Raw genomic sequence first — 106,985 nt, forward strand, 5'->3', positions numbered from 1 at the left:
AACAGCACCGCCGCCACCACCACCACCGACTCACACCACAACAACCACAACAACCATCGCGACCCCCATCGTCACCATGACAAAGATCCCCCGTATAGCCTGAACAGTCTAATGGGGCAAGTGCTGTCAGCGAGCACCTATGAATGGCACACGGGGGGGTCAGTGACCAGCACCACTCCCGACCGCCTTTGTCTCCCCAGTGGCGATGTTCACACACCGCACCAGGTACTCATTTGTGGCCGAGTCGACCTAGGGGAGGCCCAGGACCGTTTCAGATAAAAGTCACCGGTGATGGCCGTGCACGGGAATTGAACTCGGGCGGTTGTAGCACAGCGCGCTAACCACTGCGCCACCGCTCCCCTATCACCGGAGCCTGCAGCCCCTAAGCCCGTATAATGGAGCCTGCATGCTCGAGCCCGCATCCTCCCCCTCCACTCACTCGCAGCTCGACATCTCTCCCGTTCTCTGGCCGCAGTGAATTCGTGGCAGACAGGCACAGGATGAGCGTGTTTAAGTGCGTGTGTGTGTGTGTGCGCGTGTGTGTGTGTGTGCGCGTGTGTGTGTGTGCGTGTGTGTGTGCGTGTATGTGTGTGTGCACGTGTGCGTGTGTGCGCGTGTGGCGAGCGGTGGCGCAGTGGTTAGCGCGCTGCGCTTCGGACCCCTGCTACCCGTGTTCGATTCTCGCTCACGGCCAACGCCAGTGATATCGATTATCTGAACCGGTCCTGGACCTCCCCTAGGTCGACTCAGCCTAAAATATGTACCTGGGCTTGTGTGTAGAAACATCTCCACTGGGGAGACAAAGGCGGTCGGCCGTGGTGCTACCCACCCACCCCCTCGTGTACCGTGCCGGCCTCCATAGGTGCTCGCTAACAGCACTTGCCCCGACATTCTGTTCAAGCTCTACGGGGATCTTTGTTTTGTGTGGCGAGCGGAGGCTCGCAGTGGTTCGTGCACTGCGGTACAAACTCGGTCAACCGATTTAGATTCCTGCTGACAGCCAACATCGGTGACAAATATTTGAACCGGTCCTGGTCCTCCCCTAGGTTGACTAAGCCTTCAAATGTAGTACCAGGTGCGGTGTGTAAACTATCAGCATTTGAAGAGACAAAGGCGGCCGGGCGTGGTGCTAGTTCCTCACGCCCTCGTGTGCCGTGCTGTCCGCCCTTAATAGCGCGCTCACTAACAGCACTTGCCCCAACAGTTTGTTAAGGCTACACGGGGGACCTTTCTGTTAGTGTGGAGTAGGGCTGAACGATTAATCGATTTCAAAGCGAAATCGCAATTTGAAACAATGCGATTAGCAAATCGCAAAGGCTGTGACCTTTTGCGATTACTTTCTTATTGGAATTGTTTTATTTTTTATTATAACTTTATTTATTTAACTTAACAATTGTTATATGATTGATTGTTAAATTTAAATACATTTTTTTTATAAATACATGTTGGAAGCATTTTTCGATTTAAAGCTTTCGTGACTGCAGGGATTCATCTTCTTGGTTCTTTCGGTAAAGTCACGTATTATTTCCATTCTACGTGACTTTACCGAAAGAACCAAGAAGATGTTGGAAGCAATTAATATATTTAAAGTTCTCGCCCTTGCATTAGAATATATAGAGCAGCTCATATTTTGATGGTATCATGTGGCAATGCTCCATCACATGTTTTAAATCTATCACACAGTGAATATTGAACCGAAGCTTGACTTTTAAAAAATGTAATCGCAAATCAAATCGCAATATCTGTCAGAAAAATCGCAATTCGATATTTCCCCCAAATCGTCCAGCCCGAGTGTGGAGGCTCGTGGGGGACGCTGCTTGGCAGTTGGGGGCAGTTTCCCTTCCAACAACAACGAGTGGAACGCCGGTCGCCTCTAACGCAGCAAGCTGAACACAGTGGCGAACACAGGTTGGTGTATCTGTCAGTCGCCTGAGTCAGTCAAGCCACGGCACCCTGGTCTGTCCAGTGACCTGGCAGCAGAGAGCCCTCCACACTTCACGTGGCGGTCAAAAGTGCACCTAGCTTGGCACAAGTGCCGTGGCGACGTCACCGCCACTCAGTGGCGAACGGCGGCTGTTGGAGCGATGTCGCAGTGATTCGCGGAATGCGTTACAAACACGGCTAACATCAGCCGCGAGTGATATCTAAACCCATTGTTGGACATCCCGTGTGTCGAATCAGCTGACAATGAACGGTATCTGCTACGGTGATGCAAACATCAGCAGTTTAGCAACAAAGGCAGGGCCGGGCGTGGCACTGGCCGTGCCGGTCTTAATGGAGGTGTCAGTGAACAGCAACTTGCCCCAAACAGTCTATTAAAGGGCGATACGAGGGAGCTTTGTGTGCCCGTGTGTGTCTCTACCAAGGCTTTAGGTCTTGCAGCTGTTGGCCATTAACAACTTGTGACGTTTGGAAGAGCTCGGATGAATGGAGGGGATGGGGGGGTGGGGGCTGTTTGAACTATCGAGGGGCTCGTTTTCGTGACCCCGACCCCATTGGCCCACGCGAATTGACCCCAGCGAGTCCAAGCTGTGGATATCTGCACAACCCCATGACTATAAACACGCCGTGGCGCTTGCGTGTAACTCGGCGTGCCTGGAATACCTCTGCCGTGTCTCCTGCGAGGCAGTGGAGCAAGTCGAGGTGATTTTACACTCACGGACACTCCGCCACACATGACGACGCATTTACGACGACTACACATTCCCATTATACGGGCAGCGGTGGCTATGCACGCCTGTAACCCAGCCCTGTGGGCGCCACGGTGGCGAGATGTTAGCTACCTCGCCTGGTATACAGGAGATCGTTGGTTCGATCCAGACCCTGACGCCTGTTGTATATTTGGAGTTTGCGTGTTCTCCCCGTGGTCGCGTGCATTTTTTTATCAGGATTCTCCGGGTTTTTCCTCCACATTTAGAATCAGCATCACGCGTTTAGAGTATTTGGCTGCTATAAATTTCCACGTGATAAGCCGCTTCGTTGAGCTATCATTTATGCCCAGGCTACTTCTGAAAGACAGCTACATAGCTCAGTGGGCCTTACCTGATGAAATACATTTTTTAGCTTAGTTTATAGTTTACTGTGGAGGCGAGTGTGACAGTTCTTTAGAACTTATATTTGTGTTTAACACGTTACCATTCCCCCGCACTTCCAATTAGCACGGTTGGCTACGTACGGTGCAAAAGAAGTTAAACGTAGATTCAGAGTTGGTGGCTCGCCAGGAGAAGGCAGTACAGCGGATGGGCTAATCGCCATCTGTGTCTATCCGTATGGGGATTGAGTTGTCCTCTCTCGCGTGTGGGGTGTCCTCGGGTGCTACCGGTTTCCTTCCACTTGTATAAACTCTCTTTTTAATTGACTCAAAGCGCCTTTACAAAACTAAATCAACACTCAATACAGGACTCTCTTGAAAAGGAGTCGTACGACTATTTGACTCTCCTGGCATACAAACCAAAAACAACCTTTTACTCCTGGACATATGTGACTAAAGATCTTCATAGCTCATCAGATCCATCCCGTATAAATAAAGATTCTGATTCTGTTTCACAAATAGGGGCATGTCATTATCATTATTCTACCGCTGGATGAAGACCTCCCCACGCTCCAGCAGTCATGTGGGTTGACTCTTGATTCACGCTGGCCATTGCTGATTGGTCGAGGGCGGGCTCCCACGACGGATTCGGATATCACTCACCCACTGACGCTCTCCGTAGGCGGGGAACCGAACTTATTTGAGCCTCAAAACTAAGGGGAGCGGGTGGAACAGTGACCATCTCCCGCGGTGCTGCGTTCGCCAAACGTTGGCACCGCACGAATTAAATCCCCGGGCCACGGCTAACATCGGCGGCGAGTGATGTCTGAACCTGCCCTGCCCATGCTACCCCACCACCAACAATCTGCCGAACGGAATTTTTTTTTTGGTGGCCACGAAGTGGGGCGTGCTCGCACCGAGCCTGGCGAGGCGGGCGGGCGGGCGAACGAACGCCGCGAGTAGCCATAGCTACCGTTTGTGGCAACAGCCTTCACCGCCGTGTGTTTTCCACGGCCCCTCTTAACGACTGCCGCCACGCAGTGAACGGGGCGAGCGAGAGGGGATGGGGGGACAGGTCGAGGAGCCCCGGGGACGCGACCGGGTGGGATGGAGTGCATCCAGGGGATAACCCCCCCCCCCCCCAATTGAACCCCCCCCCCCTGCCCTTGTCGGACATCCAACTTGACCGATCACCACCACCACACAACTCCAACTTGACCCTCGCTGGGGTCAACATGGACGAGGAACCGCAGGTATCGGAGAAGCGCCGCGAGGGGGATGAACCCACACTTAAAAAAAATCGTTTCGTTTGCCCTTGACGCTACGTGCTGGTGTGTGTTTTCTTTTACGAGCTGCTCAAGTCCACTATTGGAGTTATTGCTGTTTAGTGAAGACGGGTGTTAACTCTAATTACCTGAGTGTATTGAGTGAACACCCCCTAGTATGTACTTGTGTGTTGGGTGATGGATTTTTTTACACGTAGGCTTTCGCGATCAATATCATCCATTATCCATAATTTTAAGAACGAAACAAGTTGATTTCTCTATAACTCAGGCTGTCGCCTGATGCTAGTTGTAATTACTGTCGAAACGTCGTACTCGAATTATAAATGTTGTGTGTTTACTCTCCAACACACCGGTGTGCTGTACTAGTAACGAATTGGCATGTTGTGTTTATGTGACAAACCTTACTAGTTGGCTGTGTTGGGTGGTGGCGGGTTTAACGACACATTTATATTTACGCGACCTAACCCCAAAACCCTCTATTATAGGTGATGGATTTTCTCGGGGTTCTCTGCAGGAAGTTGTTTTGTTTCTTTCGACCAAACTCTCATAAATAATATTGGTCAAATATCCGTATGTAGCAGGACCCTCCTGAAATAAAGAAGAGTCCTGAGACTCAGTGTGACTTTACTGGATACATCAAATACAGTACTGACGAACAATGTTCAGCCCGTTATGAATTCACTGCTGAATGAATGCCTCCCCACAAACATTGAATTCCGCTACGTTTTGATGACGAGGGATTGACATACCGGGGAATGACAACCATGGCTAGTATCTAAGTGGTGATGGTGATGACGTTGCTGCTGATATTTAAATCAAAATAACGTTGCATATTCGTACCAATATAATGATGACGATGATGCCAATGATTGATATGTAATGCTAATACCGTTGACTCTCCATTAGTTTATTATATTCGTAATAAAATAAATTAAAACGCGTGCAACGCTCTTGCGCGCACACAGGACGGTGGCAACACCACGGCCTCTGCCGAGGTCGGCGGAGAGGGACCAGGGAGCCCCATGGAGCGAGAGGGGCCCGGCGATGTGGAGGGGGGCACCCCGACACAGGGGCCGAGTCCAAGCCATGAACTCACGGTCACCGTCACCATTGCCCTCGCTCTGCCCAACGGTGTGAAACGCGACCACGCACCCATGAAGTTCATGGGCCACACGCACAGGCACCCATGTACTCAGGAACCCATGTACCCAGGCACCCAAGCACACAGACACCCACGCACACAGGCACCCACACACACAGGCACCCACACACATAGGCACCCACACACACAGGAACCCAGAACCAACCACACATACTCAAGCACCCACGCACTCCAAAGCGCTCCAGAACCCAAGTCCCACTCGCACACCTAACCCGTGCATCCGTGCCCCCTTCCAGCACGCACACACGCACACACATTGTATGCGGAACACTCAGACAAACAGTATATACCCCACACACACACATACACACCCAGTTACACGCGCACTTACACACCAAATACACGCACCCAGCACAGAGTACACACTCACACATCCAGCACTCACTCAACTATGACACAGAGACAAAGGCCCCCCCGTATAGCCTTAACAGACTGTTGGGGCAAGTGCTGTTAGTGAGCACCTGTGAAGGCCGGCACGGCACACGAGAAAGGCGACCAGCACCGCGCGCTACCGCCTTTGTCTCCCCAGTGGCGATACTTTCACACCGTACCAGGTGTGCAAATATCACCGATACACACCGATCACTCGCAAGCGTAACACTTAGCAGCAGCCAAATTCAGGCATAATTGCCCGACATCAGCTTTATTCAGACGCCTTGACTGATTGCGTGCTGCGGTAATTGGCTCACACGGGCTCTGAGCAATAATTAAGCTCGTTTATGAATCGCGCCCTGATTTATCACGACGTGTCTCTGGCTGCATCAATGCAACGATCAGCATCGTGCCATTCATGCCATTTACGTGTTCATTAATAGCCACCCGAGAAACAATGCGGGTGTCAAGCAAGGTGAACTATGGGGATATATAAATGTGGCGTTAAACCCCACCACCACCTGACACAGCCAACTAGTAAGGGCTGTCACGTAAACAGAACGTGGCCAATTCGTCACCAGTACAGCACACCGGTGTGTTGAAGAGCCAACATTTACAATCTATGTGTTGAATGAACTATGGGGAGTTGGGAATTTAGCGCTGTTTTTATTTTCTTCAAAAAACGTGGAAGGAACCCCATGGGATGCATCATTCATTACGCTAATTAGTCATTGGGGTAGAGCCACGCCGAGTGTGCAGCTGATGTTTTATAGGATTCAATTAAAACGTTGGTTTTCGTAACCAATGCATTTGATCCATGTTAGGTTTTTGGGTTGGGCCGCGTGGTCGTTTTTTTTTTGTAAATCGCTCTCCATCACATGACACGGTCGTCACGTTTACAGAGATATTATTATTATTATTCACACTGCCAACGCCTCGATGTAATTCGGACCCGGAACACCTCCTACTCGGCACCGGCAGCTGGGGCTTTTATTATATGACTCTTGTTGACGTTGAATTCCAGCCACGTATAAGCAACACGTCTGTCGGGTGGTGGAGAGTTAACGACAATAATTTTACCACAAAACTACGGCGTGGCCGAACCAAAACACACATTGTGGATCGACATGTAAGGAGTATAATGTATGAACATCGCAAGATCGTGAAAGAACACGGCGGCTTTGGCAACACCTATCAACCAGCAGTGGATAAACCTTGGTTGATGATGATGATTATGTTAGTGCAATGCACTCATCGATTAAAAGGATTCTTAACTCAAGAGATACATTCCATCGTTCCATGTAGGTGTGTGTGTGTGAGCGAACCCAGCGACCTGAGTTCGATTCCCGCTCACGGCCACCAACACCGGTGACGATTAGCTAAACCGGTCCTGGGCCTCCCCTAGGTCGACTCAGCCTCAAAGTAGTACCTGGTGCGACGTGTAAACATCACGACTAGGGAGACAAAGGTAGCCAGGCGTGGTGCTGGCCACCCACCGCTTCGTTTTCCGTGCCGGCCTTCATAGTTGCTCGCTAACAGCACTTGCCCCAACAGTCTGTTAAGGCTACATGGGGGATATTTGCCTGTGTTGTACACTATTGTATTAATTTATCCACATGAGCCCTGCAGTCACTAAAGGCGCAACCACAAATCGTTTCTTTGTTTAATTGCCATTCCTCGTGAAAATCGCCGGCGACTTTCCCAGGCTGTGTGGGTTGGTGATTCGATCCACTGCTAAAATCAAACCATTGAGTTGGAGCTGAGATTGGCGGCTGCGGTCGAGGATGTGTTGCTGTTGCTACTGCTGGTGCTGTGGTCATTAAAGCTGCAGTTTGGGGCTGTTCCTCAGCCTGTTGCTGCTGCTGAAACAGTTCAAGCTGTAGCGGAGGGTTCTGTTGGCGCAACTGAAGTCGTCGTTGATGCTGGAACTGCTGCCGTGTTGTGAGCCGTTTCTGTTGTTGAAGCTGGTGGCTGTAACCTTGGTGCGTAAGCTGTGGGCTGTCCAAGCCGGCGCAGTCGCTCGAGTGCTGCCGTTGTTGTTTCCGTTACCTGTAGCTGATGCTGCTGTTACTCATGCTGTTGAAGGTATTACTGGTGCCATCGCTGTTACAGGCAATTGGTGCTATTTGCTGGTGCTGTTGTTTAAGGAATTCACTGGTGCTGGGGCTGTTGCTGGAACGGTCCGCGGATGCCTCCCGTGTGGGGAGCGGTAGGGCAGCGGTTTAGCGCGTTGCGCTACGAACCTGGCCACCCAAATTCGATTCCCGCTCACACCAGTGATGATTATCTGAACCGGTCCTGGGCCTCCCCTAGGTCGACTCGGCCACAAATTAATACCTGGCGTGGTGTGTAAAAACATCGTCACTGGGGAGACAAAGGCGGTCGAGCGTGGTGCTGGCCACCCACCCCCGCGTGTGCTGTGCCGGCCTTCATCGGTGTTCGCTAACAGCACTTGCCCCAGCAGTCTATCCAGGCCATACGGGGGATCTTTGTCTTTGTTTAGAGGCTACGCTGTTATTGTGGCTATTGTTGCTGGGGCTGGAGCTGGGTCGCTCGCAGGAGCCTCGTAGAGAACATGGACGGACATCTCTCCACAGGGGCGGAGACGCGGCACAGCGGGCAACGCGTTCGCCGGTTCGAATCCAGCGGCCGCCCTGATTAATACCGCGGGTGTGTTCACCTGTAATTCTACGCGCACGTCTGCTCACGGTGGACGTTACAGATCCCGTGGCGTCATTCGCAAGCGTGGGCCATTATGTGGTGGGGTCGTGGTGCAATTTTTTATTTTTCTCCGCTTGGCTTTTTCTCTAGGTCCTCCGGGTTTGTTCCCTTTGCATTTGGAAAAATGTGCGTCGAGCATTTGGCTGCAATGCATTTTCACGCGGTAATCCACTTCGTTGAGCTACCATTTGTGGCCAGGTCCATTCTGAAAAAGAGTTCTATAGCTCAGTGGGCCTTACCTGGTCAAATAAAAACAGTTTTATTCAGTTTAATTTTGCCAAGTAAAATAAATTGCACCACTTAACGTCTCAATTGGGATCTACTCTGTGATCATTGCCCCCGACTGCGAAAGCTTGGCAGCACCCTCCTGAAAAAGAGTCCTGAGACTCGACGAGGCTTTCCTGGGTAAAACAAGTCAACTGTAAATAAAATACGCACACGACCCTCCGCCACTGTCACCTCAGCGGAGGGCGCTCAGGGCGAGGCCGCGTCCCTCCGGCCTGGAGCCGCCGGGCGCCGGGGTCGCCCGCGAGGAGATGGAGCCGCGGGAGTTGGAGCGAGCGAAGCTGCGGGAGCCACCGCCTGCTTCCACTGCGAGCTCCTCCTGATGCCTGGCCGGGTGGAGAAGGCCGACGTGGTGTTCTACGGCTCCGTGGCCAGGGTCTACAGCGGTAGCGACACCAAGGTGCCATGATGATGGGAGACATCTCGGTCGGATTGTCGTCGCGGGGTTGTACTATGTTGAACTTCTTTCACGCCGTACGTAGCCAGCCGTGTTAATCGGAGGTGCGGGAAAGAACAACAAACTAGATACAAAAAGTGGTTCCAAAGAAATTCGTTTTCAATCTAGAGATCCTTCCACAACTTATGCATGGGCTGGCCTCATCACTGATTGGAGCGCCGTGGTGGCGAGATGTTAACTACCACGCCTGATATTCAGGAGATCGTGGGTTCGATCTCAACCCTGACGCCTGTATATTTGAAGTTTGCATGATCTCTCTGCCCATGGTCATGTGGATTTTTCTCCGGGTCCTCCACTTTTTCCCTCCACATTTAGAATCAACATCACGCGTTTAGAGTATTGGCTGCCATACATTTCCACGTGATAAGCCACTTCGTAGAGATATCATGTGGCCAGTTCGCTTCTGAAAAAGAGCTACAGATCTCAGTGAGCCTTACACATTGTAAAATAAAAAGTTTATTTTAGTTTAGATTCTCTTCGTCGCGGATGTTCTTTTTTTATTTTATCCGACAGTGTTTCCCCTCCTTTGCCTGCCATTCCGTCGTCATTGTCGACCCAGGGCCCGTGCCGAGTCGCTCGCCACCAGCCTGACTCCTCCTAACTCCCTCGCCCAACCCCCCCCCCCAACCCACAGGTGGTGCGCGCATGGTCCGAGGGGCCGCGCTCGTGGGTGGCGTGGAAGCAGGAGGCCCGCGTTTCCCCGTCCGGGGAGCAGATGCTGGCCCTCATGTCGTCCCGCCTCTCGGCCGGCCGCCTGCGTGTGTGGGAGGGCCGCGAGCGCCTCTCGCAGAGGGCCAGGCACGACCGGCCCACGGGACTGCGCCTGCGCTCCGAGACGGATCCCGGGCGCTTGGGTATGAAAATCAGAGTGTTTGTTTAGACTGGAAGAAATACATTTTATCTGTACATATTTGCATAAGCGCATCAATTCCTGCCGATGTTTCAACACTAAATGCAATCTTTGGCAAGGCAGCACAACAAAAACTAAACTAACTACAACCCAGTTTTTTTTTTATTTGACCAGGTAAAGCCCACTGAGCTATGTTGCTCTTTTTCAGACGCGACCTGGCCAGAAATGATAGCTCAACGAAGTGGCTTATCACGTGGGAATTTAAAGCAGGCAAATATTGTAAATGAATGCTTCTAAATGTGGAGCTAAAAACCGGAGGACCCGGAGAAAAATCCACGTGACTACGTGGATAACATGCAAACTCCAAATATGCAGGCATCAGGGTCGGGATCGAACCCACGACCTCCTGCATACCAGGCAAGGCAGATAACATCTCGCCACCGTGGCGCCCAAAAATAGTTTCAGACCACACCAACACAACACACAGTCCCTCAAAAAAAATGTCACATTAAAATGTAACTCTCGATACATGGGTAAGGATCAAAGTTATAAATGCCATGAGCAAATTTGACTGTAGCCAGCACTAAATGTTTGCTTCAGGATATGTTTGGAAGGAAGATTGATGATTTAAAGGGAGGAGATAATGTTTTGACTACTTAGGGCACGAGCTGCGATGGGGATGTAATGTGGGAGGCAGTGGAAGACCCCTGGCCCCAGTCTCGGCAAGGTGGCACATTTCACTTCCTACTTATAACTTAGAAAAAAAAACATGAACACCTCACGTGCCGATCTTTTTTAACTTGGACCAATTAAAGTCGCCATGTGGAAGTTTTGTCGGGGCGATGGATTCAAATGTGACACCAGATCTTTTTCAAATCTAAAAACCCAAAAAAAATTGATGTTGGGTACTCCAATATCCCGAGGGCAAGTAGTTTGACCCTCATCTTCAGGAGAACCTAGGCCTATGAGAGTTCATATTTGTACATTTTTAAGGATGCCGACTTCGGAATATATGACATATTTAAACATTTTCCAGGTGGCGACACCACTCGGTGAAGACATTCGGCCACAGTTGTTCTTACCTACATCAAAGTTCTCACGTTCCTCCTAATCATCATCATCATCAACTGAAAAGTCCCTGTTCTGGTCAAAGAGTTCCCCGACGCGACTCTCTGTGTGATGAAACAGACTGAGGTGTTGTGAGTGAATGACCGACCGACAGGCCGACGCACAACCGAGGTCGGTCGGAACCCTTGGTGAATCCGGCGCCGTGTCCCCAGACCGCGTGCAGAAGCTAGTGCGGAGGATGCTGGCGCAGCTCGAGCCGGCGCGGGCACGCGGGGCCGGGAAGGAGGAGGAGGAGATGGAGGAGGAGGTGGGGGAGGAGGAGGAGGGCAAGGCAGGGCGAGGGCAGCACGAGAAGGGCACGGCTGGTGAGTGCCACCGCATTCACGACGACGGCTCGTGACCACATGACAGTGGGCGACGACGACGATGACGACGATGATGATGGGTTAAAAATGAACATGCGTGGATGATGATGATGATGATAATGATGATGAATTCAATGAAGCTGTGATTACGATGACTTTAAATCGGAATCTGTTATTTATTAGCATCACTGATCGCCCGTCGCTGCTGCCGCACAGTTCCACCGCCCGTACGTGGAGAGGAGCGTGGCCGTGCGGGGAGCGCGTGGGGCGCCACGGGGAGCCGACAGCCCCGACGCGGGGACGCACGAGCCGCTGAGAGGGGGACCCCGCGCCGGGGAGCGGGGGGCGCCCACGCCGCGGAGAGGGGGGCCCCGCGCCGGCCCCTCGGGCTGACCGTGCCCATGGCGCGGCTCGTAGCCGGTAGGGGCCGCGCTGCGTCGCGGTCCTCGCGGTTGGGGTGTGGGTTGGGGTTTGCGGTCGGTAGTGGCAGCTGTTTGGCTCGTAGTGGTCGTCGTAGTAGTAGGGTTGTTACAATTCTTTGGGGAGGTTATCAGGGTTTGGTTTAGGGTTGCGGTTTAGGGTTAAGGTTGTCGGGCTAGGTGCGGGGGTTAGGATCAGGGTTTGGGTTGGGGTTTATGGTTAAGGTTGGGGGGTTAGGATCAGGATTAGGGTTTAGGTTCAGGGACCCCACTGTGTGAGTAGTTGTCCACTCCTTCGTTGCATTAAATGTTGGTTAACTTCAAGGTATGCCGGTTGATAATGATCCACCCTCCTGAAAAAGAGCCCCGTAGCTTTCCTGGACAAGTAAATGATGATGATTCTGTATTAAACACCCGTGCCTTGCCGACTGCCCACCCGCCCCTTCCCGCCCCTGCAGGTGAGCGCAGGGCGTGCGGGCGCGCGTCCCACCCGTGTGCCGGCCTGCTCGACGCCCTGTGCTGCGTCTCGTGCCGCGAGCCCATCCTGAGCGAGCAGCAGAGTCTCCAACTCAACCCCATGATCGTCCGCATCGTGTCTGCCAGCGGCTTGCCCGCCGCACCCGTGCCTTACTCTGTGCTCAAGGTCACCCAGCAGCACGTGCAGCACTCGACTGACATCATGATCATCGTCTGTTCATTTAAATGATCGTGATCTCGTACAGGCGAATTGTCAAGCATTCAAGGCGCCTGACATAGCTTTAGAAAACGGTGCCAGAGTGGAATTATTTAGATGGCAGGGGCCTAACGAGGATTGAGGAATGCGTGACAGCGATAGAGAGGTACTTAGGGATCAGGAAAGGGTAGGGGAGTGACGGGAAGGAGTGGAGGGGAGAGGAAGAGAATAGGCGATGGAGAAGAGGTGGAGCTTTGAGAGAGGAATAGAAGGAGGTTAAGGAGGGGGACTGCTTGATGTACAGGAGAAGTTTTTTCCAAGAGACGATGATGATGTTGATGATCATCATCATCAGATTTTAGTTTTTATTGCAATTCAACGCGAGCCCGGTACAAGACGCCAATTGCAAACGGAGGAGAACAGAAACTCCACAAACAGCAAGCCGATGTCGGCGCGGCGGGACCTTGCGTAGGGGGAAGTTGGACACTCGCTGTCCCACCCAAGTGAGGACCACGTGCAGGGGCGGGAAGATTTATATAGGGAGGGCTAATAGTGTAAGGGGAAAGGTAAGTAAACTAAACTATTGTTCATTTTACCAGCTAAGGCCCACTGAGCTGTGTAGCTCTTTTTCAGAAGCGACATGGCCACACATGAAAGCTCAACAAAGTGGCTTATCACGTGGACATTTATAGCAGCCAAATACTCTAAACGCGTGTTTCTCAATGTCGAGGGAAAACCCGGAGAAAAATCCACGTGAATGCAGCGAGAACATGCAAACTCCAAATATACAGCAGGCGTCAAGGGTCGGGATCGAACCGATAACCTCCTGCATAGCAGGCGAGGGAGATAACATCTCGCCACCGCGGCGCAACTAACATACTGGGGAAAGAGAAAAGGGTTGGGAGAAGGGAGATCGTCATCTCTATTAATCATCAAGATCTCTCAATTAAAATAACCCCCCCCCGCCAACCCCCTCCCCCTGCGCGCTTGTCCGCGTGCTGCAGGAGCGCTGCCTGCCCGCGTACTGCTCCTACCGCTTCGCACCGCTGGCCCCGCACCGGAGCGAGGGCCGCGCCCAGGGCCCCCGATTGCGCTTCGACGACGTCAACGCCGTGCCCCTGGGCCTCCTGGGCCGCGCTCGCGTGGCCCAGCTGCTGCGGGGCCCTCCCCTCCGGGTAGAGCTCCACGACCGCGACCTCCGCCGCGACCGCTCCGACGACCGCCGCGGAGACCCGCCGGGTCGCGCCGACGACGGCGAGACGACGGAGGGGGAGGAGGATGGGGAGGAGAACGAGCAGGAGGGGGGCGATAAGGAGGAGAGGGACTCCTACGGTGTCGCCTTCATAGACCTGTCGGACCTCCTGCTGGGCGACCGCCTCGTCGAGTTGAGCGTGCCGATCGTGGCTCGGCGCGTCCGCCGGGCTCCGGCCGACGGGGAGGACGAGGAGCATGTCGCGGTTGACGGAGCGGAGCACGTGGCCGCCGGGGGGTACGCGGAGTCGGGCGCGAGCCTCAAGGTGCGGGTCGAGGTTCGGCACGCCCTGGACGAGTGGCTCGGAGAGGACGGCGGCGACGTCGAGGCGAATGGGGGTCCCTTCGGCCGGGTCGTGTTTCGCTTCTCGTGCCGCGACGACGACGACAGTGACGGCAGTGACGGAGTCGTCGCCCTGCGACTGCGCGAGCTCGAGGAGGAGATGCTGATGAGGAACGCCGAGGCGCTGCAGCTCGACGAGCATCCCATGCACGTGATCGAGAGGGCGTTGTCGGCCTACTCGTGAGTCCCGCCGCCGACCGTACCTTGATCTGTATGTGGAGTTTGTGTTTGTACGTCTCCCACTGATTAATGGTCGTCGTGTGCATTGGATTCCTTTCTTCTTCTTTCTTTCTTTCTTCATGGCTAAAGTATCGGAACCCTTTCTCCCGACGCGTTTTATCCAGGCTTGGGACTGGCTCAGATATCCACTGGATTGTGTACCCCCCAGAGTAAAAAACGAAGTGTGCTGATGTTCGGAAAAATGGTAGGAACTGGAAAGAGAGGAAGACCTAACAGAGAATGGCTTGAAAACAACAGAAGAGATTGGTGCCAAAAAGATGTGGCACTACTTGAGCATATTGGCACAAGGCAGAGGAAAGTGGAAACAACAATTACGAAATGTGCAATGGACATCTTCGGGCTATCTGCCCATGCACCGTGATGATAATGATGCGTTAAATGCGCACAATGCAATTGTTTTAGCTCGCCAATAATGCTCTCGGAAAAGTGTTTAATTAGATAATGCGACGTTTTGCTTAAAACATGGGCGAGACACCAGGAATTCAAAATTTGGATGCGGTGCAAAATTAACCGCCCCCCCTGCTCCGCAACTCCTCGCGACAGGCTCTCGGAGGAGCAGCAGAGGGACCCGAGTCTGGATCTGCTCACGGGGTTCCACGTGTACGACGGGGAGCACCACCTGCTCGCCCTGGAGGGGCCCAGGGACGGGGCCGTGCGGCGTCTCTGTGAGGAGTTCGCTCCGAGGTTTGTGCACCGCCATCCTCGTCCACCCCTCTCTGTCCCCCGTATCCAGCGTGAGAGCCCCTCTCTGCCCGCCGAGCAGGGCTGCACTCCTCATGATGTTTAATAAAATAAAAACAAGACAGGAAGTCCCGGAAATGCTTTGCATTTCAAGATAACGGCACCATTCCTGTGTTCGTTCCGCCCGTGATAGCCACCAGCTCAAGGCAGCTGAATGCACCGACTTACGATCACTTTCCAACGAAGGTTGAGCATTTTAACTTGGAACGCTGCGCCGACGCGCAGTCTACGCCCCCGCTCTGGAAGAGAGAAAGAACGACTCGGAGGCACCAGGAGGATGAATCGCAGGCGAGCCGGGAACGGCAGCAGCCTAATGGTGAACCGGTGACAAATTCCCCCCCCCACCACTCCCCACCCTCTGCGGTTACGGTTAAGGTGTTGCCGGTAACGGTTGCTGACAAAGATTGGTTGCTGACACGGATTGTCAGCAACGTGGAGCCAGTTACCTCCGGCAGATGTTTGCAATCCATCCTTGAATCTGAGCCAGTTGTTCCGCAGAGCTTAGCCTGCGTGATCAGCGCAGTGGCGCATTCGTGACCACGCCGGACTCGAGTGTTCAGACGAACTCACGATCGTCCTGAAATCGCTCTCTCGTGGCTCGTGGGCCCCCTACCGTTGCGCGTGACCGACAGCTCGAGTCCGGGCCGCGTGGCGGTGCTGTTCGACTCGAGCGCGGGGTTCGCCGTGCGGGCCTTCGCCGCGCTGGGCGCCCGCGTGCGCGCCCTGCGTCTGCGGGCGCCGCTGAGCCGGACGCTGCGCGACCCCGGACTGGCGCTGCTCCCGCTCGCCGGAACACGCGGCGCCGCCCTCGCCATGCGCGCCATGCAGAGGTGGGACGCGCGTGCATAGGGCGTGGGGTTAGGGCGGCGAGATGTTAACTGCCTCGCCTGGTATGCAGGAGGTCGTGGGTTCGATCCCGACCGTGACGACGCCTGTATTTTCGGAGCTTGCCTGTCTCTCCCTCTGCGGGTCCTCGGTTTTTTCCCTCCACATTTAGAATCAACGCGCGTTTAGAGTATTTGGCTGCTATAAATGCCCACGTGATAAGCCATTTCGTTGCGCTTTCATTTGGACAGTTCGCTTCTGAAAAAGAGCTATATATTTCGATTTAAAGCTTTCGTGACTGCAGGGATTCATCTTCTTGGTTCTTTCGGTAGTGGTGTTGACTGATGATGGTTTTGCTGTTGTTGAAATTTCTGCTGCCCACGATTCTGCTCCGGTTGATTCTGCTAATTAGTATGGCTATGATTTGTAAAATGCCACTGTTGTTGCTACTGCTGCTGATAATGTTGACGACGACGGCCATGATAGAGATTTCAAAATCTTCCTCACAATCGGGACACCGATCCCGCTCAGGCTGGAGAGCCTGTGCGGGGCATCGAGGCTGCGCGACGTCGTGCGAGCCGAGATGCTGCCTTCGCCGGGGATGCTGGAATCGCTCGCGCGCCACTTCTGCGTCCTGCCCGGCACGGCGCTTCACTCCTCGTCCTTCTTCTCGCTCGCCGCCGCCGCCGCCTCCTCCGCCGGCCGCTCGTCCGCACGCGGCCCCAGCACCCTGCAACTCAGGAGGAGCGCCTCTCCACTGGCGCTCCCCGGCGGCAAGAGGAAGTGCAGGGTAACGATCCCCCCCGCCAGAGGCCGTCTCGCCACGGTGGCTGGGAGATGTTGCCCACCTCGCCTGGTGTACAGGAGGCCGTGGGTTTCATCCCGACCCTGATGCCTGCTGTGTATTTGGAGTTTTGCGTGTCTTTCTCTCTCTCTCATCATCAAGGTGGCTAGGAGATGTTGACCACCTCGCCTGGTGTACAGGAGGCCGTGGGTTTCATCCCGACCCTGATGCCTGCTGTGTATTTGGAGTTTTTTGTGTCTTTCTCTCTCATCGTCATCAAGGTGGCTAGGAGATGTTGACCACCCTGTCTGGTGTACAGGAGGCCGTGGGTTTCATCCCGACCCTGATGCCTGCTGTGTATTTGGAGTTTTGCGTGTCTTTCTCTCTCTCTCTCTCATCATCATTAAGGTGGCTAGGAGATGTTGACCACCTCGCCTGGTGTACAGGAGGCCGTGGGTTTCATCCCGACCCTGACGCCTGCTGTGTATTTGGAGTTTTGCGTGTCTTTCTCTCTCTCTCTCATCATCATTAAGGTGGCTAGGAGATGTTGACCACCTCGCCTGGTGTACAGGAGGCCGTGGGTTTCATCCCGACCCTGACGCCTGCTGTGTATTGGGAGTTTTGCGTGTCTCTCTCCCCGCGGTCGCTTGGATTTTTCTCCGGGTCCTCTGCTTTTTCCCTCCACAGTTAGAATCAACATCACGTGTTTCGAGTGTTTGGCTGCTATACATTTCCACGTGATAAGCCACTACGTTGGGCTATCATTTGTGGCGAGGTCGCTTCTAAAAAAGAGCTATACAGCTCAGTGGGCCTTACCTGGTAAAAAAAAAATAGTTTAATAATTTAGTTGAGATGCCTGGCGCTCGCTCACCAGAGTGTGTCGAAGCCACGGAGTAATCGTCGCGTGGACAGGATGACTCCCCGTTATAGGGAGCTTAGCGTCCAAGAGTCTGATGAGATCCGGACTAAGTTTGACAGGGGGGGCCCCAGGGGTTGTGTTAGTTTTGGGGCGGGGGTGGGGCGCTGCTGTGTAAATCCAATTCCTTCCCTCCACTATGTTACTACCACCCACGCCCGATGGTCAACTCTCCCGTCGTTAATCACCGTTGTTATTTAGAGTCGTTAAATGCGATGCCCGAATTGTACAGCGAAATCGAAGGTAGTGGCTCTCATTAACCAGACTGCCTGGAGGAGTGCCACAGCGTTGCATGTCAACCGTTACAAAGCAGTGCACAGGTTTTTTTGGGGGGGGCGGGGGGGGGGCTTTACAAATCGGGGGTGTCAGGCTGCAGCCCCACAAGCCCCGTGGTTTAATCCGGATTGCGAGCACGAGTATCGGCGCTTGTCCATCCGTGTCGGTGCTGTGATCGTGACGATGGGTTCTGCCTGTAACCCCACAGCCCCGGCCTCGGCTGGACAACTGGAACCCGGAGTACGTTCACCGACAACCTGAGGAGCCCGTGGACCACGTCAAGGTGAGGAGGAGGGGGAGGAGAATGTGGAGAAGGGAAGGGGGGGATGGGGGAGGGAAAATGGTGTGCGGAGGGGGAGAAGATAATGATGTAATATGTTTAATGAGTGTCCCTTGCCGACAACTTAAAATCAGATTTGAACTTGGGATCACTGAAGTGCCATCCCAGCTCGGTCGCGATCTGAAGCCTCTCCGCACATGTGTTTCCCTGCTCGCGCGTCTCTGCGATGGTCCCCGCTCGCGAGAGCGCAGGAAAACCTGGAGAGGGTGCGCGAGGCCAGCCTCGCCGTGGCTCGGTGCCGGCCCCCCGGCCGCGCCGTCTGGCTGCTCCCGGGAGACGCGCCCTACTACAGCTCGCAGTCGCTCAACGGGCGACAGCTCGCGCTCTCCGCGCTCCGCGAGCACCTCAACAGGGTAGGTCGCGGGCGGTGGACGCTGTCCGTCTGCCTATCTGGTCCTTGCGATCCACCCTCCCCTCGCGGGTTTCCCAGGCCACCGTACGCAGAGATCGCACGTTCGCGCCTCTGGTCAACGCGGCGTTAGTGAGGCGGTCGTTCGGTGGGTCGTGTTGCGCATTTGTGCGTTTTGTCGCTCTCCACGCGTGTTCCCTAAAATAAAAATTTTTGCGATCGATTAAAAAAATCCGCGCTCGTCAAAGAGGAAGAGATGCACGTGCGGGATGGGGGGGGGGCGGCTTCATCGTTTCCGCGTCTGCCCCCCGCGCCGCCCCGTCCGCCGCAGGAGGACCCGCGCGCCCGCCACTCGTACGCCCTCGCCTTCGCCTCCCTGTTGCTGGATCCCGTGGACGAGGCGGAGGCGCGGCGCGACGAGGAGCGCCGGTCCCGCGCCGCCTGGCGCACCGCGCGGGGATTCGCCGTGCCGGGCCCCTCGGACAGCCAGCGGGACAACGAGCACCCGCTCCGGCCGGACTCCGCGCGCCGGGAGGAGCTCCGCAAGGTGAGGGCCCTCCTCTGGCCGGAGCCGGCAAACCGTCGTGGTTTGGCCCGGGAGGGGTCGCAGGTTCGGAGAGGGGTCGCCCCGATATCGTCCGAGAGGAGTTTTTGGATGTTGTCCCTCGTTTTAAACGTCACTGCCGCGGTGCGGGATGCGTAATGGTCGTCACCCTGGACTTGCAATCCGGAGGTTGTTGCCGGTTGGATTTCCCAGCGCAGCGGTTGGAACAACAGACACGTTTCTTAAATTTAAATAGCGATAACTTTTTGGTTTCTGCCTCTTGTTTTGGTGCCATTTCTTAATTTGTTGATTTTGCTTGGTAGTGGTAGGGTTTTTATTTGCTTGGTAGTGGCTGTATATGGGATTTGATCATCATAATATAATTAATGTACGGCATTGTGGGATGCTATTAGCATGAATTACGCAATATAAAATGAAAATATGATTATCATCTATTGCACTGGGCCTGTCAACTCGGTAAAGGTGTGGTGTCATGTTTAACACTCTGGCCTTGCAACACAGAAGATTCGGGCTAGCCAAGTCTCAAATCCCTCCCCCACCCACCAGCCACCCCGCCTCTTGTTCACGAGTTGGGTTCACCGCAGTCGATGGACAGGTCGCGTGCGGTGGGGTAGCGTGTGGGCACTCGCACCTCCTCCAAGGCGTATTGAAGTGTATGCCACACTACCTCCTAGAACAGTGCTCCTCACAAATTTCAGAGGGGGGCCGCTTTCGCCGACACGACATCAATGACAGATGCGGATACCCGTCGCACAAATGTGAAATTAAAAACTCTCCAGGAGCGTGTGACTGTGCTCACCCAGGACAGACCGTGTAACGACGCAGTGCCCGATCCACAATACGAAGGAGACATTGCAGCGATACCACTCCGCTGCTCCTGACGCAGTTATCTGGCTCGATCAACCTGAACGTGAAATTGTAGTGGTTGCTCTGCATCTACGCGAGCCGTACAAAATACGAATGTGAGAGCCGCCGTTCATTTGAAACAATTGGGGTGTGACAGCATGATGGGGTTTTTCACATTTGTGTATTGTCGGGGGCCGCACTAAAGGCCACCAGGAGCCGCTAGTGACACCGCGGTCCTTGCAATGACGAACGCTGGCCTCGAAGCGTTCTCTCGAGCGGCGGTTCCCAACCTGTCATCCGCTGACCCCTGGTGGCCTTGCGAGGCTACTACAGGGGGTCTGTGTAAAATAACAAATATCCTCACCAAGGAAATGTACAATTTCAAATAACTCTTAGTAATGGAGAGGCACCTTCCACCAGCAGGGAGTTGAGCCACGCAATTGCAGGGCTGCACCTTTACCTTTTAGAAAATTCCGGACGCGTGATGCGGGCAAAGTTGTGGGGCTGCCTGAGTGGTGGGCGGCATTTAAACATCCTTGGGAAACATTTGCTTTCAAAAAATATATATTTTGAACAAAATCCACTGCTCACCAATTGCCAGAGGTGGGACAAAGTCATTGTTATGCAAGTCCAAGTCGAGTCGCAAGTCATCAAATTCATGACTCGAGTCTGACTCGAGTCCAAGTCACATGACTCGAGTCCACATCTCATAGGTGGGACAAAGTCATTGTTATGCAAGTCCAAGTCGAGTCGCAAGTCATCAAATTCATGACTCGAGTCTGACTCGAGTCCAAGTCACATGACTCGAGTCCACACCTCTGCCAATTGCCTCTCAATTCCCAATCACTCAACCATTCAATTGCGCATTCTCGCCACAAAGCGACGCACTCGTCCCAGTGCCGGTCCATGTGTGCGTGTGCGTTGGCGAGACGTAGGGAACAGGAATCCATACTCTTTGGTTCTTTCGGTAAAGTCCCGTAGGTAGAAAAATAATAGATCACGACGTTTCGATCGCAACACAAGCAATCGTCATCAGGTGGGACAACCACAGCAAGAAAAAAACTGCTGAAACGTCGTGATCTTTTATTTTTCTACCTACGTGACTTTACAAGAACCAAAGAGTATGGATTCCTGCAGTCATGAAAGCTTCAAATCAAGATGGAACAGGAATAGTTTAATTCTGAGATGAAATTTTAGCAAAGCGCAGAAACCGATATTTCACGTCGTAATTGTCCCATTGGCCACACCACCAACTCACTCCGCTGCACTTGACGAGTCTCGTGGCATCCCGCAAAACGGGGGCGTGGACGTTGTTCCTCGTCGTGCGAAGTGGCTCACGCACTGCACTGTGAACCCGGCAGCCCGAGTTCGATTGCGGCTCACGGCTAACATCGGTGACATATATCTGAACTGGTGCTGGCCTCACCGAGGCTGACCCAGCACTAAATTAGTACACCGGTGCCGAATGTACACATCGGAATTGGGGGAGGCAAAGGCGGCCGGGCATGGTGCTGCATACGCCACTCCTTCATGGGGTGCCACGGTGGCGAGATGTTAACTCCCTCGCCTGGTATGCAGGAGATCGTTGGTTCGATCCAGACCCTGACGCCTGCTGTATATTTGGCGTTTACATGTCTCTCTCCTCCGTGGCCACGTGGATTTTTCTCCGGGTCCTCCGGTTATTCCCTCCACATTTAGAATCAACGTGTGTTCAGAGCATTTGGCTGCTATATAAATTTCCACGTGATAAGCCACTTCGTCGAGGACAGGCCGTTTCTGAAAAAAAAATTTCTACATAGCTCAGCGGGCCTTACCCGGTAAATACAAAAAATAGTCGATCTTTTAATAGTTGAGACGTCGTGCCATGCCGACCTTCAGAGGTGCTCGCTAAGAGCAGCAGCAGTCTGTTTGAGGCTACACGGGAGGCCTTCATCGTTTTTCCTTCTGATCGCGGGGACCAGGCGTGGACGGAGAACGTGCTGCACCGCGGCGTGCTGCGCCCACCTCTCCACGGCCGCGACCGCTGGAGCTGGGAGCTGCGACGGAGCGACTGGGAGCCGTACGGCCGCCCCCCAGCGCCCCCGCGCATCTCCGCGTCGGTCCACGCAGAGGGTACGTGCGGAGGAGGCCCGTTTGTGGAGCCCGCCGGGACGGTGGCTGATCGAATCGCGCGTGCCGAGGCGTCGTCACCACGCGGGTGATCGCGGACGCCCGGAATCGGAGCGTGGCGTTCCAGGTTGATCCGCTTTGCGTGCTGAGCACAAATGCTGTCTTTTTGCCACGTACTGCCGCGGGCATCTTCAGCAGCTGCAGTGAGGGATCCCCCCCCCCCCTGCCCAGTAAACATGCAACCCTGGGTCAACGTTGGCATGTGGTTGAAATCGTCGGACCAATGTTGCCCGACGTTGCACGTTTACTGGGTGGGCTCCATCGCTCAAACTCCTGAAGATGGCCTAAGTAGTGCGCGATGAAACGTGGTTTGCGCCTTTTTGTTTGCCGTATTTATGACTTTAAGATGCTCGCAGTAGCGCGTGGCGAAAGCTTGAGAGAAGAACCGCTCAAGTGGTGGCCCAACCCAGGAGGGGTACTCCTGGAATTCGTCAATTACCTGCGATCGGGGCAGGGGGAGCGAATCGGTCGCCCGCTGTTTGTCACGGTCACCGTCTCGGCCCATCCTCGTGCCCCGCGTGGTTACCCTAGGGCCGACCACCGCGGAGCTGATCCGGGCGTGGGAGCAGAGCGTGCGCGGCCCTCTCCTCGCGATGTCGCCAGCGCCGCCCCCCATGGGATTCCACCGCCTCCTGCCGGCGACGGAGGAGCGCCCCTCGGGGCCCCTCGCGTCCCACCAGCTGGCGCGCCTCGCCGGCCTCCTCAAGGACCCCCCGCACAAGCTCTCGCTGCGCAAGCCGGGGATGCTCTTCCAGGTGACGCCGCCTGTCGGGGGTCATAGCGATCGTCATCTTACGTCATGATCATAGAGGGCGTTCGCTCAAGGGGTTCTTCACAGAGTTTAAAAAGCGGTAACAAAGAGAGACTGATTTAGATGGCAAGGGGCGTGCGAGGGCCGAGGAAAGAGTGAGACGGTAATTGGAGGGCACAAAGGGGTCACGGAAGGGCAGGGGAGGGACGGGACGGAGTGGAGGGGCGAGGGGAGGGGAGAGGAAGGGAACGGCGAGTGGAGAAAAGGCGAACATCGTCCTGGTGGCTACACGCACGCATGCCTGTACTCCGCCACTGTGGAGGCGAGGCTTGGTGGGTCGCACACATGTGTCGCTCCCTTCCCGTGGGCGTCGAAAAGGCGCTACTCCTTGGCTTGCCAGGAGAATGCAGTTCAGAATAAAAAAAACATAACGCCACCTGTTTGTATGGGATAGTGTTTTCCCCCTTGCACACGTGGGCTTCCGCCAGTTGCGCCGTTTTCCTCCCACATGTAATAACACCTTACTATATTGAGGATCGCAGATCTTGGGCAATTGTTGGTCCCGCGGTTCCCGCACAGCTGCCTTCCCGCTTGTCTGTGGTTCCCGCTTGTCTGCGGTGGCGCAGCAGTTAGCGCAGTGCGCTATGAATCCAGTGACCCCTAGCTTCGATTCCCGGACACGCCTACAGTGACATCCGAAACGGTTCTGGACGTCGTGCCATCACCAACCCAAACTGGCTGGATTGGTTACGTACGGTCAATCTCCATGACCGTCGCGCGGTGGGGAGGCCTCCGTCCAGCAGTGGATTGACAAGGGAATTAGAAAGTAACGGAAGGACGATCATCCGTGATCGATCCACTGTTGGATGAATGCCTCTGCAAGCCATCGTTATCCCTCACGGTCCTTGCAATGCTACAATCCGTCGAGCTCGTGCACGCGAGCTCATTTCGTCGTTCGATCTCCGTGGCGGCCGTGACGCTCGCGGGGTTCACTCCTTTGTCTGTCCCTCCGTCATTCGTCTTGGCCGCGACTACCAATGATCACATCGGCTCGTGTGCAGGTGATGAACGCGTCGTTGCTTCGCGTCACCTCGAGATTAACGGTTGAGCATGGCTGATGATTTTTTTCATCAATCACTTTAGAAGTTCGTGAATAGAAAATACGAATAATTGATTTGTATACACGGAGTAATTTCTCGAACGTGTAATGAATCAAGTGTGTGCGACGACGATGACGACGACGATGATGATGATGATCATGAACCAACGCGACTCTCCGAAACCCCGCAGGCCATCCCCGCGCTGGCCGTGGTCCGTCACCCGAGCCTGGAGCAACTCTCCTTGACGTCGTCGGGAGGGGAGGACGAGGAGGAGGACAGGGAGGAGGCGAGCGAGGAGGAGGTGGAGCGCGAGACGGGTCGCGGCTTCATGCCGGGGCCGCACGAGCATCGCGCGTGGACGCTGCCCGGGAACCACCTCGCTCGGCACAGCCACGCTCGCGGTGCCGAGCCGCGCGACCCCAACGCCTTCGCGTGAGTGGACACCACGGCACGTGGCAACATTCTTAGGAAGTGGCTCGCGCAATTCCACATCGATGCATCGTCACGCACCTGCTCGTGTGCACCCCGTTGCTAATCGTCGCCGCGGTCCTTGCATTTGCCACGCGTCTCTTGCGCACTTTTCAGTTTTCGTTTCCATGTTTCTGATCCACTTCCCATCAAGGAATTCTGCAGACGACGATACGCAACACACACACACACACCGTGGGCTCGTTGATTTTGCGCAGATTCACAAGGAGACGATCCACAATCGCCCAAAACGCAAACTTTCTCGGCACAACTCGGAAGCTAAGCAGCACTGAGCCTGCATCGCGCATGGACGGCCCACTCGCCAAGGCTTTTGTGGGTCTGCGTTGTGTGCGGCAAGAGGACACTGCAGTCAAATCAAAAGTCGTGCTGCACTTCCACACTTCGGGGCCGTCCATAAATGACGTCACGCACCTAGTCAGACAGTTGTGACGATGTGTGACGAGGGGGGGGGGGGTGAGAAATGTGACGTCACATCAAAATGCGCAACTTTAAATAAATATAGACAACACGTTCTACTTAAATAGACTTTTTAATAAATGTTTTCTCCTACAACATCAGAATGCAGCGCCACATTAAATACGCACGACAATGGCAATAGTTTAAAGCGATTTGAAGCATGTTTTAAAAAAAAATGGAAATATGGTTTTGGGGGGGGGGCAGCGCTTTGTGACGTCATATTTGAGGGGGGGGGGGTCTGACGTTATTTATGGACGGCCCCTTCCGCGTCGTTTGACGGGAGCGCAATCGCCCCCCCGCCTCGCGCAGGACCCTCCTCCGCGAGCGCGCGCTGCTGCACCGTCCGCACGTCGCACCGCTGCAGTCGGAGGAGCGCGGGGGGCCCCTGTTCGCGCCGGCGGCGCCTCCACCCGCCGGGCCGTTGCCACGGGCCGCCGCGCTTGAGCAGCCCGCCGAGCGGCACGGGAGCGTGGTGCGGGCGCGCACGCACCGCGTCGACGCCCAGCTCTACGTGGCGTGACGGTACGCGACCGGCACGCCCGGGGGGGTCAAACTCCCGGCGGGGATTTCCGCTTCGCTGTTTGGCGGTGGACACCCCCGTGCGCGACTGGGATGTTACTGCGCGTCGATTGTTTTTTTACGACCGCTAGAAGTCGGGCGGAGCTGACCCCGGGGTGCGGTCCGGGTCTGGCCAGCGTTAGCACCAGGGCCCGGGTTTGTGTTCCCACATTCGCTCGCATCAGCGGTTGTTTTGTTTTAATTTACGTAACTCTGTGACGTCTGAATTCCGTAAAACAAATCAATGCAGTAATGTCACTAGAGCAAGATGGCAAAGCGCCTGTGATTTCAAGCAACGAACCCCACGTATCACTGCGGGGGTAATAACCAGAGTAGCACGACGTGCCATCTGCACCACAGCGGACGTTAAAGATCCCCTGAATGTCATTCGGAAGAGTAGGCCATTGTGTGTCGAAAATTGACACCGCATATTATCCAATTGGGATCATAAAATAGCAATCATCACCCCCTACTGGCAGACCAATACCCCAGGTCACTCTTGCAAATGAGACAATCCTGATCTCGTGTGTTCTCACCTGGTTAAACACATTTTTTTTTTTAAATCTTAAGTGTAAGTGGCACACATCCTGGAGCCGTGTCCCGGGCTATCTGTCTAATGCGGCTTTAACAAGGTGTAGACGTACGCCACGAATGTTGTTTATTGTTCAAGCGAATGTCGTTGTCGTGGGCAGGGCATTGTTCCACTACTGCTGCCAATTTTGTTTGTTTTCAATGTTGCTTTGGTGTTCTTTAAAAGAGTTAGAGAACACCAGAAGAGCATCAAATACTCACGAACACACAATCGTCAAGCAGTTGCCGGAACATGCCCGTGAACAAGGACACTCGCTCGAGTTTGATAACGGTGATGTTCTATGCAAAACTAAATGACTCTTGGCCAAGGCTAGAGAACCTTTTGAACCAAGAGAAATAAAAATGATTTCAACTGAGCCGAGTGCGGCATGGAAAACGATCATTAAATGTCTTCACAGACTCAATAGAAAAGTGTACGTATAATAATAAAAACACACTATTATAACGTTACAAACCATTTCGTACAGTCACTATAACTAATTAACCATGACTAATCCCGTTTCACCACCTAATATGTCCATCATATTAATATATTTTTGTTATTGTTGTATTTTTCTGACCTGCCCAGACTGGGCATCTCTGAATTGGTATTTCTCTAGGATAAAGATTCAGATTTAACATAATTTATCAGAATCTAATATATTTTGTGAATACATTTAACCTTTAAGTATCAATTCCTGTCACTCCCTGCGAGTGTGGGTGCACGTTGATGACATCACACCCCCTATTTAAGGCCCGAAAACCAGGGGACATTTTAAAAATGTTGAAAACTGCCTGATGATGCTGGTTGTGTAACTACCAGCAAACGTGCGACTACCCAATTGTTACATGTTCCGGATTGCTCTCCAACATAACCGGTGTGCTGTAGCAATAACACATTGGCACATTTGTTCACGTGACAACTTTAGAAAATATTTTAACTATTTTTTATTTTTACCAGGTAAGGCCCGCTCAGCTATATAGCTTATTCAGAAGTGACCTGCCCACACATGATAGCCCTTTATAATTGGCTGTGTGAGGTGGAGGAGGGTGTATGACACATTTTACTATTGTGATGTAACCTAAAAATCTGTTTTAGTGGATAGCTTCTTAAAGTCAAAACGTGAAGAGCGACGGCAATGGAGATGGCGTAACAGTCACTTTGTTGTATTTCAGTTTTAGTTTAATTTACCAAGACCCTTATTCTTAAACAACATACACTACGGGCTCACAAACAAACAAAACCAATCCCACATCACACCTTCAAATTGATTTCAAAATAACACGCCACCTTCAATCATCCAGATTCGATATGTATACATACAGCGCTTTGAGAAATGTGAACCTGAGGCAATATTGCTCTTAATACGGCGGTGAACATTTCAGCAGACAGGAACACTCCACGTGTGCCGGCCAACAAGTGACAGAGGGTGAAATATCAGCCGTCAAAGCGTTGCCCAGGAGCGCCCGTATCACGGGCCAGTGAGATCTCGGCCTGAGGGTCAGACGCATCCCTGCTGGATGATACCCCTATACCACTCTTGGCTCTCCGATGGTCAGCCCGAGGCAGGGAGCCTTTAACGTATTGAAGGACTTTCAAATGCCTTTTGGCAGGCCACAAATTAGTCGTCCAATATACTTTGATGATGATCAGGAATACTTTGCATTGACTGTGCACTGAAAACTATTTGAAAGACAACAGGTGAACTAGTGTTCCCAGACAGAAAAGATTCCCTCCTACTACTCGTACTACGCGCTTAGTATGGCCAAGATGCTTGCAGTTATGGATGAGTATCGTTGGCATGCCTTTTTAGAAGTTGTAGGCCTCATTGAGATGCGGGCCGTATGAAATGAACTCGCGGGCCCCATTTGGCCTGTTTGGCCATAGATTCTTCACGCTCGCCCTTGGGTTAACATGCACTCCTGCTTCCAGCACAAGGCCGTTTATACAGCACAATGCTTGTTAGAGGCACGTTAATGAAATGGGACGCATTCTCAAGCCCAACACCCAGAAAGTGGTTGTGCCCATCATGGGGACGTTTAGTTCAAGAGGCTCGTGCCATGAGTCCACGTTCTAGTTTCCACGGAACACTCAACTCGAATTTGCCGCCCCAGAAACACTTTTCTATTAGATTTTTTTTTTTACTCAAATTGGCAGCGAATATGGGCCGAGGCCAGAATTTTCCAGGCCATCCTTGCATCCCAGGTTGGCACGACTTTCCATACCCCAAAGTCAGGAAATTCATCACCCAACCAACCATGTGAATCACAGCTGTTATAGTTGGCAGGGCCGTATAATTTCACATTTCATTTCACATTTACCAATTAACTTTTAATTTTGCCAGCAACCTCATCTTGACCTTTTGACTCTCAAGTATGTCTTGGATTAACCTGATAACTCGAGTGACTCGAAAAATCACAGCTGGGATTCTGGGGGAGATCAGGCCAGACTCGAGTTGACCCCAGCTGCATGTCCTGTGAAAACGAGGCATAGACGTTGCATTCAGGGCCCCGAGGTACGGCGGGAGTGGACGAGTGTTGCGGTGGCCCTCAGAAGGTCCGCTCCAGCGGATGCGAGCAGATGTAGCGGCGCGGAGTGAGAACCTGCTCGGCGATCTTCTTGTAGTTGGCGTCCATGTTCAATTCGGCCTCTGTAGGATTGACACCGACGGTGGAAGCGATTCCACACATTGCATACAAAGACAAAGATATAGATCCCCCGTGTAGCCTTAACAGACTGCCGGGGCAAGTGCTGTTAGCGAGCACCTATGAAGGCCGGAACGGCACACTAGGGGTGGGTGGCCAGCACCACGCCCGGCCGCCTTTGTCTCTCTAGTGACGATGTTTACACACCGCAACAGGTACTAATTTGAGGCTGATTCGACTTAGGGGAGGCCCAGGACCAGTTCAGATATTCGTCACAAAGTCGAACTCGGGACGTTGGGTTCGTAGCGCGGTGCGCGAACCACTACGCTACCCCTCCCCACGTTCAACATACACACACACACACACGAACGGTGTTATTGGACATGGACCACCTGCCTTTGGAAAGCTGCGTGAGTAGAAAGGTGTTCTTGAAGTAGGCTTCCGTGCAGAACGTGTTGACCAGCAGCACCTGCGGGAGGGAAAAAGCAGGGTCCAGTTCTCCAGTTTTTTTAGGTTAGAGGTCGCGTAAATGTGTCGTAAGCCCACCTCCACCCGACTCGGCCAATCAGTAACGATTGTCACTTGAGCAAAACGTGCCAACGTGTTACTACTTCAGCAGACCGGTGTGCTAGAGAGGTAAACCACAACATTTACAATTTCAGTTGGACGTTTCGCTGGCGATTACATCCAGCATCATCAGGTGATTGCCAGAATTATGAAGATGCCTTGCTGTTTTTGCTCTTAAAATAGGGTAAGGTGACATTATCACTGTTCACCTGCAAGTGTGAAAGACTCGGGGGGGTGGGGGGAGGGGGTTAGTGTATTCATATAAATTATAATGGATTGTTTCAGTACGAAATTATAGATGCTACCGACATGGTTAGTCACGGTTAATCAAGCATACGTGCTAAAAATGTCCAGTCTCTTGGTCAAGCTGTCATTAGCTGCTGTCTGTTGCTGGCTGCAATGAGCTACAGGTCTCTCCAGGTCTGTGATCAGCTACTGAGACAGCGAAAATGAAGTTAGCAATGTTAACCGACTGCTCTGATGTAAGGATCTGTAGTACGTCAGTCGAATGGTGATGGCATAAAAACACTCCCCCCCCCTCGTTTATAATTTGAAGTAGCACAAGTTTTACAGTCACAACAACTGTTTTTGAGTATTCTTTATGCAAATTGCCACTTGGGCCTCTGTGAAACTTGCCATTAGCCATTAGTTTGCAGCTCTAAAGGAGATGCAAGATCAACCTGGGTCTTTTCGCACCCGGCACACCGCATCCAGTAGACCTCTCGCTGTGGCTATGGCTACTCGTCTCGTGCCACCTACTCCAATCACGCTACGGCCGTGGTCACGTTCCATACTCCAGCCTGCAAGTTGACAGTTCGATTGCGGGACCCACCTCGTGGTCGTGGTTACGGAGTCCTATGGAGATGGAGCGCGAGGCGCGAGATAACACCGCCGTCATTGCGTATGCGTTCATCGCCACATCCGCCACACGCTTCAGCACCATCTGCTCATCCACGATCGTCTGTGTCGCAGATACGGACGACGCGCGCGCACACATGGGATGCTCGGTAAACGACGAGCGTGCCGCTGAGACGGACGACGCACGCTCGGGACAAAGACAAAGATCCCCCGTATAGCCTTAACAGACTGTAGGGGCAAGTGCTGTTAGCGAGCACCTATGAAGCAGCCAGGTCGCTCGGAGGTCACAGCGCTAAGCTGGCACCGCCAAGATCTTGGGTTTTGTTGAACGCGGGTTTTGGCCGCACGTAATTAAACCGGTGGGTGTGAGCAAGCAATTGCCGGGCCACACCTTTGACCTCTTTGCAATTAATGTGAGGAGCAACATCGATCTGACGGGACGTTGCGCGTTCGTCCGATGGATGAGATTTTGACTGTGGTGTGGCACGTGACGCAAGATCCAGGGACCGGGGGAGCGGCCATTGCTACGCCCGGTGCTAGGACTCGGGGTGGCGGTGACGGGGGGGGGGGGGGCACGCACCTTGCCGAAGCGGAAAAGCAGCGTCTCCACGATGCAGCCGAAGCCGTACACGTTCTCCTCCAGCATCCGCGCGCTGTCCTGCCGGAGCCAAGACAACGGGCGCCGTTAACGAGAACATGGAGACAACCAAACAGATAAACGATTGCCGACCTACGTAGTCCGCGATGGAAGGCGCCCTCTTCTATATTTTTTTACGGCAACAGTGATTTGTTAAATTCTTGCAATTTTGAATTTTTTTGGAACGCACGCGTGCAGTTTATGCCAATTATTTACAAAAAAGCCAAATGAGCATGGTGATGTGAGTGAAATTATAAATTTTAGAATGTTTTGGAAGGGCTAAAAAAACATAAGTTTTGGCTAAACGACGCCCAAGGTAATGCTTTGTTTATACGACCCCTCATATGTACAGCCTAGAGATTGATGTGTTTAACGATCAGCCTACATGGTTTTATCTCATGATGAACACTTACGAATACCCAACCACAAGTAATTCGCCTGCCGCCTAGCCTGACACTATAGCCCATTAACGCATCGACAGTTTCCTAAGGTAATAATTATTTGAGTAAAAAAAAAGTGCTAAAATGCCACAAAGTGTATCCCTTTCAAAAATTGAAAGATTAAAGAGAGAAAATTGTGAAGCTGGTCGTGGTGTAAGGCGATTGTGTGCTCATGGGAGGAGTTTCAAGTTGATCTTGCTTCACCAGGCGAGACCTCGATGACCAGGATGAGTCTCATTGGCAAGAAAGACTTGGGGCATTCGCCTGTCAGCAGGGGGAAATGATTGCTGCTTCGTGTACAATCCCAATTGAGTAATGTGTGCATCATTTTCAAAATTGTAAAATTTAGACCCTGGTGCCGGCACACGATGGCCTGATCTTGCAAACTACATCAGGGGGGCCTTTAACGTCCACTGCAGAGCAGATGGCGTGAAGTATTACTCGTATTTTTATCCCCGCAGTAATATTCGGACCGCGAACCTCTGCAACAAGCGGGGAAACGCGGGACCGTTGAGCCGCGTCACCGTGCAAGGCTGAGCGCGCGAGTGTGTGTCCTCTGTAGAGACCTGCAGGGATGGGTGGACGACCCAGTCTTTTCCTGTGAGCCCCAGGTCGACTTTCCTGGAGAACATGACCTCGAATTTGCGTTTCAGGATGGTGCCGAATGCCGACAGGTCTCCTTTCTTCATTGCCCTGGTCGTGAGCGTCAACACGTGCAGTCACACACATTAAAAAAAGACAAAGATCCCCCCCCCCCCGTATAGCCTTAACAGACTGTTGGGGCTGGTAGTGAGAACGCCGGCACGGCACACAAGGCGGTGGTTAGCCAGCCCCACGCCCGGCCGCCTTTGTCTCCCTAGTGGTTGATGTATACATGCCGCATCAGGTACTCATTTGAAGCAGGTGTTGGCTGTAAGCAGGAATCTAACTCCGGCCATTCAATTCATAGCGCAGCGCACAAATGGCTACACTATCGCTCCCCACACTGCCGCAGTCACACACGCATGCACGAGTTACGCACTCCACTGATCATGAAAATCGTAAAAAGCATGAAGTCTACAGAGCCAATATTTGCAAAGTACTGTTTGTCGAGAGGTGGAACAATGCATCGATTCATCAGTGACTGTACATATTTAAGCTCACGACACATTATCCTGAATGTACCAAAAGCATTTGGACGTATTGGCAGTACACCAGTGCAGTGTAACACACCGGTCCTCATAAACACCATGTAAAATCTATATTTGAACTAACATTAGTCTTCCGACTGCTTTGACATCACGAGAACTGATTTTTGACACACCACCACTCCGAAAGATTTTCTGACCGGGGTTGCGAATTACAGGAAAATAAATCATTATTGCAAAAAAAATGGCTTTCTTTATACCACGCACGACTGGTGTACCGTCAATACGTTAATTTCCGTAATTCCTAGGCTTTTGTTAATGGACTGTTAGATGAATGCCTCCCCACGTTACGTTGGTCAAATGTGGAGGTTGTTTGACCGTACTTCACAGCGTTGGGTCAGTGCGATTTGGTGAAGGGAGGGACTCGGGATTGGTTCGGATATCACTTGCCAGTGAAGTAAACCAAGGCAGGGAAATTTATTTTAAATCTTTCGTGACTGCAGGAATTCATATTCTTGGTTCTTACGTGACTTTACCGAAAGAACCAAGAACACGGCAGGGAATTGAACTCATGCGGCTGGGTTTCATAACGCAGTACACTAACCACTGCACCACCTGCCTATTTGCACATAACTAGTATAAGTGGAGAAATTTTGATTTTAATGCACGAAAGATGAACAAATATGAAGGGGATAGTCAGAGTGGTTGTTGCGAGTTTTATTTTAAACCTGATCTGTGGTGAGCTTGCAATGTACTAGTAACCTCATGTGAAGATGCAGTCGAAGGAAAATCTTCAAGTTAACACACAGGGAGGACATAAAGAGGACCCAGAATAGGTCAGAAGAATCCGTAGCCCCGAAATTTGCCAAATGCGGTTGTGTACACGATAGCTGGCGATGATGCAGAGTTCAAAGTCGGTTGCCGTTGCACTCAAGTTAAACGTTCACACTCACTTGACTTTGTCTGTCATGATCTTTCCCGCGTACTGAATGCCCGACAGAGCAGTGAACATCCGCAGAACTTCATTGGTGCCCTGTTGATTTGGGACAAACAAATCGATTGTGGAAATGTATGCGACAAGAGCGTCATGTGGTGGTGGTGGTGAATGCCTGTGATTCAGTGCTTTGAGGTGCAGGGGGATGGTGGATCGCATAGAGTTCGTGAAACTCCCAAAACCCGCTGGGCTCCAAATTTACCAGCAAGTGGGCTCATGAACCCATCGGTGTGGAGTTTTGAGTGCTCTGCATGGGTTTTCTCCAGGTACAATTAGTTTTCAACGCAAAACACTACTGATGAACAGTATGACAAGTCATTGAGGATTTTATAAGAAAATAAATGCCATTATTGCTATACTCTCATACCCATCAACCCATACGGTTTACCCGTATTCTTTTACAGGGAAATGTAGTTTTCAGGTCCATAAGGCGTACAGTCGCTTCAATACGGGAAACAAATAAATTATTGTCTATTTGTTTGTGTTTCTCCCTTGTGATGGTGCTTTGTAGGATGAACGTTGAGATTTATGAGGGCCTGGGTGACCAGTAAGGTCTAAATAGGTTTATAATAAGGTAGGGCACTGATATGGGGTTGACAGATATGTACTCTGAATGTTTAGTACAAGGACAACGATCACTCGGCTGGAATGGGTCATAAATTGAAGAGCCAGGGATGCAAGTGTGGTACCCATCTCGGAAAAGCTTAAAGAAAATCAATGGCTAGGCCATGTCGCATGATGAAGAGGAAAAGCACATCGGGCGGAGAGAGGTGACGATGGGTCCGGCCTACAAAGAGGTGGTACGGAGCGGTGAACCAAGATGTGAAGGACTGCGGAGTGGACGTGGAGATGATGGCCCAGGACATAAATGAGTGGAGGACGACGAGGAATACAGCTCCACACCCCGACTGGTGGGGAAAATACCGGCATGAAGAAAGCAAGCAAGCACACGGTGCAGCAGCAAATCAACTAAACAGACGGAGAAATATGATCGGCGCGTCTGGCCTGACCTCAAATATGAGGAGGATGCGTGCGTCGCGCAGGTAGCGCTCGTACGGGTAGTCCTTGGTGTAGCCGAGGCCTCCCAGAATCTGCAGCGCCTCGCTCACGCACTCCCACGCGCACTCCGAGCTGAACACCTGGCGTCGCAGGAGGAGACGCGCCGCGTTGTGATTTCACCGCGACCCGGACTCCGCACCCACATAGGCAAGACTGCATTATCCCTCTATTCCAATCGCACCGCTCTTTCCCAATACAGTAAAACCTTGGATTGCGAGTAACTTGGTCTGCGAGTGTTTTGCAAGACGAGCAAAATATTTTAATGAATATTAATTTGATAAACGAGCGAGGTCTTGCAATACGAGTAGTACGTGTATACGCTTTGTCTGCCGAGCGTCACGTGATCACAACTGATATACGAGTGCTTTAATATACGAGTGCTTTGGACTACAAACACGTTTCCGGAACGAATTATGCTCGCAATCCAAGGTTTTACTGTACAATCCTGGATGAATTAAAAAATTGCAATCACCGTCTTCAAAGTCCTCTAAGGGCTCGCCCTAGCCGACCTTCTCTCCTCTCATCTCACTCTACACTCCCCTCCATGTGCTCTCCTACCTCTCCCCTCTCACTCCACTCCACACACCCTCCGACCTATTCCTTCTCATCTCACTCTACACTCCCCTACATGTGCTCTCCTACCTCTCCCCTCTCACTCCACTCCACACACCCTCCGACCTATTCCTTCTCATCTCACTCTACACTCCCCTCCATGTGCTCTCCTACCTCTCCCCTCTCACTCCCCTCCACACACTCTCCGACCTATTCCTTCTCATCTCACTCTACACTCCCCTCCATGTGCTCTCCTACCTCTCCCCTCTCACTCCACTCCACACACCCTCCGACCTATTCCCTCTCATCTCACTCTACACTCCCCTACATGTGCTCTCCTACCTCTCCCCTCTCACTCCACTCCACACACCCTCCGACCTATTCCTTCTCATCTCACTCTACACTCCCCTCCATGTGCTCTCCTACCTCTCCCCTCTCACTCCACTCCACACACCCTCCGACCTATTCCTTCTCATCTCACTCTACACTCCCCTCCATGTGCTCTCCTACCTCTCCCCTCTCACTCCACTCCACACACCCTCCGACCTATTCCTTCTCATCTCACTCTACACTCCCCTCCATGTGCTCTCCTACCTCTCCCCTCTCACTCCACTCCACACACCCTCCGACCTATTCCCTCTCATCTCACTCTACACTCCCCTCCATGTGCTCTCCTACCTCTCCCCTCTCACTCCCCTCCACACACTCTCCGACCTATTCCTTCTCATCTCACTCTACACTCCCCTCCATGTGCTCTCCTACCTCTCCCCTCTCAATCCACTCCACACACCCTCCGACCTATTCCCTCTCATCTCACTCTACACTCCCCTACATGTGCTCTCCTACCTCTCCCCTCTCACTCCACTCCACACACCCTCCGACCTATTCCTTCTCATCTCACTCTACACTCCCCTACATGTGCTCTCCTACCTCTCCCCTCTCACTCCACTCCACACACCCTCCGACCTATTCCTTCTCATCTCACTCTACACTCCCCTCCATGTGCTCTCCTACCTCTCCCCTCTCACTCCACTCCACACACCCTCCGACCTATTCCTTCTCATCTCACTCTACACTCCCCTCCATGTGCTCTCCTACCTCTCCCCTCTCACTCCACTCCACACACCCTCCGACCTATTCCTTCTCATCTCACTCTACACTCCCCTCCATGTGCTCTCCTACCTCTCCCCTCTCACTCCATTCCACACACCCTCCGACCTATTCCCTCTCATCTCACTCTACACTCCCCTCCATGTGCTCTCCTACCTCTCCCCTCTCACTCCACTCCACACACTCTCCGACCTATTCCCTCTCATCTCACTCTACACTCCCCTCCATGTGTTCTCCTACCTCTGCCCTCTCACCTAACTCCACCCCACGCACTGTCCAACCTCCCCCCTCTCATCTCACTCTACTCCTGCTCTCCTACCTCTCGCCTCACTCCACTCCACACACTCTGCACCAATAAACAAGGTTGTATATGTCTATAAAAAGCCCCCAATAGCTAATATTTGCACAGTGGGAGGTCACTCGATGTTATTGTGCCATCATCGCCTGGAGCTCCCCTCTCCAGCCCACTGTGCTGTCGACTGCCTGCCCCAGCGCGAGTGCAGGTTCAAGACTTATTGTCTCCGCACGCGACCGACAAATTAAATATAACCCACTGTTCCTGTACAGCGACTTGCGATGCGGTCACGTTAGACGCAAAATAAATCCGTGTTGTATTGTAACTCTGCATGAACGAGATTGCAAGGCATTGGCCAACATGATCGAGGCCATGATTACTACATTCGTTTTATTTAAAGCCAAACGAGAGCCCCTTGGGAATAATACTTCAACAAAGCAATGCAGTAGCGTTTATTAATTATGTGCACAACCTGAAGATCCCGTGATGTGACTCACAAGAGTAGCCCATTGTGTGCCGGCATCATGGTCCAACTTTGCCACCTTTGAAAGATTACCCGCACATTTTAATTTGAATGTGCGTGGCAATCATCACCGCCTATTGTGGAAACTTAGCAAAACTCTCCTGAAAAAGTCATTAGACTCGATGAGGCTTTACTGGGTGAACAATCATCATCATTTTAATAATAACAACCTTGACCATGGCAGCCTCCACAGAGCAGTCCAGCTCTCCCGGCCGGTCCATCATGCCCGCCGTGAGGTACGCCATGCTCTCCATCACGTACGCCTTCACCGTCATGTTCACAAACTTCTCCTGCAAGGAAGCACGGCACGGGCAGGGCAGAGTTGAAGTTATGAAAGTTCTGGAAGGTTCAACCAGGGCGCATTGTGAGTACCCTCCACTCTCTATCAGTCTAGCTACCCGAACCCTATGGCCCCTGAGGTTACCTGGTCACTTAAACCCATGCAGGCTTCTCAATTCTGCGTTTTGTATTTAGTTTGTTGTCCTTCCCCTACACCTACGATTAGCGCTGTTAGTTACATATGGTGTGAAAGAAGTTCAACACACAATTCTCCAATATGCGTGCACTCTCATGTTAATCTTAAGGGTAACTGAATAAATGGCTGATATGAAAACGTCCGCCGCTGATCACTGCAATCATGGCACATGGCAGTGGCACCCGTTCGGTCTGCAGAGAAAAAGGTGGGGTTTTAAAACCCACACGAGGGAAACGCGAGTCCCAGCTGAGATACTTGATACAGTGGAGTGGCCATTCCGTTCTCACCTGAATCATCCCAAAGTCGCTCAGCCGCTTGTTGAACTGCTTCCTGGTGCACGCGTACTCCGCGCACATTGCTGATGGGGAGGAAAGGGATAAGCGTCAGAGGGAAGCCCAGGCAACTATCGAAGTGACTGACCATCGGGTACCGAAAGACCATCGGACTGACCAACCGATGGACTAAACAGCCCTCAGACCGACCAACGACAGCCACCGAATGAACGACTATATCGCTGCTTCTGAAGACGGTCCACTAAAGGTTAAAGCATGACTTACTTTGTTCTAACAGTTAACTCTGAACACTTACTACTCCGATATAAAGCACAACTTCAGCCGAAGTTGAAATCCTGCTGTTGTCATATCTGGAGTGGAGCACCCAGTTCCGACCTGGCTGCACCTGACAGAATTCAACGTAACGCAGTCAGGATGAACGATGATCCAGCACTCGCCTGCTCACCGGTGGTCAGTCGCCTCCAGACCATCCGTCTATCGCTACCACCGTGGCTACTGCTGCTACCGTGAAATTCACTCAACCGATTCCTCCACCCATGTTGAAGACTCTGTGTACCAGACTGTTTCATCTCATCTATAATGTCATAATCATAATAATTTAAATTTATGAAGCGCCCTTAGACAATCGTTCTCAGGGCGCTATGCATGGCAAGGCGGAAAATAGTTAACATCAACCAATGAAAGATGAAGTGAGAAAGACGTTTGAAAATTACTAAAGAGAGAAAGCCATTTTCAACAGGTACGTTTTTAGTCGAGATTTTAAGATTTGTTAAGTGTCTCGGAAGTCTTGACCTCGAAGGTTAAGGAATGTTGTGTTCAACCACCACACTTGCAGGTCACAACAACACTCTCACTCACTCACCGCAGGTCTCAACAACACTCTCACTCACTCACCGCAGGTCTCAACACTTCTCTTCCCGATTCTTCCCTTGTATTGCCCCCTTTTGAAATTCTGTCCAATGGTATCTTTTCCCCCAAGCTCTCATCATAACCTTACGCAATGCAATATACATGTTAACTCCTATCTATTACAAATGTGACGGTGCTGTTTGGGATTTTGGGCCTGTGCTACCGCAAACCGCGATTAAAACGCATCACCCCTACCACCCTAAACATCTTGCATAGCTGAACAGCAACAGCTTGTCATCTATAACAAGGCTTCACCTTTATTTCCCACGGTAAGCACAGAGCAGTGAGCCGCTAACTCGGCGACCTGAGTCTCATTCCTAGCCATGGCTAGCATCAGTGGCGGGTGACATTCGAACCGGTTCGGGACTGCCGATCTAGAGCGGGACAGCGTGCGAGCGAGCAAAACTTGCCAATGAGCTTCTTGAGCATTCCAGCCGAGGCACTGCCCATGCTGAAACGACCTCCGTTCAGAATCTTCATGGCGACCTGACGGCAGAGACGGGGTGGGGGAAGTTCAGATGCCTTCGCAAAACACAAGTCCCTTACAGACAGAGCACAACACCGTTTTTGTATGATTTAAGTTCAGTTAGCTGCTGGCTTCTAGCAGTCCGATGGCTTCATTCATATTGGTTTATATTCTTGGGGGAATATTACCCTAGACAGCTTTGGAATCTTTCATATTAGTAATCCCATTATCTAGCAATCTCAAATACTTAATTTCTAACTTTATAATTACCGGCAACTGACAAAATCACAGCTAACCCAATCCTACGATGGCCATGCGCATCTCCCTTGAAAAAAAAAATTCGCTCATCTTTGGAGAAAACGGTTGGTGCATTTATTTTGAAATACTTGATTTTGCTTGGACAGTAAATCTGCTGGGGATTTTTACAAAAACATCCAACATGGAAGAGAACGTCAAATACCCCTCCAGAGATACTCTCTAGCACCGTCTCTAGTGTAAGCCAGCTCTTTTGAGTCTCGCAAACACACTGGACTGCGAGGTGACCAGGAGATGGCAGTCCAGCAAACACTAGAAAAACCGTGTGTGCATTTCTCGAGTGTTTTCCCTTCAAATGCTTGGGAGGCGGGAGGGGGAGGGTTTCTCCAGGTGCTCCGCTTTCCTCCCACAAAGCCAGAATACTCATCAACAGCATTGGCCGACCGCCCCAATGCACGACTCTCCAAAGAAAATTGTTCTTTAGATTAAAATCATAAATTATAAATGTATGGCCCTTTGTCAGTCCAATGCTGGCTGATGGCCTCTCCAGAGTGCTAGTCGTTGACAGTTTTTGACCATACTATGTTCAGCTTCTTTTGCACTGTACGTAGTCAACCATGCTGATTATCGCAGGTTGGTAAAGGGTGGGAACATCCAGGACCGGTTCAGATATCACTCGCCACTGATGTTAGCAGCGGCCAGGAACCGAACCCAAACCCAGGTCACCGGGTTCATGACTTGCTGCGTGAACCGCTGCTCCACCGCTCCAACCTTTATTTTGCAGCTCGCAAACACCACATCAGGCTTTCCTTAACCAGAACGCGGCTACGGCGTGAACTTAAAAAAAATTCCGACCTTGAAGCCTCCGCCAACCTCCCCCAGGACGTTCTCCACCGGCACCGGCGTTCCGTCAAACGTGACCTCGCATGCTACAAGAGAGTCACACGCGCGCCGGTTCCAAGGTCACGGCAGACAGGCACCCGAAGGCCCGGCACGCAACCGGTGAGCGTGTGCAAAGTCTCAGAAAGCGTTTTTGATTTGTCTGGTGGAATCACTTCATTACGTGCACGATGCATTCTACAGGTTGTGTGTGTGAGAATTAGGTACGATTCATGCAAGTCGGACGCAGGTTTGACAATCTTGCAAACAAAACAACAACAAAATTGGTAAATGATTCCAACGGAACTGTTACAATCTGGGCTTAATTTCTCACCGAATATTCTCGAGGTCGCTGGCAGACTGGAGGAGGCACATGACTAAGTCAACACAACCATAGCGAGTGGTATACTGGATGACGTGTGCCGGGTGTGCGGAAAATTGTCCAGGTTTCTGACGACAAGGAACAGTCCCGGTGCAAATGAAGCCCCGGTTACAATGAGTGGAGTGACGATCTATTCTTTTCATATATATAAAATTGAAACCCTGAATTGTGACAATTCCTCTAATCGCTGGAGGCGTGGTTAATTGTTGCATGCCAACTTGTACATACGGAACCGTGCATGTACAAATCTATTGTAAGCAGTACTGCAATGGCAAAAGTGCTGCCCCCCCCCCCACCCCTCCCATGAAAAAAGTATAACGATTTCTATAATAATGAATACTATTATACAGCACGCACTGTTCGATCCGCGGATGCCCAGCTTGTCCTCGGGCTTGCCGCTGGTGATGCCCCCGAACGCGCGCTCTACGAGGAAGGCCGTGATCTTGTCCTTCTTCTCGCCCGTCGCCGGGTCCGTCACCTCCGTGCGCGCGAACACCGTGAGCACGTCCGCGGTGCCGCCGTTGGAGATCCAGATCTGCTCCCGCACCACAAGTCCCGACGGGCACAAGTCCAACGCTCACCGCGGCTCAAAAATTGAGACGTCGTCACGGCCAAAAGCCACCGCCGCACGCCACCGCACCTCACCAAACGCGGGCGACCCTTCTCTGCGCGGTTGACAAGCGGCCTCCGAGACCTCCCCCCCCCCAAAGTCTCGCACCATCCGCTCCACAGCATTCCCCTGGTCGCTGGACTCGTGGAGACCACTCCAAGGCCTGTAGTGCTAGAGATGGGCTATCTGATTACACTTAACTTCTTGACCAATTGGATAACACGGAAATCGTTGGGAAAAAAGCCTTGCCTCCGTTCTCACACGTGTTAGTCGGGCCTTGGTGACATTGTCAGTACCATTGTGCCGTGTCGTGCCGATTTTGTGATTTATAAGGGGTTTCTTGTCTTTGGGAGGCAGGATGTTGTGGTTGCTATGAAGGCAATAGTTGGTGGACCATGGTGGATAATGCCAAATTGTAAAACTCCCCATGACCAAGAAATATCAGTACAGCAAGTGGGTTCGTGAATCTATCAGTGTGGTCTTGAGTTCAGTAAGGTTTATCTGGATAAATTATCAACTCCGATTAACACGGTTGGCTACATATGTACTTGGCCCAGTCACTGGTGGACATCAGCCCACTTCTATATTTGGTGGGCGGCGAGGCAGCATCTATTTAAAGTATTGCATTCCATGCCTTCAATGACACGGAGTCCTTCAACTTTATACCTGCAGGAACACCATCAGCCACGATCTGTCCACTGCTAGTGGTCTCTGCATGTCGTCGCCATCCTTCGTGGCTTTGTGATGCCGCAATTTGTTTCGCTCCAACACATTAGCCGATCTCATTACTCCATCTCTGCGTCTCCTCTCTCGCCTGCGATTCCGTAACCAGGCTCAACCACCGGCCATCATCGCTTCTTGCAATGCGTCCTGACCAACCTGCTTCCTTTCATGCACTTTTAAATCTAAATTGAAAACTCATGTCTTTAGAAATGCTTTGTGTTGAATTTGTTGTCCTTCCCCCGCACCTCCGTTTAACACGGTTACTAACGTATGGTGCGAAAGAAGTTCAACATACATACATTTCAGTGAATGTGATGTCAATTTATTTTGGTTCTCAGCATAACTATCTCCATGCTCTTTTGTATAATTTTCACTATTGTTCCATTTTATTTGTTTGTGTTCATGTTTTCTAAGCACCGATTAAAAACCTCCCGCTTTCAGGGACATTGGTATGTCGTTTCTGAACATACCGATGTACCTAAAGTGCAAAGCACCCCTCCGACTTACACATACGGCCAATCTCTGCTTATGTATCTCTGCTGGAATTGCATCATCATAGCGGCTATTACATGGCAAAACAGATCGCATGGCTCTAGAAAATTGTTTGGGAGCAAGTGCTCGTACCGCAATATAACAAAAAAGCCATCATCGTTCATCTCGACGAACGTAATGGTGCCGAGGAGGCAAGCTGTGACAATCACTGTGGCATTTGCCAATCATCTGTTGTTGCTGGAAGAATCCTTGCATGGGTAAAACCAAACTGATTTGACACCCGTCCCGTGTAAACAAAAACAAATGGTCCCAATGTGGCCTTCAGTCTGGACGTGGCTATAAATATGTTTTATACGGCGTGTCGGCTTCGGGAAAAATAGCGAGAGTGTGTGCCAACCCAACAAAAACTTTGCCTCTGATTGCTTCTGCTCAGTGTTGAATGTCAAGTTGAATGTCATTCAATCATTCTTTAATGGAAAGATGGCCCAATTGGTCTAAAATGGCAGCATATCAGATCCTTTTGTGGTTATCAACGACACCAAACGGGCTTCGTGTGCCGGCTCCCACGATGTTTCTTATCGCTTTCTCAGCTGCGCTCTTGGATGCGTCTTGTGGCAAAGATAGCAGAGTATTTATTCGTACATATTCCGCTCTGCGCTGACGGAAAGTTTGTTTAATCTGCAGCGCTTCCGTGCTCACACGATAGTGGCAGCTGTACTCATCGGTGAGCTATTCTTTGCTGGTGGTTGAGCACCAGCTCCCTGCTCGGTGATGATGTTCAATTCGATTTAAAGCTGTCGTGACTGCAGGGATTCATCTTCTTGGTTCTTTCGGTAAAGTCACGTAGAAGGGAAATAATAAAATTCATCGCCGATCACTTGTGCAGCCAACCAACTTGAGGGGAGATAAATCATTGTACATGGACATGTCCCTTTCGTCAAACCACTGCTGAGTGAGTACCTTCCAACACTCTGCATGTCCTGGGAGGGCGAGGGGGGTTATTTGAGCTTGTTTTACCACACTGGCAAGTACAGGTTGGTGATGGTGGGTAGCATAGGCGCCGGAGCATAGAGGTACAGTACAACAGTGGATTCTGCACTGCCCTCTGCTGCCCCCCGCCTCCCCCCAGCCCTATGACGACCTGTTTGTGCATGGTGGTGACCCACGCAAGCACCATGGCAGGCTCAATGGTGCTTGGCTGCTTCTGAGATCTGACGAGATGTGGCCCATTCCCGGTGATTTGATCGTTGCGTGCTCACAGGCTCGCGTTGGGTACCTTGGAGCCACTGAGGAGGTAATGTTTGCCGTCTTCACTCAGCGTAGCTCTCGTCTGGATCGACGCTGCATCGCTCCCACTGCACAGGTGATACAATTGCAATAGGATTTTGGTTTTTCAAGAGGATCTAATTGCAACTGCATCTTAAGAAGACGTACAGCATGACATGTGAATCATGTAGGTGGTAGCATCATAAGTAATATACCATCTAGAGATGAGATTGAGTCATAGGCAGAAGAGAAGAAAAGTAAACGCAGACGTTTGCATGGAAACACACACGTATGAGTACTGCACTGACGAGAATATTCATCAGTCCACTCTGGGTAAGAAGGATAGTGGTCAGTGAGATGTAATGCACTTGACAAGGGTTTAGTAATAATGTAAAGCTACTGAATGTCTATAAAGCTCCACAGGGACACATGGTGAACTGAAGGCCCCTCCCCCTCATTCAACCCCGCCCACTTTTACAAACCACACGAACTCATTTGCGAGCTCTTCCCACACAGCGAACGGCCTCCTTTCTCATATAATCCCCGCCCACTATTCAGGGTGCCATGTGCATTACCCAGGTAGTCCCCTCATCACAAGTGAAACATTTTCAAACAGGAATCCTGGTTTTTGGACACTAAGAAAGCCGTTTTGAAACAGTGACCCTCTTGGCCAAAAAACACATTTAATAACGTAGTTCAATAGCTGCACTGCCTGTGTGTGACCTCACCTGCCCGGCTCTGTGAGGCAGAAAGCGGCCGTGTGTTCTCCCGTGGCGAGCCGTGGCAGGTACTGCGCCTTCTGCTCATCGGTGCCCACAAGCAGAATTCCCTGGTGTAACACAAAATGAGGCGACGCGACACCGACATATTAGTTCACGAGAAACAAATGCTACCAAGCACACTGCGTAGCGTGCTGCTCTACAAACGCGGCACCCTTACTTTGATTCTTGAACCGCGGCTCACATCAGTGGTGAGTGATATCGTGAACCGTTCCTGGGCCCCCGCCACCATTACCAACCCACACTGACCAGTATGGCAAAGTGTCGTCCCGTTACCCCCATGACCTGCGCAGCTTGGGGGAGGACCCTCGTTGACCAGCGAATTGACATAAGGGTTGTTGCATGTACATTGTGTTGACGGGATGCAGCTACATGACGTTCGTGAACGAGTGAGTCGCTGTTACCTTGAGGCCGATGGCCTGGTGTGCGGCGAGTGTGACGGCGATGGAACCGTCGAGTGAGGTGATCTCTACCAGCCGCGCGTACATGGTGTTCGAGAGGCCCAGACCGCCTGGCAACCGCACAACACAAAAAACACTTGTGTAATAACAGCCATAGAGGGTTCACGTGGGGATTGGCTTGCCGGTCCCGCTTTGTAGCCAATAAGGGGTGAGCCAGGGAGCATGGCCTCGGCGTGATCACGGCATGTTAGCAGGGGTGATTGGCCTGGCCAATCGGGGCCTCAGCTAATGGGAAGCCGGATCAGAGGCGTGGTCCCGGGATTGACAGGGAACCATCGGGAACAGTCAACGCTGTCTATGGAGGATTGGCTGGGGGGTACCACGTGACGAAGGGATTAAGAGAGAGAGAGAGAGGTCGGGAGCAGACTTGGGAACGAGAGAAGCAGGAGCCACGCGCGTATGGGGCTCTGGGTGCCACGTGCGCGGTGGGGACTTAGCGGGAAGTCTGCCCGCTTTCCGTTGTCTGTCAGCAACGGGGAGTGTGTGAAGTGTAACTGTGGAAGTTGAAAATAAAAAGGACTGATTCCGGAAGCCGTCTCAAGAAGGTTTATTACACTTGTAAGCCAGCGGTGTTGAACCCTATCGTTACCGAGGGCCGAACAGGACTCTCAAATACCTTTGGTGGGCAACCACACACGAACACACACCTCCATTGTATCACGGCAAGAGGCCCTCACAGTTACAGATGTGACTTGGCACACTAAAATTTTTAATAAAAATTCTAACCAAATTGAAAATATCACATTCCAGATTGATGCTTGCATTGACAGACATCGTTTTTACAGGCCATTTTAAAGTGGTAGGCCTCATGTCACCACGGGACATATGAAATGAAGTTGCAGGTCGGATTTGTCGAGTAGTTCATAATTTCCACAGACCTGGTATAAACAAAGTTTGCTAATGATTGTAATCAAAGCAGGTGCTGATTTCTTACCAAACTCCGTGGGGATCTGTTGGCCAAAGAGGCCGAGCTCCTTGAGTCCTCGCAGGGTCTCCTCTGGGATGCGCGCCTCTGCGTCTATACGCTTTGAGTCCACTGGCAACGCATTCAGACACACAGTCAAACGGTACTCAATAGCACTGCCCTACATCACAACAAATATACAACAGGTTGATTTTTTTAGGCAATGGCCTTTCTTCAGAGTGGCAGTTTAAGTGATTAAACAGTTGGAGCATTGGCATCGCGATGGAGTGTGCAGGTGTCTGGATAATGTAGCCGACAGGTAATGAACGAGGAGTCCCATTCTCATGCCAACCATGTATCCCACCGAGTTCGGAGGTCACAATTTACACTGGGGACCGTTATTAAGGAGGGCCTCGCAGGGTTTTTCTTTGTTCCCCCCCCTCTTCCACTCCCTCCCATCCCTGGCTTTCCCTGGGTATGCTGGTTAGTTCTACCCCCCACACCCTCCCCGTTTTCCCTCTCCATTTAAATATGTCCCCGAACGCGAATGGACTGCTGCAGATCTTCTGTACCCCGTTGCGGGGATTTTTCGGTGTGTTGTAAAAAATAAAAGGAGGGTCTCGCAGAGTCTCAAGACTTTCACAGAAGGATCCTGCTACACTGGGATATTTGACCAAGTCCATTGAGGAATGGCCCCTTGTGGGAGAAAGCCAGGCCACGTGGAGCCTCTTGTTGCTAACGCGGCACTGACAAGAGCTGCGATTGTGGGTCACTGGCACCTTGCTCGTCAAAGAACCTCTCCACGGGCCCCACGAGCATGTTCAGCTCTTCCAGCTCCTCGTTGCTGATCTCTGGGAATGGAAACACCTCCTGCAAACAACATCACATCGCCATCAACATCACCACGACGACCAACACTGTATTTTAAAATCTCTCTGTATTTGTCTGTGGCTTGGGGTCAGTGTCTCTGCATGTATATCTCTCTATATTACTTTACTTCCAATACCCTCTCTATATATATGTATTTCCCTTGAGTATGTGTCTTTCTCTCTCTATGTGACAGTCTCCAAAACTCTGTGTCTTCGTGTATCTCTGTCTTCATAAACACGCTCCAGTGTATCGGTGTCTCTCTCTGTTCCCCGATATCAGCGCCTGCCTCCGCGATTCCCTGCACGTCTCTGCACAACTCTCCGTGTTATCCTCTTACCCTATATATTAATGCCCCATCACAAATAACTCCCACTACAGTTATTTTGCTGTGCCTTTTTACACCTGATGAAGGAAGCTTGTGTTGCCTCCGAAACGTCGTGATTTATTTCATTTAATTTTCATTTATTATTATTTTTTATTATTTTTTATTTTTTACCTACGTGACTTTACCGAAAACAACCTAAGAGTATGAATCTCCGTGTCATCTCTACGTCCTTGTGTCTCCGTGCCTCGGTCTCAGGGTTCCCCTCGTTCCCCGTGTGTACATGGGCCGCACTTAGACCGGGAGGCCCACCACCCCACCACCCTCCTCTGTTCCCCAAGCAATCCCGAACCGCTTCGCACCTTATTGATCTTCCCCATGAACAAGTCTCTGGCGAAGGCACAAGAAGGGGTGGTCGTCCCGAACATCCTGTGCCCGCTCCCCGCGCCCATCCTCCCGCACGCCGCCGCTGTCTCGGCCCCGCCGCGGCCTCCGTGCCACGGGCCCCGTGGACACGGGGCGAGGCGGGTCCGGGAGACCGGGCGACGAACGAGCCCCAGAGACGACGAGCAGAGCCGCCTGCCCAGCATCTTGCCTGCTGATACTGCTGCTGCTGATGATGATGGCTGAACTGCTCCAGATGATGACTGAACTGCTCCTGATGATGGCTGAACCGCTGATACTGCTGCTGCTGTTGCTGCTGATGATGATGTAACTGTTATTTGTGCTGCTACCGCTAACAATGATGACAATATACGGCGCCGATGCTGCAAATCACTGAAGGTCTACGTCTCCGCGGGGTGACCCAGTGACCCACTCGTTGCTTCGGCCGATCGGCTCGGGGCTTCTCACCTCCCTCCCCTCCCCAACTTTCCTATCCGCCCCTTCCTTTTTCTCTCTCACGACCCCCCAGCAAGTGTGTGACACGAGGAGCAGGACAGGGTGACACAGCGCGTCTGACCGTGGTGGCTGCACGTGCCCCACTAACCTCTGACCCCCCCACCACCGGTGCCGTGACCTCTGACCCAGCGACGCCGCGCGCACTGATGAGGTGGCCGCGTTGCTAGGCCGACTTTTGCCGCTTAGATGTTGAATTTTGTTTTAGTTAAGTGGTCAACGATCGGACGAGGTTCGGTGTCTGTCGATGATAGACGCGACGAGAGTAAAATGTGTCTTAAGTTTTAACAAAAAATATTGTCGTGCCTGACTCTTTTTTTAAGTAAATAAGAACTCATATCGCGCGCGGTGTGTGCATATGAGTTGTCACTGCTGCGTAAATAATATTAAATGTAAGCGTATAACGTTGTTACGTTGGGATGCATCGTTTTTTTGTATATTTGTTATCGGTAATTAGTGCAGGCAGCGCGCCGAGGGCAGCCCCGCGCGACGCGTGGGTGAGGAAGGACCCCGGGAAGGACCCCGGGGGAGGAGCTGCGTAGGTTGCTCTGTTCCGGCATCAGCTGTGAGCCAACTCATTCACAGGTGACCCAACTCATTCACCATCACTCATTCACCATCACTCATTCACCATCACTCATTCACCATCACTCATTCACCATCACTCATTCACAGGTGACTCATTCACCATCACTCATTCACCATCACTCATTCACCATCACTCATTCACCATCACTCATTCACCATCACTCATTCACAGGTGACCCAACTCATTTACGTTCACTCATTCCCACTCACTCATTCACGCTAACTCATTCCCATTACATTGGACCTAGCTGATTCGTTTACCCCATTCACACTCACTCGTGTCATTCACATGGGACCTGTGTCATTCATATACTGTATCCATTATCATTAATGTACTATATAGTTCATTTACATGGGATCCAGTTAACGCATTTACTGCATTCACTCTCACTGATTAACTCACTCGTTCATATGGGATCTAGTTCACTCATTCATATGGGTTCTACGTAAAGTATTTACTGCAATCATTCTCTACGATGTGCTCATTCTTTCACATGGTGTCTAGTTCATTAACTGCATTAATTATCGTTGACATAGTGATTCACATGGGATAGAGCTCGTTCGTTAACCGTATTATTGATGTACTCATTGCCATGGGATCTATGTCATTACTTCACAAGCGACTTAAACTCATTACACATGGGATCCACTCAATCTATTCGCACGGGATATTCATTCCCAAATGGGTCAAGCAGTCAGCAACAAACAGCACGATCAAAGTTGTAACTGATGAGCATTAACTCGTTTCTTGAAACAACAAAGGTTATAAGAGCCGGGGGTGGGGTGGTGGGGGAGGATTATAAAGTTGAGGAGTGGGGAGGGGCTGGTCACCCCGTGGTGCCCTTATAAAACTCAACGTTTAACCTACTCACGCCGGCTTGTGCCCGCCCTCACAGTCGGGCATATTTGCGGAATACACCACGCCGCCGTTGACCCTGGCCATTGACCGAGCAACCCAACGTTCCTACCAGCTCCCTCCGCAGGAATGTGTTTTGACCTGCTGTGTGGTGGTTGAACACAATGTATGAGACAAAGCAGCCTGGTCGTTCGGCATGCTCAACATTTGTGGAGGAATCATCAGGTAAAGTTCACGGGAACAATAACCATGGCGGTAGGGATAGCGGAGTGATAACAAGGCGACGACGTGCTGCTCAGTTGCTGACTGGAGTGAATTTGCGAGTGTTGGATAATTATGGGCTAATCTCGCTTCAAATGGGATGAATTTGGTCCTTGTGGAAGCAGCGATGTTTTGTGATGGAAACTGATATACTGAGTCTCGCTGAATTAGCCCAGTATTTTGAGGACACCGTACCATGCAACCACATGTACAGCACTGCAAATGTGTCTCCACTGACCAGGTCATCCAAGGGAGTTTTTTTTGTTTTACCCAGGGAAGATGAAGGACATGAATAAGGAGGTGAAGGAGGTGCGGGAGGCACTGGACGAGGTGACGCTGGCCACTTTTGATGACCTGGAGAACCTGAACTCGACACGGGCGAGGCTCCATGACCTCATCCAGCAGGTGACCACGTCATCAACGTCATCGTTTAGTTATACAAAGCCTTAGTTAAAAGCCCATTTAGATCTATAAATCCCCATCAGGATTGTCAAAGCAGCGTTGTGCCAAGAATAATTTTAAAAACATGCAATTATGTAGCAGCAAATAAACACAGACATTCCCCGAGGCACTCAATGTTGTATTCATCTCACATAGTGGAAGGGTTTAATCGTAAACAAACCCAATGTAATCTTTCAAGGTATTGCAGCATTGGTGAAGGGCTGTCTTGCTTTGAGACGTCGCCTGGAGTGTTATCCCACAACCGTCTCCCGTTTGCTCCTTCGCTGTCTGGCTGCTTCCTGATCCATAACAATGTCCGGCTTCTAAACAACTTTAATCATCATCATCATCATTTACGACTTCATGTTGCACCTCACACAAACATGAAACAAGTTCCACCTTGTCACCGAGGGTTTTGTGTGCGGCTGTTGGTGACCAGAGAGAGACCGTCCGCTCACTCCACTCCAGAACCTCGTTAAATCACAGGTGGCTGGATCCGAACCCAGGATCTCAGCAGCGCCGGCTCAACGCTCTTGCCCTTTTAGCCACCCGGTCGCCTAATTTATACCCAAATTCAAGATCAACGGCTGGGATATGGCATAGGCTGCATTGCTCCGGCCTCCTTCAACATCTGCCTGGTGCTTTATGTTCGGCCCCTTAAGTGCATCGGGTACAACTTTCTTCTGACAGCCGTTTGAGAATAATCCATCAAACTTCTGTTTTAACAGCTCCGTTTCAAACCATTTGTGCTGATTTTGCCAACACGATTGATTCCGAACTGGTTTCACTCGCACATGTGAGTTGATCAATGTCTTAATCCTGCACAAGCAGTTACCTGTCTACCATGAGGCTCAGCCCTCAGGTCTAGCAATTGCCAACATTCAGTCAACTGTGATGAGTTACTTTTGCTTGGCATCCGGCACCCAGTTGCTTTAACCTATTAATATAAAGATTTGTAAAAACTAACAATTGAATTAGAGATAACATATTCTTGGTTCTTTCGGTAAAGTCACGTAGAAGGGAAATAATAAAATAATATTAATATTAAACAATAAAAATTCTCACTACGTTTCGACTGCAACACAAGCAATCATCATCAGGTGTGAAATCCACAGAAAGAAAAAAAATCACATTTTTTTCAAATTTCCTTTTATTATTTCCCTTCTACGTGACTTTACCGAAAGAACCAAGAATATGAATCCCTGCAGTCTCGAAAGCTTTAAATCTAGAGATAACATGTTTTCATCATTGTTGATGTATTGATATCAGTCCCACTGCGAACGGTGCCACATATGGCAGTTGTAAGCACTCCTTAACATTTCATTTGATACTGCATTCTTGAATCATGCATATCCAGCATTGCTACCTTTGTCTTTGGTTTATTGTCACGTAGTCGCGTGGCATACCCTCTGACACAAGATCCTACTCTACTATATCTTGAAATTCGTTGTGTGTGCAACCATCAGTTTTATCGCAGAAGTTACACCGAGTGTAATCGGGCAACAGTGGGATGACATGAGGGAGCCCCCACTGTCCAATTTCTCCGCCTCTTCGTAGCTTGGCACCTGGGCTCCTCTGTGGCCTGTGGGATCCCAACTCGTTTGCTACGCCACCTTTGGGCAGCACACGAGTTTAAGTGCCCAGATCGGATCTTGTTTTCTTTGGGCTTTGCTCCAACGCCTTCGCACATGATATATTTTTTATACAAATACGTTGCATAAACACAACATCAGACAGCTCACATCAGACACCAACAGCAGCTCGCAACACTAGATAATTGAGAAAGTGAGCAGCTACATTCAGTTACGGAATAAGCTCCCTTCACGTGGAGCGAAAAGTTGGACAGCATGGCTAACAACACGCGGTACGACCCAAAAACACATCGGAGGGCTTTTCTATGTTCCTGGAAGTTTCTGTTTTGTAACTTTGTGGTAGCACGACTTCGTGGGACATTAATGTCGCTGTAATACCGAGGCAGCAGGGGGCAGCGCAGCAATATCCACTGTTGCCTGTGCATCAACGTCCATGCTTCCCACCTAAATGAACACACACTGACTACCGTGGTGAAGTATGGTCAGATAACCCACACGGACTTAAGAGACCCTCATCCAGCAGTGGGTTTACAAAGCTGTGCATGTACAAACGCACGTTATCCTAACTGGCTGTGTGTGTGGCTATAAGGAGGGTCTCCGTGGGTATGGGAGTGTCTTCCAGCAGCGTATATCTTCCCGTTGTGCTTGTTTAGTTGTGCCAATGGTGTCAACTGTGAGTGCCACCCTTTGTCGCCCCCGTCAGGGTTGGCTGTCTCTCTCCAAGGCTCGCTACTCCATGGGCAGCCGAGCTGTCTCGACTCTGCAGTACCCGCATCACATCACGCCCCAAGCCCATGTTCACACAAGGTCAGCTCACAAGCGAATAACTCCCCAGACCTTTTTTTAAAATGAAACAAATTATTTGGTGATTGCTGCTGCATTCGTAGTGCTGCACAAGCACAAATGAAATGAATAAATACTCCACACGTCCATACACACGTTTAGAGTTATTGGCTGCTATATATTTCCACGTGATAAACTACTTTGTTGAGCTATCATTTGTGGCCTGATCGCTTCTTAAAAAGAGCTATATAGCTCAGTGGGTCTTCATAATAAAAATGGTTTAGTTTAGTTTTTAGTTTCAACAACACCATGTGTAGCCTTGAAAGGTAAAATATATAATCAGAAATGTTTTCGGGCAATGGCTCTTTCATAGCGGATCGATTGGCCAGAGAGTTTAAGTGGATAATAAGCACTGGAAACTGTACTTTACAGCATGAGGCCTGATATGAATACAATTTTAAAATGTTTTAAGATGAACCGTTTTGAGTTTGGCATACAAATATGACCTCTTAGTATATACGGAGAAACAGATAACCCCTTCACTAATCAAAAGCATAACTAAAACTAATTTGGATTAAATGAAATCTGATCGAATGTTGCTGGCAAATGTGATTATGGGTGGGCCTGTTGTTATTAGCATAATCTATTTAGGGTTGTGCTCCTGGACCCCAACCCGAGGTGACCAGCTGGCCCAGAGGTCAAAGCACTGAGCTGGGATGAATCCCTGGTTTCAGCCATCCGTGGTGAAACTGGGTTCTCAAGTGTTGAGTAATGGTCGTGACCTATTAATTGAGTTTTTTTTGGGTTAGATCGCGTAAATATATAAATGTATCGTTGAAACCCGCCACCACTTGACACAGCCAACTAGTAAGGGTTGTCATGCAAACAAAACATGCCAATTCGTCACGAGTACAGCACACCGGTGTGTTGGAGAGCCAAGCCACAACATTTACAATCTGAGTACGACGTTTCGCCAGTAATTACAACTAGCTTCATCAGGCGACAGCCAGATTTGTGGAGAAGTCCAACTGTTTTGTTCCTCTTATAGAGGCATAGATGTGGTGATCACGCTTCTGCGCTTTTGCGCCACGTGGGGGGGGGGGGATTACTGAGGCAACGTACATTATGTATTATGCGAGCCTTTTGAACTTGTCCTTCCTGTCTATTGTGTGTGTAGTGGGTTCTACGGAGGCACACACTTAAACATAGAGGCAACACATTTATTCTCACACCCCAACAGGGTAACTACATAAAGGTACACTGGTTAACTCCACCACAGCGGGGTAACTACATTACCGGGTCAGTCAGTAACACACTGCCTGACCCATGATGCCGAGCATAAAGACCGAGGCTCGAAGAGACGTAGCACCGACGGGTTCCATTCCAACAGACGGCAGCGATTGCTCTCGGGACCTCGGCTTTATGCTGCCGAGCGTGGCCTGGCTCCGCCTCCGGCCACGCCCCCTTATTGATCTCACCAGGAGGTTCTCGGCCACTCATCACGTGTCCCTCAAGCCACCCTTTGGGCCCCCTCACTACCCTGTCCCGGTCACGTGCTCTCTCGGGTTCACCCAGACTGTCACGTCCTCACTTTCCCTCCCTCTGACCGTCACCAGAACCATGCCCCCTAGGGCCCACTCCTATGCCATGCCTACTCTGGTGCCAGAGAAGGCTCAAGACCCACAGTTCCACTCTTGCGACAGTAGCTGGCGCTGAACGCCATAGTGACTCAATTTACTGCATGTGTATTAAAATAGCCGTACCAACGGTAATCCCTATTGAAGTACGCTGCCCTTTGTAGGCATGCATTTAAATAATGTATTATTTTATTATTCGCTTCCACGCAGCTATCTGAATGGTTCAAGTTATTTTTATTTATTTCAATTTCGATAGATTATCTAATTAGTCTTGGCCAGTAGTAGCTAGTTTTTCACATTTATATATTCATGCGATCTAACTCAACACATCTCTTATGAATGATATTGGTCGTGAAAGCCTACGTGTTAAACTCACCTATTAACTGTTCATTTACACAGAAAGCCCATGAGACTTACAACGGAACCCATAGACCTTTACAGATAGACATAGAGGCCTATAGATTCACATAGAGACTAATAAACTCGCTTAGGCTGAGTTGTGATACAACTGCAATTTCATATGTAGAGAGTTGATGGTCCATAATATAGTTTTTTTTTGGGTCAGATCGCGTTATTTATAAATTTGTCGTAACCCTCCACCACCCGACACGGCCAAACAGTAAAAAATGTGTCACGTTTTTCAAAGGACAAAAAAAAATCACTTCTTTAGCCCACCGGTGTGCTGAAGAGAGAATCAACAGCATTTTTAAATTTGAGTACGACATTTCGCTGATAATTACAATCAGCTTCATCGGGCAAAATGAAGCTGATTGTAATTATCAGCGAAACGTCGTCCTTTGAAAAACGTGACACATTTTTTACTGTTTGGCCGTGTCGGGTGGTGGAGGGTTACGACACATTTATAAATAACGCGATCTGACCCTAAAAACCTATATTATTATGAATAATATTGGTCGCGAAAGCCTACATGTTAAAGAGTTGATGGTGTCTGCACAAAACAATCACAGCATTAGGTTTGGTTTGACACTAAATTTGGCTGAATTTCACCGCTTGGAATATTTTAAAAAAATATCTCTGTTCGATTGTCATGTGACGAACAACATTACTCTTGATGGCAGAGTGGGCAGGGAAAGTGCTGTCCCCTACTATGTGGATCAGAGGTCGCTTGGTAGAATCTCCAACGTTGATGTGTGATATTCGTTTCCATTCGATGATCTCTTACACAAAGGGTTGCACGCGGAGCTGAAGGTTTTGAGGGGCCTAAGGCTAAGAGGAGGGTACATATTACAATTGGCAAGGTAAATTCATCAAACATAAATCACTCACTACACTAATTGCTTCACACAAACAAAACATGTTTTCCTAGCATCAGCTGTGGAAAAGTCATGAATGATGTCATCGTAATTCAGCTACTGCCGCTCAGCTATTACTTCAATATATAATGGAGGCCTTAAAAGAGGGCCTGAAAATATGAGGATTTGAGGCCTTAATGGCTTTTGAGTTCGTCTGGCCTTCATTACGCTGCTCTGCTTAAGATGAGAATGTATTTGTTTTTTCTCGTAATGTGACATCGATTGCACAGTCTAGATAACATTGGGGAAAGAGACAAAGAAGTTAAAACAAGTTTTGCCTGGAGACCAGCAGAAGAATCATAATGGGAGACTGATTTGGAATGAGCCGTTTGGAGCAGTTTGACGTTATTTCCATTCCTATGTTTCCTTACACTGAAGCACTGAAAACATTTCTTTAAACTTTATGTGTGCTTTGTAATTCCAAGGACGTGCGTGTTTGGGTTCTGTCGGATGTGTGTCACCAGGCATCGGATTGTATCAAGAAAATTGCCATGGGATTGCTAAAGACCAGTCTTAATTTAAACCGACTTATCCTGTTTCCTGGCAGCAGTCACCCATTGTTTGGAGGGATTGGCCACTAACTGCCCTTCCCCTGTCCTAATGATACCCCTGAAAGCAACTGCTCTGAAAACAAACATCGCCTGACCGGTGGTCTGTTTGTCTTTTTTTTCTGTCTTTTTCCTCAGTGGTATCCCAATTGTGATATCGGGGTCACGTCGTGAGACAAAGCAAATATTCCGTTCTCTCTCCGAGCGGTGCAGCCCTTCATGTTTAGAGAACGTCCAACAGGAGTGAATACAAGAGAGCTGGTCTACAGTGTGGTCCACATGTATTGTGACCCCAAATTAATTTACCCCTAACATTTTTTTTGTTACTTTGCACGTTAAATAAACCTTACTTAAGAAAAAGATTACATTTTTAGAGGATGAAATGGGGGTCACGAGACATCTGGACCACCCTGTCCATTGCAGAGAACAGCGCTTACCAACGTGCTTGCCACAGAGAATAATGTTCATGACTTATTTTTTTATTTTCATAGCTAGTATTCAGCCAAATTAAGTGCAGAAGCCAAATATATTTTTTTAAACTGGGGCGGGGGGGGGGTTTGTTGTGCCCTTATTGGTGACAGGTTTAATCAAAGGTTGAGCCAGGATAGCGATTCTATGGGCAATCGCCATGCGTAAAACAGGTGGTGTAGGCTGCTATGAGGCTAGGTTGTCAGCAGAGGGGCGTTTCAACAAAATTTGTTGTTGTACTGCACTACGTTCCAACATCTATGCTCACCATCTTCACCAAACCAGCACTTACCAGCATGATGAAGTCCAATTCAATAACTCCCGCACGACCCGTTTGGCATTGTGGAGGTTGTCATCCAGCAGCGGATAGACAAAAGGGCTGTATACAACATTGCTTCGTGTGAAATAAATATTGGTGTATTCCATGGGGCACATCTTTGCGTGTCTCTTCTAGTCACACATGGATCTGTGTGTATTTGTACTCTGTACCCAAAGTCTTTTTAGGTACAGAGTACAAAGAGGCTTCGTGGTTATATTTGGAGATCCAGTTTGTCAGCTTTTCAGAATCAATGGGTTGGCTCCTATTCTTTAGTGTAATTATTCAAACGGGTACAACACTGACAGTTGCAGGCAATACAATGACATTGCATTGTTAGTGTTACTGTATGTGGTGTACATGGACATGTACAGCATGATTGTCAATCCACTGCTGCATGAGGACCTCTACCCATGTAAATTGCGAGTGCACACTAAACGGTTGCCATCTTGACAAAACGGACACACCATTGCCTTGGTGATTTGTACCAATGTCCATAATGGAGACGTGGAATAATTCTAGATTTGAAGCTTTCGTGACTGCAAGGTCACGTAGGTAAAAAATAATAATAAATAATAATAAATGAAAATAAATCAATTAAATCACGACGTTTCGGAGGCAACACAAGTCTCCGTCTTCAGGCGGGACCGTCACAGCTAAATTTACTGTATCAAGTGGAAAAAACCTAAGAGTATAAGACATGGAATAATTTATCTTGAAATCTGAATCGCAGACCGGTATCTGGCCCACTGTTTTAGCATCAGCTGATCACATAATCACAAACTGTATAATCTAGATTTGAAGTATACATGTATACATGCTGTATATATGTTGTACATACTGTATATATGTATACATGTCTACAGCCCTGTTGTCAATTCCGTTCTGGGTGAGGGCCTTCCCATGCCATGCGTGTCATAGGGGTTATATGACCATATTCACCACGCTGGTCAGTGCGGGTTGGTGAAGGTCTGGGGAGTACAGAACAAAGGCAGCCGACCATGGCACTGGCTGCAACACACGCCACCCCGGCGTGTGGCGTGCTCGCCTTAATAGATGCTCGCAAGCATCACTTGCCTCAACAGTCTTTAAAAGGCTATACAGGGGGGCCTAAATGTCAGACAAATTCATTTATTTTAATACTGGAATTAAAACATTTTCATGATTTATTCTTTAAGTTTATATTGTATCCTCATTATTAAATTCTAAATGTTTTTTTTCCTGTGGGATCACCTCAAAACTGTCGTTTACAAAACTCCACCAAGAACCCTGAATGAATTGAGCCAAAACATAATCGATGGATGTTCAAAGATTACACCGTTTAATCTTAAAAAAAAGTCCTCAATTCATTTCAAAAGAGTATTAATGTTAACGGAAGTCCGTTTGAATATTTGTGAAAATAAAACAAATAACCCAATGGAATGTATTCCAATAAATACAATAACCCTGTGTGTCCTGACTTTTGGGCCACCCTGTACATACTGTGTGGGCGCTCGTTGTCTCGGCGTAGTGAGACAGAAGGAGACGGATTTCAGTTCCTCACGGAGCTCACGAGGGCCCAGACGACAGCGCCAAGTGAGCACCAGCAGCAACAAGTGGAGGAGCTTGGAGCAGCTGAGAGCCCTGGTAGACGCCTGCCCACCAGCACCACCACCATGAACACCACCACCAGCACTAGCATTGGCACCAGCAACAACAACAACCGCCATTCGCCGCTAAGTGGCGGTGATGTCACGTGCTTGTGCCAGGCCATGTGCACGTTCAGGCCACGTGGAGTGTCAAACGCCCGCTGGCAGGAGGCCACGGGGCAGACTCGGGTGCCACGGGTTGACTGACTCAGATGACTGGCCGATGCACCACCTTTGCCCCCTTCTGTGCCAGCACCACCGTTAAGACCAACACCACCACCATGAATACCGCTACCACGAGCATCACCTGCCAACAGCAGCACCAGCAGCATTGCCACCAGCAACAACAACCGCCATTCGCCACTAAGTGGCGGTGACGTCACCACGATGCCTGTGCCAGGCCACCAGCACCACCGTTAAAACCCACACCACCATTACCACCACCATTACCACCACCATTAATGACACCTCCACCACCACCACGAGCACCGCCATTAATACCATCACTAACACAAGCACCGCCAGAAACGGCACCACCGCTGCCAGCATCAGCACCATGATTAACACCAACACCACCACTCTTCAGCGGCCATGTCTATTGAAGTCGAGGTGTGTCTGTCTCATTGTTTAGAACTGCGTAGAAGGAAGGCACCGCCCAGCAATGGTGTCAAAGAGGAGCCATCATTTCGCGACAAATGCCCCAGCGAAGACAAGCAGGCGGGTTTGGAGAGCAGTGACCCACTGCGCTGGTTCGGCATCCTGGTGCCACAGAACCTGCGGCAAGCCCAGGGGAGCTTCCGAGAAGGTACGGCAGCAGATTCATTCAGCAGTGATGTGACGCAAATGAATGGTCTAGCCTCATCCTCTTAAGTGAGGTTTGTTGTCCATGACCGATGATTTCCATCTTTGCTGATGTTCATCGTTTCTCATGGTGAGTTCCATGCAGCTGCTCACACTCAGAATCATCTTTTGTATTTATCCTGGAGAAATCCGATGCTGGATCTTGGGACTCTGAGAGATGGCGACAGCTTAGGGGAGGCCTTCTTCCAGCGGCTGATTGTCTGATGACGAGTCTTGTGTGTGCTGTGCGTTACACTGTGTTTGCGTGCGGGTGTGTGTTGTGCGGAAGTGTAGCGGTTAGCGCGCGGCGCTATGAACCCGATGACCCGAGTTCGATTTCCGCTCATGGCCAACACCAGTGACGGTTATCTGAACCGGTCCTGGGCCTCCCCTTGGTCAACTCAGCTTCAAATGAGTACCTGGTGCGGTGTCTAAAACATTGCCACTGACAAAGGCAGCCGGGCATGGTGCTGGCCACCCACCCCCTCATGTGCCGTGCCGGCCTTCATAGGTGCTCGCTATCAGCACTTGCCCCAACAGTTTGTTAAGGCTTCACGGGGCATCTTTGTCTTTGTGCGGACACACAGCGGTGTTGCTGGCGGGCGAGGTGGCCACGCTGCAGGCGCGCGTGGAGGAGCGACGGGTGCGCCACCGAGCCCTGCTTGAGAAGAAAACCGCCCTCCTGGCGAATGACGGAGAAACACGGGGCGAGGAGAGAGGGGAGCTGCTTGCTGAGCAGTAGTCGCTCGTCTTGGGGGGGGGGGGGGGCCGGGGGAGGGGTAGTGTCGCCACGGCGACGTAGCGACCAGCTTCGTCTAATTTACCGAAGCCCTTTCGTTTATGCCAGTTGGGTCCCTCCAACATTGGCAGACACAGGAGGTGACAGCCTCCTTTGAAACCCTGAGGGTTATGTTCCTGAAAATCATACCGGTTACCGTATGTCCCAGAGAAAATATATTCATTGTGGTTTTTATTTATGGTGGGCACGATGTCAAAATGTTGGGACCACTCTCCTCCCCTTGGGAAGTTCCTACTTCCACCTCTGAGATATCTTCAATTGTTGAGTTAACTTGTTGTGTGACTTTTGTTTTCCTCGTATTTATCTGGGTTATTCTATCAGTTGCTGTTATTAATGTCCATTGGTCGTTATAATTAATGACACTCGTAAAAAATCTGATGACACCGATGTCATGTGAACTAAAAGAGCATGAGCTCACCGTGTTGTAACTTTTAGGTAACGTTAAAAGTGGTTGCATAAACAGTGGGTACAAAGACGGTGAGTTATTGTCACGATGCTAATCTCCGGCGGATAGTAAGACGAATTCTGAAAAGTAACGCCTGATTATAGCCTGGAACGCCATTTCTCAAGTCACCCGTGCTGCTGACTCCCTGCCCCGTGCTCCAAGTCCAGGTTCAAGACCCTCATTTTTCCCACTGCCTACAGTGTCTTTAGACACGGTCACTTTTAGGCTCTGTTGTAAACAAATTGTATTGTAAATGGTTATTATTGTAAACAAAGAGTATTGTTTCCCAGGCTCATGGAACTGGGCTTAAATTAACAAATCTTGAAAGAAGGTGTCTTTGTGTTTTCTCGGTGTAATAATCTCTCCGTCGAATTAAAAATGTAAATCCGGTTAGCCCTTAAGCCTAAACAAAGGCTGCGGTCTTCAGTTGCAATTAATTCAAGGCACCACACCAAGCCAAGCCAAACTTGTCAAGGCTGTAAACAGTTTCCCCCCCCCCTCCCCCCTGTCATTTCAATGTCGTAATTCACAAGCGTAGGCCACTGTGTGCCGGCATCAGGGTCAAACTAAAAAATTCCATCACAAACTGCCCCGTTGGGATAATACATAGCAATCACCCCACCCCCACCAATACTGGTAGGCCAGGTACTGCCCTCCCAGTGCTGCACAGGGACAGCTGACAACTTGGGGGGGGGGGGGGGGGTTCCCTTTTCAAATGTTGAGATGGGATGTGAATGTAAAGCACTCTGATGCTCCGGCGGGTAGTAAGACGCTATATCAACCACAAATCATTATACTATACAGGCAGTCCCTAACTTGCAAACGCCCGTCCTCCGAACATCCGCACTTAGGAACGAGCTTCCATAAGATATGGATTTAATTTATTTTTTGCACTCACAATACAGCAACTCTTGTGTATTATCACACTTCCGATTAGCATGGTTGGCTACGTATGGTGCGAAAGAAGATCAACATACATAATCGATTATTTACTATTGACATTTTCAAATGTACGTTTAGGGTAATGTAACCAGCGAGACAACTAAATAAGATGCAAAATGAGACCATACAAATGATAAAGGATTTTATTCTTGAATAGTGACCGCAAATCATGACATTTGAATTGGCACTCAGCTACTGGTAATTAACTACGTTTTATTGTCTCTCACGGCTGGCTCTGACACGTTGCAATATGAAGGAATAATAGCTTTCAGCTCTTTGTCAATCCACTACTGGACGAAGGCAAACCCCACACCATGTCGAACGAGGGCCTTCCCACGCCGTGTTGATTATTGGGGTTCATTTGACCATACTTCACCATGCTGGTCAGTGGGTGTGAGTGATTAGGGAGGTGACCAAGGTACCGTGCAGATATTGACCGCTACCGGGAATTGAACTCGGATCTTCGGTTTCTTCACGCATTGCACAAACTGACCTAGATACGATGGAATCTAGTCCATGGGCTGACCGAGATGAAGTGAAAGCTGCAATGTAAACGCATGGCTGTTAGCCACCAAGGGTCAGTTTTGAGGAAGCCGTACACGCACATGGAAGTGCCTCGTTCAAAGCCACCGCTCCAGTTCTAGTTATTGATCTTGAAGGGCAGCATCGTGCCAGATAGTGGAACTTTAATGTTTGTCATTTTCATACTCTTTGGGTCTTTCGGTAAAGTCACGTAGATAGAAAAATAATCATAAAAATCACGACGTTTCGATCGCAACACCAGCAATCGTCTTCAGGACTGCTGAGGCAGGAATTGTTTCACCTGAAGACGATTGCTTGTGTTGCGATCGAAACGTCGTGAGTTTTTATTTTATTATTTTTCTGTCTACGTGACTTTACCGAAAGACCCAAAGAATATGAATTCCTGAGGTCACAAAAAATTGAAGTCAAGATTGATCATCTTTTGTTAACATTCCAGCGCCACTGATATTTTTCCAGATATATTTTTTCTCAGGGCTGCCTGAAACGCAATGGGGAAGCATGTCTGTGCACAAACAACAACTTTTCCACAGGTAGAAAAAGTTTACAAAAAAGAAAGTGTCTCCTGATAAGAGTATAGACATATACAGACCTTCGTGATGTCGTGAGTCCAATGGCATCGTGGATAGCACTCGTCTCTTGTCCTTGATTCAAGGTCTTGTGTCTCGCGATCCTGCCATGCCTGATAAAGCCCTCTGCCAAGTCAAGGTGACTGACATACAGGACCTTCACACTGCTAATCGCAGCACGCCAAGGATGCGTGCAATGTTTGTCACTGTTTTGTTCACAAAAAGGACAGCCAATAATGCTAAAGTGCAACTTATCGCAGGCTTGCGAATTCTTTTAAAGCGGGTTTTATTTTATGATTCGTTATCATATTTTACCCGCTAAAACAAAGTATGGAATGTGTAAATATGTTGGCGGTTGTGCAAAGAATATATGAAAGAGGTAAATATATGTATACAAATATATTTTGCAAGCAAGATAAGCAATACATGCACGGAGGTTATATTTTGCAGTCCAGTATTTCGTCGTCACGGAATACTCGGTACAGGATAGTTGCTGTGGTTCTTGTGCTGGAATAAATGTGAATTTGTGCAGAAATTCGAAATCACTTTTTGCTTAAAGAAGAATGCGAAGGAGGAAGTGGTGGCGCAGAAGTAATCGGATTGTCTTTGAACACAACGACCTAAGTTCGCGATTGATATCTAAACCAGTTCCCCCCCCCCCCGTTCACCAACCTGCATTGACCACCCTGGTGTAGTTATGATCAAACAACATCTAAATACCATCATCGCATGGTGAGGCATTTACAGCCAAGTCCTGTAAATTAGTATTGTTAACCGAGGGAAAAAAAGCCAACATTTCAACTGACAGATTCCTTAGCAATAATTGTAGTGTGTTTATGTTTGTGAAGGATGTTTATAATTTCCCAGTAAGCGACACATGTGCTGTTTGCACAGCATGCAATTGTAAATCCCACACATCCACATAATTATACTGCACGTCTAATAAGACAAACATTAGCCATACTGACTGCTGTGGCAAGTGCTGTTAGCGAGCACCTGTGAAGGTCGGCACGGCACACGAGTGTGTTGCGTTTCCAGCACCCCGCCCGATCGCCTTTGTCTCCCCAGTGCTGTTTACACTGCACTCATTGAAGACTAAGCAAACCTTGGCATCACCCAGGACTGGTTGAAATATCACCATCCACTAATTTTAGCCATAGCCAGGATTCAAACTCAGGTCACTGGGTTTATAACAATGTGCACTCCCCACTACCCCGTGTGTACATGCGTAGCTCTACCACAGTTTTTTTAAGGTTTCAGAAGTGGAGTGTGTATTTTTAGCTTCTGAAAGGTTACACTCAAGGGCCGAAACGCAATGTTGAGCAAGTCATTGTTAGACAGGACACTGACGTCAGGCTAACACCTAAAGTACTTTTCAGAATGAAATGCTGAATGCAATGTATTGTCAGTGGCTTATTTTGCCAGGCAGTGGTAGCGCCACGCCTGTAAATCAATACGGTGGAGGTGAGGGTTGGTACGCTGCAAGAGAGCTTCATCATCGTCCATACTTCACACATTGTGTAACTCCCTCCCTTCCCGTCGGTGTCACCATACCCTGACATTCCGGCAGAGGGCGGTACAGCGAAATGTCGACTCCACCTTTTCCGTCCGTATGGTACGCGTGGGTTTTCTCCAGGTGCTCCAGTTTCCTGCCACGTGTAAATCACTCGTTAGTTGGCCCACAACACATTGATATATAGAGGACCGCAGAGCTTGGGCAAATGTTGGCGCCTGCTCACCGCCTGGCTGCTACTGCCTATGTTGTGGTTTGGCTCTCCAACACACCGATGTGCTGTACTCGTGACGAATTGGCATGTTCTGTTTACGTGACGTGGCTGTGTCGGGTGGTGGCGGGTTTTAACGACACATTTATATATTTACGTGATCAAACCCCCCCAAAAAAACTGTATTATGGATGCCTTCCCACTTGTCCGTGGTTCCTCGCGTGTCTGAGTGTCTCTCTTCGTGAATGAATGAATAATCTCCATTTGAAGTTTTCGTGACTGCAGGCATCCATACTCTTTGGTTCTTTCGGTAAAGTCACGTAGGTATAAAATAAGCAGCCCTTTTACCCACTTCAGCAATTGTTTCTTGATGTGGTTGTCCCACCTGATGACGGACGCCTGTGTTGCGCCCGAAACGTCGTGATTTAATTTATTTTATTTTATTCCTACGTGACTTTGCCGAAAGAACCAAAGAGAATGAATTAATACTTTGGGGTGGCGCATTACAAGTTGAACGTTGCTCTTAATCATCGTTTAATTTTCATTTGAAAGCTGTTTTACTTACCGGCTTTACACTCCTGTTACGTGGCATGTGACCTGTGCATGAAGCAATGCAGGAATGTTTGATGCAAGAATTAGGGTGGAGCGGATGAGCAACCGGTAGTTCTGCAACGCTCGTAAAGGTTGTAATAAGGAAGTAGGACATAGCACAGATGGGGCATTTCCCTCTGTAAACAGGTTTCAAAATCCCTTCGAAGAAAATTGGTGGCATGTCAATGCAAACTTCTTACATCGTGACGCATTGGCGCGTTGCGTATGGACCTGGAGCGTCTTGCGTCATGTAAACTTTGGTAAGAAAGAGACTTTGCTTCATTTGGTTCTGAATTGGTGTCGTAACCTTTACGACCAAGTCGCCTCCAATGTCTCTCATCTCGTCACATTTTGGAAGCTAAGCAGCGTCGAGTCTGGATAGGGCACGTCCATAAATGACGTCACGCACCTAGAGGGGAGGGGGTTTCAGACATTTGTGACAATGTGTGACGAGGGGGGGGGGAGAAATGTGACGTCACATAAAAATGCGCAACTTTAAATAAATACAGACAACACGTTCTACTTAATGAAATAGACTTTTTGATAAATGTTTCTCCTACAACATCAGAGTGCAGCGGCACATTAAATACGCACTATAATAACAATAGTTAAAAGCGATTTGAAGCATGTTTTATTTGGGGGGGGGGGGGCAGAGCTTTGTGACGTCATATTTGAGGGGGGGGGTCTGACTTTTTGTGACGCCGTGTGACGAGGGCGGGGGGTAAAAAATCGTCCAAAATCGCGTGACGTCATTTATGGACGGCCCCATAGTGCTTGGATGGGCGCTCGTCGTTCGTGACATGTGTAGTAGGCTTTGGGTGCCCGACTACGCTACGTAAGGTAGGAAAGAAGTTCAACATACACACAGCAGAGAAAAGTGCAGCAAAGCCAATTATTGAACGATACTTATAAGCTCCCATGTCTACCCTCACTGCCCTTCACGGTCACCCCACTGGCAAGCGTGGTGAAGCACGATCAAGTAACCCGCACGACCCACACAGCGTGGGCAGGCTGACTTGTGGAACTTTGCTACATTTTATGAACCTGAGTGTTGTTCTGAGTTATAAAATTATTTTTGTTCGGCGTGTAGTATTTTTAAATCCTTTATATTAAGTTCGCGTGCTTGCTTGCGTGCTTACGACCGTGCAAATCTTTCGGTCGTTTTTTAACCCACTTCCCGTGATCCATTCGAGCTGACATTTTGCACACAGACTCGTTGTGCGTGACAATTTAGTTTCGTGAAAAATTTTTTCCAAAATTTTACACTTTTTAGGAAACATTTTTATTTATTTAATTACCAATTTCTTAATGGTGGCAGGCAATCATCTGACCCATAGGTGGCAGCCATCTCAAGCCAGAGGACGAGAGGACTCTAGCCACCACGCATATAAAGGATTTATAGGGAAAAACTTTGTTTTTACGGGTTATTTTTTTATTTTTGAGACTTGGTGTTTATTCATCCTCACAGCAGCTTTTGGTTTGCCATCGGACAAAGACGGTCACCGCATTACACGCTTAAAGATGGGCTTCTGTGGCCGTCTGGAATGCTCTTCCGATATTAGGAAACCACTGGAGCTATGCACTTTTAAATCTAGATTTATTTAGAACTGCTTTTGGTGATTAGTTTGTTGTCCGACCCAGGCACCGCCGATTAGCACGCTTGGCTACGTACGGTGCGAAAGAAATGCAGCATACATAGTGATTGAGTTATTCCGTGGGTGTTACAGGTCGAAACATGCAAACATGCAGATGTTTCCAGACGGTCAATTTTTTTATTATAATATCGCCTGTTTTTTTAACTACCCACGCTCACTCCACCCTCACTGTATATTATCTCGATCTGCCCGTAGCTCGCCGGTCACGAGGAGGAGATGAAAGAGCAATGTCACGTTCTTTTGTGTGCACCCTTGCTCAATAGTCATTGTGTACTTGGCCAAAGAATACAGTGTAAAGGTAAGGGGGTTGCAGTGGCAGTGGCACACAAGGTCACGTTTACACGAGGGGAAAAACCCCCTAGTTAATCTATTTTGCATGCCATTTGAATAGAAAGTTTATAACTGTTGTTTTTTTAATTTTGGAAAGCGTTCACATGGTATTTGGGGGTCACGATACGGCTTCCATTTGTATGTATCTCCTCCAAGTGAGTGTTGTCGGGCAATGATCGATGATGTACGTGACAGAACGCACTGTTCTTCACCTGAGGACGGCTGCTTGCGTTGTGGCCGAAACGTTGTGAGAATTATTTTATTATGTTTTATTTTCGTTATTTTATTATTTCCCTTCTACGTGACTTTACCGAAAGAACCAAGAAGAAGAACGCACTTCACCACAATCACAATGAGGCGGCAGCTTATTTCCCCCACCTTTGGAGGAGGTAGCCATAACTTTCGCACGTGTTGTTGTTTTAACACAGTTAAATGCAGTCTAGTGATTTCGAGACGAGGCGAAGCCAGGTACCGTAGTTCCTTCAATGAATGTTCAACAAGTGCCGTGTTAGGGACACCGCAGGCTGACGACATATCTCACCACCGGCTATCACTGCCTTTCCGGACTGACGAAAGCATCCAGGCACGGATTCAGAAAAGTTTTCCTGGCAATGACAGGGAAATAGCAATATCCTGAAATGTTAGCGTTATATTTGTCTGTTATGAAGCAGTGTTGATTATGAACGTGGGTTTGGTTCTTTGACATGTGCAAATAATGTGGTTTGTTAATCATGTGCACTGGCTTTTGTGAGTATACAGCGGATTTGTTGAGTCCTTTGAGATGTCAGCTTATTCATGGAAACTTGAGCAGCTGAAGGTTTCCTTCCACTAGGGAACTCAGTGCTTGTGAAAATGGGGCCACTGAGGGAACTGTGGAAGCACAGCATGTATACAGTACATGCGAATTACTTGTTCACTTATTGACGTAAGTACAAGTGAAAATACATTTGGCACGTTCGTCTTTAACACTGCATCGATCAACTATAGAGTCGGCGAATGTTTCAGGCAATGTCTCTTCAGAGTAGGATGTGAAATAAAGAAGAAGACTGCATGCAAAAGAGTCAAATGTTAACGGAATGGCTCTAACGTGTTGTTTTACAAATTAGCCACATCCGTGCAGTGACGAAACAACTGACATATTACTGGTAGGAACCTCCAGCCCACAGGGGATTATTGTGTCCGTCCGTCCGTCGTGAATCCAAAAATTGGAGGGGTGGGGCTGGGTGGAGAGGGGTGGGTGGGGGGCTGGGTGGGGAGGGTAGGGGCTATGTGGGGAGGGGTGGGGAGGGGCTGGGTGGGGCTGGGTGGGGGGTGGGAGGGGTGGGGCTGGGTGGGGAGGGGTTGGTCACCCCGTGGTGCCCTTATAAAACTCAACGTTTAACCTACTCACGCCGGCTTGTGCCCACCCTCACAATCGGCCATATTTGCGGAATACACCACGCCGCCGTTGACCCTGGCCATTGACCGAGCAACCCAACGTTCCTACCAGCTCCCTTTGCAGGAATGTGTTTTCACGGGGGAAAAAAAAACATCTGACAAGATAGGGACTTAATGTCTCACTCGCAAGTCATTGGGTTGCCGGTAACCTGAAGTTGGCGTGTGATTGATCCGCCCATACTTGACATCTGTGAAAAAGAGCTTCATAGCTCATCGGATTCCTCCAGTCTGATTCTGACTAGTAACCCATGACCCACTGCCATAGCATGAGGTACAGTGGAAGTGGTGTGCTGGGTTTAGAAATTATTACACCCGGCACACCACTGAAGAACAGTCCCCGTCTGATATGAAGTCCTGGTTTTTGTCCTGACCGGTTCAGTTCAGTTTCATGTATTAGGTATAGCCCTGTGAGCCATTCGGCTCTTGAATCGGGTGCAACCGCAACAAACAAAAACATGAACAAGAAACATCTTAAAGTGACTACGCGCAACAGAAACATCCAGGAGAAAAACACAGGTGAAGGTGTGAGTAGCGCACCTCCGATTAGTACGGTTGTCTTCGTACGGTGCGAAAGAAGTTCAACATAGATACTGCCCACAGACTAACACTACCCGTAGACTCAATGCTCCACCTCTGATTAGCACACGGTTGGCTACGTACGGTGTGAAAGAAGTTCAACATAGATACTGCCCACAGACTAGCACAACCCGTAGACTCAAAGCTCCACCTCCGATTAGCACGGTTGGCTACGTTCAACGTGCATACATACAACACACACAAATGGATGTTATTCTTTGGTTCTTTCGGTAAAGTCACATATAAAGATAAAATAATAAATTAAATAATAGCATACGACGTTTCGATTGCAACACAAGCAATCATCATCAGGTATAATGAAATAGCGACATAAGATCTAACCAGAAAACTATAGACAGACATATAAGCAGACAGATATAATCAAGATACATAGAGCGAGCAACACAGGTACAGAGAGGGGTGATCGTCTCTGTGGGGTGGCCTTAAATAGACAGAGGGGGGCGGAGGCAGCGTAAATTTTGTCTCTAACCCCTCCCTCTCGCTGCCTCCGCCCCCCTCTGTCTATTTAAGGCCACCCCACAGAGACGATCACCCCTCTCTGTACCTGTGTTGCTCGCTCTATGTATCTTGGTGATATCTGTCTGCTTATATGTCTGTCTATAGTTTTCTGGTTAGATCTTATGTCGCTATTTCATTATACCTGATGATGATTGCTTGTGTTGCAATCGAAACGTCGTATGCTATTATTTAATTTATTATTTTATCTTTATACGTGACTTTACCGAAAGAACCAAAGAATAATTCCTGCAGTCACGAAAGTTCCAAAATTAAGATACAATGGATGTTGCTCCACAGCCACATTAGTGCCCGCAAAACAACACAAGTTGGTGGGCCCTCCAAGCACCTATATCCCAAGCTCAAAACCTGCTTCCAAGATCTGACGAGATCGAGTCCACGCCGAGTTTGCTTGTTCATAGGCAGGAATAGCATTGACGCGTTGTGACCGTCACAAGGAAATAGATAACCGTGAGAGCGTTAATGTGTGCGAACCAAGTGACACGTTTTAGAGCCGTGCAGATCGTGTTCCTCGGCCCACCCTCGTGCAAACGATGGACTTCGTGCTTCATGGAACGAAATTATTCGTCGATTAAGAAAGGTGCTCGCCACTTGTGCATAGAATCAGTAGCCCCGGCATTAACCGATTGTTGTATGGTTGGCACAAATTACGTGAACCTGTTATTTGCAGGCAAACGCAGTGGATTGAAACGGATATGGGTCCTCTAATATCTTGAGGACGTGCACACGAGTCATCTTTAAGATATGGGTCCAATTTTTGTAATTTAAACTACTACCATAAACATTTTTATTTATTTATTTTACCAGGCAAGGCTCACTGAGCTATATGGCATCTTTTTTTCAGAAGCGTAATCACTTTAAGATGTTTCTGGTTTATGTTTTTGTTTGTTGCGGTTGCACCCGATTCATGAGCCGCATGGCTCACAGGGCTATACCTAATAAAACACATTCCTGCGGAGGGAGCTGGTAGGAACGTTGGGTTGCTCGGTCAATGGCCAGGGTCAACGGCGGCGTGGTGTATTCCGCAAATATGCCCGACTATGAGGGCGGGCACAAGCCGGCGTGAGTAGGTTAAACGTTGAGTTTTATAAGGGCACCACGGGGTGACCAGTCCCTCCCCACCCAGCCCCACCCCTCCCACCCCCCACCCAGCCCCACCCACCCCTCACCCAGCCCCCACCCCTCCCACCCCCCACCCAGCCCCACTCAGCCCCACCCAGCCCCTCCCAGCCCCACCCCTCCCACCCCCCACCCAGCCCCACCCCTCCCACCCCCACCCAGCCCCCACCCCCCCTCCCACCCCCACCCAGCCCCCACCCCCCCTCCCACCCCCCACCCCCCACCCAGCCCCACCCACCTCTCACCCAGCCTCACCCCTCCCACCCCCCACTCAGCCCCCACCCAGCCCCACCCCTCCCACCCCCCACCCACCCCCCACCCAGCCCCACCCCTCCTACCCCCACCCAGCCCCACCCCTCCCACCCAGCCCCACCCACCCCCCACCCCCCACCCAGCCCCACCCCTCCCACCCCCCACCCAGCCCCACCCCTCCCACCCCCCACCCAGCCCCACCCCTCCCACCCCCACCCCTAACACCCCCCCACCCAGCCCCACCCCCCACCCCTCCCACCCAGCCTCACCCCTTCCATCCAGCCCCACCCCTTCCACCCCCCACACAGCCCCACCCCTCCCACCCAGCCCCACCCAGCCCCCACCCCTCCCACCACCCACCCAGCCCCCACCCCTCCCACCCCCCACCCAGCCCCCACCCCTCCCACCCCCCACCCAGCCCCCACCCCTCCCACCCCTGGTGCGGTGTGTAGTAAACTAAAAAACGCCACTGGGGAGACAAAGGCGGTCGATCGTGGTGCTGGCCACCCTCACTCCCACCGTGTGCTGTGCCGGCCTTCATCAGTGCTCGCTGTCATTACTTGCCCTCCCCCCAACAGTCCATTAGAGGCTATACAGGGGACCTTTATCTTTGTATTAACCGTCGGAGGAGTCCTCTTTAAGACCCTCTGGGTCCTTTATGCTAATGAGGTCTATGACGTCGACGGCGTCTCGCGCACCCACGTCCCGCGCCGCGATTGGTCTCTGAGGCGCGGCGCGTCACGTATCCGACGACGTCATCCGACGTCACGTGCCCCCTGACGTTATATAAGGCGGGGGGGAGGCAGCGAATCGGACACCTTTAGTTTGTTCGTCCTCAGTGAGGGGCAACAAGGAGGCTAGAACCCTTCACTCCCTGCATTCCTCTTTAAACAACAACAACAACCACAACCACACCACCACAAACAACATCCCCGTCTCTTGCAAGATTCCACTTGACGGGTAAGTAAAGCCCTGCTTTGATAATTACTTTCAGCTGGTGGTGGTGGAGGTGAAATGTAAGTTGACCTCCTTGACCATGCGAGCCCGTGCGGTCGGGCCTATTGATGATGATTCGGTGCTTGCCGGCGTCTAATTCAGTTCACGGGCGAAGCTCGCGAAGGGAGAGGAGATGGTGAGGAAATGGGCCCTCAGGAACGTGCGGTGAGAGAGCCACCGCTCGAATATGAATGGGGGTTTTGGAAACTGTGGGCCACCTGAAGGTTGAGAGAGAGGGCTTTCAAATGTCACTGTCGGATCAAAGTCTGCAAGATGAGATCAATAACTCCCATCGGCGGTGCCCTTTTTATTACATGAAGAAATTGGATTGGGTTTGACACATTTTGGCTAGACTGTATCCGTGTACTGCATTGTCACATTTAAGACGATTTCATCAAAAGTTGTGCCATCACGAGGCACCTTTACAAGGTACGGAAAGTGTATACTATTATTGATTAACGTTTTGGTTAAAGCTGATTAACTAAACTCTGGTATACGTGAATGGGGGCTGTTTGATGGTGGCTTGTGTAACCTGGGGTCACCCCGTCCTTTGTGAGCTATGCGTTACTTTCGATTTGCGCTCATCTTTTAAAAAAAATGTTCGCTATGAGTGGAAACACCCCCTTTTAAAAGGCTTTATTTTTAATCTTACAACGTTGATGAATACGTTTCGTCAATTTATCGTTTAAAGGCACACTTTAACCCACTTTTTAACTGTTCAGCATTGAAGGTCTTTATTTAGTATAAACATGTAAAGTCAAGAAACATGTACAGTCAGAATATTTATTGGAACTGGAGGAATCCGAAGAGCTTTGAAGCGCTTTTTCAAAGATGTCCAGCAAGGGCGGGTCAGAACGTGTCAACAACAACACAAATACACTGGACTGGTGGTAGGGGTACATTTACCACATTTAACCGCGCTGGTCAATGCAAGGCAATGCTATTGACTGGTGAATTTGTTTTGATTTCTATATGTTCATCACTGTTATGTTTCCTGATATCTCATAGTTTAACGCATTTTATTAAATTGTGGTTTTAGCTTAACGTTTTTGTTCTATTTTTATACGTGAGAAGCGTCTCAGAGAAACTTGTAAAAGTCAACTATGTAAGTGTAATAAAAAAAAATGACCGGTCTCTGGAAACAAATATTTGAGGGCAAAACATGCATTCCTTTTTTGTGACTTTACGACCAAAAAACCAAATGTCCTGATGCTAGCGTGACAGCACTTAACGCCCAATAGCCCCAAGGCATTCGCTAGCTGGTCGTTGATGGTCGTCATTTATTCATAGTATGTTAGACTGATCATACAATCATATTTGCACATGTTTAGGTCTGTAACGTGTAAAGTAAAATTGATAAATGTAAATGTTTTTAATGTAAACGGTGAGTATATAAAAAAGGCGTGAGTATAACCACTTTACCACTGCAGTCGACATGCCTTCTTCATCCATGGCTTGGCTTGATGGTAATAACCATGACTGTTTTGTGGGCCTCTCTCGTGTTTCGTGCATTTTTTCCAACACGCTCAGAGGCTAATGTCCGACAGTGCTGTAGGCCCTTCACAAAGCGACTGTAAAATGACCACCCCAGTCTGGGTCGTCTCATATTGTTAATGGAAACTTAAATGCTGTCTGCTGATATGGTGGCCATATTTAACAATGACCCAGTGTTCTGCCTGCTGCAAATATGTTTTGGATGACTGTGTTAAACTTGATCCTATTTTAAGTACCGTCCAGTATTTTTTAAACACTGAATTTTCTAAAACCAACATTACAAGACGTGTTCCCCTTATTGCGAATGATGCAATTTCAATTATTTCTGTCCACACAAGCTATTATAATGCCTGTCCTTGTTTGACCTATCGGTGGGTCTACTTGAGTGCTTCTCAACATTCCAGGCAGTTAGGATCGCATGCTGCACGTAATGCAAAGGTCATCATGAGTAGTGTTTCCCTTTATGATGTTTCAACTGTTCCTGTTGACACTGGTTGTAAGCAACACAGACAATGTTTATATTTCACCTCATCAGCCATGGTCGGGCCATTACTGGATGAGGGCCTCTCCATGCTATGCAGGCAGTGGGAGTAATTTTACGATACTTAACTACACTGGACAGTGCGTATTTGCTGCACCTATATATATATTTTAAGATGAAGTATTTCTCCATTGCATAAATATGCAATTGCGCAACGCTGATGGCTGGGAGGTGAACAATCGATGTGTCCTTTAAGAGAATTAATCTGGTCATGATTCTTGTGCAGTTGCACCATATGTGACCTACACCAACTGTTGCAAAACTCGAAAGTCCAGGTGAATAATTGAGCAACGCCTGTAAATGTGTTCAACATTTTTTTCCAGGGAGTGATCAGACATTTTTGGAACAAAAAAAACTCTAATGTGTGGCTTCATGCTGCTCTGGTGTCTGGATGCCTGCTATTCATTAGTGTTCCTGTGCCGCCACGCTCGCGCCAACTAGCAACCCACACTCTGCCTGCTCATTTGTATCGCTACTGTTGCCCCGATAACATTTCTTCTAGCTTTTCCTGATTGGCCACGGTAAGAATGGCCAAAACAAAAATGTGAATCTTGCGCTGACGATTCTCATTTCTAAGTGGAAGCCAAGAGAATGCGGTTATGGTTAATGACTTACCTTGATACTTTTTTGGTTTTGTTTTATGCGAGACACTGACTGACCTTGTGTTGAAGGGACGTCCAAGACCAGTTCAGATATCAATCTCCACTGATAATAGCTGTGACCGGCAATTGAACTCAAGTGACTCGGCGTGATAAAATATGGTCAAACAACACCCCATGAGCTACTTGACTTGGGGAGTCTTTCATTCTGCGGATGATCGACAAAGCACTCTGAATAAAAGTGGGTGGCTTTTTTTTGATATGTGTAATTTTGTTTATGCAAGCCGCCCAGGTTTTTCAGCAAATAGAATTTTATTAATTTTGGGGTGAAAATAATTTATTTTCTACGTTAGTGCTTGGAAAATTTGTATTTTGCCAGTTATTTTTTACAAACTATAATTTATTTGTGGGGAAAGTAGCATGTTACTTTGTCCGTATCATCAGGAACCTCTCAAAATTGAGACCTTACTGAATTATATTTGTTTTGATAAAAAAAAAACTTTCAACAGGTGTCACCTTTAATAATACCCCCCCCCTCCCCATGCACGTACTGTACTTTGACCACTGATGCACACAGGTGTTGTGGATTACATCGCTCAACCTCTGTTGACCTCGGGCCAGGGACAAGTCAAGTCGTTAAAGTAGCATCTCTCCGTGCCATACGTTAGAGGGCGCTGCTGCCCATCGTAAATGGGCACCTCCGGGTCCACGGAGCAGGATTCCCGTTCGGGAGGGGAACCAAGACAAATAGTTCGGCGAGACATATTTGCTCTTTTAACAGCCGTTGTGTTGCCACTGAATTAGCGGCTGGGTTTTTGCAGTTGATGCAAAATGTTTGCATTTGTTTTTTTAAGATGGGACCAACGTTTGGTGACACCTGAAAAAAAAAGCCGAAGTTGTATTTCAACATTTAGGTTTGCGTTTCCCTGCAGGGCCCTGCGGCACATAATTTCCTGTATCCATGCAAATCATTTTATTTTTTATATTTGGGTTGCTCGTTTAAATTTAACTGCACTGCCTTGCCGTTGTGATTGTTAGTAGCGGTGCTGTATGCAAATTATTTTTTTCATTGCATGTCAAAGGAAGCAAGCAGCTATTTGAAGCAGGTCCATGCAGCCATTGGGGTAGTTTCAATATAAGCTTTTTAACAGCTTCCAATTTGGATTGAAAGTGTTTATGCATTTTACTAAATAATGTCAGCTGGTAGCGTGCTGCCCATTGTTCGTTTCGTCTCGCGGAGAGCGAACAACTCGAGGTACTCTATACAATATATTACACAATATACTAAGGTGTTGGTTCATTAATGAGAGCGTTTACATGTTAGAGCGGAGCATCCAGAGATAACTGAGGTGTGCTGTATCTTATAGGTGTAGTCCACAAATTGCTGTATTGCCTCCTGATAAGCCAGGGTATGGCACCTTAACCCCCACTGGAAGGGAGTTTCACAACATCTGTGCGATCGACCAACCCTTCCTTGCTTAGGCATGCACCACCACCGCCTGGCTAAGATCTGCCTGCATGTTAATTTGCCTGTCCATCTAAAACATGACAGTTCGTATACCTCTTGTAAAGATTACCCAATTTGAAGAAAACTTTCTTCTAAAGTTGTCTCGTCTATTAAGGATTTAATGTAAGAAACCCGGCAACATGTGTCATCAAAAGGGTTGCGCAAAACCAGTGCTAAAAGTATTCCACCCCGTCATTCACACCCGGCTGACTGAGGCGCATGCGCGCCTCCCGTCCCCTCCTGATGCACGATGGCATCTCGCGAAAAGTCCACGTCATGTGCCATGTAGCACCACGTTTTTGTTCCTCTTGAAACGATACGGTCATTGTCACTAATTAAATTCCTTTGAGGACAATATAAATGTTGGAAAGCATTCCAGAATTCAGGCATGTGCATGCCTTTTCTTTCTTGCAGTATTTTCCACACTACAGCCATACACTTCACCTCCCTCCCAACAAACGCAATTCTTTTCCAGTGTGGAGCCTGGGCAATGAGCAGCTTTGCCTGCTGAGACTTGCGTGCTTCTGGTGCATGGTATTTGTTTGCATGTGTCCCATGTGGGCCAATTATAGGAAAATAAGCATGTGCGTTCTGTGGGGTCAGTTGGAGACATTGTGCCCTCGGGTGAAATGTCATTTTAACCCACATGTTAGCAGTGCCACGTTGCATTAATTTCTGAATTTGTTTAAGAGGGTTCTTCACTGCTCTACAACCTGCTGGTCAGTCCGGGTTTGTGAATGCGTGGTGCATCGACGTGGGAGTATCACAGTACAATCCACTTTTCTGCAAGGTTTTCTGCACACCACCACATAGCACAGCCGTCAATGACAACCTGTTGTGCAGAGTGATCACCCCTCCAAGCGCTGTCCAGGTTCAAACCTGCTTACCTTCTGAGACCTGCCATAATCGGGTGCATTCCGGGTGATAAGCATGGACACACTTGCATGCTTCTCTGCTTAATAGAACGATTGCCCTATTGATGATGCGATGCACCGCATGCATCACATTACACGCGAGAGCTGACAGTGCACTGACGTCAATCGTGCCTTCCATTGTGTGTGCTTTTCTTAATCGACAAAAGGTGGTAACCACCATCGTACGTAAGAGGGCAAGTGAGGCTACAATGCGCCAGCACCAGCTGGCATGGGATAGTTTGGCTGTGGCTGACAGAGGGCAGGGCAAATTCTGTCTTTTCGTGTGCCGGTTTCCCGAGCCGCGCTTATCTCATCCATCTTCCTGCTGCTCGTCTGTTATGTTTTGCATTTTTGACGCCGTTACAGATTTAACAGAGGTCTGGCTCGCACGCATATATGGCCTTGTTGCGGCTCTGCAAGACAATATTGGGATGCTTTGAGAGTGAAAGGTTTATGAAGTGACTTGGGGATAAACATTTTGTGGAGAGTTATAACTGAACCGACCCTAACACCCCCCCCCCCTCCATTGCCCCCCCCCCCCCGTATGGCCTACATGGTGAAGTATGATAAATATAACCCCCACAACTGAAAAAACATGCGGAGGTATTCACCCAGGCTTGAACACAGGGTTTTAAAAATAAAAACAATACGTTCTGTATGAATCAAGTGACCCAGTTAGTGTACGAACTGGAGAGGAGCAAAACATGTGATGTCATGCTTACATGGCCATGGTTTTAAGTAAAGATCATGTTACAGGCTATGTAATGCGTCTGCATCATGTTAGGGTGTGCAGCAGTTGGGATAAATACATTTGTAGGTCAGAGCCGGTCGGTACTTTGCTGACCAGCGTGGTGAAGTATGGTCACATAACCCCCCTACGACACGCATGGCATGGGAAGATCCTCGCCCAGCACTGGATTGACAACAGGGCTGTACATATACTGTTCACATATGATTATGTGATCAGCTGACCCGAAGACAGTGAGTGGGCCAAATACTAGTGTTCACGAATCCACTGTTCAAATTTTAAGATAAATTATTCGATGTCTCCATTACGGACATTGGTACAAATCACCAAGGCAATGTTGTCCGCTTTATCAAGATGGCAACCGTTTAGTGTGTACACTCGCAAATGCAGTTCAGCTTGTCCATGGCTGACCGCTATTGACATCGCGCTCTAAACCGTTTGTGATTTTTGCAAGTGCACTCTTAAGTGACTTAATGCTTTAAGTGATTGCCTCGCAAAATAAAGTCACAAGTACAAAGTCGTGCGTCGATTAAGAAATTACCAGTGTGATGCGATTGCACAGATAATGTTGAAATTTGGAATTCTTGCTCTACGGTCAGCATTTTGCAACTGCACGCTTCCATTGGGCAATGAGTGATACTGGGAACTGACTGTGAATTATCTCGATCTATTCTACGCCTGTAAGAAAATTTTTGACTGCCGCCGTTGTCAAACACTACCGTGCGTAGTATAGCAGGAACCTATTTAAGAAATTAATGTTGTGGGCAATGGTCTTGGCGGCAACATTGAAGGGTTATAATGTAATTCCATCAAGGGCAAACTCTTGAAATTAGTTTTTTTAGGAGTTTTTTTGTATTTACTTGACATTTACAATAATAAAAGATGACATCAGGTTATCTTAATCGTTTATCAAGCAGTCTCATGCTAAATGATAGGCTAATAAACTTTAAATAATAATAACTATTAATGGCACTTACCGTTTCTCAGTCTTTGTCAATGATATAACTCATAAATATCAAATACCATGGTATGCAGATGCTTTAATCCAGCAGTGAATAGACTATGGCTGTTGGAATATAAAAGGTGTGTCATTTCACTCCGTAATATTAATAGCACAAATGCTATTATTTAAAACCACTTGTCGTTATAATCTCTGGGTCACATTCTAAAAAATGTGTAAATATTGTGGCCGTTTTCTGGTCGCGGCAAAGGGCATTGAGATTTCCCGCGTCGATTGTTAATGTGAAAGCAGCCTTGAGGAAGCAGCCTCCGCCCCTCTGCTGCGCATGATCAATCCCCAAGCGCGATTGTCCACCGCTCCCAGGTACCGCCGTGCTCGGGTTGTGGAAATTCGCTCATGCGGCAGCGATGGCCCCCACACGGCAAACAGAAATGGTGTTGCAGAAATAGCGGGTGGATATATGGGACATTTTAGGGCATCTGGAAATAGCTGGGATGCAATACACTGCCGTCACAAGCTCCGTGCCCCATCCACCATAGCGATTGATGCCTGGTTCTCATGAGTTCCATGTTGCGGAGACTGGTGTGTACAATGAGGGACAATCCTTGTGTTTGTCCTCAAGTCGTACGTAGTTGCGTATGTCAGGCTCTTGCAAAACCTTTATCACGACCTTGGGTGCAGATTGTCAACAATTTTCCACAAATGTGGGGGTAAAACGTTGATCCAACAGGTTTAAAAAATTCACTCCCCCCCCCCTGCCCCCCTACCAAAAAATACATTTGTGCCCACCAAGCCTGACCGACCAGCACTGTGAAGTGTGATCAATGAACCCCCCCCAACCATAACGGTGTGGGGAGGCCGTCATCTAGTTGGGTAGGTGCGGCGAGGGCCTCATACAGGGTTGTACATGGGCATGCGGACATGAAAACATAGCCAACTGCTTGTTTTGAGTTCTACTTATGCGCAGTGTACTCTTCACGAATGATTTTCAAAGTGGCATGCGATTAGACTTCACTTCTATTACTGAGGTTGAACGCCAATGTTTGATCAGTGCACGCGAAGATGACTACAACGATGGACAACGCTTTGTCTCGATGACGAAACGTGCGAGATTTTTGTGAAATTGTCCTCCGTTGCGCTGCTCCCTTCTGCCCACCAGTGTTGCAAGAGCTCCCTGGCTTTTGAAGGGGGGGGGAGGGCGGTGGTGGGGGTTTCCATGGCCAAGAGAGAGGGACCGCTGGGAGGAGGGACAGGGCACAGCCGTAATGCTGGTTAATAGTAGGTGCTGTCTTTGACGAGCTGCTTTCTTCTTTGAGGACGCCCTGTCAGAAGCAGGCGTGCTCATCCCCGTGGCGCGTGGCTTTTTCCCGACTGCACAGTCCTCTGAGCTGAATGAGCCTTTGCTGTCCCATCGCAAGCACCCCCACCACACTCTGCTTTCACACTTCGACATTACATATTGTATAGAATTTTTTTATTTTTTTATTTTTTTCGAATGGAACTAAATAGGTATATATATAATTTATAGTTTAAAAAAACAAATCTCCCACACCCTTCAAAAATGCTGTCTGCTCTGTCGCGATGCACGTTCCTATTGGATCCGATCAAATGGAATCTGTTTCGTACCACTTCCAGGTAAGGGCGGGTGCTTCCTGTTGGTTCGTGTACACATGCACACACACACGCGCCAATAACCACTGGCCCTGCATGCACACAACACACACTCGAATGTACACATTTACTGGTGCATACGCTTACAATCATCCACCTGGACGGACAGCCATGCCTACACACACCTTTGCACTTGAACCCAAATCTGCGTGCCCATCAGTCGACGCAAACAACCCACTCGGCACACATTCTCGGCCAGATATACTCGCCTTTGCACATGGGCACGCGCATTCATGCGCAAACACATATACACACACATACACACACATACACACACATACACACACACACCTTTAATCGACGATTGAATGTCAACCCGTGCATTCACATACCCTACCATCAGGGTTGGACATGCACTTGCACATACTCACTAACACACATGACCACCCACGCATACACCCAGCCACGCACAGAGACACTTCAACATGCACAAAGACAAAGATCCCCTGTGTACCCTTTAACAGGCTGTTGCAATAGGTGGTGTTAGCAAGCACCTATTAAGGCTGGCACATGTAAATGAAGAAGTGGGTGGTCAGCACCATGCCTGCCCACATACACACATATACCTAACCATACCTGCACACACACAGAATCCACACCTTGACACACGCTTATCCACATCAACAATATTTTCCACCCAAACCCACAACCATGCCCCCCCCCGTGCGTAAATATACGCATTCACACCTTCACACGCCTCCCCCTGCAAGCCAAGACGCAGCCTCCATATAATGTAAGGGTTCATCACGTTGTCATATATCGGGAGCTCTGCTGTTGAGACAGGTGTTGAAATAGGAGTAGGATCCACGCAAGATGTCACCGTTGAGAGCCATGCAAGTACCTCTTCTGTGCGTTTTCACTTTGAATTTAAGTTGTTGACAATACAATGAAATGTGCTGATCATTATTGCCATAATTGGATTTGATTTTATTGTAGAGTTACATTGGTGGTATTTTTGTGTAAAACTTTTTTTTCTTTTCTCAATGTTAAGGATGTTTTCAGAAAGTAAAATTGTTAAATACATTTAGTGGACTGTATTTTAAAAATATATATGGACAATAAGTGAGTTCATGGTGACTGTAACATGGATTGAATATTAACTAAAATTTGAATAATCTGACTCATGACGTCAAATTTTATTGCATTGACAACGGTCAACATTTGAAAATATTGTTTTCCAAATTCAACGGCATATTCCGATTCACGATAATTTTTTATTATTATTTTATGCCATGAAGAAGAGCCTTTGCCCAAAATGTCGCCAATTATCGAAATTTCATTTTAAGGCCACTGTTATTCACGATTGTGGAGCGTTTTTTTTATAATTGCTTCTTTGTTCTGATATTCGTTATCTGGTTCGTATCCTTTAAAAAAAAATTATTGTATCCATTGTCGCGCAAATATAATTTATAGAAATACGTAAATAATCTATACCAACGCACACAATTTAACATAAGTATTGCGAGTAAAAGAAAAAAATGTCGTCAGTGAACTACATACATTATTTGCCTATAAAGGAAAATTACACTTTTCAAAATGAAGAACTATAGATACAAATTAACTTGTTATACATTTGAGTGTATTGTTAGACACTAGAATTCAGCAGCATTAAGGCTTTCATTTTTATATTTTCCATGAATTGGCAGCACCTGGCCAAGACTTTTGTCACCTAAGCCGGGTAATGTTGCTGCGGTTTATGCAGCAGTTAGCTGTTGCATAACTTAAGAAAAAAGATTTTGTTAGTATCAATCCCTACGTGGCTTGAGGCAGATAATTATTTGATTTGTGGCTATGGGATTTCTTGGAGTTATTTACATGTGAACAGTCATCCTTAGGCTGTTGGGTTGTTGCCAGTATTTTGGGGAGCACGATACCACATTGCTTGGATCGTGGCTGCACCGAACTTTATTCGCGACTGAGTGTTTTGGCATCACATTTTGAAAACCATCTGCACAGTGCCCAAGTCATCGTGTGGATTCACTAACTGCTGTCATGAAAAATACATGCACTGAAGTGTCGTTATTGAAGATGTATCATGACATGTTTGCTGAGAAAAGACAAGAGATTCATCGAACAATTTGATTAGGAAAATAATGTTGGCCTGTGAGTCTCCGTGTGTGTGTATAACTAAGCGTGTAACTAAGCCTCAAATGAGTCCCTGGTGCGATGTGTAAACATCACGACTAAGGAGACCAAGGTGCCAGGCATCGTGCTTGCCACCCACCCCCTTCTGTGCCATGTCAATCTTCATTGGTGCTCGCAAACAGCGCTTTCCCCAAAAGTTTGTCAAGGTTATACGGGGGATCTTTGTCTTTTTTGTGACTCGATTTGAGTGTACTGGTTGGTGCACTGTCCTACAAACCTTACAATCTCAGTTTTGATTCCTGGCCACGGCCAACAATTTTTAACGAGTAATATTTGATCCAGTCTTTGGCCTCCCCGAGGTTGAGTTGACCTTAAATTAGTACCTAGTGTTGTGCGTAAACATCAGCACTGGGGCAACAAAGGTCGCTCAATGCGGTACAGTCCACTGCATTGTGTGCCAGTCATCATAGATGTTCACTGACAAGTGTGGATTTTTGGGGGTTGTCCTGACTTTGGGAGGCAGGGTATCTGGGTAGATTTTTGAAGGGACCTGGGTATTTAAGCATAACAAGTAGTTGAATAAAATGGTTTAGTTAAGGAAGCCTAATCGACTAATCATCCCAACTTCAGATCTGTATCTTTGTGTGTGTGTTTTGTTGTGGGAGCCCTGAGCTCACCCTTGGTGTGCGCGCATTTTAATTACCACTTTTCCACTGGCACATCCGAGCTGCTTTAGGGTGGAGCCCTCACAGTGCGGATGTTTGTCCACTAGCTAATTGCTGAGCCAAGCCATGAACCAAAGTGTGAAACTGTCACCTACAAGACATCCGAATCTGACTCGGGACCAAACAGAGCAGGGTTAATAGTTTTCATCACATGTTGCGTCATTACACCTGAACGCGTGGCGTAAGCAGTATGGTGCAGGTTCTGCAGTGGAAAACAATCGGGGCCTCTCCTGACCTGCACCAGACTGGGTTGGAACGTTCTCGGACTGGCTCTTGTACATTGGAAAAGAAGAAGTCATCATTTGTTGTGGCGGCTCTGAGCTCAACCGTGTGCGCGCGCGTCTCGTTTGTTATGCCGGCAGATCCACAGTGAGGATGGCCACCATGATGCGACGCTGCCCGTTCCTGGCGAGGGTGCCGCAGGCATTCTTGCAGCGCGCCGGCATGTCCCTGCTGACCTACGCAGAGCGCTGCCCTGTCATGATGGAGGGTCTGGGCCCCGTGCGCACGCTGTCCACCTCTGTCAGCGTGCCCAGTGCTCAAGGCAAGCATCCCGGCAACGAAGGTGAGAGGTGGGAGGGAGTGGTTGGTGGTGGTGGGCGGCTAAGCAACCAAGGAATGTCAGACTCGATGGAAACGCCAGCTAATGCACTATGTGAGAGGTGGATTATTCAAAAAGTCATCGGTAAATACACCAAGAAAGGTGAAAGCTTTTGTTTTTCAAAGGGCTATATCTCTAACTCGTGCATTCGAATCAAAAGCACGCTTTCAAATATGAGGCTTTTCAACAGATTATTTTTTGTTACTCCCACCTATAATACCCCCTCTGTCCAAGCCACTGCACATTTTCCTCACCACTATTCTAAGATTCCTCCCTACGTTCTCAACCTTTCTCCCCTTTTTCTGCGTGTCCTCCGACAATGTTTTATGGAGTGGCTACTGTGGACAAAATGTTAAGTTAATTTACACACGAATTACACAACATGTAGGGTGATGATGCATACAAGCTTTTGTTGTCATCTGTCGCAATATTATTTGTTTGTAAAATTTCCATATCGTCATTAGAAGGGGAAATGGGTAAAGTAATGCGTGAGAAGTCAGATGCTGTCTTTTGGGGGATTTTTGCAGTTTTTTTTTTAGATAAACCACTCGGAGGATGTTGTCGCTCGACCGTACGTTTCACGCCTCGTGACGGCGTCGCCATCTCTACCCAATGACACGGAGTAACGGAACATTTCGAAATTACACAAAGTCCAGTGAACGTTTTTCCCCCTGAGCGCTTTCTGTTTTCGTATTGACCATGAGGTACTTAAGAGGCATTCACCTAGCTGATCTTACTACGCAGAAATTATGGGTTTTTATTGTATTTACCGCTCTACTGAATCGTTTGGTTCAGCGCATGCTCAAGTGTTCACTTTGAAACTTATCCTCCATTTGTTTCCCTTTGTGTTATTGTAAAGCAAGGGGACTTCTACTCAATGAGCTCGTCATGCTGTTCGCTCTAAAAAAAAACAGCAATTTACAAAATCAACAAGTTTGTCTGGAGAGCGTCTGTTTATTCTAACCCCATTTCACCAAAGATAATTTTGCACAAGTCGTTTTTTGTCACAAATTAGCCATCATTTGGAAAAACAGATATTAATTCTGCAACTTAATAGACCATGCTTTTATCATGTCAAATCGGCACCAAGTGAACATTAATTCAAGATATAGAGCATTCATTGGCGATATATACAAGGTGCACTGGAAAAGTATAAAGGAAATGTATTCAAATGTTTATGGGCATGTGGATGTGTTTGTGTGCATGTGGTTATAGGAATTGCCTTGTGGGTTGGCATGTAATGGTTCATGAATTTATATTCACAGTTACACATCGAGAAATATAATTGGTTTACTTTACTGTTTTATTTGTGTTGCTTCTTGATTTAAAAAAATATATTGTACAGCTCAGATTGCAGTGTTCACCTTCGTTTGCCTGCGGTTGTGCTCACATCTTCCGTCGTCATTGGTGTGTGAAAAACCAGAGCTGGCGGCGTCATCCAAGTGCCCTTTCTTGGCGGGCGAGGTGAGCCGTGGCCCGGACGGTGTTGTGAAGCACGCCAGCTATGTTGTGCAGGAAGACGTTGCTGAGATGCAGGCTGTGCGCAAGGGTACGTGTGCACACGCGAGCACTCCCATTTCATTCAGATTGGTCTGTCGGCACGAGACGAAGTGTCTTTATAGAACTCGGAGAGTACTGCAAAGCCCCATGTATTAGAGTTTCGCTCGTTGATGCGGATTTGCTAGAACTACTTCTGAAGTAAAACTTGAAAAAATTTAACTATTTTTATTTTACCAGGTAAGGACCATTGAGCTATGTAGCTATTTTTCAGAAGCGACCTGGCCACAAATTATAGTCCAACAAAGTGGCTTATCGTGTGGAAATTTATAGCAGTCAAATACTCTAAACGCACGTTTCTAAATGTGGAGGGAAAAACCGGAGGACCCGGAGAAAAATCCACGCGACCACGGGGAGAGAGACATGCAAACTCCAAATATACAGGCGTCGGGGTCGGAATCGAACCCGCGATCTCCTGCATACAGTGCGAGCGAGTTAACATCTCGCCACCTACCCACATACTAGGGGGCATTACTTTCCCACATGCTGGCACTTCAACATGGATGCGTGGGTGGCTCGCTGAGCTGGTAACTGCTGAGCAACTGTTTGAATATGGGTTACAATTTGGGTTACAATTTGGGTTTCATTGCTCCGACCCCTAAGCCACTAGGCTACCCAGCACAACAACAACAACCGCCATTCGCCACTAAGTGGCGGTGACGTCACCACGACGCTTGTGCCAGACCATGTGCACCTTGAGGCCACGTGAAGTGTCGAACGCCCACTGGCAGGAGGTCACGGGGCAGACCAGGTGCCGCATACACATTGAAGTGCTAGCATGGAAGAAAGTGCCCCCGAGTATGTGGCACTTTAAGGTATTCATACGTTTGACCAATGGTAGTCGAAACTATATTTATAATTCCTAGACTCGCCAGATTAAGTAAAAGACCAGCATAAATATGACACGTTTTTGAGAGTAATTACACTCCCATTACAATCACTACACGTGACAGTCTCTTTTAATCACAAATCCAGATTCAAATGAAGATTCTTAGCAGTGGCAGCTTAGTACTCCCCCTATTACCTCACACGAATGCTCATGTCTTTTTATCTCAACTGAAAATGTTTTCGTACTGCACTATAAACCAGATGACCCGAGTTTGATTCCTAACATCAGCGTCCTGGGCTTGCCTCCGTCATAAATGCACATATACAAGTGTGAAAAAGCATGGTCAAACAACTCCCATGATTGAAATGGCATGGGGAGGCTTTTGTCCAGAAGTGGATTTACAGAATGAGGCTTCATGCTGGTGTCAGACAGAGGGCATGTAATAATTTGTATGCACGTGAGTTTCACATGGTGGCAGTTCCTCCCGTTAACCCTGTGGTCTGTGCATGGATGTACGTGTGTGCGTACAGAAGTCGCTGAAGGCAAGACCCCCGTGAACCCCACCGTGATCAACATCCGCCGTGAAGACTTCCAGGCAGAACGTCCTGGTTTGGTGCAGGCCGTTCGTAGTGCTGGCCTGAGCCCCGGCAACAATACGCCAATGACCCACGGCATCTCTGACAACATGCCCAAGGGTAAGGGTTCCGTTGAGTGGGCACATGGGGGACATGTGGTGGAAAGGTATAATGCATGTCTAAAACCAAGGAGTTCTTGATAAGCCAGCCACTGGCGTGGCTGTTGAGTGTGCAGGCAGTCTTAGCTGCACCGTGGCCGACTGACCGGAGGGGAAAATTGGAAAGAGCAGGGCTCCATTTAATGTCTTGCACCGGAGCCCATGCCAACCACGTTCTGCTACTGAAGCTAGCCTTTGGTTTTTGTAGCCATTTTAGTAAGCATGGAGAGACGTGCAAGCTTGAAATTGCAGTGAGAGACGGAACATCCGCTTTAGCTCCTACCTACTACAAAAACAAACTATGAGTTCGATTTTAAATCGTTGGCCGGTCGGTTTCTCCGCCGTCAGGCCTCTCGGTGTTCGACTACGACAAGTTCTTCACGGGCAAGATCGAGGTGAAGCTGCGCGACCACACCTACCGCATGTTCAAGACGGTGAACCGGCGCGCCGACAGCTTCCCCTACGCGCACGACTTCACCGATTCGCTGAGCGAGGCCAAGGAGGTGTCTGTGTGGTGCAGCAACGACTACCTGGGCATGAGCCGCCACCCCCGCGTCGTGGGCGGCATCATGTGAGAGCGCGTGCCCATTGGCCGCACACACGCACGTTGTCGCCAGCCCGTACGCACCCACTGGGTCGCTGTTTTACGAAAAATCCGATTGGATTCTCTGTTTCCTGAAGTGACACCAATAGTATAGTCGGTACAAGGGGGGGAAGATTTTTTTTTTAAAACACATGACACTGGTTTTTGAATGCTTTTCAACTAAGCTTGAAATTGTTGTTGTGTAAGCTCTGTCGATGCAGGTTTGGGAATGGGGAGCCTATGACTAGTTTTGGACCATGGCCGAGAATCAAACTCAGACTGCCATGTTCGCAGTGCCATGCGCGAACCACTGCACCACCGCTCAACCCAAATTATGGCTCATTACTTCACATTCATTGCACACTTAACAGCGTAGATGTATTGAATGGTGTCGCCTCCCACACAATACACTACGCGATGAGCTGTACGAGTTTATAGGAAATCAACAAGTTACGGTTTTATCAAGCAAAGGGCGACGTGCACAGCCACATGACTGTACAACTTTCCCTATTGGTGCTTGACCAACACGGGATATGATGCAGACGCACTCGTTTCATTATCAGTTTTCTTGTTTCCTGTATCGAGTTGTTGGGGTTTTCTCTTCATTCAGCTACTGCAAGGCAAAGATTTTGGTGCGCCTGCCGGATTATTACGAATTTTACAAAACCCTGGCTATGTAACTAACACGGCACTGTCAAAGTTGGCGTGTATTGATTTCTGTTATTTAAGTTTAGCATGATCACATCTTGATGGAGATTGGGGTTTTAGCCTTGTGTCTTTTGGCCATCGTTGTTACTTAACATTGTTCACTCTATAGACGTAGTTGCGGTTCTTTGCTCCTTTTTAAAAGTTTTTTAAAATTTCTCTTTGACATCATTGACGCACTCTTACACATGCGTTTTTGTCGCATTGTGTTGAGTCAATTGTCAAGCTGGAACTTTGCGAAAATGTTCTTGCATGAATGAAAAAATGTTGCCGTATAATATGCAACATTCTTATTAGTTTTAATAATACTTACATTTAAACAGCATTGTTTCTGGCGAACACTAGTCTAAAGGAAGGGGATTGGTGGCGCCGTGATTAGTGCGCTGAACTGTGAACCCGGCGACGTCAATAGCGAGACATTTCTGAACAAGTGCTGGGCACCCCCGGCCTCCACCTCACCGACCTTCACTGACAATCGTGGTGACACATGGTCAAGCAAACCCACAAGACAAAACAAGGTGCAGGGAGGCCTTCATCTAGCAGAAGTGGGAAAGGACAGTTGTTTCATAATGCTTCATTCCAATCTCCTTTATGAGTAATGTTAGATCAATTTATTTACGTAACACACTCTTCCGCGGGCCACATTTATTGATTAACTGATGCTGCCGATGCACTTGCCAATTCAGCTGCTGGTGACAGGATAATATTATAATAATTTACACTTATAAAGCTCGTTTCACCCAGAGGTCGCAAGAAGAGTATTTCGCCACTAAAAATACGAAAAGTATCCCACCTAATTTAAAACAAATACAAACTGTAGTTGTATAAATAAGCTAAAAGTAAAGATACAAACTATCAATACATCAAAGATGAAAGTTGAAGGCTAGATTGACGAAGCAGGAGCAGCAAAGAGTCTGCCAGCATTCCCCACCCCCTCCACGAGATTGCTTGAGTCGTGTGCGTGAGCACTCGTTGTGAGCACTCATTTCACACCCAAAGACGCTGAGCGTAAGCTGTCGTGCATTCAACAATCTTTACAAGTGACTGGATCAAACTCCAGCACTTGATCATCATCGCATGTCGTTTGTCACCTCTCCCCGGAGGGAAATAGTTGTCCCTGTCAGTCATATTTATACTCAAGGCTTCAGAGTTTAGAGTGGTTTTTGTATCTTCAGCCGCATCTTTTTCACGTGATGTATAGTTGCGCCAATGGTGTAGCCATCGAGTGTGTCGGCAGTCCAACTGCACCGGCACTGAGGCTCACGGGAACTAATTGTGTCCAGACGCCGGGCTACGATGGCGGAGGTCCTGGAAATTGGACAGTAGGCCCCCATTTCTTTGCTTACATCAGGCAGAGCCATTGCCAACCATGCTATGCCGCCACTGTGTTGTACCCATATGAAAGCCAAGTCACAGCCACATCGGATGCTCGTTTAACTCTGCCAGCTGTAACGCCCGAACTGCATGGCGCAAGTGCAGCAATGGCACTGCAGTGGAAGTGGCAGTGTGCCCGTGAACGAGCGCGCAGCGTGACAAATCGAAACCCACGCTGCTGGTGGAAATGACGCTTCCCTGTGTTGTATAGTAGTTTGTTATAAAATCATGGTGGTGATCCGATAACGTTTGTGTACCATATCTAACGACAGGAGCATGGACGCAAGGAGCCTTGCGTCTGTCTTTGTGTGTGCTTCTGTAGCGTGGTTCACGTGGTGTCATGCAATTACGCACCTCCGATTAGCACGGTTTGCTACGTATGGCGTGAAAGAAGTTGGTCATACAAACATTCGTGCCGTTTGTCTGATATAAATTTATCTGCCTACCTGTTTGTCCTCTGGATAGTTTTGTCCATCTGGCTGTAGTTTTCTCCCGATGTCTGCCTCTATCAGTGCCTTTCCGTCAACCTTTCAGCATCTTAGACCGTCGTTTTGCCTCTATCCCTCTCCGTATATATCTAACTGTCCTTACCGTCTGTGGCGTCCGCATGGCTGCGACAGGGAAACGCTGAAGATGCATGGCGCCGGCGCTGGAGGCACCCGTAACATCTCGGGCACGAGCCGCTTCCATGTCGAGTTGGAGAAGGAGCTGGCAAGCCTTCACGGCAAGGACGCCGCGCTCCTCTTCACCTCGTGCTTTGTTGCCAACGACTCCACCCTCTTCACCCTCGCCAAGATGCTACCTGGTCAGTGTAACCGGCGGCACGTGCGCGCACACGGGCACGCGTAGTACATTGCACGCGATCGCTGTGATCAATGATGTGAGACTGTCCCGAAATTGTGGGCTGCGAAGTTTGGCCACGTGTCAAGCAGATCTTCTCTCAAACTTTCGCCGCGCAATGCTGCGGTCATCTCCAACTGCAAACCTAGCACCACGACGCACCCATGGCACTTGCCACCACTTGGTGGCGGTTTGGTGGGCAGTCGTCGAGAATTAGAATGGACGCCAAAGCCTTTGACGTTGCAGCAGGAAAGTTTTGGAACAATGTTGTTTCCTCCCTTAATGTAAATCTTCCTTTAAAAAATATCCTGACGCAGAAGATTAGTGCTGGATACAAGTACATTGGAAAATGTGATTTGTAACTTTGATCTTTACCCGTGTGTCAATTGTTACATTTTAACGTGCGTTGTCTTTCTGTGGTCTGGGACTGTTGTTGTTTTGCTTCCGTGCTCAAGCTTGCATTTATTGTTGAAAAATTGGCAAGAATTGATAGACTTTTGCAACATGTACTTGTATACTTTGTTTATTTGTTTTGTTATTGTAACTTTCTGACCCGCGCCTACTGGAGATCTGTGAAACGGAGCTTCATAGCTTATTGGATTCCTCCTGCAGTATAAATACAAATTATGTTTCTGAGTCGCATGGGGGTTTAACGATTTGAATGATGATCTCACAACCTTGGCCATTAACAACACCTTGAGCAGTCGGTTTTTTTACTTTGCCTGGGCCTCTTCTAGGTCATCCCAGCATGAAATAAAACCAGGGTCACATTGTAGCCTCTTCACCCTGTCAAGCAATTGTCAGCCTTTGTAGGTGCTTGCAAATAGTCCTTAGACCAACAAGTCTGGCAGGTCCTAATCATTGACTTTCTGTGTTTTAACACCGAAAACCATAGCTGCATTTCCCCCCTCGGTAACAGCAATCATACATCTTCAAGCGAATAAGCATTTGCTTTCATAATGCGAAGCTGGCTGGCTGGCAGTCAATAGTGACTTAAATAATCCACTCCTCCCACTGCACGGCAGCTACGCATTTGAGGAGTGGCAAATAAAACCACAAATTGCTTTCCCTCGAGTGACAATATTGTTCAAAGCTGTAAAATTAACACCCCCTTCTCACACTTTTTGGCAGACTTGCTTGCACAAGCCTTTTCGAACACAAACCACAAGCGTTTGCCCAACAGGCACAGCTCGATAGATTTTTGGGAGCATGGTTAGCCAATTCTCGTAAAATATTAAAGCACAGATCTGTGTTCTCTTCTTTATTAAGTACTTTGCAACTCACAATAGGATCTGAGGAAAAAAACAATCCTCATATTATACTGACGCTCACTTTGTAAATTAAGTGAAAGTCACGCACTTATTATTTTTGGATGATCATCAATCCACAAGTTTCTGTAAATGAAGGCCTCCGCACGAAGTGTTGACGTTATGCCAAAGAGCACTCGCTATAACTCAAACACATGGGCTATAGGGGTAGGGAGTCGATGGTGTGCATTGCAAGGGGAGTTGCAGATAGGGGACAGCTGAGCAAAACGTGTGATGGTGCACAGAGCGAAGGTTACATTGGAGCAGGGAGAGTGCTTTAGAGTAGAGTAGAGTGAAATGAGAGGGGAGAGATGTGTGCGAGTGTATGAAGTGGGGAGATGGAAGGGCAGACGAGAGGTTGGCACGGGAGAGTCCATGAGACCAGACCAGATATTTCACTTTTCAGTAGCATAACTTTAGTGGTTCTATTTTCTTTATTTGTCCAATAAGAATGAATTACGTGATAACCATTTCAAAAGAGTAGGTTTTCAAACAATGAACTTTTATTAATCATGTAAAAACATCTCTACTCCCAAGTAAAGGATTGCTACATTAAGTTGTTTCAATTTGAGCGATAGCCCATGAGCTAAGCAGAGTTATCTTGAAGATGGTCTGGGCTTTTTTTGGTTGGTATTAGCGTGGGGTTGGGGGTTGTTTGAACCCTTAAAAATTTTAATTGTTCGCTTTTATTTGTCGTGTTTTCTCTTTTTATTGCCGCACGTGAAAGGCTGCGAGATCTACTCGGACGCAGGAAACCACGCGTCCATGATCATGGGCATCCGCAACAGCCACGTGCCCAAGTTTGTCTTCCGCCACAACGACCCGGCGCACCTCGAGGAGGTGCTGAAGCGCTCTGACCCCTCCATGCCGAAGATCGTCGCCTTCGAGACCGTGCACTCCATGGACGGTAGGCGGCGCGCCCGACGCCCGCTGTCGATCACCTCCTCTCACGAGAGCGCGGCTCCGTATCGCGGCTCGTCGCAAACGGCTACGGTTCACGATTCCTCTCTGAGTCATGCGAATTTGAACGACAAGGGCCTGTGGCCAAATTACCTGGAATGCGCCCCGATCCCACGTCAGGCATGATAATTCCAATATACATTGGAATTATCATGCCTGACTAAAAAAAAACTTGGCAGGACTCTCCTGAAAAAAGAGTCATGATACTTGGTGAGGCTTTCCTGGATAAACAAGCGTAATCATAACAGGAAGACCGAGTGAGCTAAGCAGGACTAAAACCTGAAATGTGCTTGGATGGGTTACAACTTTGCACAAAAACAGGTGTTGTAGGCATTGTGTATGTTGAACTTCTTTTGCACCAAACCTAGCCAACCGCGCTAATCGGAGGTGTTGGGGAAGCACAACAAACTAAGCACAAAAAGCAGTTATAAGGAGAGGTGTTTTCAATCTAGATTTAAAAGTGCATAGCTCCAGTGGCTTCCTAATATCGGAAAGAAGAGTGTTCCAGACAGACGCAGAAGCGCATCTGAAAGCGAGCAATGCGGTGACCGACTTTGTTCGATGGCGCGTCAGGAAAATCTATTCACCAATCCGCACCGACCAGCCTTGTGAAGTTTAGCCACATATCCCTCGCGGGCGACATGACTTGGGGAGGTCCTCAACCAACAGTAGCTTTACAAGCGTGCTGTATGTGTACATATCGATGAAGATGACAAAACTTTACAAACGAGACAAAACAATCGACAGACAATGCGAATGAGATTGTTTAAACGGGACATTCTTTTCAATTGAGTCGTGAACCCAAATCACCATTTTTTAATTATGCAACCTTCGCTTCCCAACGTGGTGATGTTTGGTCAAGTAACTCCCACGCATTCCACGGCATGAAAATATGGGCTAAAACGCAGAGAGATGGAACAGTGGGGGGAGTACAGTTGGGGCATCTCAGTCAACCCATGGCACTTGGGTCTGTTCCGTGACCTCCTGCCAGCGGGCCTTGGACACTTCACGTGGCCGTGAAGTGCACCAAGAATGGCACAGGCGCCATGGTGACGTCACCGCTGCTTCGTGTTGAACGGCGGTTGTTGTTGACATGTTGGTACATGGCTCATCGGTTCTCCCGCGATTTTCTCCGCAGGTGCCGTGTGCCCCCTGGAGGAGATGTGTGACATTGCTCACAAGTACGGCGCCATCACCTTCGTGGACGAGGTGCACGCCGTGGGGCTGTACGGCGCCAATGGCGGCGGCATCGGCGACCGCGACAACGTCATGCACAAGATGGACATCATCTCTGGCACCCTGGGTACGGCTCTTGGCGTTGCGACCACAGCCACGAATGACCCGGAGTGCAGGATGTAGGCAACGTCAAAGAGACCACTGCAAAAACACCGAGTCTGCCGCAAACTCAAAATTAAAACAGTCGCCACCATCCTAGCTATGCCACCCCCAACACAACCACCACTGCTGTGTGTGTAATGCTGCATTGTTTCATGTAATCACGTCGCGTTAACTTTCTATTTGTTGCAGATTCTGCATTGAACGCACTGGCAAAAATAATAATTGTTTCTGGATTTGAATTGGCACTCCAAATAGCGATACTCCATTGAAGCACAAGTTTCAACATGTGTTTCCTATATACGACTTTATTGCCTCCGTCACCACCACCACCACCGCAGATAGAACCACCACAATCATTACAACCTTCGCCTCCATCACAATCAATATTACCTCTCCTTCCGCAAACACCTTTAATTACCTCCTGCACGAAAAAAAGTGTCCACCTATAACCTACGTAGACTGTTGTGGAAAGTGATGTTAGCGAGCATCTATTAAGACTGGCTTCACACACAAGGATATGGTGTAACCACCAACCACTCCTTTGATGATTGCACATCACAGTAGGTACTCATTTAATGCCGAGTCAAACTAGGGGAAGCCCAGGACTGATTCGGATCGGTTTATGTTGGCCGTGCCTGAGAATTGAACCTAGGTAACTGGGCTAACCACGATAAAACTGCTCCATCCAAGGTCACCAGGACATTGCTGAATTCTTCCGTTGGGTTCTGTGATGTGAGCTGCTGGGGGTCCTTTGGCCGTTTCCTTCACCTGACCTCTAAGCGACCCCTCCTCGTTGTGTGCTCGCTGCTGGACACCCTCCCTATATTGGGCACGTGACCGTGAATGTGTGTACGTGTCGGACGTGCAGGAAGCGGCATTCCACCTCCCTGCTTTTGCACGTCCCACATGTTGCAGCATAAACTTTCCCTCGTTGGAAAGGGCGTATGCATTCGCACGCACGGGCTCTCTATTTATTTATTTATTTGCTTGTAGTATTATTATCTCTCCCCCATGCGATTCTTTAGATTCTTTTTTGGCTTGCACTTTTAACAGCTTTTAACGTGCTCACGGCTGCACTTCTCAAGTAAACGAATCAAATCGTTGAAGCCCCCCCCCCCCAAGTGTAACACTGCAGTACCCATTAATGAGAAGGATTAATGTATTACGATCATTAAAAGAGGCACCCCTGAGATCTTCCATGAGACTTAAAGTTTAAGCCCATTTTTGTCAGAGGGCTTTCTTGTTTTATTACCTCGTGATGATTTAACGAAGCCATCGGATAATTTAAGCATAGAGTGAGCCCCCTCTGTGGACCGATGCTTTGTGTCAAGTGCGCTACACTGTCTTCCAGTGTGTGCCGTCGCCTTGGGTTTCCAGCTCCTTAATACCTGTTAACAAAATAGCAATAGTTTCCTGTTGGGAGGAAGTCTGAAAAACAAATTAACTTTTTGATCTTGATATATACAATGAGTCCGTTTTGTATATATGTAATATATGTTGAACTTATTTCGCATTGTACATGGCCAACCGTGTTAATCGGAGGTGAAGAGGAAGGATGACAAACCAAAACAAAAGTCATGCATCATCTTATACGATGCACGATTAGTGCAGTAGATTTGAAAGCAATTTACCGTTAATAAATTAAACCAAATACTTTCTCCCTTGAAGACAGATGTGGGACAGATTATGACTTTATACAACTTAAAAAAAAACTTTCTAAAACCAGGGATGCCATCTAAAGTCTTTAAAGGTACTCAATGCAAAAGTGCATTCCTGTTTCAAAAAGGCATGTATCTGTCCCGTGACCACCTGCCACTGAGACTTCTGACATCTGCCCTCAGAGTGCACCTAGTCTGGCACAAAAGTCGTGATGCCATCACCGTTGTCTAGGGGGACGAATAGCAGCTGTTTACGTTGTCAACAAGGTAACCCGAGTTCTGCTCCACTTATGTCAGGGTGTGGGCCAGTGGTGTCTGTCAGTGCTGTGACTTGCTTGCCCAAGCTGCCCTGCCCGGTCACTCCACATTCGGAGCTGCACCCAGATTGTCCCAGCGTGACATGTGGTTGCAGGCAATCCGTACATATGTGTCAGAAACGTTACATGGTTATATGTGCCAGCAGTCTTAAACTTAACTTTGTGTCATCTATCCATTTTTAACTTAATCTGTTATTCCTGGTTTACTTTAGTGTTTTCTCCTGTAGTGGCAAACTATACATTTTGGTAACACATACATATATAAATACATTTGCTATATTTTTCTCCATTATCCCTATCTCCATCACCAAAGCCGCAAGTACCATAAACTTTTTATTTAACGATGTCTCTGCATTTTACACTTAAGCGCGAATTATGCTGCCACGCTCCATCTGTCAATTTATTTTCCGGCTGCGTCTATGTATGTATGTTGCACCTGTTTCACACTGTACGTAGCCAACCGTGCTAATCGCAGGTGCGGGAGAAGGGACGACAAATTAAACACAAAACGCAGTTCTTGAGAAATTAGTTTTCAATCTAGACCCAATGTGATGTGCGTGCGTTCCGTGTGCCCATGCATGTTTACTTTCCCCACCGGCAGGCAAGGCCTTCGGCTGCGTGGGCGGCTACGTGGCGAGCACGGCGTCGCTCATCGACACCGTGCGCTCCTACGCCGCCGGCTTCATCTTCACCACGGCGCTGCCCCCGATGGTGCTGGCCGGCGCGTTGGAGAGCGTGCGCGTGCTGCGCAGTGCCGAGGGGCAGGCGCTGCGCCGTACACACCAGCGCAACGTCAAGTACATGCGCCAGCTGCTCATGGACGCCGGGCTGCCCGTTATCCATTGCCCCAGCCACATCATTCCTGTGCTGGTGAGGCCATGCTGTCGGGATGGCCTTTTTTTGTAAATGTAAAATAAATTCTTACAGAGCAGTGCAAATATTTGTTGGATAATTGCTCACAGAGGTGGGTATCACGGAGCTAGCTTGTGACATCCCTTCACGTGACCTCTGATTCATACAGGAGGGGGCAGTGCTTTCCACTTTCTCAGCCACTGAGAAAATCGTTCGTAATATGGCAGTGAAAACCAATATTTGTTTAATTTGAAGAGATGGGAATTTTCCAAATGAGGTACAGAACCAAACTTAATATGGGCGCTGAACTCTTGAGGTCTGTAACTGCTACCATATAAAATTTGTAACAACTGTAGAATTCGATTGTGTGTTTTAGAATTGCTTTACATTTTGAAATCAAACTGAATAACATCACAAGCTATACATGGGATAAATTTGGTCTTCTTGGAAATAACGGGGGTTTTGTTATAAATCCTGAGTTACCAGTGCATCCCACGCCTGAATCAGTCCGATATTTCGAGGACACACTGCTGGTGCAGATTCAGTCTCCTTCCATGTGCACAAGGCATTGTAACAAAAGGCCCAACGTCTATGCAGCATTTCGCAGTTGTGCAGCATAGCTGTCCGATGTGTTTTCGGGGTTGGACTGCTTCATGGGCAAAAACGCACGGGAGAGTTGAAGGCTAAACAGGTTTTTCCACATTAAACCACTGCCTTCTGCCGCACCCTGCAGGTCGCCAACGCTGCTAAGAACACAGAGATCAGCAACGAGCTGATGGCCCAACACAACATCTACGTGCAGGCCATCAACTACCCGACAGTGCCTCGTGGCGAGGAGATGCTACGCATCGCGGTCACGCCCCACCACACGCCGCGCATGATGCAGTTCTTCGTTGGTAAGAGCGCCGCTGCGTCGCCTCTCACCCCCACATGCGGTTCTGTTTCGCCTTTTCATAACGTCGCGCCAATCGGTCGTCCAAGTTTCATAAATGCTGGCCCTGTGTCCTGAAGCTTTTTTGAAAATCTGAATATTGGCCCCGATTTCGAATTTTCTGGCCTCATGCGTGGCTTGTGATGCATACAAAGGGCGGGGCTACCTTAATAGTGGGTGGGCTTGGCAGAAGAGTAGGCGGAACCACCATCAGAAACATCCAGAAAGCCACTATGAGATCTCTTTTACCAGTGGCAAAATATAATGGTAGGTTTTTACCCTTTTAACTGGTACAAAACTGACACCTTTATTCAAGGCATCATGTTTGCAATGACCACAACACAAGTAGTCAATAAAGCAAACAAAAAGAAGCAACTCTGATAAGGATAATAATATGCACTGTCCTTGAAGTTGATTGGCCCACACCCGAGACGGCTTTCTTTAGAGCCTAGTCCCCATTGGTGTAGGGCCAGATGACACCAGAAGGCGTACAACTCAAAAACAGTGCAATATCAGAGTATTGAGAGTTCGGGGTAAACATTTACACTATGAGATCTCTTTTACCAGTGACAAAATATAATGGTAGGTTTTTACCCTTTTAACTGGTACAAAACTGACACCTTTATTCACGCCCCATCCAGAAGGCCACTCAATGCATATGTGCGGGGCTAGTGATTGAGTGGGTATAACGACGTTAACATGGGGAACGGGCTGCCAACTCACTGTTTGCCAGTTGAGCCTTGCAGAAAACTTGGTAGAATTTGCGTTCGACTTTGCCTTTTCCGGCGATGTCGCATCTGAACCTCCATGTGCGACCGCTGGCTCGGGTGATGTGAATTACTACTTGTTTCAAGGTGGCATCCAACAGTATGCCATGTCCACCAGACCTTCGAGCTGTGTGCATCTAGGTATGGATTTCAAAGAGTATCACTTGCAAGACTAGTAGGACGAGTAGCTTACCTGATGTGATGGTTGCTTGTGTTGCAATCGAAACGTCGAATTCTAGTATTATTTTATTTTCTACGTGACTTTACCGAAAGAACCAAAGAGTAATTCCTGCAGTCACGAAAGCTTCGAATCTAGTTTGCAGTTAAGAAGTTCGTAAGTTTATTTCCCAAGTGAGGCGATTGAGCTGTCAAGGCCGACTGCCAGCAGACATTTTGCAAGTTATTCATGTTTAAATATATATATTTTATTATTGTCTTTCGCATTCATATTACCACAGTTATTGAGTAAATGAGGCATCGTAATTAAAGGCTAAACATCTACGTCTGCAGTATCTCTGATAAACATTATTGAGTGCTCATCCCGACCCAAAGTCTGGGTGAAAGCAGCAGCTACATAGTGCGAGCCGCAGACTTGGAAGTTCTTTCAGAAATTAATGTGTGCATGTACAGCCACTATAGTCCACCCACTGCTGGTTAAGAGTCTCGTCCATCTCGTGTGGATCAAGAGTGGGTTATTTTACCATACTTCACAACACTGATCAGTACGTGATGGTGAAGGCAGGGAGAATAGTGCAGCAAAACAATTGATTTTGCTGTGCTGTCATCTGCTGGAATTTGTATCCCTGGATAAATCCATACCATTTTAATATTCTCAATTCGACGGGCGACTGCACCACTGTGGGGGGAACTGCCTTCGAACGGTCGCAATGCTGACATCGCACTTTCACCCGTCGTCCGCCCACTCTCCCACTTGCCCCTTCCCCGCCGCAGACAAGCTGGCCACCGCATGGAAAAGCGTCGGCCTGGACCTGCGTCCTCACGCCTCGGCCGAGTGCAGCTACTGCAAGATGCCCATCCACTTCGAGCTGATGAGCGCTCGCGACAAGGTCTACTTCAACGGCATGAGCCGCGCTCCTAGCTCTGTGGGCGTCGCCGCCTAGAGGAGGCGGCTGCCGGCCCGACCACCCCCCGGCAGCCCAACGCTCCCCCGGCTTCCCCCACATAGGGCGAGCCTGGAGTGGCGGTGAATGGGCGTAGGGGGCGCTCCAGTTTGAATCGAGGCACAAGCGGTCACAGGAGAGAAATATTTAGGTCCGAGAATACTAATATGGGCAAACGGTGATTTTGAGATGACACAATTGTGACTTCAGGGTCAGAACTCCCATTATGCCTTGCTTGTTACAGGACGCTATCTTATTCTGTGTGTATAACGCACACAGCCTTGTTTTAAACCACCAACTCAAAAATCACCTTTTGCCTGTAACATTTTTTTTGGCCTGTGTACTTCTGTGTTGTTTCTCATCAGGGATAGAAAAAATGTGAGGATTGGTTTATCTGTGCATCTGTTTCCATCCAGTTTTTTTATTACCGCACTGTCGGGTTAAATTTGTGTGCACGTCGAGAAGTGAGTTTGGCAAATGTGTGCGCTCACCTGTTGTTTGAGATCAGATACGCACATTTTGATCTGAAAAATTGTGCCAGTCACGATTGAAATCACCATTGGAGATTGCTTCGCATTGCTTTTGTGATCAGCATCGGGAACTTAAGTCGATCCATTATATTTTACAGAGGTGGATCATTCAGGATGGGTGCAGATCACAAATACAGTCGGGATTGCATGCAAAAAGGAAATATCTGTATCAAAAAGTGGCTTTTTCTGATTCGACCGTTTTTTTGTGAATTCATAATGTGGATGGAAACAGCCATTTAATAGTGCACTATTTTAATAAAAATCGAGTAAATTTCATAAGTCACTGTATTATGTGATTATCACATAAAATAAACTACGTGTAGTGGTTATCTTGTACACGTAACTTTATATCCATCCTGCTTGGAAACTGACTTAAGTTACAATGTGATGCCCATATAAACCTTATGTGGCCCTGCTGGTAACATCAACTAAAACAAAGATTGCAGTGGAATTGTTACATTATGTTACAATTACATATGTAATCTTAACAGTGCTCCCTTTTGCACAGCGTGGGGTTTTGACTCTGCATCGTTGGGATGCATTTTTTTTAATAGTGCACTTTGTAAATGATCTACAAAAATCGCTTGTGCCTCGATTTCATTGTTAGTCAAGGAGTGCTTTAGGTTCACTGTGGGGTGGAACTCGTATAGATGGGGAAAAGAAAAAAAGAAAAAAAATTGTAAAATGAAAACATAAATAAGACGGACCTGCAGTGAAAGGGCATGTCATCCCTGAGAGCAGTGAAGACCAGGCGGTGGTGCACACACGTACACGTACAGACATGCCGGCAAGGCATTATGGAAATCTCTCATGATGCATTGCAGCTGGAACACCCTCACCCAATTATTGTCTATAGTGCATCCTTGAAATATCGTGGGTGGACTCCTAAAAATATGGAAGAAAATGGAAACATTTTGTCTCGCTTTCCCAAAACTCAAAAAATTGAAACAGCACACAAAGCAATGCTGCCTCGTCAGCTGCATCTCCACGCCATGCATAAACCTTACATGCCAAGCCGGTCACAGCGTAGCACTGTACTTTACAGTGACTACTTTAGCGCATACCATTGTACATTGCAGAATTGTCTTGTGGTGTATTTTTTATTTTTTTTAGATTGTTTCATCCAAAAACGCAATATAAATAACATTGCATGCTATAATTGGGGACATATTTGGTCTCTATGGAAGTAAGAGGGATTTTTATTAAGAAAACAGAAAAACCGGCACACTCCACCTCAGAATTGGCCCAATATGTCAAGGACACACCGTTATTATTCGATGAGAGGTGCACTGCCTCATGGGCCAGACGTACCACTTCACTGCAGCCGTTTTTCAATCAAGCGAGCTCGGGTTTATGCCACCGCGTGGCCATGCGAGGGCAGGAGAAGGGTCGGAGGGGGGAGGCAGGAAAGTTTTATGGTTCCCAGTCCCATTCCGTGAGTTAAAAAAAAAACGCTCACCGCCACGGGTGCGAGAGGTCCGTATCAAAGTTGTGTGCGGTTATGCGGGCACATGCCACCAGCTGGTGTTTATTGGAGCAGCCGATAAAATGCCGATGGACTGATGTGCTGCCCGTTGTTAGACTGAGCCAAGGCCAGCCGTTCACTTGTTGGTACCACCTGAGTTGGCATCACAGCCATGGTTAGAATGTATTTATGTGGCCAATAACATTGAATTATGGAATAACCATTTGATATGAGTGATGTTATCAAATAATTCACCCTCATTTGCCATATAAATATTTTGGTACCTTCGATGTTAACTCTGACTACATCTGAAAATATCAGGCTCTTTAAGATGAAAAACTTACATGACATCTACTCTGCCTCTGACTTCTCGATTCTGTTGGTGGTCCTTGAGGCCTGAAGTGCAATTTTTAATCAAGGGTAAAATTTGTACTTTGCCAACTAATTTGTGCAGTTGTCGTTACTTTGGTTTGTAATGAAATGAGGTGCTTTTACAGTTGTACGTGTGCAGCCTTAAAACCGTACTTGTAGCGGACATTGTTAGGCAATAAACACATACAGACTGCATTGTGCTGTGAATAATCAGGGTACCTGATAATATCTCGGTAAAAGGGCCTTCATGCCACTCAGACCTTACTTTTTTAATACCCAAGCCACTACAAACATGGGAATACTTTTTCACAGCACATTTTTAAATTGGCTAAAATCTAGCAGAAATATTTTAATTGGCATTGTGTTCTCACCTTTGTTGTTTTATAAAAACCTATGACCAGACAAATGGAATCCTTTTTTCTCTTAAACTTTTATACGTTTTTGTTGACGTAAATAGTTTGAACGGTAGCTGTTGACCAACAGGCATTGAAAAATAAGACCGTCACTGAGAACGCTACTTTTTTTTTTACTTAAACCCGTTTGCAACCTTCCCATAACATTTATATCCTCACTCTCCCTCATGTAATATTGTCCGCCTTGTGCTGCGTGTTGTCCGGTACATACCTGAACACATCGGCGAGCCATATGCCGCACCACTGCAAAAACCTACACAGTTGTACAACATTTAGATTAACCACTAAAGTACCCACCAAAACAAGCTTGGTCTATTTTCACTGTTGTCCCGATCCAGAACTACTTTTTAAGAACACTTTGGATACCAGCCCAGTAAGGCAAAAACATTACCCATTGAGCTGAGAGGGGGGAAAAAACCTGAAGTGAGGGTACTTGTCAGGTTACTCCCAACAAGGAGATGCGATCCCAGACATTGCAAAACAATACACAGCTCGAATTACACACCAGTTTTCCACTTGTTGCCAGACAATTATTGCGTTAATGCAGGGGTGGGCAATCTTTAAGGTCTGCAGGCTGGATAGGCCTCGTGCGGCCCACAGCCACACGAGGCCTTCCAACATCTGAGCCGCGCTAATTGAGTACTAGAGGGCGTAACATTTTAAATCTGGCAACACGATTTCTAATTTTATCATGCTCAATTACATGTTGCCTTTAAAGTATATCTGAGCACACATGCAATGAATCTTGACCTAACATGATCGCTTTTTTAGTGATGGTGCGATCCGATGAAGGTATTTGAAAGTCCGATTCGGCGCTTGATGAGGACGAGATTTTTCCCACCCCTGTGTTAGCCACGCGGCTCGTTTCGGTGTTTATATTGGGTCCCCCCTGCACCCACATGCAGCAATACCAGGAGACCGGCGGCTCTGCAAACTGACCAAGAGTCGCAGGATCTCGCATCGAGCTTTCTGAACTTTGCACGTTCAGATAATCTGTGTGACCAAATAGATTTTATACTCTGGATTGATAGGTGCTTCCTGTTATATACAATTACATATATAAAGCTAAATGATTACAGGTATGTTTTAAACCACACTTTGTACTTTATGGCTGGGCAATCAAAACTGGTTTTGTTGTACGATGCTTGTATGGATCAATGCTTGTCCAACTGCACTTACATGCACAACGTTAAACAGTAAACTTGTGTCTCTGGACATGCTGCAATTGAGCCGAGTTCCCATCTATCTGGCTCCCAATCTGTGGTAGTGGTGCCATGAGACTTGGGTGTCATACAACACAGCACTTTGTGATAATTGCCCTGCTCTAATTGTACACTGTGTTGTTAGATAAGCCAAGCCAGTTTTAAGCTACTGCGTTGGCTGATTTTTGGAGTGGTGTGTGTTCTGTTGGCGCTTAAGTTTTAAATAGACATTCAAATTGGCCTGAAAAGAAAGAATGACTTCACTCAAAAGATGAACTTGCCTCTGGAGTCCCATAGCCACACGGAGCATATGATCAGGCCTGTGAGCACGTGGTCAGACCTGTGAGCACGTGGTCACGTGTGTGAACATGAACAAAACCACAATCGAACAACGCACATGCATGGCTCATATCGCTCCGATTACAATTTTATTCATTGCATTGCCATCTCCGAGTACATTACGAAGAAGTGCGTGCGCGTCAAACGATCAACTTCAGCATCTTATACCAACGCTGCATCAAAATCACTTTGTCCTGCCGATGACGCCAGCTTTAACATGATACCCCTGTGGCATTAATCCGCTGTTCGTTGGTTCATCCATCGCCCGTTCTTTTTTTGTTGCCGTTGTTGAGGAATGCCCCACACAAGTCTGTCTGCCTATGCATTGCCCCCGTGCATGACTGGGCATTCTGAAGATGTCATCACGCCTGAACGCCGCCCCCGGTTTTGAGGGTGCATCTTACTAACTTAGAGCATTGCCAATTTTTACGGACATCCCAATGTGGCCGCCTGCAACAGGGATATTGGTTCCACGCGCCCTGTTGTCTTTTGCCAGTGTAACAGTTGTTTAATGAAAACGACGATAATAATTGCATTTTGTGGCAGAAATATGATAGTATTATCTGTAGCATTACAGCATGTTACAACAAAGTAACAATTGCTGTTTTAAGAAATATACCAAATCTATTTACTAGAGGTGTAACGATTGCACTTTTTCATCAATGTTGTATCGTAAGCTCACGATATATGCGTTCAATTGCCTCTAATCGACGTTTTTAAATATGCTGTATTAATGGGTTCGTGTGACTCCTGCAGCCACTAGTGGCCGCTACATGGACCACGACGTTGAAAACAATGTTTTAAGAAAGTCATTCTCCAGTCGTATCATGGAAATGCGTCAAAATCGCCGTTGCTGGTGAATCGTTACACTTCTGCCAATTACGACGATGAATGTGAATATTATGCCGGAATCATTACAGCTGTCGCTGGCGAGACGGCCGATATCGTGAGCAGTCGAGTTGTGACGTGTGGACTGATGGAGGTGGTGTCGGAGCAGTGGCTGCCCCCCCACTCGGCCACCAGGGATCTCAATAAACCCGACGCCCTGCAGCAGACTGACGTGTTTGCCTCTCTGTCACATCACACAAGCAACAAGTCCCCCCCGCGTTTGGATGCAGCATTAGGTTCGGGGGAGGGGGGGGTAACTTTTACCTTGCCGAGGGACGAGATGCTATTTACCTCGCTTGGAATACAGGTGGTCGGTTCGATCCCGACCCTGAAGCCTGCCGTATATTTGGAGTTTGCATGTCTCTCTCCTCGTGTTAATGTGGATTTTTCTCCGGGTTTTCCAGTTTTTCGCTCTACATTTAGAAAGTATTTGGCTGCTTTCAAAGTCCACATGATAGGCCACTTCGTTGAGTTTTCATTTGTGGCCTGGTCGCTTCTGAAAAAGAGCTATATAGCTCCGCGTGGGCCTTTCCTGGAAAAATAAAAATAGTTAGAATTGGGACTTTCATATTATACCTTTGGCCAGAAACCAAATCAAATATTCCCCATATTGCCTTGGACGGACACGTGCTGTTAGCGAGCATTTAGCAAACAAGGGTGGCCAACACCACTCCTGGCCACCTTTTGCCTTCCTAGTGCTTATGTTTACACACCACAAAAGATACTCATTTAAGGCTGAGTCGACCTAGGGGACGCACAGGACCGGTTCAAATATTCGCCACTAATTGGTTAAGAGTTGGAATCGAATTCGGGTCGCTAGGTTTATAGCGCAGTGGGCATACCACCGCACTTAATCCCCCGTATAACTTTAGACTTTTGGGACAAGTGCTCTTAGCAAGCGCCTGTAAAGGCTGGCGTGGCACTTGAGGGGTTGGATGGCCGGCACCATGCCTAGACGCCTTTGTCTCCCGAGTGGCGATGTTTACACACTACACCAGGTGCTCATTTGAGGCTGAGTCGACCTAGGGGAGGCCCAGGACGAGTTCAGATAATTAATCGTCACACTGGTGTTGGTCGTGAACGTGAATCGAACCTGGGACGCCGGGTTCCGTAGCGCAAACCACTTGCACTACACCGCTCCCCTCTGCGAGCAACCACATTCAGACGCGGGCGCGCCACAATCACCTCTCGCATGCGAGGACCTCTTGAAGTGACACAAGTGACCGAGCACGCAAGACCTCCTCTCGTACCCGAGTCGTGCTGCTAAGATCCTTTGCAGGGACGGATACAAATCGTTTTACTGGCCGTGTCTTAAGTGATAGGCCCCTCGTGGTCACGGGCCGTGGGTTCTCCACTCATTTTTTTCTACTCCATTGCACTCTCTCGCTTTGTCCGTCAGCGACCGGTTACATGAACCCACCCCCCCTTGTATGTTTTGCTTCTTTCAACACCCGCGAGTGTTATTGAAAACTGCTTTGGGTTACAGACAATGTGGCACTTGGCTGGCCCCAGGGTTTCTCAAATTATGTGCCTGCTTATCAGTGTTACCCTCTCTACGGCTTGTTAAGAATTAGCCGAATGTTTGTGCGACCCGTACTTTTTTAAATATAAATATATACATGTGTTTTGTCTAAAAGCTTTTAAGAACCGTTATTCGTGTAAAGTATTTCCAAAACTATTCCCCGTGTTGTAGGAAGTGCTCGAAGGCCCTCGTCACCATCGGCAGTCCTCAGCTAGTGGTGGATATTCTTTCTTCTGGTATGACCCAGTGCCATCTCCCTCGTCTGGTATGCAGGAGGTCGTGGGTTCATTCCCAACCCTGACGCTGGGGTCCGCGTCTCTCTCTCTTTCCCCAGGGGCGCGTGGATTTTACTCCAGATCCTCCGGTTTTTCACTTCACAATTTAGAATCAACATACTTTGAGCATTTGGCCGCTTACATTTCCACACAAGCCACTTAGAGACACATTGTGAGAAAGATGCAGAGAAAGACAAAGGCATCAATGGACGTAAACCGTTCAGAGTGTTTTGGGGACCCCTAAATAATCAGAGCCCCTGTGCACGTTAAAACTAAACTATCTTTTTTTCCAGGTAAGGCCCACTGAGCTACGTAGCTCTTTTTCAGAAACAACCTGTCCAAAAATGACAGCTCAACGAAGTGGCTCCCCAAGTATAAATTTATAGCAGCCAAATTAACGAATTGGCGGTACACCGGTTTGCGGTAAAA

The 106,985-nt window shown here is 48.6% G+C and overlaps 5 protein-coding genes across 9 annotated transcripts; 4 read left to right on the forward strand and 1 right to left on the reverse strand.

Annotated features, from left to right (window-relative positions):
- Positions 1 to 4,202: 4,202 nt before the first annotated feature.
- On the forward strand, positions 4,203 to 11,990 carry LOC144729954 (uncharacterized). The gene is made up of 6 exons (XM_078610383.1): positions 4,203 to 4,284; positions 5,283 to 5,448; positions 9,037 to 9,257; positions 9,949 to 10,168; positions 11,445 to 11,593; positions 11,814 to 11,990. Exons 1-6 carry the CDS (start codon positions 4,267 to 4,269, stop codon positions 11,988 to 11,990), a joined length of 951 nt encoding a protein of 316 aa, XP_078466509.1. The 5' UTR covers positions 4,203 to 4,266.
- A 261-nt stretch (positions 11,991 to 12,251) lies between these two features.
- Positions 12,252 to 31,547, forward strand: LOC144730110 (uncharacterized protein FLJ43738-like). 2 transcript variants are annotated; one of them, XM_078610676.1, is made up of 13 exons: positions 12,252 to 12,659; positions 13,694 to 14,463; positions 15,067 to 15,207; positions 15,897 to 16,094; positions 16,621 to 16,879; positions 18,274 to 18,348; positions 18,597 to 18,758; positions 19,086 to 19,301; positions 22,127 to 22,277; positions 22,866 to 23,089; positions 24,376 to 24,617; positions 25,440 to 25,652; positions 30,827 to 31,547. In XM_078610676.1, the coding sequence occupies exons 1-12, from the start codon at positions 12,324 to 12,326 to the stop codon at positions 25,648 to 25,650; spliced, it is 2,985 nt and encodes a 994-aa protein (XP_078466802.1). In that variant the 5' UTR covers positions 12,252 to 12,323; the 3' UTR covers positions 25,651 to 25,652; positions 30,827 to 31,547. The 2 variants fall into 2 exon arrangements, with proteins under 2 accessions (XP_078466802.1, XP_078466801.1); XM_078610675.1 differs by having other exon boundaries at positions 25,440 to 31,547.
- On the reverse strand, positions 27,420 to 48,309 carry LOC144730111 (complex I assembly factor ACAD9, mitochondrial-like). The gene is made up of 18 exons (XM_078610677.1): positions 47,515 to 48,309; positions 46,740 to 46,830; positions 45,991 to 46,092; positions 45,000 to 45,106; positions 44,545 to 44,645; positions 43,827 to 43,905; positions 41,083 to 41,260; positions 40,320 to 40,393; positions 39,154 to 39,229; positions 37,829 to 37,899; positions 37,237 to 37,356; positions 34,538 to 34,666; positions 33,487 to 33,566; positions 31,973 to 32,099; positions 30,910 to 30,987; positions 30,304 to 30,432; positions 29,301 to 29,373; positions 27,420 to 28,909 (listed from the first exon to the last, which is right to left on the reverse strand). Exons 1-18 carry the CDS (start codon positions 47,740 to 47,742, stop codon positions 28,809 to 28,811), a joined length of 1,944 nt encoding a protein of 647 aa, XP_078466803.1. The 5' UTR covers positions 47,743 to 48,309; the 3' UTR covers positions 27,420 to 28,808.
- A 209-nt stretch (positions 48,310 to 48,518) lies between these two features.
- On the forward strand, positions 48,519 to 60,894 carry VMA22 (vacuolar ATPase assembly factor VMA22). Of its 3 annotated transcripts, none has more exons than XM_078610678.1 (6): positions 48,519 to 48,634; positions 50,029 to 50,159; positions 52,491 to 52,594; positions 58,363 to 58,478; positions 59,112 to 59,285; positions 59,908 to 60,894. In XM_078610678.1, exons 2-6 carry the CDS (start codon positions 50,034 to 50,036, stop codon positions 60,060 to 60,062), a joined length of 675 nt encoding a protein of 224 aa, XP_078466804.1. In that variant the 5' UTR covers positions 48,519 to 48,634; positions 50,029 to 50,033; the 3' UTR covers positions 60,063 to 60,894. The 3 variants fall into 3 exon arrangements, with proteins under 3 accessions (XP_078466804.1, XP_078466806.1, XP_078466805.1); XM_078610680.1 differs by having other exon boundaries at positions 48,556 to 48,634; positions 50,034 to 50,159; XM_078610679.1 differs by lacking the exon at positions 48,519 to 48,634 and adding an exon at positions 48,641 to 48,809.
- A 10,760-nt stretch (positions 60,895 to 71,654) lies between these two features.
- LOC144730115 (5-aminolevulinate synthase, non-specific, mitochondrial-like) lies at positions 71,655 to 100,660 on the forward strand. Of its 2 annotated transcripts, none has more exons than XM_078610685.1 (11): positions 71,655 to 71,796; positions 83,440 to 83,642; positions 85,102 to 85,227; positions 86,595 to 86,759; positions 87,146 to 87,368; positions 90,080 to 90,264; positions 92,334 to 92,513; positions 93,705 to 93,869; positions 96,481 to 96,749; positions 97,465 to 97,627; positions 99,381 to 100,660. In XM_078610685.1, the coding sequence occupies exons 2-11, from the start codon at positions 83,453 to 83,455 to the stop codon at positions 99,548 to 99,550; spliced, it is 1,836 nt and encodes a 611-aa protein (XP_078466811.1). In that variant the 5' UTR covers positions 71,655 to 71,796; positions 83,440 to 83,452; the 3' UTR covers positions 99,551 to 100,660. The 2 variants fall into 2 exon arrangements, with proteins under 2 accessions (XP_078466811.1, XP_078466810.1); XM_078610684.1 differs by lacking the exon at positions 71,655 to 71,796 and adding an exon at positions 79,898 to 80,231.
- Positions 100,661 to 106,985: the final 6,325 nt, after the last annotated feature.

The sequence above is a fragment of the Lampetra planeri genome, chromosome 34 (genome assembly GCF_965212315.1).
Source record: "Lampetra planeri chromosome 34, kcLamPlan1.2.h2, whole genome shotgun sequence".
Classification (NCBI taxonomy): domain Eukaryota; kingdom Metazoa; phylum Chordata; class Hyperoartia; order Petromyzontiformes; family Petromyzontidae; genus Lampetra; species Lampetra planeri.

Excerpts from the sequence above, each read along its gene's own strand:
- LOC144729954 (XM_078610383.1), top strand. Across the intron at positions 9,258-9,948 it reads ACAGCGGTAGCGACACCAAG|GTGGTGCGCGCATGGTCCGA; the intron begins GTGCCATGATGA and ends CCCAACCCACAG. Across the intron at positions 10,169-11,444 it reads GACGGATCCCGGGCGCTTGG|ACCGCGTGCAGAAGCTAGTG; the intron begins GTATGAAAATCA and ends CCGTGTCCCCAG.
- LOC144730110 (XM_078610675.1), top strand. The coding sequence starts at position 12,324 with ATGTTGGTTAACTTCAAGGTATGCCGGTTGATAATGATCCACCCTCCT. Across the intron at positions 19,302-22,126 it reads GCCGGGAGGAGCTCCGCAAG|GCGTGGACGGAGAACGTGCT; the intron begins GTGAGGGCCCTC and ends CGCGGGGACCAG. Across the intron at positions 23,090-24,375 it reads AGCCGGGGATGCTCTTCCAG|GCCATCCCCGCGCTGGCCGT; the intron begins GTGACGCCGCCT and ends GAAACCCCGCAG.
- LOC144730111 (XM_078610677.1), bottom strand. The coding sequence starts at position 47,742 with ATGCTGGGCAGGCGGCTCTGCTCGTCGTCTCTGGGGCTCGTTCGTCGC. Across the intron at positions 41,261-43,826 it reads ACCTCCTCAGTGGCTCCAAG|ATCTGGATCTCCAACGGCGG; the intron begins GTACCCAACGCG and ends GTGCGGGAGCAG. Across the intron at positions 30,433-30,909 it reads TGCTTTTCCGCTTCGGCAAG|ACGATCGTGGATGAGCAGAT; the intron begins GTGCGTGCCCCC and ends TCTGCGACACAG.
- VMA22 (XM_078610678.1), top strand. The coding sequence starts at position 50,034 with ATGAAGGACATGAATAAGGAGGTGAAGGAGGTGCGGGAGGCACTGGAC. Across the intron at positions 52,595-58,362 it reads CAAGCCCATGTTCACACAAG|TGAGACAGAAGGAGACGGAT; the intron begins GTCAGCTCACAA and ends GTCTCGGCGTAG. Across the intron at positions 59,286-59,907 it reads CCAGGGGAGCTTCCGAGAAG|CGGTGTTGCTGGCGGGCGAG; the intron begins GTACGGCAGCAG and ends GCGGACACACAG.
- LOC144730115 (XM_078610684.1), top strand. The coding sequence starts at position 80,158 with ATGCTGTCTGCTCTGTCGCGATGCACGTTCCTATTGGATCCGATCAAA. Across the intron at positions 93,870-96,480 it reads CATCATCTCTGGCACCCTGG|GCAAGGCCTTCGGCTGCGTG; the intron begins GTACGGCTCTTG and ends CCCCACCGGCAG. Across the intron at positions 96,750-97,464 it reads GCCACATCATTCCTGTGCTG|GTCGCCAACGCTGCTAAGAA; the intron begins GTGAGGCCATGC and ends CGCACCCTGCAG.